Here is a 144,179-nt window from a genome sequence, read left to right as displayed (position 1 = left end):
TAGACGGAGCCGTACCGCATGACGAGTATGTTGACGAGATGCTTGCAGTGAGCTTGAGTCAGATCGAGGAGATAGCCCTGTCTAGGCTCGTTTCACCATTTGATCTCTTCGGGATGTCCGTCCTCAAGGTCGTCGAGGAGATCCAGACTGCCCCTGCTTCGAAGATTGCTGAGGATCCTATAGTTGTTGGTGATTTGCTTGATGGCCCTGTTGGCCTTGTTGAGGGAGTGTCCGACTTTGTGGACTCACCTCTTTCATTTGATGTTTTATTGGGATTTGTTTCCCGTCATGACTATGTTTCTGACTTTTCATCTATGGATTTGAGCATTTTCGAGTACTTACCTGTCTCTTATGATATTGATTTATCTGCCCCATCTTCACTCACAACACAGATATTTGACATTGATGATGGGATTGCACGGCATGGTTCAGACGATGACTCATCTTCTGTTTCCGATTCGGATCCCATTGATCAGAGGGTTTCACCTGCTGTAGGGGACACAGAGATTATTGATTTCGACACAGCAGATCAGCCTAGGGAGTTGAGGATCGGGTCAGATTTATCTGCTGATGAGAGGGACATCCTCATCCAGTTGCTCAGAGCATACTTAGACATTTTTGCATGGTCCTATGAGGACATGCCGGGCCTTGATCCATCTATCGTCCAGCATCGTTTACCACTTCTGCCTCATGCCAGACCGGTTAAGCAGAAGTTGAGACGATTGCACCCTCGTTGGAGCTTGCAGATGAAAGAGGAGATTCAAAAGCAGCTCAGTGTGGGATTTCTATCAGTGGTTGAGTACCCGGAGTGGTTGGCCAATGTCGTCCCTGTTCCCAAAAAGGACGGCAAAGTGAGAGTCTGTGTTGATTTCCGAGATCTCAACAAGGCCAGTCCTAAGGATGATTTTCCTCTCCCGCACATCGACATGCTAGTTGATAGTACAACAGGTTACTCGATGTTGTCCTTTATGGACGGATTTTCCGGGTACAGTCAGATCTTGATGGCTCCAGAGGACATGGGGAAGACGTCCTTCATTACCGAGTAGGGCACTTATTGCTATAGAGTCATGCCATTCGGATTGAAGAACGTAGGAGCCACTTATCAGAGAGCAGCGACCACACTCTTCCATGACATGATGCATCAGGATGTCGAGGTGTGGACCCGCATTTTTCACGTGCGCCCCCACTCGATCGGCGAGACTCGATTTTTATTTGTGAAAAATTAATTTTGGAAAAAGTTAGAGCCGCCACTTATTTTATTTTTATTTTAAAGGGAAAATAAAACAAGAAAGAAAAACCCTAAAATGTGACTCCATAATTTTTGGAAAAAAGCATGTCTTTGAAAAACCTGAGTCTAGGTCCGGGGATCAGGTTACTTATTGGGAAGGTACCTCTAGGAGCTAGCACCCTTCTAAGCCCTAAAGAGGTCTTTACTGACTAAATTGGGGAAATGGGTAAATTAATTGATTAATTGTAGATACCTAAGTAAGCTATGTGATTTTCAGAAAGTAGCATGCTAAATAAGGAGATCAATCACAATAAAGGAGAGTTAGGGTGTGTACCTGAACCACTTCTTAAGCGCTATCATAAAACATCAATGGTTAATTCAGAAATATGACGCACGACATGCATTTTATCAAGGATGATCAAACAAGCATTGAGGCAATCAAGTATGGCATCAAACAAGGGCAATGACATGCATATTCGTGAAATTTTGGGAACGTACCTGGATAGCATATATAACTCCTAATGCACTTCCTCAGGACATGGGGGTTAGATGATAAATAATAAATAATAAATCCTAGCATGCTTATCTAATTAATTAGCAAAAATGATCAGAATTCGGAATAATTAATTATCATACATATCTTGTATACAATTCCTAAAAAAAAAATGTAAATATGATTACGATAAATAGCAGGGTGGTAGCAAAAGTAAATTTTGAAAATTTTTTCTTATGTAGGGGTTTCACCAATTCCTCAAATTAATATACACGAATTTAGCCTAAAATTGTCCCATTTATTTGGGACCACAAGCTTTGATTCGCGTTTTGTTTAAAACCAAAATTTTTGTTGAAAATTGAGAAGGATGCAAACCGATTAAGATATGGTTGCATATTATTTTTTAAAAAGAAAATAGATTTTGATTCTAAAGGCTTTAAATGAATAATAAAAAAAATTTTAAAAACGATTTTTTTGAGAAAAAGAGTTTTGTTTTAAAATAAAAGAAATTAATTTTTAAAATAACAAAAATAGAAAACAAAATATCAATCAAAACAAAAGAAAACAAAGATCACGAAATAAATATTTTAGAAAATCTTGTCAATTAAAGTGGTGAGAGTAAAGGCCAACTTTCTTGGGTTTCTAGTGGCCCTAAAAAAAAAATTTGACCAACAATCACTAAGGCAACAAATTTATGACTTCCTAATCAAACAAACTAACAAAATTATCATCCAAAAACTAACATTTAAATTTCAAGAAACACATGAATAACTAGAATTAGACTAATTGGAATTAAGAATGTAAACTTTACATCACAAGATCGATTAAACTAAAGAATTAAGATCGATAACACATTCAAATTAAAAATAAACTAGAATTTAAACTAATCGGAATTAAAAATATAAACTTTACCTTACAAGACCAATTAAACTAATAGATTAAGATCAATGACTCATTCGAATTAAAAATAAACTAAAATTAAACTAATTAGAATTAAAAATATAAATTTTATCTCACAAGATCAATTAAACTAAAGAATTAAGATCGATAACACTATTCAAATTAAAAATAAACTAGAATTAAACTAATTGGAATTAAAAATATAAATTTTACCTTACAAGACCAATTAAACTAAAGAATTAAGATCAATAACATATTCAAATTAAAAATAAACTAGGATTAAACTAATTGAAATTAAAAATATAAATTTTACCTCACAAGATCAATTAAACTAATAGATTTAAGATCAATAACTCATTCAAATTAAAAAAAAACTAGAATTTAAACTAATCGGAATTAAAAATATAAACTTTACGTACCTTACAAGTCCAATTAAACTAATAGATTTAAGATCAATAACTCATTCAAATTAAAAATAAACTAGAATTTAAACTAATCGGAATTAAAAATATAAACTTTACCTTACAAGCCCAATTAAACTAATAGATTTAAGATCAATAACTCATTCAAATTAAAAATTAAACTAGAATTTAAACTAATAGGAATTAAAAATATAAACTTTACCTTACAAGTCCAATTAAACTAATAGATTTAAGATCAATAACTCATTCAAATTAAAAATTGAACTAAAATTTAAACTAATCAGAATTAAAAATATAAACTTTACCTTACAAGTCCAATTAAACTAATAGATTTAAGATCAATAACTCATTCAAATTAAAAATAAACTAGAGTTTAAACTAATCGGAATTAAAAATATAAACTTCACCTTACAAGTCCAATTAAACTAATAGATTTAAGATCAATAACTCATTCAAATTAAAAATAAACTAGAATTTTAACTAATCGGAATTAAAAATATAAACTTTACCTTACAAGTCCAATTAAACTAATAGATTTAAGATCAATAACTCATTCAAATTAAAAATAAACTAAAATTAAACTAATTGGAATTAAAAATATAAATTTTATCTCACAAGGTCAATTAAACTAAATAATTAAGATCAATAACTCATTTAAATTTAAAATAAACTAAAATTAAACTAATTGGCATAAAAAATATAAATTTTATCTCACAAGGTCAATTAAACTAAAGAATTAAGATCGATAACTCATTCAAATTTAAAAATAAACTAATTGGAATTAAAAATATAAACTTTATTTAAACTTTCATGTAAATTAAAAATAAACTAGCATAGAACTAATGAATTGCAATCATAAAAGAGAGACATTTAATCTAAAAAAAATAAAAGATTGTTCGAAATCGAGATTTAAAAGAATTTATCACAAACAATTAATTAAACCAAACAACTAAAACCCAAACTAAAAAAAGGAAATACGGTATCAAAAATCGAAAACTAACCTGTATTGTATCGGAAAAATACTCTCTTGATGTTTCAAAATGGCAGCCCAATTAGTCTTTTAGGTCTTCTACTGCCCCCCCCCCCCCCAAAAAAAAATTGCGTGTCTTCCTCTCCTCTAAAAAAGATTGCTTTTTGTATGTGAATTTCTGCTCCCAAAAGAAAAAAAATCTCCCTGCCAAAGAAAAAGTCCCCCTTGTCTTAGATCTCTCTCCTCAAGAAAAACAATCCCCCCCTTCCAAAAATAAAACTTCTCTGATCCAAAAAAAGGAAATCCACTTTCCTTTCTTATTTTCTACCCTTTTATAACCGATTCTCCCATGGAAATAATATATGTGCTATCCTTCTAAAAACAAAATCTCCTCTTTTTCAAAATTCTGTTGATTCTCCTTCCAAATAGATGTCGGCTCGTTTCCTCATGCCCAAAAAGCCAAGAAATAAGATTTAGAAAACTTGTAATAAGATAAAATAAAATAAAATAAAAATAATGAAGAAATCCATATAAGCCACATAAGTCATGTAGGCCATGCAATCATGCAAGCCATATAAAAAGTGGGTTTAAAAATGCTTAAATGGGCCTAAAGCGTTCAGGAAAGTGCCTAAGTCTAAATTAGGGCTGCCAAGGTCATGATAAGGGGTTAGGCAATCTTTCAACCAGAGTCTCCGAGGTGGTTCAAGAAAGGTAAGTAGTGTGAGTAGATATGGGCCACCAAGGAGCTAACTGTAAAGTATCGAACAAGTATCTAATAAGACATGTGCCAGGAGGACAAAATTGAGGGTCTACACAAGGTTTATGTAGATGACATGATAGTGAAATCCCGAGATAGATCAGATCACGTGGCAGCTCTAGAGAGATTCTTTGAGAGGATCAGACAGTTCAAATTGAGACTGAATCCCAAGAAGTGCACTTTTGGAGTGACTTCTGGGAAACTCTTGGGATATATGGTCAGTGAGCGAGGCATAGAGGTAGATCCGGACAAGATTAGAGCCATCCTTGACATGCCTACACCGAGGACAGAGAGAGAGAGGTCAGAGGCTTCCTGGGCAGACTTCAGTACATCAGTAGATTCATTGCCAGATTGACAGACATCTGTGAGCCCATTTTCCGATTCTTGAGGAAGAGTCAACCTACTGTTTGGGATGATCAGTGTCAGCGCGCATTCGAGAGGATCAGGGAGTACTTGTTGTCACCTCCAGTCTTAGCGCCTCCTACACCGGGCCGCCCTCTACTCCTATACTTATCAGTCTCAGACGTGGCTTTGGGATGCATGTTAGCTCAACTCGATAATTTGGGCAAAGACCGAGCCATTTACTATCTGAGTAAGAGGATGCTAGACTATGAGACGAGATATGTCATGATTGAGCGCTATTGCTTGGCATTGGTTTGGGCCACTCGCCGATTGAGACATTACATGACTGAGTATTCCGTGCACTTGATATCCCGTCTCGATCATCTGAGATATTTGTTTGATAGACCTGCTCTAGTTGGTCGCCTCATGAGATGGTTGGTACTTCTAACGGAGTTTGACATCCATTACGTCACTCAGAAGTCCATTAGAGGGAGCATTGTCGCAGATCACTTAGCCTCTTTACCAGTTTCTGATGCTAGAGCTATTGACGATGATTTTCCAGATGAGGATGTTGTAGTTGTGACTAGTCTGTCGGGTTGGCGCATGTACTTTGATGGTGCAGCCAACCATTCTGGATGCAGGATAGGCGTTTTGTTGATATCCCCTCACGGTGATCACATTCCCAGATCTGTTCGTTTGGCATTCTCGGATCGACATCCGGCCACGAACAACATTGTTGAGTATGAGGCTTGTATCTTGGGATTGGAGACGACCCTTGAGCTCGAGATTAGACAGATGGAGGTGTTTGGTGACTCCAATTTGGTATTGAGATAGATTCAGGGTGAGTGGAAGACTAGAGATGCGAAGCTCAGGCCTTATCACACATATTTGGAGCTACTGGTCGCTAGATTTGACGATTTGAGATACACGCACCTGCCTAGAGCGCAGAATCAATTTGCTGATGCCTTAGCTACTCTAGCTTCCATGATCGATATTCGTGCTGATGCCACTGTTCGTCTTTTATTGATCGAGTCGAGATCCACTCCCGCTTACTGTTGCTTGATTGATGATGCGGAACCAGATGATGGTTTGCCTTGGTACCATGACATATATCATTTTTTGAGACTCAGCGTATATCTTGAGACCGCTACAGCCAAGGATAAGAGAGCATTGAGACAGTTAGCGGCCCGATTCATGATTTGTGGCGAGATGTTATATAGACGATCACCTGACGGGATGTTGCTATTATGTTTGGACCGCGCCTCTGTCGATCGAGTGATGAGAGAGATTCATTCGGGAGTCTGCGGACCACATATGGGAGGACATATGTTGGCTCGTAAGATCATGAGGACTGACTATTTTTGGCTGACCATGGAGATGGATTGTTGCCAGTTCGTTCAGAGATGTCCCGAGTGTTAGATACATGGAGATCTCATTCACGTGTCGCCCTCAGAGTTGCATGCATTGACTTCACCATGGCCGTTTTCAGTGTGGGGTATCGATATCATCGGGAAGATTTCGCCGAAATCTTCCAGTGGTCATGAGTTTATCCTTGTCGTTATTGATTACTTCACCAAGTGGGTGGAGGTCGCCTCATATGCGAGATTGACGTCATCTGGAGTTGCTAGTTTCATTAGATCACACATCATCTGCCGATACGGAGTCCCTCATGAGTTGATCTCAGACAGAGGGGTGCATTTCAGAGTAGAGGTTGACACCTTAGTGCAGAGATATGGCATCCAACATCATAGGTCATCTGCGTATAGGTCCCAGACGAATGGGGCAGTAGAGGTCGCGAACAAGAATATTAAGAGGATTTTACGGAAGATGGTTGAGACTTCTCGGGATTGGTCAGAGAAGCTCCCTTACGCATTATGGGCTTACCGGACTTCTTTTCGCACCTCTATAGGGGCCATACCCTATTCATTGGTGTATGGTATGGAGGCAGTGCTACCAGTTGAGATTGAAATGGGTTCATTGAGAGTAGCATCAGAGCAGTAGATTCCCGAGGCAGATTGGGCTCAGGCTCGATTTGATCAGCTCAATCTCCTTGATGAGAGGAGATTGAGGGTAGCTGACCATGTTCGCGCATATCAGAGGAAGATGGCCCGTGCTTTCAAAAAGCGGGTCAAGCCCAGACCACTACATGTAGGTGACTTGGTTCTGAAGGTCATCAGGGGATTGATCAGAGATCCTAAGGGAAGTTCAGACCCAATTGGAGCGGACCTTACTTCATCAGAGAGTTGACTCCAGAGGGCGCTGCATGGTTGATGGATCTAGATGGAAACCAATTCTCGGAGCCTACCAACGTGGATCAGCTAAAGAGGTACTATGTTTGAGACCATGGTCGCAGGATGGGTGGCCATCATTTCGGTTTAGCCATATACCTTGTTATTCCCTTTTGACGTATAAACCATTGCTAGCCCATTGAGTCTCGCGTGTGCATTATAGCATTTCTATCTTATCACCTTACTCACATTTTTACATCGGGATTGGGGCCCTTTAGTGTATGCATGCATTGTTTGGAAGCCTCATGAGCCTTGGACCTACAGGTGCATCTTTCTCTCATTATTTTTTCCTACTGCATTCCTTCATATCTCATTAGTTGTGTTTTTCATCTCTCATTCTTTATTCTATCTACTTGTTTTGCTTCATATTCTCTCCACCTCGAGCGGTAATCCTCCTCAGTTCATTACATGGGGGGATAGTTACATCATTTCCACTATTTATCATACGGACACTGATTTAGAGATCCTTAGTTTGAGAAGGTCATCTTGTCAGAGAGAGTTTTTGTTACCTTAGCACTTGGGAGTGTGTCTATTCATTATTGATATCATCTTTGGGGTTCATTTGTTTATGTTCAGGGTATGTGCTTTTGTATATATGTAAAAAAAAAAAAAAAAAAAAAAAAAAAAAAAAAAAAAAAACGAAAAGGAAAGAAAAATAAGCACATGTGTGTATGTGCATAGTATTCTCCATTGCTGGGCGTGTATGTTAATATTCGAGGGTCACTGTATCGAGTATGTTTGTTGATGGGAGTTCGTATGTGAGCTTCCCGAGACCCTTCATTCTTTGTATTCATTTTGTCTTATGTTTTGAGAGCGAGATGAGTGGCCTTCTCCTAAGGACTCCGGGTCATTGTTCTATCCATCATTACGTTCATTGTTGATGTGACTTCACTCCATGTCTGATTTGAGTTGATCACTACTCCCCTTTATATTGCTCATTTCATCATCATTCTCGTCTTCGTTTTTGATTCATCATTCTCATATCACCCTTTGCCATTTTTTTCTTACCACACCCTTTTATTCCTAGTTTGACACTTCACATGCATCATTCTTACACATCCGGCTATCAGATCATTTTTCTTCATCACCTCGTTATTGATATCACATTCACGTTGGGCACATTCAGGTCCATGGCTCACGGGCTTCTCTATACATATTGCATTTTATACATAAGGGCATGAGTTTTGATCATTGGGTATTTGGGTCTAGTTTCCCTTCATTTCTATCACCCTATCACCCTAGCCTACGTTACGTCCCGTGTCTTAAGACCACCTTGAGGCCATGGGATCAGATGTCGTCTTCGACAGCCTCTGCTTGGACAGGTGTTTGAGATCTGGTTGCCTTTTAGATATTGTCATGCTTCTTCTTCTGGGAGACGCCTTTTTGATGGTTAGATTCGTTTCAGTTGTGTTTGGATTACCGGGATAGCGCATTTGACGAGGGATGATTTGATGACACCTGATCTTTTCTGATTTATCACACATTCGATGCCATATTAGGGCATATTTCCGTTCTGGATGAGATTTGCCGATCTTTACGGAGTTGCATGCTTATCCCCACCTGCGGGGTATGCGTTGAGACGATGATGTTTCCGCTATTTTATGATGATCCCTTTAGTGGATCCCTAGTGGAGCCATTCATCTAGGTCCGCATTTCTCGACATCGGGTTGTTTTTATACTTTTTATTCTGAGAGACGTTCCCTGGATGTTTGGATTTGATTTGGATCACGGAGATCACATGTCCGATGATAGATGACTCCATATCACTCGATTTTCGACTTATTGTACGTTTGATGCCACACTGGGGCATATTTCCATTTCGGATGAGGTTTGGAGATCTCCATGGAGTTACGTGATCGTTCCCACTCACAGAACACGCGTTAAGACAACGATTTGTTCACTATTGTCATGATGATTCCTCAGTGGAGCCTCTCGGGAGTCATCCAGTTAGACACGCACTTCTCGGCGCTCAGATGCCATCGTGCCCCTCTATTTGATAGATGCATCTTAGCTTGATGAGTGTGATGTTGTTATGGATTCGGATGACCGGGATTACATATCTGTCGATGCATGATTTGATGTCATTTGATTTTCCCGGCTTGTTACACCTTTGATGCCATACTGGGGCATATTTTCCATTTCGATTGAGATTCATAGATCCCCTCTGGTTTGCATGATCATCCCTAGTTACAAGATACATGCCGAGTTGAGGATTCGGTTTCATTTTGTCATGATTCTCCGGTGGGCTTTCCTTTGAGTCGTTTCATCAGGCTCATACTTTCTGGTGTCATTACGATTTTTGGATGGAGTCGCCTCAGGCTCGTGGACTCTCACATCATCATTTTGTCGGGACACTTGTCAGATCTACGATGCATCCCTATTGAGTTACTCATGATTCATCGGGACAGATTGGATACATCTGATGCCAGGCATATTTCCCTCATTTGGATATGAAGAAGGTCATTCTATCACAAATTTGTTACAGTTTTCACCACTCGGCCGAGAGATATCGTATTTGCTCCATAGGTCACTGTTTTGGCGATATTCATCGAGATGAGCTTTCAGTGGGGCAGGACATTCGGGTTGTGACTGCCTCGCTATATGTTATTCTTCAGTAGATTGTTGTATTGAGATCACAGTGGTTACCCCTATCAGATCGTCTTTCTTTTGAGATTCCCTAGTGGATCATTTGATTTGATCATCTCGACTCACTACTAGAGCATCTTATGAGACTCATGGAGTCTCTTTCAAACACTTTCGATGGATTGAGAGCTATGGTGACATGCTACACTGAGGCATATTTCCCCCCATCATTCCCTTGCAGTTCGGCGTTTAGAGCCACCATGTCATTCTCTATTTTGACATTCAGAGTCGTCCTTCTCAACTTGACGTTCATGGGTATTCAGTTTAGTTTGGCGTTCAGAGCCATACTTTCAGTGTGGCGTTCAGAGCCATTGTTCGTTTTTAGTTTGACACCTAGATCTATCCTCCATTTGGCGTTTCAGTTTGGCGTTCTGAGTCGTTCATTTTCTTTTGGCATTCAGAGCCGCGTTTTCATTTCGACGTCCATTTCTATCACTTTTTCATTTTAGCGTTCAGAGCCATTGTTTCCATTTGGCGTTCAGAGCCATTGTTTCATTTGGCATTCAGGGCCATTGTTCGTTTTCCATTTGGCGTTCAGAGCCATTGTTTCATTTGGCGTTTAGAGCCATTGTTTCCATTTGGCGTTCAGAGCCATAGTTTCATTTGGCATTCAGAGCCACCGTTCATTCTCCATTTGGTGTTCATAGCCATGGTTATAGTTCGACATTCAGGATCAGTATATCATTTTTAGTTTTGGCGTTCAGAGCCATTGTTTCATTTGGCGTTCAGAGCCATTGTTTCCATTTGGCATTCAGAGCCATTGTTCGTTTTCCATTTGGCATTCAGAGCCTCGGTTTTGGATCGACATTTGGGGTTATCACATCATTCTTTTTAGTTGGAGTTCAAAGCCATTGTTTCAGTTTGGCATTCAGAGCCGTACTTTCAGTTTGGCATTCAAAGCCATCGTCCGTTTTCCATTTGGCGTTCAGAGCCCTAGTTTCATTTTGGCGTTCAGAGCCATTGCTCGCTTTCCATTTGGCATTCAGAGCCCTTGTTTCGTTTTGGCGTTCAGAGCCGTGCTTACAGTTTGGTGTTTAGAGTCATCGTACATTTCCCATTTGGCATTTAGAGCCACAATTGCACTTTGGCATTCAGAGTCGTTATTCATTCTCAGTTTGATGTTCAGAGTTGTAGTCTCATATCCACATCCATAGCCATCACTTTCTTTTTTCTTTAGTTTTTGGTGTTCAGAGCCGTTTTTCATACTCATTCATGTATTTTGAGTCACTATTTTTCTTAGTTTCAGCGTTCAAAGCCATTTTTCATGCTCATTCAGGCATTCGACGCCATCATCTTTCTTTAGTTTGGCGTTCAGAGCCGTTGTACATTGTCCATTCGGGCACCTTGAGTCTCCATCTTTCCGTGTTATTGATGATCAGAGTCACTTCTCCTCCTTTGTATCATTCTGAGTCACAGTTCCCCGGTATTCACATTCACTGACATTGCCCACTCTGGCTTTCATGGTATCACACTTACTCTCATTTTTTCCTCACCTGGTTACCTTGTGCTTATCGCCTATTCGTCATTGTTCTTCCAGATTTCCCTCCTCATTGCTCATGACACGATCCTTTGAGTCTATGATACGTATTTCTGTCATGTTATTGAGCACCCTACACTTGTTGCTTTCATGTGGTTCGCGTAGGACAGTCTCCTTTAGACGCATTCTTTCATGTACTTCAGAGTGGTTCGACAGTTACTCATCTTGGATATGGTCTTTCGAGTCACTTTTGGAGACATCTTAGAGAGAGCCTGGGTCCTCAGTGTGACTTTAGAGACATTTTGAGACATCCTTCCTTATTGGGATTAGAGCCTCGTTGTCCATCTGTTAGTCTGAGCGAGTTCGTGTTTCACCAGTGTCCCTATGGGGGTCTCCTTGGTTCTTCAGTAGAGTCCACTTCATTCCACTCACTATTCACACTTTCTTTTCACTCTAGTGTTCATGTCTTTTACATTCGTGAACTCTACTAAAGAGGGGCATATTTGTAGACCCCCATCTAGCTGCAGCCGTTTCTTATCAGGTGGAGCATTTATGAGGTTTTATGCGTGTCAACTCGAGAAAGGCTGGGGCGGGGACCGTTTTCTGGAAACATCAGCTGCATGAAAAGTGTGGAGAGCAACTGACCACAACCATAGTGGTGGTTGGGGCTCCAGACATGCGGAGCAGGGGAACAGAGGAGTGGATATTGGCTTGCGGGAGGAGGAAACAAGAGGGGGAAGAAAAAAAAAAGATATTGGGAGGGCAGAGAGTTTCCAGGAGGAGAAGGACAATCGGGAGGCTGATCATGGGCAAGAAAGGAACTCACGGATTCTTTTCTACAGCGCATTCGTGACTGGAGGTCCAGGTACGCACTCATTCTTGTTTTGATCATTCTGTATGCATATTCTGATTCTCATATTGTGCACGATCGATTTGAGTGTTCATTGTTTTTCTTGTTGATGACCACGTCAACTTCATTCTATTAGTAGAGACCCGACTTTAGGGACTTAGAGGGGTGCTACGGTTCATACCGTACCTTCCCGATAAGTAACCTGACCCCCGAGCCCGATCCGGTTTTCATAGGCCACCTTTTCCAAAACAAGGAGTCGCACTTAGGGTTTTCTTTCTTATTTTGTTTACCCTTTAAAAATAAAACAAAAATAAGTGGCGACTCCAAGTCAGTTTTCTTAAACAATTAAAATCATTTTTCAAATAAAATTTGAGCTCGCTATCGAGTGGGAAACGCATGAGCCGAAATGCGGGGTCCATAATTATATATATATATATATATATTTTAATATTTAAGGATGTTCCTAAATATATCAAATTAATAATTTTTAAATTATTAGTTTCAAAATATCTTTATCAAAATTATTTACAATAGCTAAAATAAAATAAATTATTTTTAAGGATAAAGATTGTTCATTTAACTCATAGCAATAGTAATACATCACTAGGAAAAAAAGTTAAGACTTCAACAATAAAAACAAATTGATATTTAATAATATTAAGATCTATTTTGATTTAGTCAAATTGCATGAGAAAGTGACTTGATAGTATTTTTGATGATATATTACATAATAAAAATAATTAAAAGAAACATCTATTAGTTACTAGTTTAAAAATTACTTCAATGATTATTTTATATTTTTAAAAATAATTATTAATTTTATAAAAAATATCAAATTTTATGGGAAAAAAATGCTTTCAAATATTAAAAGGGTTCTAATTCTCACATATTCATCTAAACATGTTATGAGTTATATTGATTTTATCATAATTAAGAGTGTATTTGACAATGAATTTAGAAAATGTTTTTAACTTTTCTAACATTAACTACGTAAAGTTAGCAGGGAAGAAAATTTATAGGGTGGTAGTATGAGTAGATCCAATTAATTCACAATTCCTTAAGGCAAAGTCGATATAAAAAGTAGTTAGTTTATGGTTAATTAAAGGCAGTCGAGATAACAGAAAGTATTGTTGAAGGATTAAACCCTAGAGTGATAAAACATGTACTAAGCAGGAAGAAAACAATATGACTAGAAAGTTTCAATCACAACTTATTGCCTTTTGAAGAAAATCATTTATACCACAATGTGTGAAATGTGAGCTATATGTTGCTATTCTTCCTCTTTCCAGAATTGGTATTGATGTTTTAGTAGGAGACAGTCGCTCATTTTTAGAAAAGAAATAGAGGTGGGAAGTCCCTCTTTCACATTTAACTGCTTAATTCTCATTCAACATAAATAATGAATCATAACATCTACAATTTAACTTTTCAGCAATCAGTAGTGATAATCATATTAGTTACAGTTATGTAATTAAAAAATAAATTTAATATTATCATTATAATATTCAACATAAATAAGAAAAATCAAATAAAAAATAAATAAATAAAAAATAAATTGAATATTACCATTATAATAAATGAATAATGAAATTAGCTTTATGAATATTCAATATGATTGTAGATAAAATCTGAGAAATATCCTATAAAATATGTGAAATTATGTATAAATAAAAAATTTCTATAAAATAAACACATGCTATATGTATTTGCACATTATTATAGCAATTGTTTGGGATATACTTAGTCACTATTATCAAATTTTTTCATAATAGGCAATGCAAATAAGATAATAAAGATATGCAATCAAGCATAAGGATGTTTATGTGGAAAACCCCCACACTAACTATCGAGATAAAAAATCATGAGGTTTAGGACTGTTAATCTAAATCTACTATATGAGATCAAGTTATACATATTTACTTGATCACTTTACTCTAAAGACTTACTTTCAAGTACCTACAACTTGATCCACATCCGCAACGTAGCAACCTCTGATTGCTCCAATGAATACTCTTCAACCTTGCTGAAGGGATGAAAGTCTTCAACCTAAGATTCAATGCTTGAATCCTTCGAATGAGAGATCGAGAATAGTGTGGCTCATTATGCTTTCTCTCAAGGAGACTTCTTCGAAATCTCTCCAATCTTTAACCCTAGAAGGGTTATAATGAGGTATTTATAGGCAAATATCTCAAAGAGATTTGGTATCATAAGGTTTCCAAATGAGATTTGCATGAAATTCTCAAAAATATCTTCCAAATCTCAGCAGAAAAATCGTGAGCGCCTTGGGCACACTTAACCATCACTTGAGCACCTTGGGCACTTGAACAATGCTAAGCGATTGAGCGATCCTAGCGCTTGAGTGTTGCTTTCCACTCAAGCATCCCCTATTTCTTTCAATATTCATAAAAAATCAATTTTCTTTAATTAAGAAGGTATTGTTTCTCTTTATACCTCTTGGGAGCCTAATTTGCTATAAGCCAAACATTTTTAGACATACCTATGACTTCCCAATTGGACGAACAACAACTCTTGATCTTCAATGAAGAGTAAGTCATTATTTAAAAAGACTTCTAAGGTTAAACATTAAAATGAACAAAATTGTCAACATATATCATTTCCATATTTGTATATTTATTAAATAGTATGAATATATAATATTTATGATTTACTATTTCAATGATATATTCTAGAATGAAATAATAAAATTTTATCCATTACATTATCCTACTCTATTATCTTAAAAATTATTAAGTTTACATTATTGTATAAATCTTGATAAATAATATATTTAATTATAAAATGATAACATATAAATACACATTCAAAATAATTTGCCTCTACAATAAACATAAAAGTAGCAAGAGACATGATTATTATTTGCCTTTTGCACTTTGCTACAATATATTTAATTATTAAAAATGATAACATATGAATACACATTCAAAATAATTTAACACTACAACAAACACAAAAGTAGCGCATGCATAATTATCATTTGCCTTTTACATTCTAATATATTGGGTTCACTGGTCAAGAGACAACCCAACTTTGTTTTCAATTCATTACCTAGCACGACTAGATTGCTAAACCAAATTGACAGTACGGACCATAGAATTGGTCCAAAGAGTTGAATGATAGTTTAGTTAGTTTGTTTTCAGTTTGATACCGGTAGCGACTCAATTATTGAACCGAACCAACATTATGAGCATTCCATAGTGCAATTAGTTCAACCAATTGGATTTGGAGTATGAGTTTGTCTCAATTGTCAATTCTTGGTTAATTTAGGTTGTGGCCAAATCCCAATTCAAAATAATAATTAAAAGAACCTTCATAAAATTGAGATGAGTGTTGAAGCTTAAGGGGCATTAGTTCTCACAATGGTAGACTCTATAATGTGATACACGAACAAAAAGATACATAAATAAAATTCTAGCTGTAATAAGAATCACAGTGATCGAACTAATGTCTTTAACATTGTTTTCAAACAGTCATATGTCATTTAACATTGTTTAACTGCTATGTATTTCATTAGGTCCAAAACCTACTTTAAGAAATTGTTGGGTTTTATTTTATTTTATTTTTTTATTTTTAAAAGCTAGAAATCTATGTTCCCTCTATTTTTGTTTTGTTTTTTTTTTTTTTTTGTTTTGAATTTTGTAAAGTGGTTTTGAAGACCAACAAAATGATAGGTAGATTAAAAATTCTATAATAAGCCCCATTATGTTAGTTTCCAATAAAAGTTTGGGGAGAATCAGTAGAAAATTATCAACATTATTTAAACTATGCTTGGTTCTTGGAAAGGGTTTTTTTTTAATTTCTACAATGAATTATAAAAACAAAAGAAATTAAAAAGGGGTACTTGTGAAGCTATTAAGGAATTATTGTAGTTTTTTTTCATGTCAGAAACTATCTCTTGAAGAGACACCTTCCATAATTTTCATATCAGCCACATATTGAAATTTTTTTAATTTATAGTAAAGGTGTCTTTTGAAGAGACACCTACAATTTTACAAAATTGAATTTATTCTATAACTGTCTCTTTAAAAGACATTTTCCACAATTTCATAAATTTATATTAAAGGTGTCTCTTAAGAGACGTCTTTCCATAATTTTCATATCGGTCACACATTGAAAAAAAATTGAATTTATATTGAAGGTGTCACTTCAAAAGATACCTTTCATAATTCCACAAAACTGAATTTGAAATCAAACATGATCTTGGTGTATGAGATTATAAGATACAACGTGATTTCTAGGAAAATTGCCACAAATGGACAACATTATTTACCAAGAAACATGACCAATAATGAAAGAAACAAATAAATTTAAAGATTAATTTAAAAAAAAAAAATGAATAAGATACCATCAAATTAAGTAATCCAATTGTTCATACCAATAGATTTAGAGCTTCCAATGAGCTAACTTTTAGACTTACAAATAAATATTTTATAACAAGTACAAAAAATTTCAAGTTTTTTTTTTTTTTTTTTTTTTTTTTTTTTTTTTTGCAATAGGAAATGACCTAATTAAGATTGATATACAAAAATTAGAAAATATAATATTTTTTTTGCATCTTCACTTATACTTTTACATTCTAGCTCGCTTTTAAGTTTTCTATAGGCATTATGACCAAAAGCATCAATAAGTGGATTTAGTATTAAATTTTCATATGTGAAGACCCTTTTTACAGAGTTTTACTTTGTCACTTTGTGGTAGTTTTTTATCGGTTACTTGTTTACATATTAAACCCTAATGAAGTGAGATTCAATATTTCCTAAAAAATAACCGAAATTAGGGTTTTGGGTCCAAATGGGCACACGGATCCAAACCACAACATGTAACAAAATCTTAATCATGGAATTCATTGTAGTGCCTTAATGGAGCAAAACACAACCAGATTCCAAGTTCATTTTGGGCCATTGGATTGAAAGATCTAAATTAACACACCCATCATTGAAAGCTTGCATATACCCAAAGATGAAAATATCAATAATCACGAATATATCGGTACTTCGATTTTACGGATATATCGATAGATATTTTGGAAAAAAATATCGAAAGACCAAAAATTGATCAAAATTCATGGAAATGTAAGAAAAACCTTATAAAAATATAATTAGAAATATAATAAATATTTTAAAGTCGTTTTGTTGAAGAATTTGATATATGCATATTATGATTTATCATATTTGATAATAATATTCTATGTATTGATAAAAATATATGAATTTTATAAGTGTACATTTATTATTAAATTACATCAAATATTATTTCATAATAATATTGTGATATTGATTATAATATGTTTAATTTTAAAATATATTTATTATTAAAATTATGATTCATTTAATTCAATTGTATTAAATGATATAGAATATATATATATAATTTTATAATATTTAATTAATCTATTAATGATATTAAAAACATTATGAAGAAAATTATCATGATAACTTTTATATTTTTGGTAATCAATTAAATGAATTTTTTTATTTAATTATAAAATATTATAATTATTTTGTTCTCTAAAATATTCTTTTAATATTTGTTTTATTTGATGAATTTCAATATAAACATGTTTGGTGCAATATATTAAACAAGGGTAGGCCAAGCTTAGCTAAGCCTTTAATTTGTTTGGGGTTCAAGTACCTTCAATAGCAAGTTTAAGCCTTTTGTTTGGGGTTCAAGCCCCCTTAACAGCAAGTTTAAGCCTTCATTGTAACATGTGTTGACCTGTGTTGACCACCTGAAAAAATTGGGAAAAATCGGCGAAATATCACCAAATCACCGATATATAGGGAAATATTGGCGATTTTCAGCGATTTTTCTTGAAATTTTGCCTAGCCGATATTTCCATATCCCCTGATATGCAATATATCAATATTTAGCGAAATTTTCATCCATGCATATACCTCAATTTGGTGTTGTTCCATGGGGAACCCAAAATTTTCCTTTTTCTTCTTCTCCATGGGTGGGGATGGAAAAGTGAGTAGATGTGGATGGGTTTCTGATCTCATTCATGAATTGGAAATAAAAACTTTTACATAGTAGATAAGTATATGATATCTTTATGGATAATAAACTAATAAAACTATTTTTTATACCGAAAATAATTATGAACCGTTTTTAAAAACTTTTTTCAAAAGTTGTAAAAGAATTATTTTTAAAAACATTACCCAAAGGGCCTTAGATGCACTAAAAATCAACTTGTTTGATTTATATCCAAATTCGTTTAAAAGTGATTCTATTAGAATTAAAAGCACTTTTTAAAGTGTTATTTATTTAATTTTTTTAAAGTTAAGTATTTGAAAAAAATATTAAAAATTTAGAAAATCGTTTGAAGTGCGTTGATACATGATACTTGGTATATATGTTTTCTTTTTTCTTTTTTCTTTTTTTGAATTACGTTTTCCTCTTATATAATGTGTTACTACTACAAATACTTTTTTTTTTTTATATATATATATTTGTCCTAGAATTCCACTTGGGTATCAATTTAAACATCTTATGAGCACCAGGAAATCTTGAAAACAGAGACTTTGATGTTGAGTTAAAGATTAAATTGACCCAAAAGCTTAAACTCCAAACATTTATATCAAGACGACTTGCACCAAAGTCACATTGAGGAGGATGAAAGGAACCAAAAATGTTAAAAGAGGCTAGATTGGAAGTGATTTGCCTATGATGTAAACACTTATATACACAAAAAAAAAAAAAAAACCATATCTAACCTCACTTCAAGTAAAACCCTAGAGCAAACTTGTCACTTTTCGGCATATACCAAAGAAGAAAATGCCATATGAATCAAGAAGAGAACATCATTTATATGTATGTATATACACAAAATCAGTAGTAACTTCAAAATGTATGATTCTACAAATACATTGCTCAAAGAACAAAATGGGAAACAAAACTATACTGTTCAAGGCTGAAAAACCAATAGTTACAATTTTTTTCATTGGGTCTCATTCCATATAAAACTTCAGTAAACCAATCTTTATTATTGCTTTCTTTCTTCTTTGCACATACTTGGGAGTAAAAGCTCAAAGCTCAAAGCTCAAAACTCAAAAAAATCTGTTGAGGTCTTCCAAGATAAAATAAAATCCTCAAATCTCACTTGCAACCAAAGGCCCATGTATTGCACAGGGAGGCTTTGGCAAAGCTAGCTTCCTCCTGGAACTGCTCTGAAGATTCAAAATACCACCATCTGAAAATAAAAATGGTTCACATGGTAATCAGCAGAATTTGATGCTGTCATCAAGTTTGGAAAATCAAATGATTTGAACCTGTGTCCTAGAAGTATTAATAAGATTTAACTCAATTGACTTGGACTTGGGTGGAACAAAAGCATACTCTACAGTGCTATGACTTTGAATATGGTTTGCCTTCTCTTTTCTCCAAATATCTGCCTCAGAATCACAAATTTAAAAACAGAAAATTCAAGCTCACATTATCATTTGTAAGCACAAGAAAAGCCTGAATATGAAAATGGTTGCAGCCATGCTCAACTAATGTACTATTATGATTACCTTATCATTAACAAAGTAAAGCACAAAGGTCCATGGCAATCATGTAAATGAGTAGGAGATGAGCGGTGCCTACACTGAACATCTGCAGATCAATTAAAGCTGAAAGAGATGAAAACAATGTGTACACTAAGGCACATGCTAAAGTCTAGGTCACTCGGAGGCCGTATGAACATAGTGTGTTGGGCTTTGTGGAGCCTAGTTTTGTTTGATCCGGTTTGACGACCCGACCCGAATAATATTGCATGGTTTTTTAATGGGAGATTTATTGAGGCCTGTTGGGCCCGTTTAGCCCATTGTGGAACCACCTTTTGTAATTAGGGTTTTTTAGTATGGTAGGGTTGCTGTGCTATATATATATAGAGAATATTGTAGCCGCCAGGTTGTACTCTGTATTCTTCCCTGATAATAGTGATATCCCTGCAACTCCGTGGACGTAGGCAAATTGCCGAACCACGTAAATACTGTCTTGTGCGTGTGATTGTTTTTTCTTTGGCATGGGTTTTTCTCTAATTTTTTGTTTCTCACGGGTTGGGAATTTGGTTTTATTCCCTACATAGTGAATAAAATTCATCAAAGACATAACCTCAGGCAGTAAGATTTTTGTTTTAGCTTCAGTAGAATTTAGTATTCATTTTGAAAATCATGGAACTCCACAATGTGTCAGCTTATGAAAAGTACGAATCAAAATATACCTGTTGTTTCTAGAGAAGAACTAAGATATCAACACAGATGCAGCCTCAGAGAACCTGAAGAATTAATGCATATGAGATTATGAATATTGTAATTTGTAGCTGAGAAAGTTAAACCAAAGCAATTGAAATGTCTCACTAATTGGAATCATAGAGCATGCCACATACTTTACTCTCCAACAGAGTCCAGCTTTCTGTAGTTACTCGAGGGGAGTATCAACTCATGAGTCTTTGGATGGGAAAAAAAAATCTCTGCCACTGTCTACCAGAAAGAGAATCATGACTCTGAACTCACAGGAAAAAATGGTCCCATTGGAAGGATCATTTCTAGACAGCTTGAATTTGTTGAGAAAACTAGGATCAAAGGCCTGCCATGATAGGTTTATCTCGTTTTGAAAATCATGGAACTACACAATGTGTCAGCTTATGAAAAGTACGAATCAAAATATACCTGTTGTTTCTAGAGAAGAACTAAGATATCAACACAGATGCAGCCTCAGAGAACCTGAAGAATTAATGCATGTGAGATTATGAATATTGTAATTTGTAGCTGAGAAAGGTAAACCAAAGCAATTGAAATGTCTTACTAATTGGAATCATAGAGCATGCCACATACTTTACTCTCCAACAGAGTCCAGCTTTCTGTAGTTCCTCGAGGGGAGTATCAACTCATGAGTCTTTGGATGGGAAAAAAAAAATCTGTCATGACAGTTCAGCAAATTAGCCAGTGAAAACAAACTCAATGTCCACAAAATTACTCAATTTACGAAATCTAGACCTGAAGAGATGCTTGCCTTTTAAGCATCATTTTTTCATGGCACTAATTAAGCAAGTGAGTCTTAAAATATTCCTCGTGATGACATGTTGAATCAGTGCCAGAGTCGAGACATACAGATAATCTGAAAGAAAGCAAGAAATTGTTATAATAATTAGAAAATTTAAAGAATATTTTTCCTATTTATTATGGATCAAAATAAAATTGGTATTTAGGCCTGCCATGACATAAATTGGTGTAATATTTTTTCAGCACAGGAAAGTGACAAATAATAAAAGATATTAATATTATGACTAGAAAGCTTCAATCACAGCCTACTTTCTTTAGAAGGAAATCATTTATAGGACAGAATAAGTACCTTCATTACAGAACTTGGTCGTCCACCACAATGCGTGGAATGTGAGCTATACGCTGCCAATCTTCCCCTTTCCAGAATTGGCATCGATTTTTCAGCAGGGGACAGTTGCTAATTTTTAGAAAAGAAATGGAGGTGGGAAGCCCCTCTTTTGGCAGGGATTGAAGATTCTAGCAGTCATTGATGCGTAATTTTTGAAGAGAGGTAAGCAGTTGAAGCCCCTTGCCATCTAGAGACTTGAGATTTGGGAGACTTTCAATTACAAGAGAGTTGAGAGTTGAGGGCAGCAGGCCTTCCTTTGGAAACGACACCAAGTCTTGGCATCCACCTCTAATGCTGAATTGTAAGAGAGAAGCCAGTCCTTGCAAGCCCCACTCCCACCTGGGGTGTGAGTTTGTCGCAGTTGTCAATTCTAAGTGAATTTATGCTGGACACAGAACCTCCAACTGGAAACAACAATAGGGGACAGTCTCGTAAAATTAGTTTCTCAAAAGAGCCGAGGGAGCACATCAACGACTTGAGCTTCTTGCAATGTAAGAACTCATAGCGTGTCAACTCGAAAGTTGGAAACTCAATAGATACGAGATCGTTGCAGGTATGGATTAGCAGTATATCGAGAGCTGGGAGAGATCCCTCTGAAATCAAAATGGATAGGGATTCAAGCTCCTCAATACCATAGATTTCAAGACGAGTCAACTTAGGGAAGACGCCAAATGAGAAGTCAGAGATAGATCTACAGTAACCACCTTCAATGTGCAATCGTTCAAGGAAGGGATGGTCGCATTTTAGGAACTCAGGAAGGAGGAAATGTAGTCTTCTACACGTAGTTATGCGTAGTGATTTCAATGAAGTGGGTAAACAACATCTGCACAAGGATCTGGAAAAGCAACAACGTTTGAGAATCAAGTGTTGAAGACAAGTGTTGTTTTGCATTATTCCCTCTAGTAGTGACTCCGCAGAGACGCATTTTAGAATTGTGAGCCCCCGCAGTCCCTGAGGTAGTTCCTTCCACTGTGAGATGTCTGAAATTTCAATTCCTGAAGTTTGCAGATGAGTGAAGTACTCATAAGGCGGGCTTCCAAACAGAACCTGACCACAATTGAGTATCTTAAATTCTCGAATGGCTGAAACCCTTGGAACTGAAGCCACAAGCTGCTGACATCCACAAATCTCAAGTTTCGTCAAGGAAGGAAGTTCGCAGGGTAATTCTCCAGTGAGGTTGGGGCACAGTGCCTTATGCAGAGCACCTGCAGATGAGGGAATGCTCCACCTTCGCCTCCTCCGAAAGATACCCATTCCTTCCACTGTCTCATCTTCTCAAAAACGAGAGTTTCAAGGGATGTGAAGGGCTTTACTGAGGAAGAATTATTGACATAGAAATCAGTACCAACTCTCTCTATGCCATGCATCCCTGAGATATAAAGGTGCTTAGCTGGCCGAGTGACGGCAAAGAAGAGCAATGTTGACAATTCTTGAGATTTAGGAACACCATTTCTAAGAACAAACGATCTCCTAACCAATCAGGGAATCTTGTACCCCCGTAGGAGTCAACGGTAAGCCTCTTGACATTTTCATGCGGTTGCAAGTTGTTGACTATGTCAATTCCATTTTGTAGAACATCAGAGTTGCTCTTCCACTCCAGCACCAAATCATCAACATACTTCTTATCCTTCAAATTTGCCTCCAAGGCATCCATACCACAAACCACATTCTGGAGTTCTGAAATGTGCAGCCTCCCTCTAATTTCTGAAAGCCCCCTGAGCTCTCCAATCCTACGACCACTTGTTTGACCCACAATAAATCTACTCAATTCTTGTAAATTTCTCAATTGACCAATATGATCAGGCATCTCTTTTATTCCAGAATCACGAATACAAAGATAACATAGGTTAATCAATTTCTTCAATCCATGAGGCAACTCACGGAGACAACGGCAATTAGAGAGTAGAATTATTTGTAAATTATGCAAACTACACACTGATTCTGGTAACCTTTTGATAGGTGTGTGAGAAAGGTTCAAAAAACGTAAACATTTTAAATTGCCAATTGAATCAGGCAAATCAACAATCCAATAACCAGACAAGGACAAAACACGGAGGCATCTAATATTTGGTATCACATCATGTAAAACCCTATTACTTAAGCAAGTCTGCATGAATAGTGGTTGGAATTTAAAGAAGGTTCTGAGGCATTTAACTTCAACAAGAGTCTCAAACTTTTCAAAGGAATCATATTCACTTACAAGGTGTGAGAAGTGACGAGTCTTCTTATACACATCATTCATCTTATCTTCCAAACATCGAGTACAAAAATCTCCATATACATGTTGAGCCATGTCATTTATAAGGTCATGCATTTCAAAACATGAGTCTCTGCTACTCGATTTAAGAAAAAATGACCTTGTCAATAATTCATGAAAGTACCAGTCCCCTATCTCTTCCATTCTTTTCTTGCTTTTTGGTTGTTGCAGAAAACCTTCTGCCATCCACAATAAAATCAACCCCTCCTTTCGGAACTGATAGCCCTTAGGAAAAATTGCACAATACGCGAAGCATCGCTTCAACTTTGAGGGGAGATGACAATAGCTTAACCGCAGAGTTGGAAGAAGTTCATCACTCGGCAAATCCCACATTTCACTCCTCAATATGTTATCCCATTCTTTTTCATCCATCTTATAGTGCAAAAGACCCCCAAGTGTTTTGATGGATAAAGGCAAGCCCTGGCACTTTTGCACGGTTTCTTTTACAATGGCCTCCAGTTTTGGATGTACTAGAGGATCTTCATTTTCAAATGCATGTTTTGTGAACAGCCGCCAACTATCTTCAAAGCATAGTTGTTCGAGATGATGAGTGTGATGCGCACGCATGGTTAATGCAACATTTGCATTGCGTGTGGTTACAATAAACTTACTACCACTTGCTCCAACTTTAAGCGGAGTTTGTAGCATGTCCCAGTTATTGTAGCTCTCATTCCAGACGTCATCCAGAACTATTAGAACCTTCCTCCCATTAAGGGACTCTCTTAGCTCCACTTGAAGCAGATTCAGTCATTTACATCACGAGTACAACTAAAAGCGGCTCCATTAGTGGCCTCAAGAATTGTTTTCGATATCCTGAAGAGATCAAATTCTTCGGATACACAGACCCAAGCTTTCATATCAAAATATGATTTTACCCTTTCATCATTATACAAAAGTTGTGCTAGGGCGGTCTTCCCAATGCCGCCCATGCCAACTTTGGCTATCACAGTTTTGACATGGCCACTTGCATTGTCTGAGAGCAACATGTCAATTATCTCCTCTTTACTACCCTCCCTGCCATAAACACCAGATTCATCCACCACAGAAGTGGACGACCATCTTTTTGCTAGTTTCTTACCAACAACTTCTTTCAACCCAAGAGCGTCTTTTTGTTGAGCAAGAAATTCTAATCTATCAAATATCTCCTCAACCCTGGACTCCACCCCATCACCAAATGGATTAAGAGAGGTCGAGATGGCGTTCCATACCTGAGTTCCACTAGTTTGGGAGTCAGACTCCGTCGTGCACCGAAGAGCTTCTGTAGCAATCTCTTCTAACAAGTCCTCCGCGTCGTAGGCAGCATCTTTAATCTCGTGGAGCCACTCTTTGATTGCTGGATTCTCACTCTGCTTCACCTCCGCATCATTGAGGATTGCATGGACAGTGAGCAATGTGATCTTCAACTTATTCAAGAGTGCAGCATTGAGTTTCTGTCCCCCGAAGAAGCTCAGGACCTCGCGAGAAGCCATCTTTTCCAACAAAACTTGAATAGAAGCTGTGAGCAATGCCTCTCCAACTGGAGCCATGTCTTTGCTTCGCAAAGAGAAGAGAAGTGGGTGAATGAGAGAAATCAAGTAGAAGCCTCGCAAAGAGAAGAGAAGTGGGTGAGTAGAGAGAAATCAAGTAGAAGCTTCGCAAAGAGAAGAGAAGTGGGTGAATTGAGAGAAATCAAGTAGAAGCTTCACAAAGAGAAGAGAAGTGGGTGGTGAATAAGAGAAATCAAGTAGAAGGTAAAAGAGAGTAGTTTTTGTTTCATGTATATGAAATGCACTGCAATATAATCTTTATTGGAAATGTCTGGTCTTTATTTTAAAATCTTCAATATGAAATGGAAACAATTATTGTTTTGTATAATTGTTGAATGCATGTATGTACCAAAGAGATCAATCTCTGCTAGAAATCGAATCTTTGGATAGTGGGGAACACCATTATTGTTTTGCATATTTTTAATCAATCAAAGGTTTATGAATGGGGATGTAATCTTAGAACAGCAAGAAAGGGTAGAGTAAATTGATTTTTAATCTTTTAGTAATTAATAATCAAAGTGGTAAATGAGTGAAATTCTGACTCACCGATTGATGATTATGTTAATCTTGATTGATCACAATCTTAAGGATTAGATATGAGTTAGATATGTACAAGATTGTAGGGATTATAAAAATTTTCTAACTTTTTTTGTTATAAGAGTCTCATAATCATTTGGTTTTTATAAAAAAAATATGGACTTGTCATACCTTCATTCAACAATCACGTTAAATTCAATAAAGCATATGAGCATGAGGTGTAGAACCATGTGCTCATAACAATATTTGTTACTAGGATTGAGAACAGATAACCAGAGGGATATCATGGAATCTTGGGAGTGGAAAACACTATCATATATGGCTGTGGATACCACCTACTACTTGGACTAAAAGCCAAGGGCAATGTGGAACCAAAGTCTGGTTTCTCAATAACTCAAGGCGTGACCATTGGATCACCTTTGTGATTAATTGAAAAAACAAGAAACCACATTTTCCAAGAAATATCACCATTGGTGTATGAGATTATAAAATACACTACAATTTCTAGGAAGGTTGCCCCAAACGTCCGACATCATTTTCCAAGAAACATGACCAATAAAGAAAAAAAGAAATAAATTTAAAGATTAATTAAAAAAATAAATGAATGAACTATCACCAAATTAAGTAATCCAATTGTTCACACTAGTAGGTTTAGAGCTTCCAATGAGTTCACTTTTAGACTTACAAATAAATATATTATAACAACTACAAAAACTCTATTTATTTGTTTATTTATTTTGCAATAGGAAAAGACCTAATTAAGATAGATTTCACAACAATTAAATAATGTAATTGTAGACCCCTCTTGGACCAAGGGGTATTTTCATATCACCCCCGGAGAACATCTCATGCAGGAGGAGTGGGAGACGTTTTCCAAGCGAGCTGCATGTTGAGACGCATGACAAAGGACCACCAACTTCCCATGCTAGTGGTTGCGAGAGGGATGTCTCTGAACAGAGGTGATGGCTGGAACAGAGAGTGGCAGATGGATGATGGCTGGAACAGGGTTTTTCAGAGAGGAAGAGAAAAAAAAGGTGGGGGGTTGAGGAAAAAGAGGGACGGAGCTGAGAGAAGAAAAAAAAAAATTGAAGCCAGCTGCAAGGAGGACAAGGAGGCTGGGGGAGAAGTCCAACGATCAGGTTTTTTTTTTTTTTTTTGGAGGAGCTCTCAGGTAAGCATGGGGGGCAATTTTTTTTTTTTTTGGATGTTCTATTTTCTTGTTATTCTTCTTCGTTTCCTGTGGGTGTTCCGGGTGCATAGTGTTGTGTGTATCACCAGCCGAGATTATCCCCACCTTTCATCTTTCCAACGTCAACCTTCTCAACACCATGTGTCCGGTGGGTCTCCAAGTGAGATCTCACGACAACAGGCGGGTAGTGGCCTGCAAGAGCACATGCTTTGCCTTCAACTCTTACCCACCTACACACACCCAACTCATGGAATCATTACTTCAATTTTTGTTGTTCTGTAAGTTGGTTGGCTCAAGCTGCCAAAGAGAAAGGTGCAAAAGTTCACAGTGCATGGTTTAAATGGCCAACCCTCAAACCACTCCAATATATAAATCATTTTCATAACCCAAATGGCTGCTTCTCGGCTTTTGGATTTCACCTCCATTATTCAACTTCAATTTCACGCTGAAACAACCCATAAGTGACAATTGATTCTTTTTAACCTTTTGATGGGTGCGGAGGTAAGGTCTAAATATCACAGTGACAACACTCAGTAAATATTGAACTTTAAGTAATAAATCATTCCAAACTCTATTACTCAAGCAAAACTGTAGAAGATATTTACGCCCATCCGATGGATATATAACCTTTGAAATCTTATCATACTGAGGCCAAGTCCTAAACTTTGATAGTAAGAAGGTCCGAGGAACATTAACTTCATTAAGGGTCTCAAATCTCTGAGACAATATTTGGTATATGGGAATGAAGAATGAGAGAGAAAATTTTCTTTCCATTCCTACTTCTCCTTGAATGGGAATGAATAATTTGGTGATTCCAATTTTTATACTTGGATGTATATAGTAATGCAAGTTTGAAATGATTATTTGTTTCCATTTTAATGTTAAGTAATAATAAAACAAAAATGAAAAAAAGAAAGGAATTGACAATATTTATATATATAGTTTAAAATAATATTTTATTTTCGGTTAAGAAAAAAACAACTTTGAGGGTTTTTTTTTTTTGTTTTTTTGTTAAATAATAAAAAACTATTAGAGCTTATGATTTAAAAATAAAATTGTTTTCAAAAATTAATAACATTGTTTGGTTGTTGTTCTTGAGAAACAATTTTTTAAAAACAAAGTCATAAGTTTAATAATTTTTAAAAATTGTATTAGCAATTATTAATTTTATATTATTGTTACTTAGTTTCAACAAAATAAATCAATGCTTTTATAAAATGTTAATATCTATATTTTAATAAAATTTATAAAAAAATATAATTTATGATTTATTACAATATTACTATTCATATTTTATTAAAAAATATTTATTTTTTAATTTATTTTTAATTACAAAATTATTTTGATGTTTAATTAACTTGAATTAAATTTATTGTATATTATTTAAATTAAATTTACAATTTGTATTTTTACAAAATCAAAATAAAAAATTATTTTTAAAAACAACTTATCCATTTTTTTTTTAAAAAAAAGTGTTTTAAAAATAACTTATACTAAGGAATCAAAATAACTTCTCCTTGGGGTGATTTTTAGAAATAGTATAGAGCCTCCTTTGCATCAATATAAAATATAGAAAATATGAACTTTTTACCTTTATGAATTAAGAAGACTATTTTATTATAAAAATAATTGGATTTGTTTTTAAAACCGATTTTGAAAATCTTTTTTCTGAGAATTGTTTTTCAAAAGATTACCAAGTAGACGCTTAAAAGCACTATTTAAATTTTAAAACCGCCTTCTTTTAAAAGTTATTACTCTATAAAATCCTAAAAATCACTTTTAAAAGTCTAGTTAGTCAAAATAATTATTGGACTAAAATTGATAGATATTTCTTTCAAAAATTATTATTTTGATTAATAAAAATGGGAAAGTCTCAGGCTTTTCACACCTGAAGACTTTGTGTCTCAATCCGGTTGATTCATTAAATAATTATTCTTGCTGATTGGAGGATTCAACTCTTATTCCTAAGATACAAAATTATTCTGTTGGGTCTTTTCTTTTTTTCTTTTTTTCTTCTTCTTCTCTCTCTCTTTTATTTATTTTTTATTTTATTTTATTATTATTATTTTTTTTAAGATTTTGGATATTTGAAAGTTTCTTTGCAAATCCTTCAAAATTAAAGAACACGTTAATGAACTCCAATTCGTGGTCTAGAGTACCTACTTGAAGTCATACCCTCTACTTCTACCACTACCGGCACCATTTGAAGACTCTCCAACCCTTGTCCCACTTTGCTTCCCCACTCTATAGTTACTCAATTTTTGTAAAAGGTGATCCATTTGACTTGGCATCTCTTTCACTCCACTGTGACTAATACCAAGATGATGTAACCTAATCAATTTGCACATCATTGTAGGCAATTCAATAGGAGAATCTCAATAATATAGTATCAATGTTTGTAAGTTATACAAACTACAAACTGATTCAGATAACCTTTTGATGGTTGTAAGGTCTAAATATCACAATGATAGTTGAACTTTAAATATTGAACTTTTAGGTAATAAATTATTCCAAAGTCTATTACTTTAGCAAAATTGTAGAAGATATTTATGCCCATATGGTAGATATATAACCTTTGAAACCTTATCATATCGAGGCCAAGTCCTCAAATTCAATGGTAAGAAGGTCCGAAGACCATTAACTTCATTAAGGGTCCCAAATCTCTCGGAGCATGTTTGGTGAAAGGAAATGAGGAATGAGAAAGAAAATTTTCTTTTCATTCTTATTCATCCTTGAATAAGAATGAATTTGATAATTCCAATTCTTATGTTTTGGATGCATATAACAATGCAACATTAGAATGATTATTTGTTTTTATTTCAATGTTAAGCAATAACAGAATGAGAATGAAAAAAAGAAATGAATTTACAATATTCATACATATAGTTTAAAATAATTTTTTTTTTCATAAATGAATTTACAATATTCATACATATAGTTTAAAATAATTTTTTTTTTCATAAATGAATTTACAATATTCATACATATAGTTTAAAATAATATTTTTTTTTTCATTTTTTTTTAAATCTCAGTTTAAAATAATATTTTATTTTCATTTTTTTTAAACCTTAGTGTAGACCCTCAATTTCTTCCCTTTAGCACATGACTTTAAGTTCGTTTTCAGTGCTTCAAAATAGTTCCTTGGTGGCCCATTACTACTCGTACAACTTACCTTTTTCTGAGCCACCTCGGAGATTTTGGTTGAGGGATTATCTGACCCCTTATTGTGACTCTTGGCAGCCCTAATTTAGACTTAGGCTTTTCCGTTCATTTTTAGGATAGCTTTTAGGTACACTTGGCCCATGAGGCACCGCTCTAGGCTTTTAGACACACTAGGCCCATTTAAGCACTTTTAAACCCACTTTTTATATGACTTGCATGATTGCATGACCTACATGACTTGTGTGGCTTATATGGATTTCTTTATTATTTTTATTTTATTTTATTTTATCTTATTACAAGTTTTCTAAATCATATTTCTTGGCTTTTTGGGCATGAGGAAACGGGTCGTCATCTATTTGGAAGGAGAATCAACAGAATTTTTTTTAAAAAGAGATTTTGTTTTCAGAAGGATAGCACATATATTATTTCCATGGGAGAATCGGTTATAAAAGGGAAGAAAATAAGAACGGAAAGTAGATTACAAAAGGAAGGAATGAGGGGATTTTCCTCCAGCAGATTTGGGTTGTTCTTTTGGGAAGGTTGACATATATATGTGAGAGAAGAAAGGGAGGGGGGATTCTTTTGATTGTGAGAGGGAAAAGGTGCAGAAGAGCAGGAAAAGGGAGATTGCAGCCAGGAATCTGCCAGGTACGCTTCTTGTTCTTTTTTTTTTATTTTTTTTGGTATTCCCGTTTACATTCCACTCTAGATTCTCTGGCTGTTTTCGAGAAGTTATTCTTGTTGATTGGAGTGGACATTGAGGGCCACTTATTTACGTTGTTGAATCGAAATTTCCTTCAAGCTTGCTCTGTTATGATTGTGTTCTTGATTTCTTAGATTCTTTCTACAAATAGCTGAAACAGAGATTTATGGCTGAGTTTTAATGTTTGTGAAATCTTGGTATAATATGAACTAAGTTTGTCTTAATGCGTTCAATTCTTCAAGCCATTTTGAAAAGCATAAAGTGTGACTTATTCTGATTACCGACCTATCATCTTCCTTTTCCCTGTTTTCTCTTTTTTTCTTTCTTGGTCTTTTTTGTGTGCATCTGTATCTACGTTTCTTCCCTTTCTTCACCTTGGTATTCTCGGATATGGAGACCATGAACATCCCGAGAAAGGTGGGAACTTGATAAAGGCCGTGTAAAACGGGTTTTCTTGGAGTTAAACAGATGCAGAGTTCTTGAGGGTTCTTAGTTTATGGCATCGCCCATTCCACCCGGATACCTCAGCCGCCATTCCACCCGGCCGACCTCCCATTTCTCTGGATGTCTCACAACTACCATTCTACCTGGCCGATCTCACAGCCGCCATTCTACCCGGCCGATCTCACAACCGCCATTCTACCCGGCCGATCTCACAGCCGCCGTTATACCCGGCCGATCTCACAACCGCCATTCTATCCGTTCGACGTTCCGCCTTCTCCGGATATTTCACACCCGGCGCCTTCCGCCGGATGGGAGAGGAGAGTAACTGTGGCCAACAATTCACTCTCCACCCGGATAGCTTGGCTCGTTGAAACATTTGACAGTTGAATACTCTTGCAGTGAATTGGTCCCTTCTATCCAAAATTTCCCGGCTTCACTTCATGGCAACCCTGCTATACACACCTTCTCCTCTGTTTGCTTCTTTGATTGGAAACTTATTGTTTTAAATTGAATTTTTGAACCTTTGTTCAACTAAACATTCCTGGTTTTGAAAAATTCATCTTAAGTCCTTTTCTAGGTATAAAATCCATATTCTAACACTCTTACTGCCATTTTCCTTCCGGCATGCATTTTCACTATTTTATTTGATTTTCAACTGAATTTCTTGATTTTTCTCGATTTTCAACAAGCATGAACAAACTTCATGATTCCAAACAATGGAATTCATTGAATCAATTCGTGCAAAAGTAATATGGACTTTGGTGGGGGTCCTACATTCTTGATATCTTCACTAATATTGATTTTAAAGGTGAATGTTTGGTATTTAATTGATTTTGATTCCTCTTGGAGATATGCTTGAATTTGTTTTATATTTGTTATTGGGCTAACCTTGCTTCCCATAAAGGCGCTTTAGCTTGCTATCTAGGTACGCTCCTTCTCATATTTTGTTTTTAGAATTCTATGGACACGTATGCTATTGGTGACTACATCCATGCATGATGTGATTCTTGGGTGTTTAAATATATATTAGATTTGCCTGGATAAGACATATGTTGTGTGATAGATTCCTACACTAACTCTTATGTTGTATGATAGCGCTTGAAGAGCGGTTCAGGTACGCACCCTAACTCTCCTTTATTGCAATTTGATTGTGTTTGGCATGCCACTCTTTAAAATCACCTAGCCTACTTAGGTATCCATAATTAACTGATTAATGGCCACACTTCCCTTAACTTTGTTAGTAGAGACCTCTTTAGGGCTTAGAAGGGTGCTACCTCCTAGAGGTACCTTCCCAATAAGTAACCTGATCCCCGGACCTAGACTCGGGTTTTCAAAGACATGCTTTTCCAAAAATTATGGAGTCATTTTTTTTTAGAGTTTTCCTTTCTTGTTTTATTTTCCCTTTAAAATAAAAATAAAATAAGTGGCGACTCTGGCTTTTCCAAAAATTATTTTTCACAAATAAAAAAGCGAGTCTCGCCGATCGAGTGGGGGCGCAAGTGAAAAATGCGGGTCCACACTTAGTTTAAAATAATTTTTTATTTTCATTGAAGAAAAAAAAAAACTTTGGAAGTTTTTTTTTTTTTTGCTAAATAATAAAAAACTATTTGGGCTTATGATTTAAAAATAAAATTGTTTCTAAAAATTAATACTATTGTGTGGTTGTTATTCTTCAAAAATAATTTTTTTTATTTAAAAAAAACGAAGTCATAAGTTCAATGATTTTTAAAAATGGTATTAACAATTATTAATTTTATATTATTATTATTTATTTTTAACAAAATAAATCAATTATGCTTCTATAAGATGTTAATATCCTTATTTTTATAACATTTATAAAAAAAATATAATTTATGGTTTTATTATAATATTATTATTCATACTTTATTAAAAACTATTTATTTTTAATTTTATTTATAATTACAACCTCGTTCTTGCGTACCAAACATAGCCTTAAAGCAATCATATTAACTTCAAAAATATGACAAGTGGCAAAGCTTTTCAAGAATTTCATTCATCTTATCATTCTTCAACTAAACACAAAATTGTCTGGGAACAAATTGAGCAAGTCGTTGATAAGATCATGTATTACAAAATATGATTTGTGGCTACTAGACTTATGAGAAAATGATCTTGATAATAGGTCATAAAAGGATCCATCACCTACCTCTTCCATTGTTTTCTTACCTCCAAATTGTTGCAAAAAACCTTCTGCCATCCATAACAAAATCAAGTTTTCCTTTTCAAATTTGTAGTCCTTTGGAAAAATTGAGCAATATGCAAAACATTGCTTTAAGGTGAAGGAAGAATATAATAACTTAACCTTAAGGTGGGGAGAATTTCATTATTTGGTAAATCCTATGTTTCGCCGTTCCATGGGTTTTCCCCTTCTTTTACTTGTAACTCTGAGTATAAGGCACCCTTGAGAGTCTTTGCAACCAAAGACAATCCTTTACACTTTTTTACGATCTCTTTGCCAATTTCTTCTAGTTCCGGATGTAGACTAAAATCTCCATTTTCAAATGCATGTTTTGCAAAGAGCCACCAACAGTACTCAAAGGATAACTGTCCCAACTGAACACATGACTAATGCAACCTTATCACCACGTATAGTTACAATAATCTTGCTTCCATTTAAACAAACAGTGAATGGAGTTTGTAGCAAATACCTGTTAATATAGTCTTCATTCCAAACATCATCAAGGATAAGTAAGAATTTCTCCCTGCTATGGCTCTCCTTTAATTTAAGTTGAAGCAGATTCAAATCATTGTCATTAGAAGTCCCAGAATTGATTGCCTTAAGAATGGTTTTCATTATCTTGACAAGATCAAATTCATCTGAAACACAAACCCATGCTTTAAGGTCAAAACATTCCTCCACTCTCCTATCATTATACACCAGTTGAGTAACTGTGGTCTTTCCAATACCGCCCATACCCACTAGGGCAATCACACTTTTCTTATTCCTACTTGCATTATGGGAATTTGAGAACTTGAGAGTGGAGTAAATTAGATTTTGTCATTGACTTTAATCTTGTAGTAATTGATAATGAAAGTGGGATATGAGTGAAATTCCAACACTCACACTGATTATGCAAATCTTGATCGCAGAAAATTAATTTAGGGATTAGATATGGGTTACATGTGCACATGATCATAGAGATTATAGAAATTTTATCTTTTTTGATATAAGAGTCTTATATTATTTGCAGTGAATTAAGAATTCACTATATGGTGACATTTATAATGAGTCACTATAAACATAGGGTGTCACTACAACATAGCATCACCTTATCCACTGACACAATAGAGAGTACCAATTGGTGACGTATTTGGAACCGACACCAAAGCAGATAAATGGTGACACATTTAGAAGTGACACCATATATTTTTAGTGATACTTAATTTAATATAGAGTTGTGTGAGATATATAAGGTGTCATATTAAATGCATCACCTTTGAGTTATGGTGTCACATCATTGTAAATGATTATGGAAGATATGGTTGTTTTTGGTTAATTAGCTTGTATATTTTTGTAATGCTTATTAATAAATAAGATCAACTTGTGTATATTTTGTCCATAAATATAATAATCATATCACATTTAAATTATATTTTCGTAATGCTTATGGATTAACCTGTAATACATTACATCATCTAGTAATATTTGTATATCAAATGTTCACAAAATGATAGTACATCAAACCCACCGAAACTAAAAAAGAAAAGTGAATATACATTAAAATATGATTTAGAAATGTTAAGCATTCCAACATTCATGTATACCTGCATTTCATATGCATAAAATTAGCTAACCATAAAATGACACAAGAGTTGCATCCAAAAACCCAAAATTCTCAACACCAAATAAAGTAACGTTTATGTCCTATAATGTATAACATAAAAGTCACATCTAAAAACCCAAAATCTTGTTGCCTCTTTTTCTTTTCTTTTTATTCTTCATAATGTCCTCCCAAGAGTGTATACCTGCATTTTATAGTTTAATGAGTTTTAAAGTTCTTATTGAAAATAAAAATTAATTAATGTTATAAAAAATAAACAAATCTAAGTATTAATGTTTTCTTTTTTCTTTTTCCCATTTCGATATAAAAATAGTTCGTAAAGAATAAGAAATGTTATACTCTACAAATGGAAAATTCATATAACAACTAAGGGACTCATCATGCATGATCATGATATATGAACATGATTCATGATTAGTTATATCACAAAAGTAGTCAATTCTCCTCTAATTTCATCAAATTCTACTTGAGAATATGTTTTTTTTTTATCATCAAAATGAAATCAAATAAGAATAACATTAATATCACAATAATTGGAAGAATGAAACTATCATAATAATATCACAATAATATCACAATTCATTAAATGAGTAAAACCTTTAATACAATAACTGTAGAATCAACAATTATCTCTTCACTGAATCTCATAACAAAACAGTCACATTTGAACTCAAATAAAAACAATTCAAGAAAATAAAAAATAAATCAAAACTAGAAAATCAAAAAATAAATCTAAAATTTTAGAAAATAGTAATCTTCCACTTAAAACCTACACTTTTTAAATTTGTTTTTTTTATAATTCATTATGCTTTTAAAAATCATTTTTAACATTTAATTCGTTATATATATATATATATATATATATTTTTTTTTTTTTTTTTTCTTGGAAGGATTTTTTTAATTTCAATATTTCTTTTAATGTTCATTTTGTAAAATAACAATGTCCATTAAATTTTATCTCAATTATATAAAATAAAATGTTAGTAACAAAATATAAAAATGTTTTCAACTACTAATATGAGAGGACATGATATTATAACAAGCATGAAAATTGTGTATATAAGACAAAAAACCTAATTCATTATTAAAAAAATGTTAAGAGAAAAATTAGTATGAGAAAGAATTAAAGAACCTTTCATAAAAATTATTGATTTTTCAGTCATAACTCCAATTGATATTTATTTTTTCTAATTAAAATAATTAATAAAAAAAATTGGATATGAAAAATATGTTCAAATAAAAATAATAAAAAATTAAAAACATCAAAGGAAAAGATATTCAATATTTTAAATTTTTTACTTTTAATATTCTTTAGATCAATAAATTATCAAACATTTTTTTCAGAAAAAAGAAAAATGAAGAAAATGAGGAGTTTTATGGAAGGGATTGGAAATTTTTTTGTAATAAAAGGAATTTATAGAAATTTCCTAACCTTGAAAGGAAAATTTCATCATCAATCTCAAATTACTCCAAAGTTTGGTCAATGCATATAAAAACAATAAGAAAAGAAGACAAAAATAAAACATATTTTTAGAATCCTTTTGAAGGAGATGACAATATTGAGAATAATTTTCACAAAAATTATTTTCCAAATATGACCAACCAATATCTTCATCACAACATACTATAATATTCTTATAAAATAAGCAAACAATCCGATTAAAGGAAATTTCATAGAAAATCAAAAGAAAATTATAAAACATCTTCTTCTTCAAAAAAAAAAAAAGTTTTATGAAAGGAAAATTTATGTAATAAAAGGATTTTAATTATAGAAATTTTCTAACCTTGAAAGGGAAATTTCATCACCAAAGCTCAAATTACTCTAAATTTTGGTCAACGCATATAAAACAATAAGAAAGAAGGTAAAAAAAAAAAACAAAAAACATATTTTAAGAATAGAAAAAATATGAATAGAACAAGATGAGATATTAACCATAATACAATGGAAAAGAAAAAAAAAATCAAAATATAAGATTTTATCATTTTTATAATTATAAAAATTTTCATTCCTATTTAAATTTAAAAAAAAATTCATTTACATTAATAAATAAAAAATAAAATTAATTTCTCATTGTTAATTCCAATATTCCAAACCAACTCCAACATGATATGAAAACTATTTCATTTTTCCTTTTGTGGGAGATGACAATATTGAGAATAATTTTCTAAAAAATTATTTTTCCAATATCATCGATACATATCCCCATCACAATAAACTATAATATTCCTAGAAAACAAATAGAAAGTCCCATCAAAGGAAATTTCTTGTAAGATTAAAAGAACATTTCATACTGTAAAATGTTTATCCCTCATTTTGAGTATGAAAGATATTAAACAACCATTCATTTATCTTATTTTCATTCATTTTGGGGTTTATGGATTTAATAATGAAACAAAAGATATGGTGGAATGTTAAACCTAATTTTTAATTTCCCACAACTCAATAAAAGAAACACTATTTACATAATCCACATTACAGATATACTAAATCAATGAATGTAAATCAATTGTGCTAATAAAGATTTTGGCATTAATAAAAAAAATGAAAATGATAGATCTAAGAGATTTTGGGTTACCTGAGAGTCCACGAAGTAGAGAAGAGTAGTTGTGTGTTAACTGTGGGTACGAGAAGAGGTAGAAGAAAATTATGGTTAGGGTTATGGAATGAGATTTTTTTGGATTGTGGGTATGTGGGAACAATGAGTTTTTTTATATAGTATCATTATTCTCAAAGTGGGCCCATTAAGTTATAATATTTTAAAATTTTTATTTTATATGGTGTCACTTTTCGAAAACTGACACTATAAACTTAAAATTAATATCATCTATCCTAATTGAAATTTTTTATACGATGTGTCACCTTTATAAATTTTAAGTCATATGGTGTCATTATTTTAAAAGTGACACCATAAATTATTTTTGTAGTAGTCGAAGATGGACTTATCACACCTTTAGTCAACAATCGCTTCAAATTTTCAAAGTTGCAGATCAATTATATGAAAACTAGGCCCAAGTTGTCGCTCCCACATTAAATAATAAATTTCTATAAAAGAAGTGAATTTTTACAATTTGAAAAGGCTATCTATGATATAGTACATTAAAGCCTTAACTCACATTTTTAAAACTTTGATACTTAATACTATAAACCTCATTTGACCTTAGGCATAAGTTTGTCTTTATTATCAATTTTATGAGTTTTGGAAACCAATTCCAACTAGTAACAATAATTATTTTAAGTTGTTTTGCAAAAAACAAAAGAGCAATATGTTTCTTCTCCAACCATAGCTATGACTTTTGCTTTGCAAAGAGAAGATCTTTTATTAATTAATAAAATTGATATACCTTTAGTTTAGATTGAAAAAGAAAAAAAAAATCAATGATTTTGTGAAACCAATGCCTTGTTAATCTCGATTTTAAAGATCGTAAAAGAAGGTTTGGAACTAATGGTTTATTCTAAGTGTGTTTAAACAAGAAGATTTTCAAAGTGACAATCATAAAAATAAATCAAGTGAAATAAAAATCAAGAAGAAGAAAACTTCCAAAAAAAAAAATCATTGAAGATCATTTGTCAAAGATCTTGTTATAAGGTTGTTTGTGCACTAGGACCATGCATTTTGTTTTTTACTTAAGCACCTAAAATCATCCAAGTGCTAAATTGTTTTTAGTTCTTTTACAAATTAGATAATAAAAATTGAATCAAGGAAAAATTTAAGTTTTAATTTGGTTAAAATCTTTTTAAAGGTTTCCTAAAGGTTAAGGAGCTATAAACCAAGGTTTTCTAGCCTTAAATAGATCTCAAAAATATGTTTTGATTAGGCTTAGATAGGTTGAGGGGAGTAAAAATGCTCAAAACCAGAAAGATGTTTAACAAGTCTAGGCTAAGCCTCAACCAGTCAAGGCTAAAACCTTAATCAGTTGAGAAACGATTGATTAATCTAGTATACCATATTAACCCCAATGGCTAGTAGCTGAAAGATTTTCTAATTTCTAGACCCCATTTTTTTTCTAGAAATGATCATGGGTATTAGAAAACAAATTATTTGATTTTTAAAGTCTATTGATTTTGATTTATGGTAAGTCATTCAAGATAGACATCATATTCCAATTAAAATTAAAAATGGGTGCGCCCATTCCAAAGTCAATCCATGAGTGGGATGGACCAGAAAAGAGAAATTCACATCTAAATGCTAAGTTATATGTTATTTGCATCATGCATTAGACATAAATGAATATAATAGGATACTTCAATGTGAAACTGCAAAAAATATACGGAGACTCTTAAAAAATTACTCATAAAGGAACCAACCAAGTTAAAAAGTTTAAATTAACATCCTTGTGCATGATTATGAATTGTTTTCAATGAAAGAATTTGAATCTATTAGTGAGATGTTTACTAGGTTCATGGACATCACCAACGGACTTCAAGCTTTGGGAAAGACCTATACCTAAATAAAAAAGGTTATAAAAATTTTGAGGTCCTTGCCAAAGAAATGGAAAGCTAAGGTGGTTGTAGTCCAAGAAGTTAAAGATCTTTCAAAGCTCCTACTTGAAGAACTCATTAGGTCACTCATGATTTATGAGATCAACATGAACAAGTATCAAGAGGTCAAAAGGAAAAAAATGACATATCATTCAAGACTTCAACAATTGATGATGAAGAGGAGGAAAGCGAAAATGAAGAGTTTGATCTCATCTCAAAGAAGTTAATGAAATATATCAAATTTGAGAAGGTCAAAGAAAGAAGGCTTCATTCAAAGAAAGAGTCCGCAAGTGCTAAAAAGAAGAAGGTAGTGATGGTAACATGAAGTGAAAATGATGAAGCCTCCATAGAAAAAGAGTGCACAAATGAGGATGCCAAACATTACTTTGTGCTTTGGAGGACCATGAAGATGAGGTAAATTCTTCAACTACAAATGTTGAATTACAAAATGCCTTTGAAGAATTATATCTTAATTTTTAAAAGTTCTCTTTGAAAAATGCCTCTTACAATAAGAAAATTTCTTTTATTGAAATAAAAAATAAAAAATATTGAGAAGACAAAAATATATTTTCAAAAAGAAAATTATTTGAAAAAAAAAAAAAGTGGTTGACATCCTTTCTAGAGAAATTTTCAATTAGTCAAAAGGCTTTTGACATGCTTTTGGTAATTAAAAAGTATATTTTTGATCAAAAGGGGCTAAGGTACTGGTCTTTCATGAATCAAAAGTTCTTTAAAAATTATTTTGTAAGAATTTTTTTTATAATTTTTTTATTGTTAAAAACTAGAAATCAATAGTCCCTCTTATTATTATTATTTTTTATTGGATTAGAGAGAGATCAATTTTGTAAGGTTGTTTTGAAGACCAACAAGATGAAAGGCAAATTAAAAATTCCTCTTTTTGTGATCACTCAACTATGGGAAGACTTCTAAAATGAGCCCCATTGTGTTTGTCTCCAATAAATAAAAACTTGGGGAGAATATGTAGAAAATTATGATCATCATTTAGGCTATGTTTAATTCCCAAAAAGTGCTAAGGAAAAAACTTGTTAAGAAAAAATAATTTTCTCATATTTGATTTCATCATGAAAAATATAAAAGAACATCAAATAAAATTAAAATTAGTTACAAAGTTATATATTTTAAAATTATTTAATTTTAATATTAAAGGAAAAAAAATAAATGAAATGAATTTGAAATAACATATACAAATAATTTATTGATTTTAAATATATATTTTTTCCTTTTATTTGTACTCTCTATTTTATTTTCCTTACATTTCTCTCAATATTTTTGAGAACCAAACATAGTCTTTGTGTATAAGATTATAAAATACACTACAATTTCTAGGAAGGTTGCCTCAAACGTACAACATCATTTTCCAAGAAACATCACCAATAAAGAAAGAAAGAAAGAAATTTAAAGATCAATTAAAAAAATGAATGAATGAGCTATCACCGAATTAAGTAATCCAATTGTTCACACTAGTAGGTTTAGAGCTTCCAATGAGTTCAATTTAAGACTTACAGACAAATATATTATAGCAACTACAAAACTCTATTTATTTATTTATTTTGCGATAGGAAAAGACCTAATTAAGATAGATTTCACAACAATTAGATAATGTAATATTTCTCATATCTTCATTCATAATTTTACATAATAGCTTGCTCTAATTTTTCTATAGAAATTATGATTAAAACCAACAATGAGTGGATTTAGTATTAAATTTTTATATGCGAAGACCGAGTTCCACTTTGTGACTTTGTGGTAGTTTTTGATCTGCTACTTGTTTACATATGAAACCCTAATGAAGTGAGATTCATCATCTTCTAGGAAAATAACACAAATTAGGGTTTTGGGTCCAAAAGGGTATTTGGATCCAAACCAAAACATGTAACAAAATCTTAATCATGGAATTCATTTTAGTGCCTTATAATGGAGAAAAAGTACATCTAGATTCCAAGTTCATTTTGGGCCGTTGGATTGGCACATACCCATTTTTTGAAAGCTTGCATATACCTCAATTTTGGAGTTGTTCCATTAAAAGGGGGAAACCAAAGTGTGGGGGATGAAGAAGTGGGTAGATGTGCATTTCCAATCTCATTCATGGAATTGGAATCTTGGAAGAGTGGAAAAGTATGGGGCCATGGTAGTCTTTTTTAAATGGTTGTATGAGAAAGGGATTTTTGATAAAAGTATGGCGAATTTAAAATTAATTTTTCAAAATATATTACATTGGAAAACATTTTCAAATTTATCACACTTTTCGTCACATTGGAAGGTATCTCTTAAAGAAATACTTCAACAATTTTCATATCAATAACACACGATTAAAAAAAAAAAAATTATATTAAAGGTGTTTCTTGAAGAGACATCTTTATTATAAATGCAATTTGTTTAACATGTATGAATAATAAAAAAAATTGTAGAAAAATGTCTCTTGAAGAAACACTTGTAGCATAAATTCAGTTTTATGAAATTATGGAAGGTCTCTCAAAAAGATACCTTTAGTGTAAATTCAATTTTTTTTAATATGTATCATTGATATGAAAAATATGAAAGATGTTTTTTTAAAAGACACATTTCAATGTTGTAATTATCATTTAAAAATTTTTTTTTTTTAAAAAAAAAAAACTAACTGGAGAAGTTAAAAAAGCCCTGTGAGAAAGGTGGGCATTGGGTTTTGGGAATAGACGGAAAAAGGAGGAAAGAGAGATGTCATGTGAGTGGGTTTTTGGGGGGCAGCCCACACCCATTCTGTTGCAGTGACTCCACCCAAACCAACAGCTGAACCCACCATGTGAGCCCCCTTGGACTTTTCGTCTTCCAATTCAATGTTGGTTTGATAAAAATAGAAAATCCGTTTTGATCATCTACTCAAATAAATTATTCAAAAAATTCAATCATATTAAACAATAATAACAATAATAATAATAATAATAATAATTTAGAGAAATTTTCTCTCTAAATATTTAGCCATTGATAATAGTAGTGCAATTTTAGTTCAGGGTAGAAAAGAAAAAGTTCCACAGAGAGGACGGAGACATGCTGATTAATTAACAGCAGTTTGGCCGGAGAGATGGTCGGAATGTGATATTCCGGTGGGAATGTGGACAGAATATGAATATCAGTCAAGTGGCAGAATGAGGAGACAGTCCCTCCATCCACCAAAATCATAGTTTATAGCAGAAAAATAAATAAATAAAAATTTGGCTAGGACAAAATTGATGTGATTTTGAAACAGATAAGCTTTTGATAAAAGAAAAAAAAAAAAGAATTTTGAAAATTGGTTTGTAGTTATTTTTAAGAATAAATTTAAGATATTTTTAATTATTTTTTATAGAGTGTTTTCAACATCATTTTAAACTATAGAAAAAAAAAAAGGAAACAAAAATTTTAAAAGATGCTGGATTGGAAGTGATTTGCCTATGATATAAACTCTTGTATACACCAAAATGCAGAAGAAGGGCATATTGAACCTCACTTCAAGTAAAACCCAAGAGCAAATTTGTAACTTTTCGGCATATACTAGAGAAGCAAATTCCACATGAATGAAAAAGAAAACATCATTTATATTTATGTATATACACAAAATCATTAGTAAGCTCAAAATGTATGATTCAACAAACACATTCCTCAGAGATCCAATGGGAAACAAAACTATAACCTTCAAGGTTGACAAACCAATAGCTACAATATTTTCCATGGGAGTCTCACTCCATGTAAAACTTCTATAAGTGGACCTTTGTTGTTGTTTTCTTTCTTCTTTGCACATGCTTGGAAGTAAAAGCTCAAAGCTCAAAACTAAAAAAATAAAAATGAGTTGAAGTCTTCCAAGAGAGAATAGAATCTTCAAATCTCACTTGCAGCCAAAGGCCCATGTATTGCATAGGGAGGCTTTGGCAAAGCTTCCTCCTACAACTGTTCCAAAGATTCAAAGTGCCACCATCTAAAAATTGGAGAAAGGCACACAATATTTCACCAATGAGAATGCCTATTTATAGGCTTACAACCAAATTGAAAATGCTAAAAACTCTCAGCGGCTATGACTACTTCTACTAACAGAAAAATTGAAAATTATGGAGCAAAACAGAGACTGAGTCTAACTAAGACATTTTCAAAGGCAAACTCTCATGAATTCTAACACTCCTCCTTGAGATTTGCCTTGGACATACCAAGCTTCAACCTTAGGAACTCCAGCCTTGATTTAGGAAGTCCTTTAGTCATTATGTCAGCAAGTTGCTCATCTGTTGAGTAGTAATGCAGCTTAACAAGTGAATTATTTTCAGCTTCCCTTATAGAGTGGAATTTTACATTTATGTGCTTGGTTCTACCATGTTGGACAGGAATTTGAGTAATGGAAATGGCTGACTTATTGTCACAGTAAAGCTCAGTTGGTGAGCTTTGTTCCTGGACTAAATCAGCAAGCAGTTTTCTCAACCATATTGCTTGATTTGCAGCAGCTGCTAAGGAGATATACTCAGCTTCTGTAGTTGATTGTGCCACTACTGCTTGCTTTCTTAAATTCCAGCATATGACACCTGAACCGATTGTAAATACATAACCTGAAGTGCTCTTCATATCATCAACACTTCCTGCCCAATCACTATCAACATAACCATCTAGCTTAACTCCTCTTGTCTTTAAATACCAAATGCCAAGATTTGTTGTCCTTTAACATACTTTAGCACCCTCTTTGCAACTCCCATGTGAACATTTCTAGGTGAACTCAAGAACCTTGAAAGCAAACTAGCTGGAAACATCAAGTCAGGTCTGGTTATTGTCAAGTATAGTAGGCTGCCCACCAAGCTTCTATATGCAGAGGGTTCCTCAAGTTTCTCACCATCATTCTTTGAAATTTTCTCATTTTGTGCCAACGGAGTTGCTACTTCTTTGCATGATTCTAGCTTGAATTTCTTGAGAATATCCATAGCATATTTTCTTTGTGAAATGAAGATACCCCAGCTGCATTGGTATATTTCCATTCCAAGGAAGTAGTTCATGATGCCAAGGTCAGACATCTCAAATACATCCTGCATTTCCATTTTGAAATCAGCTAGCAATTTTACATTGCTTCCAGTCACTAGCATGTCATCAACATAAAGTGATACTACCAGTTGCAAACCATCATCATTTTGTTTCAAATACAAAGTAGCTTCATTTTCACTCCTCCTAAATCCAAGTTGGATCAGATGAGAATCAATTCTGCTATACCTGGCCCTTGGTGCTTGCTTCAAACCATAGAGAGCCTTATGTAGCTTGTACACTTTATGTTCATGGCCAATAACCTCAAAGCCTTCTGGTTGTTGAACATAAATTTCTTCAAGAAGTATACCAATTAGAAAAGTTGACTTGACATCTAAATGGTACACTTTCCATCCCATTTGACCAGCAAGTGCAAGTAGTAGCCTTATAGTGTCATGTCTGGCTACTGGTGCAAATGTATCACCATAGTTCACTCCAGCAACTTGAGCAAAACCCTTCACAACCAATCTAGCCTTATGCCTGAAGATTGAACCATTTGAATTAAATTTGGTTCTGAAAACCCATTTTACACCAATTGCATTCTTAGCTTCAGGTAGTTCTGTCAACTTCCAGGTTCCATTTCTTTCAATAGCATCAATTTCAGCTTTCATAGCCTCAATCCATTCTAGAAATCTTGCAGCTTCCGTGTAACATGTAGGCTCAGCATGTACAAGATTGCACCTCTCATACACATCAGATAATGGCCTCATCTTAAGCACAGGTGTGTCTGAAGTTGTTTCAACATCAAGTGGACCTTCAATGATTGTACTTTCTATTGCTGGTTCAAGAATAGATGGAGTGGTTTGATCATATTTATGAACTTTCTTCAAGTCCCAATTCCAGTAGGAGTTTTCATCAAAGTGCACATCTCTACTTATCACGATTTTCATTCTACTCAAGCTATAAATTCTGTAACCTTTTGATTCAGCTGCATACCCAACAAAGACACCTTTCTCAGCTCTTTCATCAAGCTTCCCTCTCTTGACAGATGGCACATGAAGATAACAAAATGAGCCAAAAACTTTCAGGTGCTTAACAGAAGGTTTTACACCAGACCATGCCTCTATTGGTGTTTTGCTCTGAACAGACTTAGTTGGTAGTTTGTTAAGCAAATATACTGAGGTGTTGACTGCTTCAGCCCATAGAAGTTTTGGTAGCTTCTTCTCGAATAGCATGCACCTTGCCATCTCCATCACGGTTCTGTTCTTCCTCTCAGAGATTCCATTCTGCTGTGGTGAGTATGGAGCTGTTAGCTGGTGTACAATTCCTGCTTCTTGACAAAAGACATTGAACTCTTTTGAGATATACTCACCTCCATTATCAGTTCTGAGCACCTTAACATTCTGGCCACTTTGAGTTTCAACCATTTTCTTGAAGCTTTTGAACACAAAGAGCACTTGTGACTTGGTTTTTAGAAAATAAACCCAAGTCATTCTACTGAGATCATCAATAAATAATGCAAAATACACATTGTTGCTCAATGAGGTTGTGCTCATTGGTCCACAAATATCTGAATGAATTAATTCCAACTTGTGAGTAGCTCTCTTAGACATATTTTGAGGGAATGGTTGTCGTTGTTGCTTCCCTAGCTCACAACTTTCACAAGTTTGAGCATTAACTAAGATTTCAGGCATGTCTTCAACCATACCAGCTTCTTGCATGAACCTCAATGACTTCAAGTTGAAATGACCATATCTTTTGTGCCAAACAACACTCTCATCAATCTTGGCACTAAAGACATGACCTTAAACTAAATCAAGCTTCAAATAAAAGCTATTTCCATTCATTTTAATTTTTGCTATCTCTTTTCCCTGTACATTTGTGATAAAACAAAAATTTTCTTTAAAAGAGACTGCATGTCCATTTCTTAGCATTTGTGCAACACTAAGAAGATTCTTATCTAAATCTGGAATGTAAAGAACATTAGTGACAATTTTTGTACCTCTCTTGGTGCTGATAGCAATTGTCCATTTTCCTTTGGCCTGCACAACTTCACCATTTCCCAACTTGACCTTTGGTTGAACTGATCTATCAATGGAGGTAAATATTGACAGATATTTGGTCATGTGACTCGTGCAGCCAATGTCAATGAGCCAAGTATTCAGTTCATGAGAACTAAGTGCTTGTGATGCCATAAATAAATGCTCATCATCATTTTTGTCTTCTTCAGTCACACTTGCATTTTGTTCTGGTTACTGTTGAGATTATTTTTTCTTGGCTCTGCAATACTTCTCACTGTGGCCAAGTTTATTGCAGAAATTACAATTAAAGAGAGGTTTACCTTTGTGCCAACAATCTTTCTCAGCATGGTTGGTTCTTCTACAATGAGAGCAAGACGAAAATTTTCCTTTTCTTGAAGACCCTTCAGTTTTCCCTTTGTTGTTCTTGAAGAACTTCTTTCCTTGCAAGTTTCCAGAATTCTTTCCCTTGTGATTTGCTTGAAAAGCACCTTCAGTAGCTTCATCACTTCTCATTAAGACCCTTTGCTCCTGTGCATGAAGCTTGCTGGTTAACTCTACAATTGTGAGAGTTTGCAAGTCACAAGACTCTTCAATTGCAGAAATCTTGGCTTCAAACTTTTGAGGCACTGAAACCATGATCTTTTCTACCACCTTTTGATCTGTAAATGCCTCACCAAGAAGCCGTATTTGGTTTACAACATCCATTAACCTGCCAGAATAATCTTTGACAGATTCGTCGTCTTTCATCTTCATCAACTCAAACTCTCTCTTCCATGTGAGGAGTCTAACAGTTTTGACTCTTTCACTACCCTCAAATTCACCTTGGAGCTTGTCCCAAACCAGTTTAGGTGTTTCCAAGTTCATGATTTTGGTGAAGATGTGGTCTGCAAGTCCTAAATGTAGGCAGGTGATGGCTTTGTCTTAAATAGATCACTCAACCTCACTAGTGTTTGCACTCAACCTCACTGTGTTTAATACTAAAAACACTCAAAAACTTTGCCTCACAGCCCGTAGGAATAATGCTCTGATACCACTGTTAAAATCTAGGGAAAAATAAGGAACTAAAACTTGCAGAAAATATTAGAGTATTGAGTTGGAGAAAGGCACACAATATTTCACCAATGAGAATGCCTATTTATAGGCTTGCAACCAAACTGAAAATGCTAAAAACTCTCAGCTGCTATGACTACTTCTACTAACAGAAAAACTGAAAATTATGGAGCAAAACAGAGACTGAGTCTAACTAAGACATTTTCAAAGGCAAACTCTCATGAATTCTAACAAGGGGGTGATAGATACTTTTTAGACTGAATTTTTATAGCACTCTACCTGAGTAAGGAAGAAAAGCTCAAATTGTGCTCCGATAAATAGGATTTAGTTGAGTAGCCATCCTCCAAGTACTGAGTTGTTAAAATTCATCTTGAAGGGAGGTGGTATGAGCAGATCCAATACGTTCATAATTTCTTAACACTAAGTCGATACAAAAAAATAGTTCATGGTTAGAGGCAGTCATCAAGTTTGGAAAATCAGCCAATTTGATCATCCGTCCTTGAAGTATTAATAAGATTCCACTCAACTGACCTGAACTTGGTGGAACAAAACCATCCTCTGCAGTGCTATGATTTTGAATATGGTTTGGTTTCTCTCTTCTCCAAGTATCTGCCTCAGAATCACAAATTTAAAAGAAGAAAATCCAGAGCTCACATTATCATTTGTAAGTACAAGAAAAGCTTGAATATGGAAATTAAATGGTAGCATCCATGCTCAACACATGTAGTACAATTATGATTCTTTTACTATTAACGGTGTAAAAAAAATCAAAGGTTGATGACAATAATTAAATGGGAAGGAGATGAGCAAAGACTAGGAAGTGGTGGTCTGTCAAAAGCTGAAGGTTTTGGGTTTGAGGTGTCTAAACTGAACATCCGCAGATTAATTGAAGCTAAAACAATGATTACACTAAGGAAAATGTTAACATTTACAGCGCTAAGATGCCATATGGACATGGTGAATAGAATTATTAACACAGAGAACCTGAAGAATAATGCACATGGAATTATAAATCCTTGTAATTTGTAGCTTAGAAAGTCAAACAAAAGCAATTAAAATATCTTACTAATGGGAATCATAGAGCATGCTGCATGCTCCACTCTCAGCTGTGACATCTTACAGTGGAAGGAACTACCACCACTACTGCAGGATCTCTCAATTCAAAATTCCGACTCTTTGGAGTCCCTACTGGAGGAGGGAATGTTGCAGAGTTTGTTTACCCATTACAATGAAATCATTATATATAAAGGAGTGTAAGAAACTAGAGTTTCTCCTACTCGAGTTCTTAAAATGTCCCCACCCTTCCCTTGCCTATTTGGCGATCATCAGAAGTACTTGCAATTCTTTCTCATCCTTCCCACTTGGCAACTTCCCAAGTTTAACTTATCTCAATATCTACGATCTCAAGGGGCTTGAATCCCTCTCCTTACCAACTTCAGAGGGCAATGTTACATCTTTTGATTGGTTGAAAATCAGAGGGTGCCCTAATCTTGTGTCTATTGAATTGCTAGCTCTTGACTTCTCACAATATTCCATCTGCAATTGCAAGAATCTCAAGCGGCTGCTGCACAACGCTGCATGCTTTCAGTCATTAATAATAGAAGGTTGTCCTGAATTGATATTCCCAATACAAGGTCTGCAAGGACTGTCCTCTCTTACCTCTCTCAAAATCTCAGATCTTCCAAATCTCATGTCCCTTGACAGTTTGGAGCTTCAACTGCTCACCTCTCTTGAAAAATTAGAGATCTGTGACTGCCCAAGCTCCAATTCTTGACAGAAGAGCAGCTGCCCACCAACCTTTCTGTTCTAACAATCCAGAACTGCCCGTTGCTGAAAGATCGGTGCAAGTTTTGGACAGGGGAAGATTGGCATCATATAGCTCACATTCCACACATTGTGATCGATGACCAAGTTTTGTAATGAAGGTGGCATTACACCAATTTATAGTCAGGTACTTGTTCTGTCCTAAAAATGATTGTCTCAGGAAAACTAAGTCCTAAAAATGATTGTCTCAGGAAAACTAACATACTTAAATACCAATTTTGATTTGATCCATTATAAATAGGAAAAATATGCTTTCAATTTTCTAATTATTGTAACAATTTCTTGCTTTCTTTCAGGTCATCTGTGATGCTTCACCCTGGCTCTGATCAACATATCTTCATAAGGAATCTTTTAAGACTCCCTTGCTTAATTAGCACCTTGTCAAATGCTTCAGATTTCATTTAGAGTGAATTGATGCTTAAAAGCCAAGCAGCTCTGCAGGTCTGATTTTGTAAATTGTGTTTCTTGTATAATTTTATGGACCTTGAATTTGTTTTCATTGGCTAATTTGCTGAAATCTGATGGCAGGCCTTTGATCCTTGTTCTCTCAACAAACTCTAGCTGTCTAGCAATGATTTCCAATGGGACCATTTTTTTGTTGTGAGTTCAGGTTCATGACTCTCTTTTTGGACAACAGTAGCCGAGATTTTTTGCACCCAAAGAATCATGAGTTGATACTCTGCTGGAGGAACTACAGAAGCTCAAGTCTGTTGGAGAGTGGAGCCACAAGCTGCTCACATTCTTTAATCCATAGTCTCGTCAAGAAAGGCAGATGGGTTGGTAAGGGACAATCCTCTATATAAAGCTCCTTGAGACGAGGGAATTCTCCACCTTGGCCTCCCATGCACAACCATTCCTTCCATTTTGGCATACCCTGAAATGATGGAGCTTTTAGGGATACAAAGGAGGGCTCCGTCCCATAACACTCAGCGCCCACCCTTTCTATCTCCACCAACCCCAATATATATAAATGTTTAAGGGAGGGTAGCTGCCCAAGCGGTGGGAAGGTTGACACATTCTTACAATTCCAGAGACGTAGCGACACCATATTCAGAATTGAAGGACCTCCTAACCAATCTGGAAATCTTGAACCACCGTAACCATAAATAGTGAGTCTCTTTATGTTTGAATGAGGTTGTAAGTTGTTGAGCACTATGTCTGCTCCATTTTGTTCAACATCACTACCACGATTCCATTCCAACTCTAACTCATCCAAATATTGCTTGTCTACCATATTGGCCTCTGAGGCATCCTTAGCATCAACCACATTCTGCTGATCTTGAATGACAAGACTCCCACCAATGTGGGAAAGCTCCCTCAATTCTCCAACCCTTGTCCCACTTTGCTTGCCCACTATGTAGTTACTCAATTTTTGTGAACTTTTTAATTGACCCATATGACTTGGAATCTCTTTCACTTTGCTATGTCTGATATCAAGATGACGTAAGCTAATCATTTTGCACATCATTTTAGGCAATTCAACAAGACATTTACAATAGTGTAATATCAATGTTTGTAAATTATATAAACTACAAATTGATTCAGGTAACCTTTTGATGTGTCTAGGAAAGGTCCAAATAGCGCAAATGTTTCAAATTACCAATTGAATCAGACAAATCCGTTATCTCATAGTAACACAATGACAACACTCGTAAATATTGAACTTTCATCAATAAATCATTCCAAACTCTAGTACTCAAGCACTCAAGCGAAACTCTAAAACATACCTACTACTACGTGGATATCTTCCCTTTGAAACCTTATCTTCCCGAGGCCAGATCTCCCAATTCAATGGTAAGAAGGTCCGAAGACTGTTAACTTCGTTAAGAATCTCAAATCTCTCAAAGCGATCATATTCACTTCTAAAATACGATAAGTGATGAAGCTTTTCAGGAATTTCATTCATCTTACCATCCTTCAACTGAATACAAACTTTTCCAGAAATAAGTTGAGCCAAGTCGTTGATGAGATCATGCATTACAAAATATGATTTGTCGCTACCAGACTTTTGAAAAACTGATCTTGATAATAGGTCAAAAAAATACCCATCACCTATCTCTTCCATTATTCTCTTGCCTTTTTTTTATTGTTGCAAAAACCCTTCTGCCATCCACAATAAAATCAAGTTTTCCTTCTCAAATTGGTAGTCTTTAGGAAAAATAGAACAATATGCCAAACATGGTTTTAGATGTGAAGGAAGATGATAGTAGCTCAAGATCAAGGCAGGAAGAATTGCATTATTTGGTAAATCCCACGTTTCACTGTTCAACACATTTTCCCATTCTTTTACTCGACCTTCTGAGTATAAGGCACCCCCAAGGGTTTTTGCAGCTAAAGGCAATTCATCACACTTTTTTACAATTTCTTTGCCAATTTCTTCTAGCTTTGGATGTGGACTAGAATTTCCATTTTCAAATGCATGTTTTGCAAATAGGGACCAGCAATCTTCAGAGGATAACTTTGCCAAATGATGAGTATGAACTGAATGCATGACTGCTGCAACCTTATTGATACGTGTAGTTACAATAATCTTACTTCCATATAGACCAACATTGAATAAATGGAGTTTGCAGCGAATCCCAATCATTATAGTCTTCATTCCAAACATCATCAAGGACAAGTAAGAATTTCTTCCTCGTAGGTCTCTCCTCCAATTTATGTTGAAGCAGATTGAAATCATTGTCATCAGAAGTCCCAGAATCAATTGCCTTAAGAATGGTTTTCGTTATCCTGACAAGATCAAATTCATTTGAAACACAAACCCATGCTTTAAGGTCAAAAAATTCCACCACTCTCCTATCATTATACACCAGCTTAGCAAGTGTGGTCTTCCCAATACCGCCCATACCCACCAGGGCGATCACACTTATCTTATTCCCACTTGCATTATGGGACAACAAAAATTTAACTATCTCCTCTTTATCACCATCCCTACCGCACACCCCAGACTCATCTACCAAGGAAGTTGTCGGCCATCTTTGTGACAATTTTTCTCCAACGCCTCTTTTCAACCCGAGAACATCTTTTTTTTTCTGCAAGATATTCTAATGTGTCAGTGATCTCCTCTACCCTGGACTCAATCCCCTCACCAAAGATGATGTTCCGTACCTGAGTTTGAGAATCAGACTCCATCTTGCGTCGTAAAGCTTCAGTGGTGATATCATTCACCAGGTCCTCCGCATCATACACAGAATCTTTCAGCTCATCGACCCAATCTTTGACAGCTAAATTCGTGATTTGCTTGGCCTCGGCGTCATTCAGCACTGCCTGAACTTCCAGCAATTTCATCTGCAGCTTCCTTAGGAGCGTAGCACTGAGTTTCTGTCCCTGGAGGAAGGTGAGGACGTCGCGAGAAGCCATCCGATCAAATAGAACTTGGAGAGAAGCCAAGAGAAGTGCTCCCCCTCCTGCTACAGCCCCGGCCATGTCTGTTGGTTTGTAAGGGAAGAGCCTGGGCCTTGGATAGAAGAAAGAGGTAGATGAAGAAGGTGGCCTATCAACTAATGCCAAATGTACAGATGAATTCATTTTCTACCTACCCATATCTTATGGGTTGCAATTGATCCCTGCCTTACAAATAAATAAGAAAATATACATCAACCTTATACACATTTAATTTGAAACAGTTTTTAATTTTTAAAGTTTTGGTGTTATTAGAATTTTTTTTAGGTTTATAACTCATTTTTAAAGTTTCTAAACTTATTATATATTAAATCTTGAGAGTTTCATAATTTTTGGAACTTAATTAATAAGAAAACTTGAGAAAGTGAGTAGTATTACAACATTTTGTTTAGGCAAATTTGGAACCAGTTTAGGTTAAGGCTTAATTGATGGTTTTTTAATGACCATTTCACTTAGAAATTAATTTTTAAGGTTTCAAGACTTATCAACAAACTCTTTAACTCAAGTTTCAACTAAATTTAACTTTGTTTGCTTAGTCTTTCATTTTAAAAAAAATTACATATTTCAGTAAGAGTATTGTCTAGTTAAGAAAAAGTTAAAAGAACCTTAGGATCATAGTTCATTGTTTATGAAATTTCCAATTCTCTAAATCCACTTAATAATGATAAAAAAAATGATTTTCTCATATTCGATTTTACTAAGAAAAATATAAAAATAAATAAATAAAAATAAAATTAGATAGAAACTTATATTTTTATTCAATCTTTATATATAAAGGTTAAAATAAATTAAATGGGTTTAAAATAGAACATAACAAATAATTTATTGACTCTATATATAAGTTTTATTTTCTTTCACTTTTTTTTTTTTTTTTTTCTACTTTTCCCTTCTACTTTTCATTCAAATTTTTTGAAAATCAAACAACCTTAAGGCTTTCTAAGTGACTGTCATATTTTATGTTTGCTCATAAAATTTTATAAAGATAAAAAAGAGGCTTAAAATCGCATGGGAAAAATGAATTACAACCAAATTACACAATGTTAGGAAGCATGTCATGAAATTTTAATATTAAATAAATATGATCTCAAATGATATTTTATCATATTTGTTGTTTATTAATTAAGGGCTTGTTTGCAAGTGATTAAAATAAAAGTGTATTCAATCTCTAGTCTTTTATTACTTCTTAGAAATGCTTTTACAAGAATTAACTAGCGCCCCACCTTTTTCCCCCCCCTAATTATTAATTATTTTAAAACAAGTTTGTGTTAATAAAAAAGTTGAATTTTTATTTTCTTATTTTTTCGTCAATGAAAAATGTTGTTTTTCTTTTAACTTTACAATAGTCACCTAAATAAAATCCAATCTACTTTTTTTTTAAAAATTTACTTAAAAATAAATCAAATTATAATTTCATATAATTTGATGAAAAAAAATAGGTTTTGACTCACTAATTTGAAAGAAAATAGAAAAAAAAACTCAATTTTTATAAATTGGTTTTATCTTCATCAATTTAAAAATATTTCCACTTTTTTGTAAGTCAAATAATTATTTCATGAAACATCATTTTACTTTATTATATTAATTAATGATGATTTTATATCCTATATTATATAAATCCCCTCATCTTCTTTTATATTTTTAATAAAATTGAATAAAAATTTTGTTAGTTGACATCAACAATAAAATAAAAAATTTTAAAATTAAAATTACAATTACAACTAAAATACATAAAAATTAAATATAATTAAAAAAAACTTAAAAACTAAAAAAAAAATATTTACTCAACACTTTCTCGATATCTATGTTTTCTACCATAGTGTTTTAACTAAGTAAAAATTAATATTTTATTTTTATATTTTTAGTTTTAAAGTTCTTTTTAGTTTTAATTTTTAAAATTTCTTATTTTATTAATCTCAAATCAGTTCTCACGGTAAAAAAAATTGTTAATTGGTGTTATTAACATCACAAGTAAAAGAGTTATTTCAATAAATAATTTTTTCAGTTAAGAAAAATTGTGTGTATTTTAAAATATTTTTAGATGAGTGAAGATAAAATTAATTTATAAAAGTTGGAATGCTTTTGTTTATATTTTTTCAAATTAGTAAATTAAGACTCACTTTTCCCTAAACTTTTGGTTATTGCAATCTGTTTTGGTGCTTTATGATATTAAAAGCTATATTAAATTACTATCTTTTTATCAAATTATTAAGTTTCAAATATCTTATCTGAATGAGATAAAATCATATTATAATTTTTTTTAATATTTAAGGTTGTTCCTAAATATATCAAATTAATATTTTTTAAATTATTAGTTTTGAAATATCTTTATCAAAATTATTTAAAATAAGTAAAATAAAATAAATTATTTTTTAAGGATAAAGATTCTTCATTTAACTCATAGCAATAGTAACAAATCATGAGAAAAAAATTAACACTTCAATAATAAAAACAAATTGATATTTAATAATATTAAGATCTATTTCCATTTAGTCAAATTAAGGTCTAGATATAAACCCAATAGGTGACTTGATAGTATTTTTGGTGATATATTACATAATAAAAATAATTAAAAAAGGCATCTATTAGTTACTAGTTTCAAAATTACTTAAATGATTTTTTTAGATTTTTAAAAATAATGATTAATTTTTTTACAAAATAACTAATTTTTATGGGAAATAAATACTTTCAAATATTAAAAGGGTTCTTATTCTCACATATTCATCTAAACATACTATGAGTTATACTGATTTTATTAGACTTAATAGTGTATTTGATAATGATTTTAAAAAATGTTTTTAACCTTTTCAATACTTGAAAATTTTTATTCTTATTTAAAAAGTATAACTGTAAGACAAACTCTTAGTGCATACATGCGAGATTATTAAATAATAAAATCCAAAAGCCTCATTCCAATGTAAGCCAACTTGATATGTTGTCAACCTAATTTTCCACAAGCTTTAAGTTGTTATTGGTAAATAAAATAAAAATGAAAATTGAGCAGCTTGTAAATACAAAGGAGGAGCAAACTCTATTGCATGTCAACAAAAACAAAATTATCATAACCATATAATATCAACCTCAAATACAAAGAAAGTTTAATGAGGGAAATTCAATTCACTCATAGCAAACTTATGACTTGGCTTTAAATGATTAAGTTACTATTTAGATTTCAAAAAAAAAAAAACCCATAAAAGGACTTAAAGAACTTCAGCTAGCCCTCATAGGTTGGATGAAGGGCTTAGCCCGTCATCTTCATCACCACACTTATTTAAAACCCTAGTACTAATTCTCTTTCTCCTCATTTGCCTTTGCTATTTAATTTTATTGGTAAATTATAAAAAAATCAATAGGTACTGTAATTCATATCTCAATTTAATCCTTTTAACATTTTTAAGTAGTATCAATCAGGCTTAAATTATACCAAAATATGAAATAGTTCATTCTATTAATATTTTCCATAGAAATTAAACAAAGATTGATAGACATAAATAAATTGAATTCTATGCAATTTAACCATTCATAGGAGTCCCACTCTAGTATAAAACTTAATTAGGACATTAATGTACTTTCTTATTTTTAAAGAAAAGTTGCTACCTTAATTCTTTCTTCTCACTTTACATCAACCAACTTTTATAATGCAAAATCTTGGAAGAAGTGATCACAAAAATGATTTGAATGGACTACTCCAAAGATTCAAAATGTCAACCTGAAAATAAAAATGGGCACATGGTAATCAAAAAAATTTGAGAGTCAAACATCACTTACAAGACAAATTTATGTTTTCTTTTAAGACCAAAACATACTTAAAAAGAGAAAACATGTTACCAATACTTTGTAAACCCTAAAAATTTTGTAGCACTATACCAAAACTATTAACTACATAAATTTAGCAGGGAAGAAAATTTATAGGGCAGCAGTATGAGTAGATCCAATCAATTCACAATTCCTTAAGGCAAAGTCGATATAAAAAATAGTTAGTTTATGGTTAATTAGAGGCAGTCATGATAACAGAAAGTATTGCTGAAGAATTAAAACCCAGAGTGATAAAGCATGTACTAAGTTGGAACAAAACAATATGACTAGAAAGTTTCAATCACAACTTACTGCCTTTTGAAGAAAATCATTTATGCCACACTGTGAGGAATGTGAGCTATATGCTGCTATTCTTCCTCTTTCCAGAATTGGAATTGATGTTTCAGCAGGAGACAGTCACTCATTTTTAGAAAAGAAATAGAGGTGGGAAGTCCCTCTTTAACATTTAACTGTTGAATTCGCATTCAACATAAATAATGAATCATAACATCTACAATTTAACTTTTCAGCAATCAACATAAGTGATAATCATATTAGTTACAGTTATGTAATTAAAAAATGAATTTAATATTATCATTACAATATTCAACATAAATGAGAAAAATCAAATAATAAATAAATAACTAAAAAACAAATTGAATATTACCATTGTAATAAATGAATAATGAAATTAGCTTTATGAGTATTCAATATGATTGCACATAAGATGTGAGAAATATCCCATAAAATATGTGAAATTATATATAAATCAAAATTTTCTATAAAATAAACATATGCTATATGAATTTGCACATTATTATAGCAATTGTTTGGGATATACTTAGTCACCATCTATCAGTATCTTATAATATATATGAACAAGTATTGTGTATATAAAAACTAATTTATATATTTTCAATGTTAATAGTTTTAATATAGCTTTAATATTCAATATATGAATAAACATAATATGGATATTATTACACTAAAGATTCTTCAAACTTTTATAATGCTATAGATTAATAAACTTAATGTTTTTTTAGTATAGATTAAAAAGGAAAACTTTTTATTAATAGATAAATAGAATTACCACCATCCAATATAAATCCAACAACAAAAAAAAAAAAAGGAAGCTGAGACATCCTAATTAATTCCATCTCTATTTGCATATTTGGCATGAGTTGAGGCCTTGAGAGTTTTAACTCAATTGGACCAACATTATAAACCAACAATCACTTTTGATTTTTCTCCTTTAACATCTTTTAGAATGAGTGATTTATGGTTGCTTACATTTGGAGAATTGTTAAGTTGATTTTAGACCATTAATGGGTTAGTATATCTTGGCATTGTTGAGAGCAAAATGTCTAAATGCTTGTTAATATTAGGTTGTTACATTAAAAAGGAACACCCTTTATTTTTTTTCACTATCCATGAATGGGGATGAAATCTTAGAATAGCATGAAAGGGTGGATTAAATTAGATTATTGTCATTGAATGTAATCATTTACTAATTAACAATGAAAGTGGCAAATGAGTGGAATTCGAGCATGCCCATTGGTTATGTAAAGCTAGATTAAGCACAATGAATCCACGAATTAGATATGGGTTACATATGTACATGATTATAGGGATTTTAGAAATTTGAAGCATTCGATAAGGCATTATTGATTAAAAGAAGATTTTTTATGAAGATGTGAATCAATTTGTAAGAGTTGTTGTTCTTGAGAAACAATTTTTTAAAAATAAAGTCATAAATTTGATGATTTTTAAAAATAGTATGGAGTGTACTTTGCATCAATCTAAAATATAGAAAATAAGAACTTTTTATGTTTATGAATTAAGAAAACTATTTTATTATAGAAATGATTGGACTTGTTTTTAAAACCGATTCTGAAAAACCTTTTTATGAGAATTGTTTTCTAAAACATTACCAAGTGGACTCTTAAAAGCATTTTTTTTAAATTTTAAAATTGCTTTCTTTTTAAAAATTATTACTCTATAAAATCCTAAAAATCACTTTTAAAAGTCCAATTAGTCAAAACAATTATTGGACTAAAATTGATAGATATTTCTTTCAAAAACTATTATTTTGATTAATCAAATATCGTCCAAAAATAATATCCAAAAATTATATCTAAACCCATTGAAAATAGGTTTCAGTAAGATTCAAAACGCTTTTTGAAATTCTTTTTAAAGTTAATTTGAATTTTTTTAAAAAATTAATAAAATTACTTTAAAAAATTCAAAGAATCATTTGAAGTGAATTTCTATGTGCATTGTTTTCCCAAAAATAAAAATAAAATAAAATTCTGTTAAATAAATACTATAAAAATACTACTAAAAATATATACCTTCTTCTTTTTTTTCATTTGTCTGAGAGTTTCCCTTGGGTATAGGTTCAAACATTAAAAGGAAGTTGAATCCATCCATTCATCATGAGCCACCTAATGCTCCTTAAATCTTGAAAACAAGGACTCTAATAGAAGTTAAACTATTAAATTAACCCAAAAGCCCAACTTGCACCAAAATCACCTTTAGGAGGATAAAAGGAATCAGAAATGTTAGAAAAAGGTTGGATTGGAAGTGATTTGCCTATGATGTAAACTCTTCTATATACCAAAATGTAGAAAAAGGGTATATCTAACCTCACTTCAAGTAAAACCCTAGATCAAACTTACAACTTTTCACCATACACCAGAGAATCAAATTCCACATGAATGAAGAAGAAAACATCATTTACATGCATGTATATACACAAAATCAGTAGTAAGTTCAAAATATATGATTCAACGGACGCATTCCTCAAAGATCCAATGGGAAACAAAACTATAACATTCAAGGTTGACAAACCAATAGGTACAATATTTTTCATGGGAGTCTCACTCCATATAAAACTTCTATAAGTGGACGTTTGTTTTTGCGTTCTTTCTTCTTTGCACATGCTTGGAAGTAAAAGCTCAAAGCTCAAAACTCAAAAAAAATGAGTTGAAGTCTTACAAGAGAAAATAGAATCCTCAAATCTCACTTGCAACCAAAGGCCCATGTATTGCATAGGGAGGCTTTGGCAAAGCTTCCTCCTGCAACTGTTCCAAAGATTCAAAATGCCACCATCTGAAAATAAAAATGGTCACATGCTAATCAGCTGAATCTGACATTCAAATTCATAGGGGGTTATAGATACTTTTTAGACTGAAAATTTTATAGCACTCTACCTGAGTAAGGAAGAAAAGCTCAAATTCTGCTCCAATAAATAGAATTTAGTTGAGTAGCCATCCTCCAAGTACTGAGTTGTTAAAATTCATGATGGAGGGAGGTCGTATGAGTAGATCCAATGCATTCACAATTTCTTAACAGAAAGTCGATACAAAAAAATAGTTAGTGCATGGTTAGAGGCAGTCATCAAGTTCGGAAAATGTGTCCTTTAAGTATTAATAAGATTCCACTCAATTGACCTGGACTTGGTGGATCAAAACCATACTCTGCAGTGCTATGACTTTGAATATGGTTTGGCTTCTCTCTTCTCCAAGAATCTGCCTCAGAATCAAAAATTTAAAAGAAGAAAATTCAGAGCTCACATTAAAGTAAATGAAAACTTGAATATGGAAATTAAATGGTAGCATCTATGCTCAACAGATGTAGTACAATCATGATTGTTTTACTATTAACGATGTAAAAAAATCAAAGGTTAATGAAAATAACTAAATGGGAAGGAGATGAGCAGAGACTAGGAAGTGGTGGCCTGTCAGAAGTTGAAGATTTTGAGTTTGAGGTGTCTAAACTGAACGTACATCTGCAGATTAATTGAATCTAAAACAATGATTACACAAAGGAAAATGTTTAACATTTACGTCACTCAGATTGCATATGAACATGATGAATAGAATTATTAAGGACAGAACCTCAGGTAGTAAGATATTTTGTTTTAGCTTAAGTTTATTTTAGAATTGGGTTTATCTTGTCATGCATATGATGGAACTCCACAATGTGTCATCTTATGAAAAGTACTAACACAGAAGAAACATACCTGTTTTTCCTAGAGAAGAACTAAGATATTAACATAGAAAGCCTGAAAAATAATGCATATGGGATTATAAATCTTTATAATTTGTAGCTTAGAAAGTTGAACAAAAGCAATTAAAATATCTTGCTAATTGGAATCATAGAGCACGCCGCATGCTCCACTCTCCAACAGAGTTGAGCTTTCTCAGTTCCTCAAGCAGAGTATCAATCATGAGTCTTTGGATGCTAAAAAATACAATCTTTATGAAGATTCCTTATGGAGATATGAAGCATCAATTTACTAGAGTGAAGAGTTACTGATAAACTGAAAGAAGCAAGAAATTATTATAATAATTAGAAAATTTACACCATATTTTTCTGACTTATGATGGATCAAATTAACATTGGTATTTAAGTATGTTAGTTTTCCTGAGAAAATTACTTTTAGGACAGAACTGGTACTTCACTAAAAAGTTAAACCAAAGCAATTGAAATGTCCCACTAATTGGAATCATAGAGCCTGCTGGATGCTCCACTCTCCAACAGACTTGAGCTTCTGTAGTTCCTCCAGCAGAGGATCAACTCATGATTCTCTGGGTGCAAAAAATCTCGGCTACTGTTGTCCAAAAAGAGAGTCATGAACCTGAACTCACAACAAAAAAATGGTCCCATTGGAAATCATTGCTAGACAGCTAGAGTTTGTTGAGAGAACAAGGATCAAAGGCCTGCCATCAGATTTCAGCAAATTAGCCAATGAAAACAAACTCAAGGTCCATAAAATTATACAAGAAACACAATTTAATAAATCAGACCTGCAGAGCTGCTTGGCTTTTAAGCATCGATTCACTCTAAAGGAAATCTGAAGCTTTTGACAAGGCACTAATTAAGCAAGGGAGTCTTAAAAGATTCCTTATAAAGATATGTTGATCAGAGCCAGAGTGAAGCATCACAGATGACCTGAAAGAAAGCAAGAAATTGTTATAATAATTAGAAAATTTAAAGCATATTTTTCCTATTTATAATGGATCAAATCAAAATTGGTATTTAAGTATGTTAGTTTTCCTGAGACAATCATTTTTAGGACAGAACAAGTACCTGACTATAAATTGGTGTAATGCCACCTTCATTACAAAACTTGGTCATCGATCACAATGTGTGGAATGTGAGCTATATGATGCCAATCTTCCCCTGTCCAAAACTTGCACCGATCTTTCAGCAACGGGCAGTTCTGGATTGTTAGAACAGAAAGGTTGGTGGGAAGCTGCTCTTCTGTCAAGAATTGGAGCTTGGGGCAGTCACAGATCTCTAATTTTTCAAGAGAGGCGAGCAGTTGAAGCTCCAAACTGTCAAGGGACATGAGATTTGGAAGATCGGAGATTTTGAGAGAGGTAAGAGAGGACAGTCCTTGCAGACCTTGTATTGGGAATATCAATTCAGGACAACCTTCTATTGTTAATGACTGAAAGCATGCAGCGTTGTGCAGCAGCCACTTGAGATTCTTGCAATGGAAGATGTAATATTTTGAGAAGTTGAGAGCTGGCAATTCAATAGAAACAAGATTAGGGCACCCTCTTATGTGCAACAGATGAAAAGATGTAACATCGCCCTCTGAAATTGAAATGGAGAGGGATTCAAGCCCCTTGAGATACATGATTTGGAGATTAGTTAAACTTGGGAAGTTGCCGAGTGGGAAGGATGAGAGAGAATTGCAAGTACTTCTGATGATCACCAAAGAGACAAGGGAAGGGTGGTGACATTTTATGAACTCAGGTAGGAGAAACTCTAGTTTCTTACACTCCTCTACATCTAACGTCTTCAATGTAATGGGCAAACAAACTCTGCACAAGGGTCTCGAAAAAGAACAATTTCTGATTCTCAACTCTCGAAGACAAGTATTACTTTGCAACATTCCCTCCTCCAGTAGGGACTCCAAAGAGTCGGAATTTTTAATTGAGAGATACTGCAGTAGTGGTGGTAGTTCCTTCCACTGTGAGATGTCACGGCTGCGCGTTGTCAATTCAAAGATGGTTGGAACCCCTGGAAGTGGAGCCACAAGCTGCTCACATTCTTGAATCCGTAGTGTGGTCAAGAAAGGCAGATGGGTTGGTAAGTCCCCAATTAGCTTGGGACAATCCTCTATATAAAGCTTCTTGAGACGAGGGAATTCTCCACCTTGGCCTCCCATGCACAACCATTCCTTCCATTTTGGCATACCCTGAAATGATAGAGCTTTTAGGGACACGAAGGAGGGCTCAGTCCCATAAAACTCAGCGCCCACCCTTTCTATCTCCTCCAACCCCAATATATATAAATGTTTAAGAGAGGGTAGCTGCCCAAGCGGTGGGCAGGTTGACACATTCTTACAATTCCAGAGACGTAGCGACACCATATTCAGAATTGAAGGACCTCCTAACCAATCTGGAAATCTTGAACCACCGTAACCATAAATAGTGAGTCTCTTTAAGTTTGAATGAGTTTGTAAGTTGTTGAGCACTATCTCTGCTCCATTTTGTTCAACATCACTACCACGATTCCATTCGAACACTAGCTCATCCAGATATTGCTTGCCTAGCTACGAAATTGGCCTCTGAGGCATCCTTAGCATGAACCACATTCTGCAGCTCTTGAATGACAAGACTGCCACCAATGTGCGAAAGCTCCTTCAACTCTCCAACCCTTGTCCCACTTTGCTTGCCCACTATGTAGTTACTCAATTTTTGTAAACTTTTTAATTGACCCATGTGACTTGGCATCTCTTTCACTTTGCTATGCCTGATATCAAGATGACGTAAGCTAATCATTTTGCACATCATTTTAGGCAATTGAACAAGACATTCACAATGATATAATATCAATGTTTGTAAATTATACAAACTACAAACGGACTCCGGTAACCTTTTGATGAGTGTAAAAGTAAGGTCCAAATAGCGCAAATGTTTTAAATTACCAATTGAATCAGACAAATCCGTTATCTTATAGTAGCACAATGATAATACTCGTAAATATTGAAGTTTCAATAATAAACCGGTCCAAACTCTATTACTCAACCGAAAATCTACAACATACTTAGCAGCATTTAGATTTCTCTTTTTTGAAGCCTTGTCCGATCGAGGCCAAGTTCTCAAATTCAAAGGAAAGAAGGTACGAAGACCATTAACTTCATTCAGGGTCTCAAATCTCTCAAACCGGTCATATTCACTTCTAAAATATGATAAATGGCGGAGCTTGTCAAGACTTCCATTCATATTACCATCCTTCAATTGAACACAAAATTTTCCAGAAACAAGTTGAGCCAAGTCGTTAATGAGATCATGCATTACAAAATATGATTTCCGACTATTGGACTTCTGAAAAAATGACCTTGATAATAGGTCACAAAAGTACCCATCACCTACTTCTTCCATTGTTTTCTTGCTTTCAAATTGTTGCAAAAAGCCTTCTGCCATCCACAATAGAATCAAATTTTCCTTTTCAAATTCATAGTCCTTAGGAAAAATTGAGCAATATGCAAAACACCGCTTTAAATGTGAAGGAAGAAAAGAATAGCTTAACCTTAAGGCGGGGAGAATTTCATCATTCGGTAAATCCCACGTTTCGCTGTTCAATACAAATTCCCATTCTTTTACTCGTAACTCTGAGTATAAGGCACCCCCTAGGGTCTTTGCAGCCAAAGGCAATCCTTTACACTTCTTTACAATCCCTTTGCCAATTTCTTCTAGTTCTGGATGTAGACTAGAATCTCCATTTGCAAATGCATGTTTTGCAAATAGCGACCAGCAATCCTCAAAGGATAACTGTCCCAAATGATGAATACGAACTGAACGCATGATCAATGCAACCTTATCACTACGTGTAGTTACAATAATCTTACTTCCATTTAGACCAACGGTGAATGGAGTTTGTAGCATATGCCAATTAGTATAGTTTTCATTCCAAACATCATCAAGGACAAGAAAGAATTTCTTCTTACTAAGTCTCTCCTTCACTTTAAGTTGAAGCAGATTCAAATCACTATCATCAGAATATTTTTCAGAAGCCCCAGAATCGATTGCCTTAAGAATGGTTTTCGTTATCCGGACAAGATCAAATTCATCGGAAACACAAACCCAAGCTTTAAGATCAAAACATTCCACCACCCTCCTATCATTATACACCAGTTGAGTAAGTATGGTCTTTCCAATACCGCCCATACCCACCAGGGCGATCACACTTATCTTATTCCCACTTGCATTATGGGACAATAAATATTCAACTATCTCCTGTATATTACCTTCCCTTCCGTACACCTCCCCAGACTCATCTACCAAGGAAGTCGTGGGCCATCTTTGTGACAATTTTTCTCCAACGCCTTCTTTCAATCCCAGAACATCTTTTTCTTGTGCAAGATACTCTAGTTTGTCAGTGATCTCCTCTACCCTGGACTCGATCCCCTCACCAAACGGATTAAGCGAGGCAGAGGTGATGTCACTTACCTGAGTTGCGCTGGTTTGAGCATCAGACTCCATTTTGCAGCGAAGAGCTTCGGTGGTTATCTCATCCAACAGGTCCTCTGCATCATACACAGCATCTTTCAGGTCATCCAGCCAATCTTTTACAGCTGATTTTGTGAATTGCTTGGCCTCAGCGTCATCGAGCACTGCCTGAACTGCCAGCAATTTTATCTTCAACTTCCTTAGGAGCGTAGCACTGAGTTTCTGTCCCCGGAGGAAGGTGAGGACCTCGCGAGAAGCCATTCGGTCAAGTAGAACTTGGATAGAAGCGGAGAGAAATGCTCCTCCTACTATAGCCCCGGCCATGTCTGTTGGTTTGCAAGGGAAGTGAATACTGGATCAAAGAAAAATGAATGAAAGCAGATGCAAATCAAGCAGACTAGTTTTGGTCAACAACGAAGAACCTTGTCACCAAATAGGGCGGCCCCTAGATACAATAAAGAGGCGGATGAACATGGCCTGTCAGTTAGTCTATTAATAGTCCAAATGTCCACATAAACAAATAAGAATATTTTCCACCTACAGGTATGTCCACATTATTGAACATATGGTAAACAAATACTTAAGCAGATGCAAACCAAACTGTAGAATTTCGGTTTATGATATGAAACGCACTGCAACTTCCCTATTCTTAACCAAACACAAGGGCCAGTAAAGAAGAAAAAATATTAACTAGTGACAAAGAATTCTCAGTCATGTGACTAGCAATTTGGCTGCCAAAAACAAAATTGCAGAATCATTGATTTTTGTTTTTCTGAATGTGTAAATATGAGTGGTAGGGATTAAGCCTGCCCTTCAATAGTCTATAATATATAATATATTTTAACAAAATCACCTATCTGATATGTAAAACATTGAAAGGATAAGACCTTTGGGGTTGTCCCTTCATTCAAGTTGCGACAATTTGAGTATAATATGCAAGATTCCTGATAAGGCCGGCTGACCATTTAGCACACCTAGTGGATAGGCAGTGTTAATTGTGGAACCCATTCTTAAAAAAGAGAAGCTTCCGACCGAGACGAAAAAAAAGAAAGGAAAAACAAGCTTCGGGCCAGGCTACCTAGCATTGGCCCTTCCACTGGGACAAGACTCTTCCCACCAACCTAAGCCTGCCTATTCCGACCAGAATTAGTGCTGTCCAAGCCCATATGTTAAGGGCCCCGATTAGGCCCGCTTGATCAGGCAATCTCATCCATTAATGCCCCGATCTTTATTATACTTCTCCTTTGGGCTATTAGCATTTTTTTTTCCTTCCTTAATACTTTCCGGAAACCAAACATAACCTTACACAAAGTAACAGGGAAGAAAATTTATAGAGTTGCGGTATGAGTAGATCGGATTGATTCACAATTCCTTAAGGCAAAGCTGATATAAAAAGTTTTGATCACAAATTACTGCCTTTTGAAGAAAATCATTTATAGCACATTATAAGAACCTTGTTGATCGTCCACCACAATGCGTGGAATGTGAGCTATATGCTGCAAATCTTCCCCTTTCCAGAATTGGTATTGATGTTTCACCAGGAGATAGTAGCTCATTTTTAGAAAAGAAATAGAGGTGGGAAGCCCCTGTTTAACTTTTTACTGTTTAATTACAATTTAACTTTTCAGCAATCAACATAAGTGATAATCATATTAGTTATAGTTAAGTAATTAAAAAATAAATTTAATATTATCATTATAATATTCAACATAAATGAGAAAAGTCAAATAATAAAGATATAATTAACTAAAAAATAAATTGAATATTATTATTATAATAAATGAATAATGAAATTAACTTTATGAATATTCAAGATGTTTGTCATAAGATTTGAGAGATATCCTATAAAATATGTGAAATTATATATAAATCAAACTTTTCTATAAAATAAACACATGTTATATTTATTTTGCACATTATTATAGTATTTGTTCGGGATATACTTAGTCACTATCTATCAATATCTTATTTAAGAATATATAAGAATAAGTATTAATATTTACAATATTAATAGTTTTAATATAGCTTTAATATTTGAGATATGAATGAACATAATATGGATATTGTTACACTAAACATGTTCTTGTCCATGACCTCCTGGGTGTCCTCTTCTTGAAGGATGAGAAAAACCATTCTGTTGGTGAAGAGAAAAATTATTTCTGTTATTCTGGGATGTTCTTGATTGAGTAGTTCGACTGTGAGAAGCAATATGAGTGGATAGAGTTTCTTTTTCTATGATGGAGTTTTGAAATTGGAGGCGCTGCTCATGTGTGAGCAGAATTAATGCTGTGGACAGAGTGGAGAGATACTTCATCTTCTCAAGCTGTGAGAGACGCCACTATGGGGCTGTATTCAGCTCCAAGACCACCAAGAAGCTACAAAACTTGATCTCTCTCTGTGACCGGTTCTCCAATGGCAGCCAAATTATCGGTTAGTGTCTTGAGCTTGAGTATATATTCCATCATGGAAAGAGATCTTTTTCCGAGTGGTTTGAACTCCAGCCTTAGTTGCATTATCTGTGCTTTTGAGGAAGCAGAGAAAATTTTCTCTAATGCAGTCCATGCTGCATGAGATGTCTAGTGCCCTACTATTTGTCCCATAATTTCAGGAGTAAGGGATGAATATATCCAGCTGCGAATCATTCTATCAAATCTTCTCCAGTGAATAAAATCTTGATTGAGTTCTAGCTGCTTGCAGGTGTAACTATCTAACTGATCAATACATCAGTTTGTTGAGGAGTTGTTGAAGCTGTTAGTTTCTTGATCTTTATCAAGAATGATCCCCTGTTATATGATTTTACATCTATTTGAATGGGGGACTTAACCCATCATTTTTATCACCACACTCATCTAAAACCCTAGTCAATCCTAACTCTCTTTTTCCCCCCTTCTTTTTCATTCCCTCTCCTTTTCCTTCACTGTATTCATTTTTATGATAAATTCTGAAAAACCAACATACACGGAAATTCATATCTCAATTTAACCCCTTAACTTACCAATTTTATAAGTTTTGAAAGCAAAATTCCAACTAGAAACAAAATTATTTTAAGTTGTCTCAATATGTTTCTTCTCCAACCACAGCCATGTCTTTTGCTTTGCAAAGAGAACATCTTTTATTAATTAATAAAATTGATATACTTTCTATCTTGATTGAAAAAAGCAAAAAAAAAAAAAAAAAAAAAAAAATATCAATGAATCAAAAAGATCACCACCATTTTAGGTCTCTTGAAACTAGGAATTTAAACACAATTCAATTTAAAGCCAATCTAAAAAATATTAAAGTTTGGAAATTCTAATTCAATCTAAACTTGCATATTGGCCATGAGCTAAGGCCTTATGAATATCGTATCAGCTCAGAGCCTACACAATATTATATTATACTATATGACTATATTTTATAAATGTAAGCCAAATAATTTTTTATTTCTTAAAAGTTTGAAGGAAAAAAATCATAAAGAAAAAAGATAAGGAGCACAAACATAGTAAAAAAAAAAAAAAATATTCTTGTTTGATTCTACATGAAAAAGTGAAAAGAAAGAAAATTAAATTTTTGACAATTTTCTTTATGAAAAGTATGAATCAAAAGAAACATACCAATTGTTTCTAAAGAAGAACTAAGATATTAACATAGAGAACCTGAAAAATAATGCATATGAAATTGTAAATCATTGTAGTTTGTAGCTTAGAAACTTAAAATAAAGGAATTGAAATGTCTTACTAATTGGAATCACAGAACAAGCTGCATACTCCACTCCACTCTCCAACAAAGTCGAGCTTTCTCTAATTCCTCAAGTAACATATAAATTATATATTGGTCTTTAGATGATAAAAATTGTCTGCTAGATAGCTCGAATTTGTTGAGAAAACTAGGATCAAAGGCTTGCCACGAGGTTTCAGTGAGTTAGCTAATAAAAATGAATTTAAGGTACACAAAATTATACAAGAAACACAAGTTACGAATTCAAGGTCCATAAAGTTATACAAGAGACACAAGTTATGAAACTAGACATGCAAAATTGCTTGACTTTTTGGTAGAACTATCATTTTTCTTAAAAAAACTAAGTTTAGAGGATTTGGGTTCAAAATGTATATCATGCTCCTTAACACCCTTCCTCGTGTGGAGAAATACCATAGAATTGCAAATTGAGGGAGAGAGATACTAAAGAATTGTAAAGAGGGAGAAAAGAAACAAATGAGAGAAACAAATATGCAAATTGCGGAGAGTTGACTCAAACTCATAACCCCCTACAAAACCAAGTTCTGATACCATATTAAACTACCAATTTTCCTAAAAGTTTAAGGTTGGAGGATTTTGGTTCAATATGCATATTGTGCTCCTTGATAATATGAAGCATTTAATAAGACATTATTGATTAAAAGAAGATTTCTTATGAAGATATGAAACATCAATTTATAAGAGTGAAGAATCACTGATAACTTGAAAGAAAACAAGAAATTATTATAAAAATTAGAAAATTTAAAGCATATTTTTTCCTATTTATAATTGTTCAAATTAAAATTGGTATTTAAGCATATCAGTTTTCTTGAGAAAATTACTTTTAGGACAAAACCAGTACTTGACTAAAAAGTGGTGTAATGCTACCTTCATTATAAAACTTGGTCATCGATCACAATGTGTGGAATATGTGTTATCTGATGTTAATCTTTCCTTGTCCAAAACTTCTGCTCTGACCTTTTAGCAGTGGGCACTTCTGGATTGTTAAAACAAAAAGGTTGGGGGGCAGTTGCTCTTATGTTAAGGATTGGAGCTTGGGCTAGTCATAGATCTCTAATTTTTTTAAAGACCTAAGATTCTACTACTGGTAGGAGAGGGCAGTCCTTGCAAACCGTTCAAAAATATCGTGCCAACTTGTGTTTTGCTCTTTGAAAATAAAATTTATGGAAAAATATGTTATGTGAACTTGTATTTTTACGATTCGAAAATAAAATCTAAGGAAAAATAGATCATGTCAATTTATTTTTTTTACTGTTTGAAAATAAAATGTAAAAAAAATAGGTCGTGTCATATTGTGTCACCTAATTTATCATGAGTGATGTCATATCACTCAATTTGGAATTGGCCATGATAAATAGGATAGGTTACTATGGTATCAACTTGTTTTTTACTATTCAAAAATAAATTTCAAGCAAAATAGGTCGTGTTATTATGATTTTTAACATTCAAAAAATAAAATTTAAGAAAAAATAGGTGGCATCAATTTTCTTTTTTTTACTATTCAAAAATACAATTTATGGAAAAAAATAGGTCATGTCAACTTGTTTTTTTACTGTTTGAAAATAAAATATAAAGAAAAGTAAGTCATGTCAATTTGGCTTTTTACTGTATGAAAATAAAATCAAAGGAAAAATAGGTCATGTTATATCACCTAATTTATCATACCTAATTTATCATGAGTTATGTCATATTACTCACTTTGGAATTGAGCATGATAAATAGGATAAGTTACTATGATATCAACTTGGTTTTTACTATTTGAAAATAAATTTAAGGAAAAATAGTCCATCTCAAATTATTTTTTGCTATTCAAAAATAAAATTTAAGAAAAAACAGGTTGTGTCAACTTGTTTTTTATTTTTGAAAATAAAATTTAATGAAAAATAGGTCGTGTCAACTTTCTTTTAGTTTTCGAAAATAAAATTTAAGGTAAAATAGATCGTATCAACTTGCTTTTTTACTGTTTGAAAATAAAATCTAAGGAAAAATAGGTAGTGGCATGTTGTATTACTTAATTTATTACAAGTGATGTTGTATTACTCAATTTGGACTTGACCATAATAAATAGGAAACAAATTTTGGGAAAAAAAAAAACTTTAGATTCAATTAGATCTAGAAAACACAATATCTGTAAAGGATTAAGTCTTAAAAACCTGTCACTGAGTGCAATCCAGAAATATAAATAAAAATAATCGAAATAATGATCATTTATACCCAAAACAAAAATTTCCAAGGATTAGCTTTTATTGTCCATTCAAAGGGTTGCACCCCCTCTTACAGGCGCTTTTATGTCTATAAGAAGACCCATAAATCAATGGGAAAGCAAGATATTTTGATATTCTTGGTGACAGATCCAAGTAAACATCAGGCTATGGGGAGGAAGAAGGTCAAGCTCCAATGGATAATGAATGACACAGCCAGGAGGACGTATAAGAAAAAGAGTGAAGGGTCTGTTGATCAAGGTGAAGGAAATGAGTATCCTTTGCGGGGTTGAGGCGTGCCCTGTGGTCTACAGTTGATCCAAGGAAGATTGGGAATGAATGCAGACTTTTATCTTTATATACATTTGCCCCTTTGTTTTGCTTGTAGCTGGAGTCCTTTTTCTATTGAATGATTTTGCCTTTGGGAAAGTCTCAAGCGTTTCACACCTGAAGACTTTTTGTCTCAATACGGTTGATTCATTTAATAATTATTCTTGCTGATTGGTGGATTCAACTCTTATTCCTATGATACAAAATTATTCTACTGGGTCCTTTTTATTTTTTTTATTTTTTTATTTTTTTAATTTAAGATTTTGGATATTTGAAAGTTTCTTTGCAAATCCTTCAAAATTAAAGAACGCGTGCATGAACTCCAACTCGTGGTCTAGAGGACCCACTTGAAGGCATACCCTCTACCTCTACCACCACCCGCACCACTTGAAAACTTCCACCAATGTGGGAAAGCTCCCTCAACTCTGCAACCCTGTTCCCACTTTGCTTGCCCGCTCTATAGTTACTCAATTTTTGTAAAAAGTGATCCATTTGACTTGGCATCTCGTGCATTCCACTATGACTAATATCAAGATGATGCAACCTAATCAATTTGCACATCACTGCAGGCAATTCAACAAGAGAACCACAATAATATAGTATCAATGTTGGTAAGTTATACAAACTGCAAACTGATTCAAATAACTTTTGGTGGATGTGGAGGTAAGGTCTAAATATCACAGTGACAACACTCGGTAAATATTGGACTTTATTAATAAATCACTCCAAAACTCTATTACTCAAGCATATCTGTAGAAGATATTTACGCCCATCCGATGGATATATAACCTTTGAAATCTTATCATACTGAGGCCAAGTCCTAAAATTTAATAGTAAAAAGGTCCGAAGAACATTAACTTCATTAAGGGTCTCAAATCTTTGAGATAATATTTGGTACATGAGAATAAGTACTGAGAATGAAAATTTTCTTTCCATTCTTACTTGTCATTGAATAGGGATGAATAATTTGGTTATTTCAATTCTTGTACTTGGATGTATATTTGTTAATTTCCATTTTAATGTTAAGTAATAATGGAACGGGAATGAAAAAAAAAGGCAATATTTATGTATAGTTTAAAATAATATTTTATTTTCCTTCTTTTAAATCTGAATTTAAAATAATTTTTTATTTTCAATTAAGAAAAAAACAACTTTGAGGGTTTTTTGTTTTGCTAAATAATAAAAAACTATTTGGGCTTATGATTTAAAAATAAAATTGTTTTTAAAAATTAATACCATTGTTTGGTTGTTGTTCTTGAGTACAATTTTTTAAAAGCAAAGTCATAAGTTTAATGATTTTTAAAAATAGTATTAGCAATTATTAATTTTATATTATTGTTATTTAGTTTCAACAAAATAAATAATGCTTTTATAAGATGTTAATATCTATATTTTAATAATATTTATATAAAAAAAATGTAATTTATGATTTATTATAATATTATTATTCATATTTTATTAAAAACTATTTATTTATTTTAGTTTATTTGTAATTAAAAAATTATTTTTTTGTTTAATAATACTTGAATTAAATTTATTTTATATTATTTAAATTGAATTAACAATTTGTTTTTTACAAAATCAAAATAAAAAATTATTTTTAAAAATAACTTATCCTTTTTTTTAAAAAAAAAAAAGAAAAAGCGTTTTAAAAATAACCTAATCAAAATAACTTCTGGGGATAGATTTTTAAAATAGTATAGAGCGTCCTTTGCATCCATATAAAATATAGAAAATAGGAACTTTTGACCTTTATGAATTAAGAAGACTTGTTAATGTATATTATGGGTATATTATATGGGTATATTATGTTATGGGCTTTAGGCCCAGTTAGGTTACTTGTACCGTACACATATGCCTCCTATATAAAGGCACTGATGTATATTCTTTCTCCTATGAAATACAATACAATTGTTCAGTATTTCTAACATGGTATCAGAGCCACTGCTCTGACCCTTTCTTAGCAGTCTGTCTTCATTAGTGTGACTTCCTTTCTTTTTAACGCTTCTGCCAATCACAACTGTCGTCACAGCCTTTTGCCGTTGAACCTCTGACGTCATCCAGGCGTCGTCCTTGGGTTCCGGACCTGCAGTCCTTAAGGAGTTTCACACCGCACAAGATCACTGTTTTTCGCATCACCGCTGCGAATATTGCTCCGATTTCAATTTTGACGGTACCACTGAGATCGTCCAACGCCGATCTACACATTCGTGGAAACCTCGTCGCCCTCGGAGCCCGTACGTCATTCTCTCTGCCACGTCAGCCCTAGCTACGTCACAACTACTAACGCGTCAGTGCCACGTTAGCCCTAGCTGACATCATCTCCACGTCATCCGTTGACCAGCGTTGACCGTTGACCCGCTTTGACCATTGACTTTGCCATCGTTGACCGTTGACTTTGACCGTGACCCCCACGTGGACCAATGTTGACCGTTGACTTTTACCAGTGTTGACCGTTGACTTTTCCAGGGCTGACCAGGTTCTCCTTACCCAGTTTTTCGCGTAGATTTCACTTTTGCAGTCTGTTTTTGCATATTGTGTCTCTAAATGGATAAAAAGGATATTTTTCTTTCTAGCCCCATCAATACTGTATTGGAGGGAAATAAAAATTACTTATCTTGGTCTCAAGCTATGCGCAGTTTTCTTAAGGGTCGCATGCTCTGGCATTATTGTACTGGTGTAATGACTATTCCTGTCAAGGGAGCAAGTGAAGGAGATGCTGTTTTTCTTAATCGCATGATTGAATGAGATAGTCATAACCACATGATCCTCACATGGATTCGGAACACTTCCATTCCCTCTATTTCCAATCTGATGGGCAGCTTTGATGATGCAAAATCTGCATGGGATATGTTGGCCAAAAGGTACTCCACTACTCATGGATCCCTAAAATATCAATTAGTGGTTGAATTACATCAACTCAGGCAAGAACCAAGGCAATCCATCAATGACTATTATGATCAGCTTCGCTTTATTTGGGACCAAATTGACCTTTCTGATCCAACTTGGACATGCTCAAAAGATGCTCAGCAATATGCTTCCATTAGAGATGAATTTCGCCTCTATGAATTCTTGATGTCACTTCACAAGGACTTTGAGCCCATTCGTGGTCAGCTACTCAATCGCAGTCCTACTCCCTCTCTTGATACTGCTGTAAATGAGTTGGTTAGAGAAGAAGCTTGTCTTGCAACCCTTCAAGCCCAGAATAAGTTCAATGTTTTGGCTATTACTCCATCTACTCCACTCATAGAGCAACCCCAGCAATCAGGTGATTCTTATGGTTCTAGCAATCGTCGCAAGCAGACCAACAAAAAGTTCTGCAACTATTGCAAGCGTCCTGGCCACACCATTGAGACTTGTTACCGTCGTAACAAATCTACTGCTGCTGTTGCTAATATTGAGCCTACTCCGCCAATGGCTTCCACCTCAGTTGAGTCCAAGTCTTCTGGATCTACTATCAACCTCTCCTCCACTGAACTACAGGAGATCATAGCTCAGGCTGTTCGTATGGCTAGTAATGCATCTCTTTCCACTACCTTATCTGTTCTACCTGGTAAGTCTCAAACTTGGCTTTTTGATTCTGCCTGCTGCAATCACATGACACCTCACTCATCCCTATTCTCCAAACTTGACCCTGCACCACATCCTCTAAATATTCATATAGCTGATGGTTCCACCATGCATGGGAATAGTCTAGGTTTTGTTTCAACCTCTAATCTTTCTGTTCCTGGAGTCTTCCATGTTCCTGACCTATCCTATAATTTGTGCTCTGTGGGACAATTAGCTGAACTAGGTCATCGCCTTATTTTTGACTATTCTGGGTGTATTGTGCAGGATCCAAGGACGGGGCAGGAGCTTGGGACCGGTCCTAGAGTTGGGTGTATGTTTCCCGTGAGCAATCTTCATCTTCCACCTGTTGCTTCTGTTTCTATTGCTACTGCAGCTGCTGCAGTTTCTTCCTTACCTTCTCTTGCACTTTGGCATTTTTGTCTTGGTCATGCATCATCTTCTCGGGTACAACAGTTAGTGTCTAGGGGTCTGTTGGGTTCTGTGTCTAAAGACATTTTTTATTGTACTTCTTGTCAGTTAGGAAAACAGCCAGCTTTGCCTTTTAATAACAGTGAATCCATTTCTAATAGTATTTTTGAGTTAATTCATTCTGATGTTTGGGGACCTTCTCCTGTTGCTAGTATTGGTGGATCTCGATACTTTGTTGTTTTTATTGATGATTATTCTCGTTATAGTTGGATTTTCCCTATGAAATCTCGTTCCGAAATTTTATCAATATATAGCAATTTTGCAAAAATGATTGAAACACAATTCTCCAAACGTATCAAAACTTTTCGATCTGATAATGCTCTTGAATATACTCAACATGCGTTTCAAGCTCTGTTACATTCCTATGGCATTGTACATCATCTAACTTGTCCAGGTACCTCTCAGCAAAATGGTCGAGCCGAAAGAAAACTTCGTCATATTCTTGACACTATTCGTGCTCTGCTTCTTTCTGCCAAAATTCCTGCCCCATTTTGGGGTGAAGCGGCTCTTCATGCTGTTCATGCAATTAACCGTATTCCAAGTGCTGTCATCCATAATCAGACTCCGTATGAGCGTCTCTTTGGGTCACCCCCTGTCTATCATCACCTTCGCTCATTTGGATCTGCTTGTTTTGTTCTTCTTCAGTCTCATGAGCACAACAAACTTGAGCCTCGCTCTAGACTCTGTTGTTTCCTTGGTTATGGTGAAACTCAAAAGGGGTATAGGTGTTATGATCCTGTCTCTCATCGTCTTCGTGTTTCTCATAATGTTGTTTTTTGGGAACATCGATTGTTTGTTGAACTCTCTCACTTTCATTCTTCCTTGACTAACTCCTCTGTTTTAGAAATCTTTCCAGATGAGTCTCTTGTTCCTTCTACAAATACTTTTGATCCTCCTTTGGACTTCTCTCCAGATATTTTTGATGCTTCTCCTAGACAGGTTGCAGATGAACAGATTGATGACGAGCTACCCCACTTTGAGACTGGGTCCCCTGCTCCTACTCTGCCTGAAGATCCTCCACAAGACATTCCACCTCGCCACTCAACCCGGGTAAGATCCATTCCTCCACACCTACTTGACTATCATTGTTACACTGCCCTTGCTACACTTCACGAGCCTCAAACCTATCGTGAGGCCTCTACTGACCCTTTATGGCAGATTGCTATGAAAGAGGAACTTGATGCATTAACCAAAAACCATACTTGGGACCTGGTTCCTCTCCCTCCTGGACAGTCTGTGGTTGGTTGTAAGTGGATCTATAAGATCAAGACTCGCTCTGATGGATCCGTTGAGCGCTACAAGGCTCGTCTTGTTGCCAAAGGCTTTACACAGGAATATGGGATTGATTATGAAGAGACTTTTGCTCCAGTTGCTCGTATCTCATCTGTTCGTGCTCTCTTAGCTGTTGCTGCTGCTCGTCAATGGGACCTTTTTCAGATGGATGTTAAAAATGCCTTCCTTAATGGGGATCTGAGTGAAGCAGTCTATATGCAACCTCCTCCTAGTCTCTTTGTTGAATCAAACAAGGTTTGTCATCTTCGACGTGCACTTTATGGTCTTAAACAAGCCCCACGAGCTTGGTTTGCCAAGTTCAGCTCCACTATTTTTCGCTTGGGTTACACTGCCAGTCCGTATGATTCTGCCTTATTTCTTCATCGTACTGATAAAGGCACTATTTTGCTTCTTCTACATGTGGATGATATGATCATAACTGGTAATGACCTTAGTGGCATTCAAGAACTCAAGGATTTTCTCAGTCAGCAGTTTGAGATGAAAGATCTTGGACATCTCAGCTATTTCCTGGGTCTTGAAATTACTCATTCCACATATGGTCTTTATATTACTCAAGCCAAGTATGCTTCTGATCTGCTGTCTCAAGTCGGACTCACTGACAGTAAGAATGTTGACACTCCAATCGAACTTAATGCGCATCTGACACCCTCCGGGGGGAAACCATTGTCCAATCCTTCTCTTTACAGACGATTGGTTGGCAGCTTAGTTTATCTCACAGTTACTCGTCCAGACATCTCCTATGCTGTTCATCAGGTGAGCCAGTATTTGTCTGCTCCACGATCAACTCACTATGCTGCTGTTCTGCGCATTCTTCGATACCTGAAGGGTACCATTTTTCATGGCCTTTTCTACTCAGCTCAATCTCCTCTTGTACTCCGTGCATTCTCTGATGCTGATTGGGCAGGAGATCCTACTGATCGCAGGTCCACTACAGGTTACTGCTTCCTTCTTGGTTCTTCTTTGATTTCTTGGAGAAGTAAGAAACAAACTTTTGTGGCCCGCTCCAGTACTGAAGCAGAATATCGTGCCCTTGCTGATACCACATCTGAGCTCCTTTGGCTAAGATGGCTTCTTAAGGATTTGGGTGTGTCCACCTCCTCTGCTACTCCCCTTTATTGTGACAACCAGAGTGCCATTCATATTGCTCACAATGATGTCTTTCATGAACGGACTAAACACATCGAGATTGATTGTCATTTTATCCGTTATCATCTTGTCCATGGTGCTCTTAAGCTTTTCTTCGTCTCCTTCAAAGATCAGCTTGCAGATATCTTCACCAAGTCACTTCCTACAAGACGTACTCGTGATTTAATTGACAACCTCAAGTTGGTCTCACATCCACCTTGAGTTTGAGGGGGGCTGTTAATGTATATTATGGGTATATTATATGGGTATATTATGTTATGGGCTTTAGGCCCAGTTAGGTTACTTGTACCGCACACATATGCCTCCTATATAAAGGCACTGATGTATATTCTTTCTCCTATGAAATACAATACAATTGTTCAGTATTTCTAACAAGACTATTTTATTATAAAAATAATTGGACTTATTTTTAAAATTGATCTGAGAATTGTTTTTTAAAAGATTACCAAGTAGACTCTTAAAGGCACTTTTTAAATTTTAAAACTGCCTTCTTTTTAAAACTTATTACTCTATAAAATCCTAAAAATCACTTTTAATAGTTAGTCAAAATAATTATTGGACTAAAATTGATAGATATTTCTTTCAAAAATTATTATTTTGATTAATTATCCAAAAATAATGTCAAAACTTGTTTGAGAGTTTCACTTGGGTATATGTTCAAACATCTTGAGGAAGCTGAATCCATCCAATTGCATTCATCATGAGCCACCTAATGCTCCTTAAAATCTTGAAAACAAGGACTCAGAAATGTGAAACTATTAAATTAACCCAAAAGCCCAATTTGCACCTAAGTCACCTTGAGGAGGATAAAAGGAATCAAAAATGTTAAAAAGAAGTTGGATTGGAAGTGATTTGCCTATGATGTAAACTCTTTTATACACCAAAATGCAAAAAAAGGGCATATCTAACCTCACTTCAAGTAAAACCCTGGAACAAACTTATAACTTTTCAACATGCACTAGAGAATCAAATTCCACATGAATGAAGAAGAAAACATCATTTACATGTGTGTATATACACAAAGTCAGTAGTAAGTTCAAAATATATGATTCAACAGACGCACTCCTTAAAGATCCAATGGGAAACAGAACTATAACCTTCAAGGTTGACAAACCAATAGCTACAATATTTTTCATGGGAGTCTCACTCCATATAAAACTTCTATAAGCGGACCTTTGTTGTTGCTCTCTTTCTTCTTTGCACATGCTTGGAAGTAAAAGCTCAAAGTTCAAAACTCAAAAAAAATGAGTTGAAGTCTTCCAAGAGAAAATAGAATCCTCGAATCTCACTTGCAACCAAAGGCCCATGTATTGCATAGGGAGGCTTTGGCAAAGCTTCCTCCTGCAATTGTTCCAATGATTCAAAATGCTACCATCTGAAAATAATAATGGTCACATGCTAATCAACTGAATCTGACATTAAAATTCATATGGGGTTATAAATACTCTTTAGACTGAAAATTTTATAGCACTATACCTGGGTAAGGAAGAAAAGCTCAAATCGTGCTCCAATAAATAGAATTCAGTTGAGTAGCCATCCTTCAAGTATTGAGTAGTTAAAATTCATCATGGAGGGAGGTTGTATGAGCAGATCCAACACGTTCACAATTTCTTAACACAAAGCTGGTAAAAAAAATACTTAGTTCAGGTTAGAGGCAGTCATCAAGTTTGGAAAATGTGTCCTTGAAGTATTAATAAGATTCCACCCAACTGACCTGAACTTGGTGGAACAAAACCATATTCTGCAGTGCTGTGACTTTGAATATGGTTTGGCTCCTCTCTACTCCAAGTATCTTCCTCATAATCACAAATTTGAAAGAAGAAAATCTAGAGCTCACATTATCATTTGTAAGTATAAGAAAAACTTGAATATGGAAATTAAATTGTAGCATCCACGCTCAACTAATGTAGTACAATTATGATTCTTTTACTATTAACGACATAAAAAAATCAGAGGTTGATGACAATAATTAAATGGGAAGGAAATGAGCAAAGACTAGGAAGTGGTGGCCTGTCACAAGCAGAAGATTTTGAGTTTGAGGTGTCTAAACTGGACATCTGCAAATTAATTGAAGCTAAAACAATGATTACACTAAGGAAAATGTTAACATTTACGGCGCTAAGATGCCATATGGACATGGTGAATAGAATTATTAAGGAGAGAACTTCAGTTAGTAAGATATTTTGTTTTAGCCTGAGTTGATTTTAGAATTGGGTTTATCTTGTCATGCATATGATGGAACTCCACAATGTGTCATCTTATGAAAAGTATTAACACAGAAGAAACATACCTGTTTTTTTCTAGAGAAGAACTAGAATATTAACACAGAGAACCTAAAAAATAAGGCACATGGAATTATAAATCCTTGTAATTTGTAGCTTAGAAAGTCAAACAAAAGCAATTAAAATATCTTACTAAGGGAATCATAGAGCATGCTGCATGCCCCACTCTCTAACAGAGTTGAGCTCTCTCAGTTCCTCAAGCCTAGTATCAATCATGAGTCTTTGGATGCTAAAAAATATCTGCTACAATCTTCCAGAAAGAGTCTTTGAACTCAATAAAAAAAGGTCCCATTGGAAGGATTGTTGCTAGACAGCTCAAATTTATTAATAAAACTAGGATCAGAGGCCTTCCATGAGTTTCAGTGAATTAGCCAATGAAAACGAATTCAAGGTCCATAAAATTATACAAGAAACGCAAGTTACGAAATCAGACCTGCACAGCTGCTTGGCTTTTAAGCATCAATTGCTAGATGAAATCTGAACTGAAGCATTTGACAAGGCATTATTTATTAAAAGAAGATTCCTTGTGAAGATATGAAGCATCAATTTACAAGAGAGAAGAATTACTGATAACCTGAAAGAAGCAAGAAATTATTATAATAATTAGAAAATTTAAAGCAAATTTTTCCCATTTATGATGGATCAAATTAAAATTGGTATTTAAGCATATCAGTTTTCCTGAGAAAATTACTGTAAGGACAGAACCAGTACTTGACTAAAAATTAGTGTAATGCTACCTTCATTACATTACTTGGTCATCAATCACAATGTTTGGAATGTGTGCTATATGATGCGAGTCTTCCCTTGTCCAAAACTTGCACTGACCTTTCAGCAGTGGGCAGTTATGGATTGTTAGAAAAGAAAGGGAGGTGGGCAGCAGCTTTTCTGTCAAGGATTGGAGCTCGGGGCAGTCACAGATCTCTAATTTTTGGAGAGAGGTGAGCAGTTGAAGCCCCAAACTGTCCAGGGACCTGAGATTTGGAATGCCTGAGATTTTGAGAGAGCTAAGAGAGGCCAGCCCTTGCAGGCCAGTCCATGTGGGATGTAAGTTTGTTGCAGTTTGTCATTGTAAGTGAATTTAGGTTGGAGGGAAGACCCTGCATTGGGAATATCAATTCAGGACAACCATGTAATGTTAAAGACTGAAAGCATGCATTGTTCTCCATCCATGCTCAACTATTGTAGTACTATTATGACTATCTTACCATTAACAAAGTAAAGCTCAAAGGTGGATGACAATCATGTAAATGAGAAGGAGATGGCATGACAGAAGCTGAAGATTTTGAGTTTGAGGTGCCTGAACTGAACATCTGCAGATTAATCAAAGATGAAAGAGATGAAAACAGTATGTAGACTAAGGAAAATGTTAATGTCTAGGTTGCTTAGATGCCATATGAACATAGTGAATAAAATGCATGAAAGACAGAACCTCAGGCAGTAAGATTTTTGTTTTAGCTTCAGTAGAATTTAGTATTAGGTTTATCTGGTGTTGAAAATGATGGAACTCCACAATGTGTCAGCTTATGAAAAGTATGAATCAAAAGAAACAGACCTGTTGTTTTTAGAGAAGAACTAAGATATCAACACAGATGCAACCTCAAAGAACCTGAAAAATAATGCATATGAGATTATAAGTATTGTAATTTGTAGCTTAGAAAGTTAAACCAAAGCAATTGAAATGTCTCACTAATTGGAATCATAGAGCCTGCTGCATGCTCCACTCTCCAACAGACCTGAGCTTCTGTAGTTCCTCCAGCAGAGTATCAACTCATGATTCTTTGGGTGCAAAAAATCTCGGCTACTGTTGTCCAAAAAGAGAGTCATGAACCAGAACACTCAACAAAAAAATGGTCCCTTTGGAAATCATTGCTAGACAGCTAGAGTTTGTTGAGGGAACAAGGATCAAAGGCCTGCCATCAGATTTCAGCAAATTAGCCACTGAAAACAAATCCAAGGTCCATAAAATTATACAAGAAACACAATTTACAAAATCAGACCTGCAGAGCTGCTTGGCTTTTAAGCATCAATTCACTCTAAATGAAATCTGAAGCATTTGACAAGGCACTAATTAAGGAAGGGAGTCTTAAAAGATTCCTTATGAAGATACGTTGATCAGAGCCAGAGTGAAGCATCACAGATGACCTGAAAGAAAGCAAAAAATTGTTTTAATAATTAGAAAATTTAAAGCATATTTTTCCTATTTATAATGGATCAAATCAAAATTGGTATTTAAGTATGTTAGTTTTCCTGAGACAATCATTTCTAGGACAGAACAAGTACCTGACTATAAATTGGTGTAATGCCACTTTCATTACAAAACTTGGTCATCGATCACAATGTGTGGAATGTGAGCTATATGATGCCAATCTTCCCCTGTCCAAAACTTGCACCGATCTTTCAGCAATGGGCAGTTCTGGATTGTTAGAACAGAAAGGTTGGTGGCCAGCTGCTCTTCTGTCAAGAATTGGAGCTTGGGGCAGTCACAGATCTCTAATTTTTCAAGAGAGGTGAGCAGTTGAAGCTCCAAACTGTCAAGGGACATGAGATTTGGAAGATCTGAGATTTTGAGAGAGGTAAGAGAGGACAGCCCTTGCAGACCTTGTATTGGGAATATCAATTCAGGACAACCTTCTATTGTTAATGACTGAAAGCATGTAGCGTTGTGCAGCAGCCACTTGAGATTCTTGCAATTGAGGATGGAATATCGTGAGAACTCGAGAGCTGGCAATTCAATAGACACAAGGTTAGGGCACCTTCTGATGTTCAACGCATGAAAAGATGTAACATCGCCCTCTGAAATTGAAATGGAGAGGGATTCAAGCCCCTTGAGATCGCAGATACTGAGGTAAGTTAAACTTGGGAAGTTGCCGAGCGGGAAGGATGAGAGAGAATTGCAAGTACTACTGAAGATCCCAAAATAGGCAAGGGAAGGGTGGTGACATTTTAAGAACTTAGGTAGGAGAAACTCTAGTTTCTTACACTCCTCTATAGATAATGATTTCAATGTAAAAGGCAAACAAACTCTGCACAACGGTCTCGAAAAAGAACATTTTCTGATTCTCAACTTTCGAAGACAAGTATTACTTTGCAACATTCCCTCCTCTAGTAGGGACTCCAAAGAGTCGGAATTTTGAATTGAGAGATACTGCAGTAGTGGTGGTAGTTCCTTCCACTGTGAGATGTCACAGCTGCGCGTCGTCAATTGACGGATGGCTGGAACCCTTGGAAGTGGAGCCACAAGCTGCTCACATTCTTCAATCCGTACTGTCATCAAGAAAGGCAGATGGGTTGGGAAGTCCCCAATTAGCCGGGGACAATCCTCTATATAAAGCTTCTTGAGACGGGGGAATTCTCCACCTTGGCCTCCCATGCACAACCATTTCTTCCATTTTGGCATACCCTGAAATGATAGAGCTTTTAGGGATACAAAGGAGGGCTCAGTGCCATAAAACTCAACTCCCACCCTTTCTATCTCCCTCAACCCCAATATATATAAATGTTTAAGAGAGGGTAGCTGCCCAAGCGGTGGAAAGGTTGACACATTCTTACAATTCCAGAGACGTAGCGACAACATATTCAGAATTGAAGGACCTAACCAATCTGGAAATCTTGAACCACCATAACCATGAATAGTGAGTCTCTTTAAGTTTGAATGAGGTTGTAAGTTGTTGAGCACTATGTCTTCTCCATTTTGTTCAACATTACTGCCACAATGCCATTCCAACTCTAACTCATCCAGATTTTGCTTGCCTACCAAATTGGCTTCTGAGGCATCCTTAGCATCAACCACATTCTGCAGCTCTTGAATGACAAGACTCCCACCAATGTGGGAAAGCTTCCGCAACTCTCCAACCCTTGTCCCACTTTGCTTGCCCACTATATAGTTACTCAATTTTTGTAAACTTTTTAATTGACCCATGTGACTTGGCATCTCTTTCACTTTGCTATGCCTGATATCAAGATGACGTAAGCTAATCATTTTGCACATCATTTTAGGCAATTCAACCAGAAATTTACAACGGTATAATATCAATGTTTGTAAGTTATACAAACTACAAACCGACTCCGGTAACCTTTTGATAAGTGTGTAGGTAAGGTCCAAATAGCGCAAATGTTTCAAATTACCAATTGAATCAGACAAATCCGTTATCTTATAGTAGCACAATGATAATACTCGTAAATATTGAACTTTCAATAATAAACCAGTCCAAACTCTATTACTCAACTGAAAATCTACAATATACTTAGTAGCATTTAGATTTCTATTCTTTGAAACCTTGTCAAACCGAGGCCAAGTCCTCAAATTCAATGGCAAGAAGGTCCGCAGACAATTAACTTCATTAAGGGTCTCAAATCTCTCAAAGTGGTCATATTCACTTCTAAAATATGATAAGTGTCGAAGCTTTTCAAGAATTTCATTCATCTTACCATCCTTCAATTGAACACAAAATTTTCCGGAAACAAGCTGAGCCAAGTCATTGATGAGATCATGCATTACAAAATATGATTTCTGGGTACTAGACTTCTGAAAAAATGACCTTGATAATAGGTCATAAAAGTACCCATCACCTACCTCTTCCATTGTTTTCTTGCCTTCAGATTGTTGCAAAAAACCTTCTGCTATCCATAATAGAATCAAATTTTCCTTTTCAAATTCGTAGTCCTTAGGAAAAATTGAGCAATATCCAAAACACCGCTTTAAATGTGAAGGAAGAAAAGAATAGCTTAACCTTAAGGAGGGGAGAATTTCATCATTCGGTAAATCCCACATTTCGCTATTCAACACATTTTCCCATTCTTTTACTCGTAACTCTGAGTATAAGGAACCCCCTAGGGTCTTTGCAGCCAAAGGCAATCCTTTACACTTCTTTACAATCCCTTTGCCAATTTCTTCTAGTTCTGAATGTAGACTAGAATCTCCATTTTCAAATGCATGTTTTGCAAATAGCGACCAGCAGTCCTCAAAGGATAACTGTCCCAAATGATGAATACGAACTGAACGCATGATCGATGCAACCTTATCACTACGTGTAGTCACAATAATCTTACTTCCATTTAGACCAACCGTCAATGGAGTTTGTAGCATATGCCAATTAGTATAGTTTTCATTCCAAACATCATCAAGGACAAGTAAGAATTTCTTCTTACTAAGTCTCTCCTTCACTTTAAGTTGAAGCAGATTCAAATCACTATCATCAGAATATTTTTCAGAAGCCCCAGAATCGATTGCCTTAAGAATGGTTTTCGTTATCCTGACAAGATCAAATTCATCGGAAACACAAACCCAAGCTTTAAGGTCAAAACATTCCACCACCCTCCTATCATTATAGACCAGTTGAGTAAGTGTGGTCTTTCCAATACCGCCCATACCCACCAGGGCGATCACACTTATCTTATTCCCACTTGCATTATGGGACAATAAATATTCAACTATCTCCTGTATATTACCTTCCCTTCCGTACACCTCCCCAGACTCATCTACCAAGGAAGTCGCGGGCCATCTTTGTGACAATTTTTCTCCAACGCCTTCTTTCAATCCCAGAACATCTTTTTCTTGTGCAAGAAATTCTAGTTTGTCAGTGATCTCCTCTACCCTGGACTCGATTCCCTCACCAAACGGATTAAGCGAGGCAGAGGTGATGTCACGTACCTGAGTTGCGCTGGTTTGAGCATCAGACTCCATTTTGCAGCGTAGAGCTTCAGTGGTTATCTCATCCAACAGGTCCTCTGCATCATACACAGCATCTTTCAGGTCATCCATCCAATCTTTTACAGCTGATTTTGTGAATTGCTTGGCCTCAGCGTCATCGAGCACTGCCTGAACTGCCACCAATTTTATCTTCAACTTCCTTAGGAGCGTAGCACTGAGTTTCTGTCCCCGGAGGAAGGTGAGGACATTGCGAGAAGCCAACCTGTCAAGTAGAACTTGGATAGAAGCGGAGAGAAATGCTCCTCCTACTATAGCCCCGACCATGTCTGTTGGTTTGCAAGGGAAGTGAATACAGGATCAAAGAAAAATGAATGAAAGCAGATGCAAATCAAGCAGAGTAGTTTTGGTCAACAACGAAGAACCTTGTCACCAAATAGGGAGGCCCTTGGATACAATAAAGAGGCAGATGAACATGGCCTGTCAGTTACTCTACTAATGGTCCAAATGTCCACATAAACAAAGAAGAATATTTTCCACCTACCCTACCCTACCCTACAGGTATGTCCACATTATTGAACATATGGCAAACAAATACTTAAGCAGATGCAAACCAAACTGTGGAATTTCGGTTTATGATATGAAACGCACTGCAACTTGATAAGCCCAGAAGATCCTGTCGGACCCCGAGGCCCAACTCACGCTATATGGACTGATGTCCATGTTCAGAAGCCAAGCCCATTTTTCCTACTTCAGCATCATTTCCTTTTATTGTATTTGCTGGTTTACTTTTGTTTTAGGGCAGTTAATAGCACGACTGCAAGTCATGGGTAGTGGGTGAATGAGTCTCCTACAGACTCGGACACCATTAGCTTCATTTCAGTTGTTTCTTTGATGTATAACTTTGGAAAGAAGAGAATGGAAAAGGGAGAGGAGAAGTTAATGAATTTGTGGTTCATTCTCACCCAAAGAGAATACTTTCTTTGTGTTTGTTGTGCTTGTACTGATTGGGACCTATCATTGGTATCAGAGCAGGTTCATGACGACAAACAAGGAACGGATCGAGCTTCTAGAGGAGAAGCTTGGAGGAGTTCAAGAAGGAATGCAGCGAATGGAGGTGGGAATCACCGACAAGATCCAACGACTAGAAGAAACTATTGCAAAACAACTATCTGAAGCATTCCTCTCAAGCAGAGGATCACCTAGCCATAATAATTATCAGCAAGAAGGACCCCACCGAACCAACCGAGATACCGGCGAAAACATCCGGCCATTTTCTTCCAAGATTGCAAAGTTGGAATTTCCAAGATTTTCTGGAGATGACCCAACGGAATGGCTCAATCGTGTGGACCAGTTCTTCGAGTTTCAAGAGATAGCCGCTGATCAAAAGGTGCGTCTAGCTTCGTTCCACCTCAAAGGCGAGGCGAATCAATGGTGGCAGTGGTTCCGAAAGGCATTCGCTGAAGGACAGGGGAGTATCCCGTGGGAAGCCTTCGAAGATGAAGTAAGGGCTCGTTTTGGACCCCCTGATTCTGAAGACTTCGACGAAGCGCTATCCTGAGTGAGACAGACGGGAACATTGCGAGACTATCAACGGGAATTTGAACGGCTTGGGAATCGAGTTCGTGGATGGACCCAAAAGGCTCTTGTGGGTACGTTCATGGGAGGCTTGAAACCAGAGGTAGCTGATGGAATAAGAATGTTCAAGCCTCAATCTGTGAAAGAGACAATTAGCTTGGCGAAAATGAGGGACGATCAGCTTGCGAGACAGAGGCGATTCGCACGGCCGAGTGCCTTACAAGCTTCTGTTCCTGTAAGTAACCCCAATCCTCCCAAGGGTTCCACACAAGTGGCAATCAAAAGGCTGTCATGGGATGAGATGCAGAAACGTAGAGCTCAAGGATTATGTTTCAACTGCAATGAAAGGTTCACCCCTGGACACAAGTGTCAAGCACCACAGTTGATGCTCCTAGAGGGCTGTATACAGGAAGATGAAACACCAGAGGAAATGGGAGGGGTAAACACGACAAGGGAAATATCCGAGATTCAGGAAGATGACAACGGAAAGGAGCCCGAGATCACTCTACATGCACTAACTGGATGGATTGTACCGAGAACAATGCGAATTAAGGCAATTATTGGAGCGCATGAGGTGGTTGCCTTAATCGATAGTGGATCCACTCATAATTTCATCAGTGACCGAGTAGCCGAAACGCTTCGTTTGCCCGTGAAGCCCACAACACCGTTTACTGTCCGAGTTGCCAATGGGGAAAGATTATCTTGTAAAGGGAAATATGAGAAGCTCACGGTTAATTTACAAGGTAATGAGTTCCACCTCGACTTCTTTTCTGTGCCCTTAAATGGTTTGGATATGGTGCTAGGCATTCAGTGGTTAGAGACGTTGGGTTCAGTGGTTTGTGATTGGAAAAAGCGAACCATGGACTTCATCTGGGAGCAACAGCCTAAGAAACTCCAGGGAATTGAAATTCCACCGATCCAAGACACCACATTGCAGGGCTTCACTAAGGACTTTCGACAACGACAAGCTGTGTTTGCTTTATATGTTCAGCTCGAAGGACAACAGAACAATGAGGAACTCTCATCAGATATGCAGGCATTGCTGGAGGAATATTCAGATGTCTTTGCTGCGCCTACCAAGTTACCACCAACACGCGAAATTGATCACAAAATACCACTCAAAGACGGAACCGAAGCTATTAATGTGAGGCCATATAGGTACGCATATTTCCAAAAAACTGAGATTGAAAATCAGGTTCGAGACATGCTCAATGCAGGGTTGATTCGACCAAGCACTAGCCCCTTTTCTTCTCCAGTACTGCTAGTGAAGAAAAAAGATGGCACATGGCGATTCTGCACAGACTACCGAGCATTAAACGCTGCCACCGTAAAGGATCGTTTCCCAATTCCAACAGTAGATGATATGCTTGATGAGTTACACGGAGCTGCATTTTTTACTAAGCTGGATCTCAAGGCAGGATACCACCAAATACGAGTTAGCACCCCTGATATTCCTAAAACTGCTTTCCGCACTCACAATGGCCACTATGAGTACTTGGTTATGCCATTTGGGCTATGCAACGCACCATCTACATTCCAAGCAATAATGAACTCGATTTTTCGACCGTATTTGCGGAAGTTCATCTTGGTGTTTTTTGATGACATTTTAATTTACAGTCCGACATGGGAGCAGCACTTGGAGCATGTCCAACTTACATTAGCCGTCCTTCGGCAACACCAATTCTACGTCAAGATGAGCAAATGTGCATTCGGCAAACAAGAGCTAGAGTATTTGGGCCACATAATTACACATCGTGGAGTCAAAGTTGATGAAAAGAAAATTGAAGCAATGGTTGCTTGGCCAAGACCCTCCAACATTACCGAGCTCCATGGATTCTTAGGCCTCACCGGCTACTACCGCAAGTTTGTTCAAGGGTATGGATTAATAGCTCGACCATTAACTAACCTCCTCAAAAAAGGGAATTTTCAATGGAATGACGAAACGGAAGCGACTTTCTTAGCTTTGAAACAAGCCATGACATCCATCCCCACACTAGCCATGCCAAACTTTTCCGAACCTTTCACATTGAAACGGATGCATCGGGAAACGAAATTGGCGCTGTTCTAACTCAACAAAATAGACCAATTGCCTATATGAGCCGAGCCTTGGGAATCACTAAGCAAACTTGGTCAATCTATGCAAAGGAAATGCTAGCCATCGTGGAAGCAATACGGATGTGGAGACCATATTTACTTGGCCGCAAATTCTACATCAAAACCGATCAACGAAGCCTCAAATTTTTCTTAGATCAGCGTGTTGCAACTCCGGAGCAGCAAAAATGGGTGGCCAAATTACTGGGGTACGATTATGAAATCATCTTTCGACCGGGTCGTGAAAACTCTGCTACAGATGCTTTATCTAGGCGGCAAGAAAGCCCATTATTGGCTGCTCTTCATTTTTCGGAGGTGGATATTTGGAAGCAGATCCGCGAGGCCTCTAAATCAGATTCCTATGTGCAGCTTTTGGGAAAAAAGGCGGGTGATCCTCCTCATGGCAACTTGACTTGGCGTGATGGTTTGCTGCTTTACAAAGGGAAGGTTGTGGTGCCTGCTGATCACTCTTTAAGGGCTAAATTGTTGTATGAAGTTCACGATTCTAAAGTTGGAGGGCACTCGGGGATCCTTCGAACTTATAGAAGATTGCAGCAACAATTTTATTGGCCAAAGATGCATAAAGTTGTTCAAGAGTATGTCCAGAAATGTGAGGTATGTCAACGCATTAAACCAGAGACCAAGGCACCGGCGGGATTATTACAGCCCTTACCAATTCCTGCACAGGTTTGGGAGGACATCACTCTCGACTTCATTGAAAGGTTGCCCACTTCTCATGGCAAAGACACAATTCTGGTGGTCATTGATAGGCTCAGTAAGTTTGCCCACTTTATTCCCTTAACTCACCCATTTACGGCCAAAGTTGTTGCAGAAAACTTTATTGAGGGAAATGTCAAACTCCATGGAATGCCACGCTCCATCATCAGTGATCGCGACCCAATCTTCATCAGCAAATTCTGGCAAGAATTCTTCAAACTCTTCGGCTCCAAAATCATGCTCAGTTCAGCTTACCATCCACAAACAGACGGCCAAACTGAAGTTGTTAACCGCTGTGTTGAACAATATTTGCGCTGCTTCGTTCACCAATGGCCGCGAAAATGGAGTACTTATCTCGCTTGGGCAGAGTATTGGTACAATACCACCTACCACGCCTCAACAAAAATGACACCTTACCAAGCTCTTTATGGCCGCCTTCCACCACTTATCCCAGCCTATCCGGAGGGCCTTTCCCCAGTTCATGAAGTGGATCAAACGCTCCTGCATCGTGACGAGCTGCTCCACCAACTCAAGACAAATTTAGAGATTTCCATGAACCGAATGAAGCAATAAGCCGACTCCAAGAGAAGAGATATCCAGTTCGCAGTTGGTGATCAAGTCCTATTAAAGCTCCGTCCATATCGTCAGCAAACAGTCTTCAAACGAGCTCATCAAAAATTATCCAGCCGCTACTATGGACCCTATCCTATTTTGGAGAAAATCGGAGCAGTAGCATACCGCCTGCAATTGCCACCTATAGCTCGAATTCACCCCATGTTCCATGTCTCTTTGCTTAAACCATACAATGGCACTCCAGCTGTCACTCCACTTGACTTACCTCCACTTGCAGATAATGGTGTCATAACCCTTGAACCTCAACAGATACTTGATACACGATGGATTAAGCGGGGTGACACCTTCATGGAAGAAAGCTTGGTGCATTGGAAGCATCTACCCCACGAAGAAGTCACCTGGGAGTCCACGGATACTCTTTGCCACCAGTTTCCTCATCTGATGCTTGAGGACAAGCATCCTCTTCATGGGGTGGGCAATGATAAGCCTAGAAGATCCTGTCGGACCCTGAGGCCCAACTCACGCTATATGGACTGATGTCCATGTTCAGAAGCCAAGCCCATTTTTCCTACTTCAGCATCATTTCCTTTTATTGTATTTGCTGGTTTACTTTTGTTTTAGGGCAGTTATTAGCACGACTGCAAGTCATGGGTAGTGGGTGAATGAGTCTCCTACAGACTCGGACACCATTAGCTTCATTTCAGTTGTTTCTTTGATGTATAACTTTGGAAAGAAGAGAATGGAAAAGGGAGAGGAGAAGTTAATGAATTTGTGGTTCATTCTCACCCAAAGAGAATACTTTCTTTGTGTTTGTTGTGCTTGTACTGATTGGGACCTATCACAACTTCGCCATTCTTAACCAAACACAAGGGCCAGTAAAGAAAAAAATATTAACTAGTGAGCAAGAACTCTCAGTCATGTGACTTGCAATTTGGCTGCCAAAAACAAAATATGAGTGGTAGGGATTAAACCTGCCCTTCAATAGTCTATAATATATATATTAACAAAATCACCTATCTGATATGTAAAATATTGAAAGGATAAGACCTTTGGGGTTGTCACGTTATTCAAGTTGCGACAATTAGAGTATAAGATGCACACCTAGTGGATAGGCAGTGTTAATTGTGGAACCCATTCTTAATAATAATATATATATATATATATATATATATTAACAAAATCACCTATCTGATATGTAAAATATTGAAAGGATAAGAACTTTGGGGTTGTCACTTTATTCAAGTTGCGACAATTAGAGTATAATATCCAAGATTCCTGAAGGCCGGCTGACCATTTAGCACAACTACTGGAAAAGCCGATATAAAAAATAGCTAGTTTATGGTTAATTAGAGGCAGTCATGATAATAGAAAGTAATGCTAAGCTGGAAGAAAACAATATGTAAAATATTGAAAGGATAAGACCTTTGGGGTTGTCACTTTATTCAAGTTGCGACAATTAGAGTATAATATGCAAGATTCCTGATAAGGCCGGCTGACCATTCAGCACACCTAGCGGATAGGCAGTGTCAATTGTGGAACCCATTCTTAAAAAAGAGAAGCTTCCGACCGAGACAAAAAAACAAGAAAGGAAAAACAAGCTTCGGGCCAGGCTTGCTAGCATTGGCCCTTCCACTGAGACAAGACCCTTCCCACCAACCTAGGCCTGCCTATTCCGACCAGAATTAGTGTTGTCCAAGCCCAAAGGGTATATGCCGTATTAACTGCAACACAAAGCATGTTGTCCAAGTTTTGTTCTTTCCTCAGCATAGGACCGGACAGTCCTCTTGATAGCCTCCATTCTTCTCTTGCTGCTCTAGCTTGCTTGTTTCCCTGGATTTTTCAATTCTTACTTCTCATTTATGAGGTTGAGTTCTTTTTTCTTCCTTTATGAGTCTATCTTTGAGTACTAGGAGAGGCTACCAAACAAGCTGTGACTAAAGTGGAGATGCCTATTAGAGCCTGAAATTTACCTAAACTTAAGTTGTTGAGTTAGAAGAAACTCATTCATGTATCATTAGTTTGCCCTCATTAATTGATTGGAGTAAGCCTCTGATTGTTTGTGATAGTAAGCCTCCGATTTTTAGCATTTTTTTTTTTCCTTTTCTTAGTACTTTCCGAGAAATCAAACATAACCTTACGCAAAGTAGCAGGGAAGAAAATTTATAGAGCTGTGATACGAGTAGATTGGATACAGCCGATATAAAAAATAGTTAAGTTTATGGTTAATTAGAGGCAATCATGATAATAGAAAGTATTGCCAAAGGATTAAACCCCAGAGTGAAAAAGCATGTACTAAGCTGGAAGAAAACAATATGACTAGAAAGTTTCGATCACAACTTACTGCCTTTTGAAGAAAAATCATTTATAGCACATTATAAGAACCTTGTTGATCGTCCACCACAATGCGTGGAATGTGAGCTATATGCTGCCAATCTTCCCCTTTCCAGAATTGGTATTGATGTTTCAGCAGGAGATAGCTCATTTTTAGAAAAGAAATATCCTATAAAATATGTGAAATTATATATAAATCATACTTTTCTATAAAATAAACACATGTTATATTTATTTTACACATTATTATAGTATTTGTTCGGGATATACTTAGTCACTATCTATCAATATCTTATTTAAGAATATATAAGAATAAGTATTCATATTTACAATGTTAATAGTTTTAATATAGCTTTAATATTTGAGATATGAATGAACATAATATGGATATTGTTACCCTAAAGATTTTTCAAACTTTTATAATGCTATAGATTAATAAATATAATGTACTTTTAGTTTAGATTTAAAAAGTAAACTTTTTATTAATAGATAAATAGAATCACTATCAACCAATATAAATCCAACCTAAGAAAAGGAAAAGAAAAAGTTGAGACATCCTAATTAATTCCATCAAAATTTGCATATTTGGCATGAGTTGAGACCTTGAGAATTTTTACTCCGTTGGACCTAACATTACAAACCTACAATCACTTTTGATTTATCTCTTTTAACATTTTTTATAATGAGTGATTTATGGTTGCTTATATTTGTCATTTGTGAAGTTGATTTTAGACCATTAATGGATTGGTATATCTTGGTGTTTTTGAGAGCACAATGTCTAAATGCTTGTCATTCTTGGTTTGTTAAGTTAAAAGGAACACCTTTTTATTCTTTCTCCATGAATGAGGATGAAATCTTAGAATAGCATAAAAGAGTGGACTAAATTAGATTATTGTCATTGACTTTAACATGTTAGTACGTAATTAATAATAAAAGTGTCCAAATGAGTGAAATTCTAGCATGCCAATTGGTTACGTCAATCTAGATTGACGACTGTGAATCTGGGGATTAGATATGGATTTTAGAAATTTAATCTTTTTTATTATAAGAGTTTTATATTATCTATTTTTTAATTAAAAAAACAAACGTATCACACCTTTATTCAACAATTGCCTTAAATTTTCAAAGTTGCAAATCAAAGTTTACGCATCCACATTAAATAATAAAATTTCTAGAAAGATTTGAATTTTTATCATCAGAAAAGACTATCTAGGATATAGTACATTAGAAAATCTGATTCAAACTAAACTTGCATATTGGTCATGAGCTAAGGCCTTAAGAATATCATATCAACTCATAGCCCACACAACATTATACTATACTATATGACTACATTTTATAAATGTAAGTCAGATAATTTTTTATTTCTTAAAAATTTGAAGGAAAAAAATCATAAAGAAAAAAGAGAAGGAAAAAAAACATAGTAAAAATTATCTATATAAAAAATTCTTGTTTGATTCTACATGAAAAAGTTAAAGAAAAGAAAATTAAATTTTTGACAATTTTCTTTATGAAAAGTATGAATCATAAGGTACATACCTGTTGATTCTAGAGAAGATCTAAGATATTAACACAAAGAATCTTAAAAATAATGCATATGGGATTGAAAATCTTTTTAGTTTGTAGCTTAGAAAGTTAAAATAAAGGAATTGAAATGTCTTACTAATTGGAATCATAGAACATGTTGCATACTGCAGTCTCCAATATAGTTGAGCTTTCTCTAGTTCCTCAAGAAGTGTATCAATCATGGGTCTTTGGATGCTAAAAAAAATATGCTAGACCACTCGAATTTGTTGAGAAAACTAGGATCCAAGGACTGCCATGAGGTTTCAGTGAGTTAGCCAATGAAAACGAATTCAAGAAACACAAGTTACAAATTCAAGGTCCATAAAGTTATACAAGAAACACGAGTTATGAAACCAGACATGTAGAATTGCTTGACTTTTTGGTAGAACTATCAATTTTTCTAAAAGCTTAAGTTTGGAGGATTTGGGTTCAATATGCATATCATGCTCCTTAACCCTCTCCCTCATGTGGAGAGATACCATAGAATTGTAAATTGGGGGAGAGAGATACTAAAGGATTGTAAATTGGGGGATAGATATATTGAAGAATTGCAAAGGGGGAGATGAGAAACAAATAGGGGAAACAAACATGCATATTGCAAGTGGCTTGAACTCATGACTCTTAGCAAATCAAGTTCTAATACCTTATTGAACTACCAATTTCCCTAAAAGCTTGAACTTGAAGGATTTTGGTTCAATATGCATATTGTGCTCCTTAATAATTTGAAGCATTCAATAAGACATTATTGATTAAAAGAAGATTTCTTACGAAGATATGAAGCATCAATTTATAAGAGTGAAGAATTATTGATAACTTGAAAGAAAGCAAGAAAATATTGTAATAATTAGAAAATTTAAAGCATATTTTTCCTATTTATAATTGTTCAAATTAAAATTGGTATTTAAGCATATAAGTTTTCGTGAGAAAATTACTTTCAGGACAAAACCAATACTTGACTAAAAATTGGTGCAATGCTACCTTGATTACAAAACTTGGTCATCGATCACAATGTGTGGAATGTGTGCTATCTTATGCCAATCTTCCCTTGTCCAAAACTTTGCACTGACCTCTCAACAATGGGCACTTCTGGATTGTTAGAACAGAAAGGTTGGGGGGCAATTGCTCTTCTGTCAAGGATATAGATTGGAGCTTGGGGCAGTCATAGATCTCTAACTTCTTTTGAAGGCTTGAGATTCTAAGACAGGTAGGAGAGGGTAGTCCTTGCAAACTGTTCAAAAATAAAATTTAAGGAAAAATAGATCATGTCAACTTGGATTTACTCTTTGAAAATAAAATATAAGGAAATATAAATCATGTCAACTTGTAGGTGGTGTCTGCTTGTTTTTACTATTTGAAAATAAAATTTAAGGAAAAAATAGGTTGTGTCAACTTGCTTTTTATTGTTCATTTTTTTTTAAAGGAAAACTAGGTGGTGTCAACTTTCTTTTACTATTCAAAAATAAAATCTATGGAAAAATAGGTCATGTCAACTTATATTTTTCCTATTCAAAAATAAAATCTAAGGAAAAATAGGTCTTGTCAACTTTTTATTTTATTTTATTGTTTGAGAATAAAATCTAAGGAAAAATAGGTGGTCTCACCCAATTTATCATGGGTATATCATATCACTCAATTTGGAATTGACCATAATAAATAGGATAGGTAATTATGATATCAACTTGTTTTTTACTATTCAAAAATAAATTTTAGGAAAAATAAGTCATGTTAACTTGTTTTTAAGTGTTCAAAAAATAAAATTTATGGAAAAATAGGTTGTATCAACTTGTTTTTTTACTATTTGAAAATAAAATCTAAGAAAAAATAGGTCATATCGTGTTGTATCACCTAATTTATCATGAGTGATGTCATATTACTCATTTTGGAATTGACCATAATAAATAGGATAGGTTATTATGTATAGTATCAACTTGTTTTTTACTATTTGAAAATAAATTTAAGGAAAAATAGTTCATGTCAAATTATTTTTTACTATTCAAAAATAAAATTTAAGGAAAAATAGTTCATGTCAATTTTCTTTTAGTATTCGAAAATAAAATTTAAGGCAAAATAGGTCTTGTCAACTTATTTTTTTATTATTTGAAAATAAAATCAAAGGAAAAATAGGTATGAGTCATGTTGTATTACTTAATTTATCAAAAGTGATGTATTTATTACTCAATTTGGACTTAACGATAATATATAGAAAACAAATTTTGGAAAAAACAATTAACTTTATATTCAATTAGATCTAGAAAACACAATCTACCTAAATGATTAAGTCTTGAAAAACTGTCATTGAGTGTAATCTAGAAACATAAATAAAAATAATCTAACTTAATGATGATATATACCCAAAACCAAATTTTCCAAGGATTAGCCTTTACGGTCCATTCAAAGGGTTGCACCCCCTCGTAGAGGTGCTTTTGTTATATATATATATATATATATATATTATTTTTTTGAAATAACATAGGTAATTTACTTATTTATTTTTAATCAATTTTAACAACAAATGGGGCGTAATAGAGTGGTGTTGTCGACTTTACTTTAACTTGGGGTTTGGGGTTTAAGCTCTTCTCATGTAGTTATAAATGTAATTTTTCTTTAAAATATTCATTCCAGTTATTCCACGTCGAAAAGCAATTTGGGCCACATTTTGCCAAAAAGAAAAGGGTAGCAAATAGAGTGAGTTTTGAACTATTCGGTTATTACAAAATAGCCTAGTTCATCTGGTTCGCCAACTCATTAGCTTGTTCAGGCAACTTAAGAATGGTTCGATGGGTGTTCGGCTCAAAAGAAAGGATTGGACCGGAAAGGCTGCTGGTCGACAGTTGGTTTTAAAACTATGGTAATAATTGTTCATTAAGAAAATCTTCTCATATTGTTCAACTCTAGATCATTTTAGATTCTAAAGGAATGAGAGACTAAGTGTTTAGGACCTAAGGAGATATGGGTACCAATGATTATCTATTTGGTTTTGTAGGAATCCATGCTTGAAAAAGAAGAATATGTTTACCTTGGATAAAATTGAAATTGGTAATTTTAAGTAATGTTGTCCCTCTCATACTTTAAAATAGATATGTTGATAATGTGAAATATAATTTTTTTTTTTTACGCATAAATCATCTTTAAAGAATTTTTTTTGAATATTATCTTTGGACTTGTCATTTGGATGCAAATGCTCGATTTTTCAAATCAAAAGAAAGTTTTTGGCAAAAACTTGATTTATATCAATGATGGAGCATTTCTTAATTTTTTATTCTTCTAACTCTCTTGGTTGAGAATATGTCAACGATGATTTTGAGCTAGTCAATTGGAAGAGAGAATTGATGATGCTTAGCTCAACAACAAGGGCAGGTGAAGGAGAATGAAAGGTCAAGTGAAGTTGAAGAAAACTCCACAACAAATAGAGTAAAAAAACAAATAATCTTCCAAAGGAAATGAAGGCAATGTCAATCATCATCAAACGTATCAAATTGGTACAAGAAGGATATAAGCATTTGGTTTTCTTTTAGAAATGCTTCAAATTGTTTTTTTTTTTTCTATCTAATCCTATTGATTTGAAGTTTTTTATATAAAAAAATTAATAATGTTTTGAATAATGGTCATGTAAAGAAAAATCATTTTAATGAAATTTGCATAATTTCTAACCTAATGTTTGAATTAAGAAGAATCCCATTTAGGAAAGCACTCTTGACATCCATTTGACAAAGCTTCATCCTCAAGGAGCATGCTATGACCAAAAGTATCCCAATTGATTTTAATCTAGCTACGGGTGCAAATGTCTCTTTATAGTCAATCCCCTCTGCCTATGAATATCTTTGGGCTACTAATCTTACTTTGTTCCTCACAATGACCCTATTTTCATTTTGTATATTTTTTAAAATTTATTTTGTACTTCTGACATGCTTATCTTTAGACCCAAGACTCATATCCTAAAACTTCCTCTATAATTCTTTGGCTCCAATTGGGAGGTGTAGCATACAACATCTCATTTAATCTTGATTTTGTTCTAGTAACCACACGTTCATTCATGTTACTTATAACATTTGAGATATGGTGGTTTTTTTCTACTCTGGATTTATGTTTATTCCTTGTTTCTTCAATAGTGTCTTCTTGAGATAAATTTTCATCCTTGTTAGGGTTTGATTTTACTTTTAGGGATATTATTAGGGTTATCTTCTATGATCTCCACATTTTTAGGGTTATCCCCAATTAATTCTTGGGTTAAAATTTGATTCTCAATTAATACATCATGATCATACCCAATATCATTTATAACCACATTAGAGGATTCTTGGACAATGTGTGAATTTTGATTATAAACCTTATAGGCTTTACTCTTAGTAGAATAGCCTAGGAAGATACCTACATCAAATTTTGCATTAAATTTCCCTAGGTTCTCCCCATCCTTGAGTATGTAGCACTCACTACCAAAAGTTCTAAAATACGTAAGGTTAGGTTTTCTCCTAGTCCATAATTCATAAGATGTTTTCATTGTTGCAGGCCTAAGAAAAATCTTATTGGTAGTATAACATGTCGTATTTATAGCTTCAACCCAAAATTGCATAGGGGTATTATGCGTAGGAATCATCACTCTAGCCATTTCTTGTAACACTCTATTTTTTCTTTCAGCCACTCCATTTAAGTGAGGAGTTCTAGAGGCTGAAAATTCATGTTTGATACCTTTTTACTCACAAAAGAGGTCAACATCCACATTGTCAAACTCTCTTCTCCCTACTATCACTCCTAATCCTCACAATTGGATGGCCTATCTCCACTTGTATTCTTGTGAACAATGACTTCAAATGCTCTATGGTCTCTGATTTCTCTCTAAGAAAACTCACAAATGAGTATCTTGAAAAATCATTCACAACAACTAGGACATATCTCTTACCATCTCTACTTTTAGTACACATGGGACTAATAAGATCCATATGAAGTAGGTCTAAAGGTCTAGTGATTCTAATTTCTTTAACCTTTTTGTGTGAACTTTTAGTTTGTTTACCTTTCATACACTCACTACCAAATGGGTTTAGGTTCACCACTTAGTTTAAGGACACATCTAACTTTTTCACTATTCACTACATGTACAAGATCCCTATAGTTTGTGACCTAGCCTTCTATACTAGAGTTCAGTAAGATCTACCTTTGCCCTAGTGCACTTTTAGAGTTAGAATTTATTACATAAGAGTTGTTAACTTTCATGTGTCCTATGATAATGACTTTTCACTACAAGGAAAAAAATATATGGTGACATTTATAATAAGTCGCTATAAACATAGGGTGTCACTACAATATAGCGTCACCTTATCCACTGACACCATAGAGGGTATCAATTGGTGACGTATTTGGAAGCGACACCAAAGTAGATAAATGGTGACACATTCAGAAAAGACACCATATATTTTTAGTGATGCTTAATTTGATATAGAGTTGTATGAGATATATAAGGTGTCATATTAAATGCATCATCTTTGAGTTATGGTGTCACGTTAAATGTATCACCTTTAATTTATGGTGTCACATCATTGTAAATGATTATGGAAGATATGGTTGTTTTTTATTGATTAGTTTGTAGATTTTTGTAATGCTTATTAATAAATAAGACTAACCTGTGTAAATTGTCCATAAATATAATAATCATATTACATTTAACTTATATTTTCATAATGCTTATGAATTAATTTGTAACATATTACATCATCCAATAATATTTGTATATCAAATGTTCACAAAATGATAGTACATCAAACACATCAAACCCACCAAAACTAAAAAAGAAAAGTGAATACACATTAAAACATGATTTAGAAATGTTAAGCTTCCCAACATTCATATATACTTGCATTTCATATGCATAAAACTGACTAACCATAAAAAGACACAAGAGTTGCATCCAAAAACCCAAAATTCTCAATTCCAAATAAAGTAACATTTATGTCCTATAATGTATGACATAAGAGACATATCTAAAAACCTAAATCTTGTTGCCTCTTTCGCCTTTCTTTTTATTCTTCATATTGTCCTCCCAAGAGTGTATACCTGCATTTCATAGTTTAATGAGTTTTAGAGTTCTTATTGAAAATAAAAATGTGATGTTATAAACAATAAACAAATCTAAGTACTAATGTTTTCTTTTTCTTTTTCCTTTTTCTCATTTTGGTATAAAAATAGTTCGTAAAGAATAAGTAATGTTATACAATATCAATGGAAAATTCAATCATATAACAACTAAGGGACTTACCATGAATGATCACGATACATCAATATGATTCATGATTAGTTATAACACAAAAGTAATCTATTTTTCTCTAATTTCATCAAATTCTACTTGAGAATATGTTTTATTTGTCATCAAACTGAAATCAAATGAGAATAACATTAATATCACAATAATTGAAAGTATGAAATTATGTACAATTCATTAAACGAGTAAAACATTTTATGCAATAACTGTAAAATCAACAATTATTTCTTTAATGAATCTCATAACAAAGTAGTCATATTTGAACTCAGTATTATTTTTTTACTATTAAATTATTTTTAAACAAAATAACAATTATTAATATATTGGTTCATTTTTAAATACTTTCATAAGAATATATTTTAACTACAAGTTATTTTAATTTATCAAAAGATTTTTAGGAAATGAGCTATTATCCATTTATTATTTTCTTATTTTTCAAAAAATATTTTCAGTCATTTCATACACGTTTTCAACTACTAAAATTATTGTTTTTATAGAATAAACAAAGAAACATACACTTCTCCTCCACTCACTAAGTCAACTATTACAATCACCATAATATTTTATTCACCTACCAATATCTCATTCCATTTAGATAACTCTCTCAACAAAATCATTTATACAATACTTTTTACTCTCCTATGATATTGAATATTTTATTCCATTTAGGTGACTCTCAACACAAAGAAAAGTAGGAATGTCTTCTTAGGTTAACTAAACAAATACTTTTTTTTTTTACTTTACAATATGTATAAAAAAAACAATTATTTATTACAAGGAATGTGGTAGAAAGGTCATTTCATTTTTAAAGAATTTTTTAGAATTTCTTAAACATTTACAAAAAATAGAATCTAACAATTTTATTTCTAAAAAAATTGATCAATTCAAAAAAGAAAGAAGAATGTTATTTTTTAAGAAAAGTTAATAAACCACTTTATTCTTGAATTATCTAAACAAAACTTACTAAAAAATATTTTATCCCAAATTTATTTTCAAAACTTTCTTATTGAAAACTATCTCATATATAAATTATTTTATTATATAGAGAAATTCTTATTTCATTCTTTTTTTAGAGAAAAATTCACTTGTTTATTAAATATCAAAGAAGTCTATTTTTATGTCTATTATATATATATATATATATATAAATTCTCTTATTTTCATACAAGAAATTTCCATTTATGCCTAAAATACTTTTAGAAAAATCATTGTCAACAAAATTTTATTTTTAAAATTATTTTCAACATTCTTATTTAAAAAAATTATCATTGGATTATTTTCAAAAAGGACAGTCCTAAAAAAATTAACCATTTATAACCCAATTTAAACTCAAAAATTATCCCCAATATTATTTTATATTCCTAAATTATTTTCAAACAAAATAACAATTATTTATATTTTGATTCATTTTTAAATACTTTCACAAAAATATATTTTAACCACATATTATTTTAATTTATCAAAATATTTTTAGGAAATGAGTTATTTTCCATTTATTACTATCCTATTTTTCAAAACATATTTTCAGGCATTTCATTCACATTTTAAAATTTCAAATACTAAAATTATTGTTTTTATAAAACAACAAAGCATGTAAATTTCAACTACTAAAATTATTGTTTTTATAGAATAAACAAAGCAACATACACTTATCTTCCATTTACTAATTCAACTATTACAATCACCCCAATATTTTGTTCACCTACCAATAATTCATTCCACGTAGGTGACTCTAAAAAAAAAGTCATATTTATAATACCCTTTACGACTCTGATACCCAATATTCTATTCTATTTAGGTGACTCAATACAAAGAAAGTGGGAATGTTTTCTTAGGTTAACTGAAGAAAACCCTAAATAACTTAAGTGCTTTTGGATTAATTGAGTATCATCTTGTAGTAGATGTCAATCTCTATTGTTAGATTTCACCAAAAAGCTCCTAGCACGGTGGAAAAAAGTATCAAATATAGTCAAGTCTTCAATAAAATACTATTTCATGCGAAAAATTACTACAAACTAGTGTATCTCTCATTCTCAATTAGACAAAAATTTTAAAAATAATTCATTTTTCTTGTTTTCATTTGTTTTGGGGCTTATTAGCAATGAAACAAAAAATATGTTAGAATGTTAAACCTAGTTTTTACTTCATTGGAACTCGATAAAAAACACCATTTACAAAACCCACATCATAGATATACTAAATCAAGAGATATAAAACAATTATACTAACAAAGTTTTTTGCATTAATAAAAAAAATGAAGATGATAGATAAGAGATTTTGACTTACCCGAGATTTTACGAAGCAAAGAATATCAATTATGGGTGTGCTGACCATGGGTGTGAGAAGAAGGAGAAGAAAACGATGGTTAGGGTTAAGCAATAAGATCTTTTATATTAGTTAATGTATATATGGAAACAATGGACTTTTCATAAATTGTTCCTACTCACTATTTTTAAAAAGGGCCCATTAAGTTATAAAATTTAAAACTTTTTATTTCATATGGTGTCACTTCCAAAAAATGACACCGTAAATCTGAAATTAGCATCATCTAACTATCCTAATTGAAGATTTTTTATATGATGTGTCACCTTTATAAATTTTAAGTTCAATGGTGTCATTATTTTAAATGCGACACCATAAATAGTGACATCATATATTATTTTTGTAGTAGTGTTTCCTTCTTTATTCACTACCTTGCATAAGTCATGACAAAAATTCACCCTATGTTCATTTTCACATATCTAACTAATACTTAGGAGGTTTGATCTTACTCCATCTACATGGAGAACTCTATCTAATTTAGGACATTAGGATAGATATACTTTTCTTTCTTTTCACATGAGCTAAGCTTCCACCCCCAAAGGTAACTGTGCCACCATTATAATCCTCAAGAGAAGTGAAAAATGACTTATCTCCTATCATGTGTCTAGAGCAGCCACTATAGAAGTACCACTCACTAGAAGACGTAACTTTAAGAGTAGTGAAGACAACCTAACATTTATCCCAATCTTTTCTCATCCAAACTTGTTTAATCCTAGGTGATGACTTAGAGAAGATTTGTTGATTTCTAGGCTTTTGATTAGGTTTATTCCCTTTCCCATTATTGAAACATGTTATTTTCAAGGGAATTAAAGTCATTCATTAGCCTACTCATTTGAGATTCAAATCTCTCTAGGAACTTACTGTAGCACCTATATTGAGTGTATCCTATTTCTTAGTGTGTGCATAGTAATGTAAGGATAAGAGATCCAACTTGGTTAAGGGTTTCTTTGTTTTCTTTTACGAAAATTGTTTCTCCACTAAAAAGAGTTTCATCTTTATTAATGTATCCCAAACCTCTTTTATTACCATAGGTTTTACATTTATCAAGTATTTCATTAAACACTTTAGTTCCAGGTTGAAAGATCTCATTTGTAGATGAAGAGGACTTATTACTTTTCATCTCTTGAATGAGAGAGCATTATTCTTGTTAAGAAAATAATGATGTTCAAACTCAAGAAATCTATTTTTTGTTTTTTCAAGAAGATTAATACTCTGTTCGTTTAGCACATCAACCTTAGTTTTGTGAGCTTCAGGAATATCATGGTCTCTTAAATAATTCTTAATTAGTTTTTCATGTTTAACAACAAAGTTATTTAAAAAAAAACAGCTTTTGATCATCTGTGAATTCATCATCACTATCACTATCACATTCACTATCATGCATAGATTCCATAGATGCCACAAAGGCTAAAAAGTCATTAGGATCATACCTTGCATCTTCAGAAGTTGTGAAACCACTTTCTTCAAAATCAATGTCACTCCATGTGGCCTACATAGACTTTTTTATATTTTTAGGGCTAGGACAATCAATGGTAAAATGTCTTAGACCACCACAGTTAAAGCATTCTACTTTCTTACCTTTGGAGGAACCTTTATCATTTTCTTTAGAAGATTTATCATTAGGTCTTTTTTCTTTTCCAGATTCTTGATTTTTGAAAAACTTTTTATTGAATTTCATGACCTTTTTAATTCTTTTAGCCATATAAGCCAATTTATCCCTAGCTATATTATATGTCATTTCAGTATCTTTTTCCTTATTCTCAAAAACCTTAAAGGCAGAGAGTCTTTAGGCCTTTGAGAATTAGGTAGGTCATCTCATATGTCTGTATGGAGCCAACAAGTTTGTCAACTCTCATCGAATCAATGTCCTTACTCTCCTCTATGGCTATAACTTTAGGTTTAAATCTCTCTAAGAGGGATCTTGATATTTTTCTTACTACCTTTGAACCTAGAACAGGTTCTCCAAGGTTAAATGAAGAATTAATTATATCACTTAGTTCATAAAAAAAAAAAGTTATGGTTTTCATGCATCCTAATATTCTCAAACTTAGTAGTAAGCATTTACAATTTAGAAATTTTAACAACGGACGTACCTTCATAGGTGACTTGAAGAATATCCCATGCTTCCTTACCACGAGTAAAATTTGCTATCTTGTGAAACTCATATGGACAAACTCCATTAAAGATACTAAATAAAGTCCTAGCATTGACTTCACTCCCTTCATTATTGGCTTTGCCCCAATCTAGCTTGTTTAGGTTTTAATTCTTCAATTGATCTTCCATGGACATCAATAATCAATGGGGGTCCTTATTCATATTTGATTGAATTCCATATCCATTAACCTTGCATTTTAAGAAAAAACTTGATCTAGGCTTTTCAATGAGAATAGTTACTGCCATCGAAGTAAGGTGGACTATTTAGAGAAGCCGTAGATTTTGATTGTTCCTTATTGGACTTACAAGATCAATAAAAATTTATTCTATGTAATTAATAAAATTTTGATCTTTATCCAGAAATATCAATAAAATTTTGATTTTTAATCAATATGATTAGTAAAAGATCAATTTTTATCTCACTCTGATACCAATTGAAAAACTGAAGTTCAATAGGGTAACACCTAGGGGAGGGAAGGAGGGTGAATGGGTGTAATTAAAAAATTTTAAATAAATATTTTTATATTATAACTAACTTTTCCCTACGAGTAGTTAAAAATTATCAAATCTTTCCATAATAGGCAATGCAAACAAGAAAATAAAGATATGCAATCAAGCATAAGGATGTTTATGTGGAAAACCCCCCACACTAACCGTGGATATAAAAAATCATGAGGTTTAGGACTGTTAATCTAAATCCACTATTGAGATCAAGTTATACAAATTTACTTGACCACTTTACTCTAAAGACTTAGTTTCAAGTAACTACAACTTGATCCACATTCGCGATGTAGCAACTTTTGATTGCTTCAATAAATACTCTTCAACCTTGTTGAAGAGATGAAGGTCTTCAACCTAAGATTCAATGCTTGAATCCTTCGAATGAGAGATTGAGAATGGTGTGGCTCATTATGCTTTCTCTCAAGGAGACTTCTTCGAAATCTCTCCAATATTTAACCCTAGAAGGGTTATAATGAGATATTTATAGGCAAATATCCCGAAGAGATTCGGTATCATAAGGTTTCCAAATGAGATTTGCATGAAATTCTCAAAAATATCTTCCAAATCTCAATAGAAAAATCTTGAGCGCCTTGGGCATAGTTAACCATCGTTTGAGCACCTTGGGCACTTAAACAATGCTTAGCAATTGAGCGATCCTAGTGCTTGAGTGTTGCTTTCCACTTGAGCATCCCCTATTTCTTTCAATATTCATAAAAAATCATTTTTCTTTAATTAAGAAGGCATTGTTTCTCTTTATACCTCTTGAGAGCCTAACTTGCCATAAGCCAAACATTTTTAAACATAACTATGACTTCCTAATTGGACGAACAACAACTCTTGATCTTCAATGAAGAGTAAGTCACTATCTAAAAAGACTTATAAGGTCAAACATTAAAAGAAACAAAATTGCCAGCATATATCATTTCCATATTTGTATATTTATTAAATAGTATGAATATGTAATATTTATGATTTACTATTTCAATGATATATTCTAGAATGAAATAATAAAATTTTATCCATTACATTATCCTATTCTATTATCTTAAAAATTATTAAGTTTACATTATTGTATTAATCTTGATAAATAGTATATTAAATTATAAAATGATAACATATAAATACACATTCAAAATAATTTACCTCCACAATAAACATAAAAGTAGCAAGAGACATGATTATTATTTGCCTTTTGCATTTTGGTACAATATATTTAATTATTAAAAATGATAACATATGAATACACATTCAAAATAATTTAACACTACAACAAACACAAAAGTAGCGCATGCATAATTATCATTTGCCTTTTACATTCTAATATATTGGGTTCACTGGTCAAGAGACAACCCAACTTTGTTTTCAATTCATTACCCAGCACGACTAGATTGCTAAACCAAATCGACAGCACAGACCATAGAATTGGTCCAAAGGGTTCAATGATAGTTTAGTTAGTTTGTTTTCAGTTTGATACCTATAGCGACTCAATTATTGAACCGAACCAACATTATGAGCATTCCATAGTGCAATTAGTTCAACCAATTGGATTTTGAGTATGAGTTTGTCTCAATTGTCAATTCTTGGTTAATTTAGGTTGTGGCCAAATCCCAATTCAAAATAATAGTTAAAAGAACCTTCATAAAATTGAGATGAGTATTGAAGCTTAAGGGGTTGTAGTTCTCACAATGGTAGACTCTATAATGTGACACACGAACAAAAAATACATAAATAAAATTCTAGCTGTAATAAGAATCACAGTGATCAAACTAATGTCTTTAACATTGTTTTCAAATAGTCATATGTCATTTGACATTGTTTAACTGCTATGTATTTCATTAGGTCCAAAACCTACTTTAAGAAATTGTTGGGTTTTATTTTATTTTATTTTATTTTTTTATTGTTAAAAGCTAGAAATCAATGTTCCCTCTACTTTTGTTTTGTTTTTATTTTTATTTTTATTTTTAATTTTGTAAAGTGGTTTCGAAGACCAACAAAATGATAGGTAGATTAAAAATTCTATAATAAGCCCCATTTTGTTAGTTTCCAATAAAAGTTTGGGGAGAATCAGTAGAAAATTATCAACATTATTTAAACTATGCTTGGTTCTTGGAAAGGGGGTTTTTTTTTTTAAAAAAAAAAAAAACTTCTACAATGAATTATAAAAAACAAAAGAAATTTAAAAAAGGTACTTGTGAAACTATTAAGGAATTATGGTAGTTTTTTTTCATGTCAGAAGCTATCTTTTGAAGAGACACCTTCCATAATTTTCATATCAGCCACATATTGAAATTTTTTAATTTATAGTAAAGGTGTCTTTTGAAGAGACACCTACAATTTTACAAAATTGAATTTATTCTAAAACTGTATCTTTAAAAGAAAATTTCCACAATTTCATAAAATTAAATTTATATTAAAAGTGTCTCTTAAGAGACGTCTTTCCATAATTTTCATATCGGTCACACATTGAAAAAAATTGAATTTATACTAAAGGTGTCTGTAGACCCCCATTTGGGGCTCGTTTTTCAGCAGCTCATTTTAGCCAGGTGTCACTATCCTAGCGGGCCACGTGTCACATCCTTAGTGGTCATAAGGAATCAACCTCGCTTTTTGAGGCTGCAGTATGACTTTGATACGTGGAGAAACGTTTTGGAAGGGGGTCCCGTAGGCCGTTAAGGGGCGCAGATGGCAGAGAAAAAAGGTGGCTGCAAAAGGAGTGTTGCAGGGAGAAAAGGTGGTTGCGGCAGAGATCGTTTGAGGGGACAAGATTGTAGACGTGCAGCAGGAGGGTGGTTGGGAGAACCATGCGTGCTGACCAGTGAATAGGAAGAAAAACGAGAGGAGAGTTTTAGCTGGAGAGAACTGGTGGGAAAGGAGGATTTTTGGGGAAAGAGAAGAGGAGATTTTTCTCTGGTTTTTCTTCCATTGCCAAGAGGGAGCAAAGGAGAGAGGGAGACTTTTCCTAGCTGATTTACTTGGGAGTCTTTTAGAGAGGGAAACTCATTGAGAGAGCTGAGACCGGTTTTCTTTTTGCTTGAGGAACCAGGTATGTACACAGTTTTTCTCCTCGTCCCTCATTATTCATTGATTTTCCATAACATAATGTTGTTTTGGGTGGATGTTGAAGGCCACCGATCTGTTTGTTGATATATATGCCTGCGTTTGCGTAGATTTGTCCATCTTTTAAATTTGATATGCTTCTGTTGTGGTTATGAAATGCTTGAGAATCATGAGGGTGGTTGCATTTGATATGATTTACCCACCCGCTCAGAAGATTCATGGATGATTCATGAAATGGATTTTCTGAGATTTTTCTTTATTTATTCGTCTTCTTTCACACTCTGTTTCTCTACTTCCCCTGTTTCTTGATATCCGTCCATGGTACGCATCCATTTTCTCATCCCTGCTCGAAAGAGATCCTAGAAAATCTGGAGTAGTTGTCATGGCAGCAAAGCTCCCCTCATCAGCATCTCTATACCCATTTTCGTTTCTTATTCATCGTTTTATCCAATATGCCCACACCCATCTTCTTCTCATTCATTCTCCATCTCGCTCCCTCGCTTACTTAGTCTTTCAGGGGTGCATTCCATCCTTCATTCCCACACATACCCACTAAAACTACTCACCCAAGCCCCCATATCCATACCACCCATACCTATCCTTCATGCTACTCATAACCACGTTCTACCATTCCATCCGGACACCCTCACGTTCCGGAACCTTCCCCCGCTGTCATTACACTTGGACGGCATTTTGTACCCGGAATTCCTTCCGCCTCCATTTTCCTCCGAACGCTCATCGCGTCCAGAATCCTCCGCCGCCATTTTCCTCCGGACGCCTATCGCGTCCGAAATTCCTTTCGCCGCCATTTTCCTCCGGACGCCCATTATACCCGAAATCCTCCGCCGCCATTTTCCTCCAGACGCCCATCGCGTCCGGAATCACCCGCCGCCATTTTCCTCCGGACGCCTATCAAGTCCGAAATTCCTTCCGCCGCCATTTTCCTCCGAACGCCCATTGTACTCGGAATTTCTTCCGCCGCCATTTTCCTCCGGACGCCCATCGCGTCCGGAAAAACACCCATTGTACCCGGAATTCCTCCGCCGCCATCTTTCCTGGGTACCTCGCTCCTCGAATCCCATTTTGTAACTTCTTCTAAATCCTGGTATTCAAATGGTCCCAATCGCCTCATACTTCATCCTTAAAGTTTTTTTAGGTTCCAACATCACATTTTTAATAAAGCTTCGCTGCCACTTTTATTTCTGGCAAGCAATTTTCATACTTCCTCTGTTTTTTTTGTTTTTTTTTTTAATGTTTTGAAATAAGCAAGGAATCAAATTCCATAATTCCGAACAATGGAGTTATCGGAATTGATTCAAGCAAGATAAAATGGGCTTTGGTGGGGGCCCCACATATGTGAATTCATGACTAACTAATTGATTGATTGTTTTGCTATGTTCCATGATATGTATATAATCAACCTGTGTTTGTTCACTAACCCTATTTTGTGATAGCGCGTTGCCGTTTGCTAACCAGGTACATATTTATTCCCATTATGGTATTTCTACATGCATGCTTTGATTCTCACATGTGCATGATAGTTCCGGGTATTCCTTGGTTTCCGAATTAATTGCCACGTTTGATCCATTTTATTAGTAGAGACCCATTTTAGGAGCTTAGAGGGGTGCTACGGTCCTTACCGTACCTTCCCGACAAGAAACCTGACCCCCGAACCTGATCCGGTTTTTCGCAGATCGTCTTTTCCAAATTAAGGAGTCACACTTAGGGTTTTTCTTTCTTATTTTGTTTACCTTTTAAAAATAAAACAAAAATAAGTGGCGACTCCAAGTCATTTTAATCGACAAATCCATTCTTCAAAATAATAAAAATCGCGCTCGCCCTTCGAGTGGGAAACACATTGAGCAGCCGAAATGCGGGGTCCACAGTGTCACTTCAAGAGACACCTTCCATAACTCCACAAACTGAATTTATACTAAACATGTCTCTTGAAGAGATACCTTTCACATTTCCATAAAATTGAATTTGTACTGAATATGTGTTTTGAAGAGACATCTTCCACAATTTTCATATTAGCCACATGAAAAAAAAAATTGAATTTACATTAAAGGTGTCTTTTCAAGACATACCTTCCATAATTTCACAAATTTGGATTTTATACTAAAGGTGTTTCTTCAAGAGATATCCTTAGTATAAATATATTTTTATTTTCAATGGTGTGATTAATATGAAAATTGTAAAATGTGCCTCTTCAAAAGACAACTTCCAACATGACATAAAGTACCATAGAGTTATATTTTCCAATATGTTGTATTTTAAAAAATTAAATTTAAATTGATTGTACTTTTATATATAAAAATTCCTCTCATAAATTATTAAGAAAAAAAAATGTTAAAGAAAAATTATTTTCTCATATTTAGTTTCATCATGAAAAATATAAAAGAAAATCAAATATAATTCAAATTAAATAAAAATTTATATATTTTAAAATTATTTAAGTGAAATAAATTTGAAGCAGAATATAAAAAATAATTTATTAATTTTAAATTTATTTTTTTTATTTTCTTTCACTTCTTATTTCTTTCTATTTTTTCTCTATTTTCTTTCCTCTATATTTTCTCTATTTTGGAAATCAAACATGATCTTGGTGTATGAGATTATAAGATACAATGCAATTTCTAGGAAAATTGCCACAAATGGACGACATTATTTACCAAGAAACATGACCAATAATGAAAGAACAAATAAATTTAAAGATTAATTTAAAAAATAAATGAATAAGATACCATCAAATTAAGTAATCCAATTGTTCGTACCAGTAGGTTTAGAGCTTCCACTGAGCTAACTTTTAGACTTACAAATAAATATTTTATAGCAAGTACAAAAAATTTCAAGTTTATTTATTTGTTTGTTTGTTTGTTTGTTTTTTGCAATAGGAAATTACCTAATTAAGATTGTGTAGACCCCCTTTGGTGGTGAGGGCCCGAGAGTTGTTTTTTCTTGACTTTTCATTGTATTTCTAAAAGGGGTAGGGGACCCCCAGTTGGAGGCTTGATCCCTTCTCTAGGCATGGACATGCAGCTGCAGGTAGGTAGTTGAGAAGCCATGCCTGCTGACGGATGGAAGAACAGTGGAGCCAGTAATGGCTTGGGAAAGAAGACACAAACAGGAAAAAGAAAGATATGAGATATCTATAGGAAAGGGGGGGATCTTGAGCGGGAGCGGACTGGAGAGGGAGAGCACGGAGGAAGAAAGCTGCTACAGGCGAGCTTGAGGTGGGTCTTTTGCCCCGTTTGATTCATTTTCTTCTCATCTCTTTCTCATTTTGGGTTTTCTTTGCATTGCTTATCAGTTTGGGTTGGATTACACGTTGTATTTCATTGATTTTCTGGATCATTTTCTTGTTGTTGATTGTTGATATTGCTGATTATCATAGCACTCTCGCCATGACACCTTCGTCGTTCATCACCACCTCCCTAGCCATGGCCACTTTTACTACTCATCAAACCAGCCCACTACCCATTCCATTAATCCTATGCACACATCCTCTACCCAACAAACCCCATGAATCAGCCACCACCTTTTCTTTCTCTACGTCCTTTATCAAACCCACATATCCTTATACCTACCCTCATATCCATCTTTCATGCCTCCATGCTTATCACTTTTTTTAGCACCACCATACCCCCCACATTTTCACCATGCATAGCCACCTTTCGAATACCTATTTATCTCACTAACCCGCTCCTTTCATACCTTCCATCCTCACACTTTCACCTTCCATGCTCATACCTCACTATACCCACAGTCGTATTCACCATCTTGCCCACATTTCCTTCTTCGAAACCTGCTGCTGGCAACCCAACCTTCCAACCTCATGCATACGTGCCCACACCCACGCCGCATCTCTCTCTCTCTCTCTCTCTCTCTCTCTCTCTCTATATCTCTCTACTTTCTTCTCCTTTCGGCGTCCAAACCTCGACCCTATCGTCACAGATTGAAGCGGATTCGCCATGGAAGTGGTGTCGTCAAGAAGCCCATCCATGTCTCTGTCGCGCCAGTTGCCAAGTCGTCAAAGTTCCATCGTCGTTTTCGGCGAATTCGAATGAAGAGATCGCGGGGAGGCAGCCGGTTGAGATCCGTGGCGGTGCAGGCAATGGTGGTGCACTGTTCGACGCGACGAAGGGGACAGTGTGCACGCACGACGCTGTGGCGAGGCAGCGCGGAGCGTTGGCAGCTTGGACCAGCTTCGAGGGCCCCCGGCGATGCCTCTCATCTCCAGTTCCTCCGTCGTCGTCACCTGAAGTGGAGAAGAACATGTGATTGAATGGCCCAAAGAGATATGAGAGTTGATTTGGGCTTTAGAGGGTTGGACCCAGATGAAAGGCCCAAGTTTGTGAAGGCATTGGGTGTCTTGGGCTTGCCCATTGAAATCTTTGGACTTGGGCTTGAGTTGGGGCACTAGGCCCAAGTTTGTGATGGATATTTGTATTGGGCTTACTCATGAAGACTTTGGGCTTGGATTTGAGTTGCAGCCCAGGCCCAGTTCGTGTGGATGAAGGGCCCTATACCAATCTTTCACAAATCCCTTGTTTTAATTTACTTCTTCAAATATTTGCTTAAATCTTATTTTTATAAATGGAATATTATGATCCCATACTTGCCTAGTCATTTAAAGTCTAAATCCCTCAAAAATCCTATGCCTCAATTTAATTTTTCAATAGTTCGTTTGAATCTTATTTTCATCAAATAGAATCATTATCTCATACATATATAGTTATTTAAAGTCTAACCCTTTTAAAAATCCCATGTCTTAATTTAATCCCTCCATAAGTCATTTAAATCTCATTTACGTCAATTAGAATTATTATCATATATTTATCTAGTTATTTAAAGTTTAATCCTTCAAACATTCCATGTTTTAATTTAATCTTTCAAATCATAAAAACTCTACAATTCAACTCAATCTTATTTTCATCACTTAGAGTTACAATCCCGTATTTATTTAGTTATTTAAAGTCTAATCCTTCGAACATTCCATATTTTAATTTAATTTTTCAATCCTAAAAATTCTACAATTCGTTTAAATTTCATTTTTATCAATTAGAATCATCATCCCATATTTATTTAAAGTCCAATCTTTCAAAAATCTCAATTTAACTTTCAACCTTAGAAATTCTATTATTCGCCTAAATGTTATTTTCGTTAACTAGAATTCTTATCCCTTGTGTTTTTTATTCATTTAAGGTCCAACTCTTCAAAAATTCAATGTCCCAACTTAATTTTCAAACCCCTAAAAATTCCACTATTCTTTTTATTCCGTTTAAATGTTATTTTCGTTAATTAGTATTATCATCCTATACGAGTTTACTAATTTAAAATCCAATCCTTCAGAGATCCGATGTCCTAACTTAATTTTCAAACCCCTAAAGATTCCACTATTCTTTTTATTCCGTTTAAATGTTATTTTCGTTAATTAGTATTATCATTCTATACGAGTTTACTAATTTAAAATCCAATCCTTCAGAGATCCGATGTCCTAACTTAATTTTCAAACCCCTAAAAATTCCACTATTCTTTTTATTCCGTTTAAATGTTATTTTCGTTAATTAGTATTATCATCCTATACGGGTTTACTAATTTAAAATCCAATCCTTCAGAAACCTAATGTCCTAACTTAATTTTCAATCCCCTAAAAATTCCACTATTCATTTTATTCGGTTTAAATGATTATTTTCGTTAATTAGTATCATCATCCTATATTAGTTTATTTATCCAAAATCCAATCCTTTAAAAAGATCCAATGTCATAATTTAATTTTCAATCCTAAAATTCTACTATTTGTCTAAATGTTATTTTCTTTAATTAGAATTAGTATCCCATATTCATTTACTTATTTAAAGTCTAATCCTTCGAAAATCCCCCGCCTTAACTTAATTTTTCAATAATTCGTTTAAGTCTTATTTTCATCAATTAGAATTACAATCCCGTTTTTATCTAGTTATTTAAAGTCTAACCCTTCAAAAATCCGATGTCCTAACTTAATTTTCAACCCTAAAAATTCCACTATTCTTCTTTATTCATTTAAATGTTATTTTCCTTAAGCAGAATTGTCATCCTATATTTATTTATTTATTTATTTATTCAAAGTCCAATTCTTCAAAAACCTGACTCCCTAATTTAATTTTTAATCTCACGAATCTCACTATCCCCTTTCACCCGTCCGAATATCGTTTTTGATTAACTAGTAATGTTATTCTATATTTATTTATTTGTATCTTTTAAAAATCTCAATCTTTCAAAATTTAATTTTTAATCTCACAAATCTCACTATTCACTGTCATCCGTTCCAATATCGCTTTGATTAATTAGTAGCATTATCCCATATTTACCTATTTATTTCTCTTAAAAATCTCAATCATTAAAGTCTAATTCTTCAAAATTCCGATTTCTAAGTTTAGTTATCTGAAATTCCAATTGTCCTATCTCCAAACTTAATTTCCATTTTCCCATGCTCCAATCCCCGTATTTATCCCGCTACTTATTATTATCATTATCACTATTACTTTATTCATTATTTCTATAAATTCTGCCTTTGAATGATTTTCAAGATTGCCACTTTTTTTTTTTTTTTATATATATAAATCGACTTTCATAATCTCTACTTCTCAAATAACTTACAATTTTGATTTCTTTCAAAATTTAATTCCCAAAGCCCCAATTTTCGTAACTTAGTTTTCCTTAAAAATCCCGAACTTTCTAATAATTCCTCAAAATCCCAATTTCTTTCAAATTCAATTTCTAAAATTCTCATCAAATAATTTTTAAAACTCCAATTTCCAAATAACCTCTAAGACTCCAATTTTCAAATGAATTTCGAAAATCCAATTTTCCTTCAAACAATTTTAATTTCCGTTTGGTGATGCATGTGACGTGTTTCGTGCTCTATATTGTGCACTAACCCCATTTTTATGATAGCGCATTGCTCGTTCGTGGCCCAGGTATGCATCTACTCCTATTCTGGTCATTCTCTATTGCATGTTTTGATTTCCATATGCGCTTAATCGGTTTGAGTACCCATTGATTTTCCTATTGATTGCCACGTCAACTTCATTTTATTAGTAGAGACCCAACTTTAGGACTTAGAAGGGTGCTACGGTCTTTACCGAACCTTCCTGATAAGTAACCTGACCCCCGAGCCCGATCTGATTTTTCACAGACCACCTTTTCCAAACTAAGGAGTCACACTTAGGGTTCTTCTTTCTTATTTTGTTTACCCTTTAAAAATAAAACAAAAATAAGTGGCGACTCCAAGTCATTTTCTTAATCAATAAAAATCATTTTTCAAATTAAAATCGAGCTAGCCATCGAGTGGAAAACGCATGAGCCGAAATGCGGGGTCCATAGATTGATTTAACAAAAATTAGAAAATATTATATTTTTTTGCATCTTCACTTATACTTTTACATTCTAGCTCGCTTTTAAGTTTTCTATAGGCATTATGACCAAAAGCATCAATAAGTGGATTTAGTATTAAATTTTCATATGTGAAGACCCTTTTTACAGAGTTTTACTTTGTCACTTTGTGGTAATTTTTTATCAGTTACTTGTTTACATATTAAACCCTAATGAAGTGAGATTCAATATTTCATAAAAAATAACTGAAATTAGGGTTTTGGGTCCAAATGGGTATATGGATCCAAACCACAACATGTAACAAAATCTTAATCATGGAATTCATTGTAGTGCCTTAATGGAGCAAAACACAACCAGATTCCAAGTTTATTTTGGGCCATTGGATTGAAAGATCTAAATTAACACACCCATCATTGAAAGCTTGCATATATCCAAGGATGAAAATATCAATAATCACGAATATATCGGTACTTCGATTTTATAGATATATTGGAAAAAAATATCGGTAGACCTAAAATTGATCAAAATTCATAGAAATGTAAGAAAAACCTTATACAAATATAATTAGAAATATAATAGATATTTTAAAGTTGTTTTGTTGAAGAATTTGATGCATGCATAATATGATTTATCATATTTGATAATAATATTCTATGTATTGATAAAAATATATGAATTTTATAAGTGTATATTTATTATTAAATTACATCAAATATTATATCATAATAATATTGTGATATTGATTATAATATGTTTAATTTTAAAATATATTTATCATTAAAATTATGATTCATTTTATTAAATGATATAGAATATATATATAATTTTTTAATATTTAATTAATCTATTAATGATATTAAAAACGTTATGAAGAAAATTATCATGATAACTTTTATATTTTGGGTAATCAATTAAATGAAATTTTTTATTTAATTATAAAATAATTATAATTATTTTGTTCTCTAAAATATTCTTTTAATATTTTTTTTTATTTGATGAATTTCAATATAAACATGTTTGGTGCAATATATTAAACAAGGGTAGGCCAAGCTTCAGGTAAGCCTTTTGTTTGGGGTTCAAGTCCCTTCAATAGCAAATTTAAGCCTTTTGTTTGGGGTTCAAGTCCCCTCAACAACAAGTTTAAGCTTTTACTGTAACGCGTGTTGACCAGCATTGACCACTTGAAAAAATTGGGAAAATCGGCGAAATATCACCAAATCACCAATATATAGGGAAATATTGGCGATTTTCAGCGATTTTTCCTGAAATTTTGCCTAGTCGATATTTCCATATCCCCCGATATGCAATATATCAATATTTAGCGAAATTTTCATCCATGCATATACCTCAATTTGGTGTTGTTCCATGGGGAACCCAAAATTTTCCTTTTTCTTCTTCTCCATGGGTGGGGAATGGAAAAGTGGGTAAATGTGGATGGGTTTATGATCTTATTCATGAATTGGTAATAAAAACTTTTACATAGTAGATAAGTATATGATATCTTTATGAATAATAAACTAATAAAACTGTTTTTTATACTAAAAATAATTATGAACCGTTTTTAAAAACTATTTTCAAAAGCTGTAAAAGAATTATTTTTAAAAACATTACTGAAAGGGCCTTAGATGCACTAAATATCAACTTGTTTGATTTATATCCAAATTCGTTTAAAAGTGATTCTATTAGAATTAAAAGCACTTTTTAAAGTGTTATTTATTTAATTTTTTTTAAAGTTAAGTATTTGAAAAAAAAAATTAAAAATTTAGAAAATCATTTGAAGTGCGCTGATACTTGATACTTGGTATATATGTTTTCTTTTTCTTTTTTGATTTACATATATATATATATATATATATATATATATATATATATATTTGTCCTAGAATTCCACTTGGGTATCAATTTAAACATCTTATGAGCACCAGGAAATCTTGAAAACAAAGACTTTGATGCTGAGTTAAAGATTAAATTGACCCAAAAGCTTAAACTCCAAACATTTATATCAAGACAACTTGCACCAAAGTCACATTGAGGAGGATGAAAGGAACCAAAAATGTTAAAAGAGGCTGGATTGGAAGTGATTTGCCTATGATGTAAACTCTTATATGCACCAAAAAAAAAAAAAAAAAAACCATATCTAACCTCACTTCAAGTAAAACCCTAGAGCAAACTTGTAACTTTTCGGCATATACCAAAGAAGCAAATGCCATATGAATGAAGAAGAGAACATCATTTATATGTATGTATATACACAAAATCAGTAGTAACTTCAAAATGTATGATTCTACAAATACATTGCTCAAAGAACAAAATGGGAAACAAAACTATACTGTTCAAGGCTGAAAAACCAATAATTACAATTTTTTTCATTGGGGTCTCATTCCATATAAAACTTCGGCAAACCAATCTTTGTTGTTGCTTTCTTTCTTCTTTGCACATACTTGGAAGTAAAAGATCAAAGCTCAAAACTCAAAACAATCGGTTGAGGTCTTCCAAGATAAAATAAAATCCTCAAATCTCACTTGCAACCAAGGCCCATATATTGCACAGGGAAGCTTTGGCAAAGCTTCCTCCTGGAACTGCTCTGAAGATTCAAAATACCACCATCTGAAAATAAAAATGGTCACATGGTAATCAGCAGAATTTGATGCTGTCATCAGGTTTGGAAAATCAACTGATTTGAACCTGTGTCCTAGAAGTATTAATAAGATTCAACTCAATTGACTTGGACTTGGTGGAACAAAAGCATACTCTGCAGTGCTATGACTTTGAATATGGTTTGCCTTCTCTTTTCTCCAAATATCTGCCTCAGAATCACAAATTTAAAAACAGAAAATTCAAGCTCACATTATCATTTGTAAGCACAAGAAAAGCCTGAATATGAAAATGGTTGCAGCCATGCTCAACTAATGTAGTACTATTATGATTACCTTACCATTAACAAAGTAAAGCACAAAGGTCCATGGCAATCATGTAAATGAGTAGGAGATGAGCGGTGCCTACACTGAACATCTGCAGATCAATTAAAGCTGAAAGAGATGAAAACAATGTGTGCACTAAGGCACATGCTAAAGTCTAGGTCACCGGGAGGCTGTATGAACATAGTGAATAAAATTCATCAAAGACATAACCTCAGGCAGTAAGATTTTTGTTTTAGCTTCAGTATAATTTAGTATTAGGTTTATCTCGTTTTGAAAATCATGGAACTCCACAATGTGTCAGCTTATGAAAAGTACGAATCAAAATATACCTGTTGTTTCTAGAGAAGAACTAAGATATCAACACAGATGCAGCCTCAGAACCTGAAGAATTAATGCATATGAGATTATGAATATTGTAATTTGTAGCTGAGAAAGGTAAACCAAAGCAATTGAAATGTCTTACTAATTGGAATCATAGAGCATGCCACATACTTTACTCTCCAACAGAGTCAAGCTTTCTGTAGTTCCTCGAGGGGAGTATCAACTCATGAGTCTTGGGATGGGAAAAAAATCTCTGCCACTTTCTTCCAGAAAGAGAATCATGACTCTGAACTCACAGCAAAAAATGGTCCCATTGGAAGGATCATTTCTAGGCAGCTTGAATTTGTTGAGAAAACTAGGATCGAAGGCCTGCCATGACAGTTCAACAAATTAGCCAGTGAAAACAAACTCAATGTCCACAAAATTACTCATTTTACGAAATCAGACCTGAAGAGCTGCTTGCCTTTTAAGCATCATTTTTTCAAGGCGCTAATTAAGCAAGGGAGTCATAAAATATTCCTCACGACCACATGTTGAATCAGTGCCAGAGTCAAGACATACAGATAATCTGAAAGAAAGCGAGAAATTGTTATAATAATTAGAAAATTTAAAGAATATTTTTCCTATTTATTATGGATCAAAATAAAATTGGTATTTAAGCATGTCAGTTTTCCAGAGAAAAATGCTTTTAGGCCTGCCATGACATAAATTGGTGTAATATTTTTTCAGCACAGGAAAGTGACAAATAATACAAGATATTATTATTATGACTAGAAAGCTTCAATCACAACCTACTTTCTTTTGAAGGAAATCATTTATAGGACAGAATAAGTACCTTCATTACAGAACTTGGTCGTCCACCACAATGCGTGGAATGTGAGCTATACGCTGCCAATCTTCCCCTTTCCAGAATTGGCATCGATTTTTCAGCAGGGGACAGTTGCTAATTTTTAGAAAAGAAATGGAGATGGGAAGCCCCTCTTTTGGCAGGGATTGAAGATTCTGACAATCATCGATGTGTAATTTTTGAAGAGAGGTAAGCAGTTGAAGCCCCTTGCCATCCAGAGACTTGAGATTTGGAAGACTTTCAATTACAAGAGAGGTGAGAGTTGAGGGCAGCAGGCCTTCCTTTGGAAACGACACCAAGTCTTGGCATCCACATCTAATGCTGAATTGTGCAAGAGAAGCCAGCCCTTGCAAGCCCCACTCCACCTGGGGTGTGAGTTTGTCGCACTCGTCAATTCTAAGTGAATTTATGCTGGACACAGAACCTCGAACTGGAAACAACAATAGGGGACAGTCTCGTAAAATTAGTTTCTCAAAAGAGCCGAGGGAGCACATCAACGACTTGAGCTTCCTGCAATGAATGCTCTCATAGTGTGTCAACTCGAAAGTTGGAAACTCAATAGATACGAGATCGTGGCAGTTATGGATTTTTAGAATATCAAGAGCTGGGAGAGATCCCTCTGAAGTCGAAATGGAGAGGGATTCAAGCCCCTCAATACCATTGATTTCAAGACGAGTCAACTTAGGGAAGATGCCAAATGAGAAGGCTGAGATAGATCTACAGTAACCACCTTCAATACACAATCGTTCAAGGAAGGGATGGTGGCATTTTAGGAACTCAGGCAGGAGGAAATGTAGTCTCCTACACCTACTTATGCTTATTGATTTCAATGCAGTGGGTAAACAACATCTGCACAAGGATCTGGAAAGGCAACAACATTTGAGAGTCAAGTGTTGAAGACAACTGTTGTTTTGCATTATTCCCTCTAGTAGAGACTCCACAGAGAAGCATTTTAGAATTGTGAGCCCCCGCAATCCCTGAGGTAGTTCCTTCCACTGTGAGATGTCTGAAATTTCAATTTCTAAAGTTTGAAGATGAGTGAAGTCATAAGGCGGGCTTCCAAACAGAACCTGACCACAATTGAGTATCTTCAATTCTCGAATGGCTGAAACCCTTGCAACTGAAGCCACAAGCTGCTGACATCCACAAATCTCAAGTTTCGTCAAGGAAGGAAGTTGGCAGGGTACTTCTCCAGTGAGGTTGGGGCAGTGCCTTATGCAGAGCACCTGCAGATGAGGGAATGCTCCACCTTCGCCTCCTCCGAAAGATACCCATTCCTTCCACTGTCTCATCTTCTCAATAACGAGAGTTTCCAGGGATGTGAAGGGCTTTACTGAGGAAGAATTATTGACATAGAAATCAGTACCAACTCTCTCTATGCCATGCACCCCTGAGATATAAAGGTCCTTAAGCGAGGACAGCTGGCCGAGTGACGGCAAAGAAGAGCAATGTTGACAATTCTTGAGATTTAGGAACACCATATTTAAGAACAAATGATCTCCTAACCAATCGGGGAATCTTGTACCCCCGTAGGAGTCAACGGTAAGCCTCTGGACATTTTCATGCGGTTGCAAGTTGTTGACTATGTCAATTCCATTTTGTAGAACATCAGAGTTGCTCTTCCACTCCAGCACCAAATCATCAACATACTTCTTATCCTTCAAATTTGCCTCTAAGGCATCCATACCACAAACCACATTCTGGAGTTCTGAAATGTGTAGCCTCCCTCTAATTTCTGAAAGCCCCCTGAGCTCTCCAATCCTACGACCACTTGTTTGACCCACAATAAATCTGCTCAATTCTTGTAAATTTCTCAATTGACCAATATGATCAGGCATCTCTTTTATTCCAGAATCACGAATACGAAGATAACGTAGGTTAATCAATTTCGTCAATCCACGAGGCAACTCACAGAGACAACGACAATTAGAGAGTAGAATTATTTGTAAATTATACAAACTACACACTGATTCTGGTAACCTTTTGATAGGTGTGTGAGAAAGGTTCAAAAGACGTAAACATTTTAAATTGCCCATTGAATCAGGCAAATCAACAATCCAATAACCACACAAGGACAAAACACGGAGGCATCTAATATTTGGTATCACATCATGTAAAACCCTATTACTTAAGCAAGACTGCATGAATAGTGGTTGCAATTTGAAGAAGGTTCTGAGACATTTAACTTCAACAAGAGTCTCAAATTTTTCAAAGGAATCATATTCACTTACAAGGTATGAGAAGTGGCGAGTCTTCTTATACACATCATTCATCTTATCTTCCGAACATCGAGTACAAAAATCTCCAGATACATGTTGAGCCATGTCATTTATAAGGTCATGCATTTCAAAACACGAGTCTCTGCTACTCGATTTATGAAAAAATGACCTTGTCAATAATTCATGAAAGTACCAGTCCCCTATCTCTTCCATTCTTTTCTTGCTTTTTGGTTGTTGCAGAAAACCTTCTGCCATCCACGATAAAATCAACCCCCTCTTTCGGAACTGATAGCCCTTAGGAAAAATTGCACAATACGCGAAGCATCGCTTCAAATTTGAGGGGAGATGATAATAGCTTAACCGCAGAGTTGGAAGAAGTTCATCACTCGGCAAATCCCACATTTCACTCCTCAATATGTTATCCCATTCTTTTTCATCCATCTTATAGTGCAAAAGACCCCCAAGTGTTTTGATGGACAAAGGCAAGCCCTGGCACTTTTGCACGATTTCTTTTGCAATGGCCTCCAGTTTTGGATGTGCACCAGGATCTTCATTTTCAAATGCATGTTTTGTGAATAGCCGCCAACTATCTTCAAAGCATAGTTGCTCGAGATGATGAGTGTGATGCGCACGCATGGTTAATGCAACATTTGCATTGCGTGTGGTTACAATAAACTTACTATCACTTGCTCCAACTTTAAGCGGAGTTTGTAGCATGTCCCAGTTATTGTAGCTCTCATTCCAGACGTCATCCAGAACTATTAGAATTTTCCTCCCAATAAGGGACTCTCTTAGCTCCACTTGAAGCAGATTCAAGTCATTTACATCACGAGTACAACTAAAAGCGGCTCCATTAATGGCCTCAAGAATTGTTTTCGTTATCTTGAAAAGATCAAATTCTTCAGATACACAGACCCAAGCTTTCATATCAAAATATGATTTTACCCTTTCATCATTATACAAAAGTTGTGCTAGGGCGGTCTTCCCAATGCCGCCCATGCCAACTATAGCTATCACAGTTTTGACATGGCCACTTGCATTGTCTGAGAGCAACATGTCAATTATCTCCTCTTTACTACCCTCCCTGCCATAAATACCAGATTCATCCACCACAGAAGTGGACGGCCATCTTTTTGCTAGTTTCTTACCAACAACTTCTTTCAACCCAAGAGCATCTTTTTTTTGAGCAAGAAATTCTAATCTATCAAATATCTCCTCAACCCTGGACTCCACCCCGTCACCAAATGGATTAAGAGAGGTCGAGATGGCGTTCCATACCAGAGTTCCACTAGTTTGGGAGTCAGACTCCTTCGTGCACCGAAGAGCTTCTGTAGCAATCTCTTCTAACAAGTCCTCCGCGTCGTAGGCAGCATCTTTAAGTTCGTGGAGCCACTCTTTGATTGCTGGATTCTCACTCTGCTTCACCTCCGCATCATTGAGGACTGCATGGACAGTGAGCAATGTGATCTTCAACTTATTCAAGAGTGCAGCATTGAGTTTCTGTCCCCCGAAGAAGCTCAGGACCTCGGGAGAAGCCATCTTTTCCAACAAAACTTGAATAGAAGCTGTGAGCAATGCCTCTCCAACTAGAGCCATGTCTTTGCTTCGCAAAGAGAAGAGAAGTGGGTGAATGAGAGAAATCAAGTAGAAGCTTCGCAAAGAGAAGAGAAGTGGGTGAATTGAGATAAATCAAGTAGAAGTATCACAAAGAGAAGAGAAGTGGGTGAATGAGAGAAATCAAGTAGAAGCTTCACAAAGAGAAGAGAAGTGGGTGAATGAGAAATCAAGTAGAAGCTTAGCAAAGAGAAGAGAAGTGGGTGAATTGAGAGAAATCGAGTAGAAGCTTGGCAAAAGAGAAGAGAAGTGGGTGAATTGAGAGAAATCAAGTAGAAACTTCACAAAGAGAAGAGAAGTGGGTGGTGAATGAGAGAAATCAAGTAGAAGGTAAAAGAGAGTAGTTTTTGTTTCATGTATATGAAATGCACTGCAATATAGTCTTTATTGGAAATGCCTGGTCTTTATTTTAGAATCTTCAATATATATAACATGCATGAATTAAATATGAAATGGAAACAATTATTGTTTTGTATAATTGTTGAATACATGTTTGTTCCAAAGAGATATCTTTGGATAGTGGGGAACACCATTATTGTTTTGTATATTTTTAATCAATCAAAGGTTTATGGATGGAGAGAGAGAGAGAGAGAGAGAGAGAGAGAGAGAGAGAGAGAGAGAGAGAGAGAGAGAGAGAGAGAAGGAGAGGACCTTAGCAGTGACTCCACCTCCTAGTTGGACCTAACAGGCAAGAAAAAAAATCTGACATTTAATATGAAACAAATCATATCAGAGTATGATCAATAAATAAATAGAATCAAGACAATTGAATTTAAATTGGACTTAAAAAGTCCTAATTCCATCTAAATTTGCATAGTTGGCGTGAGTTCAAGCCTTGAGAGTTCAACTTAAATTGAACCTAACATTATCCACATGCAACAATTTATCATCTATATAGATTTTTACACTCTTTTATTATGAGTGATTTATGATTGTTTATATTTTAGGGAAGGATGTACAAATATATAAGTTAGATATGAAATAATAAGAAGCATTGATTAAATTGATTTTCAACCATTAGATTGGTACATCTAGGTCAAATGAGCACAATGTCCAATGCTTGTTAATCATGGGGTTTTTAAGTTAAAAGGAGCACCAACTTTGTTTTTTTTCTTCCTTCATGAATGCGGATGTAATCTTAGAATAGCGAGAAAGGGTAGAGTAAATTGATTTATAATCTTTTAATAATTAATAATCAAAGTGGTAAATGAGTAAAATTCAGCTGACTCACCCATTGATGATTATGTTAATCTTGATTGATCATAATCTTAAGGATTAGATATGTACAAAATTATAGGGATTATAAAAATTTTCTAACTTTTTTTGTTATAAGAGTCTTCGTAATCATTTGTTTTTTATAAAAAAAAATATGGACTTGTCGCACCTTTATTCGACAATCACGTTAAATTCAATAAAGTATATGAGCATGAGGTGTAGAACCATATGCTCATAACAATATTTGTTACTAGGATTAAGAATAGATAACCAGAGGGATATCATGGAATCTTGGGAGTGGAAAACACTATCATATATGGCTGTGGCTACCACCTACTACTTGGACTAAAAGCCAAGGGCAATGTGGAACCAAAGTTTGGTTTCTAAACAACTAAAGGCGTGACCATTGGATCACCTTTGTGATTAATTGAAAAAAAAGAAAAAAAGAAGAAGAAAAGAAGCCACATTTTCCAAGAAATATCACTATTGGTGTATGAGATTATAAAATACACTACAATTTCTAGGAAGGTTGCCCCAGATGTCCAACATCATTTTCCAAGAGATAAGACCAATAAAGAAAGAAATGAATAAATTTAAAAATCAATTAAAAAAATAAATGAATGAGCTATCACCAAATTAAGTAATCCAATTGTTCACACTAGTAGGTTTAGAGCTCCCAATGAGTTCACTTTTAGACTTACAAATAAATATATTATAGCAATTAAAAAAACTCTATTTATTTGTTTATTTATTTTGCAATAGGAAAAGACCTGATTAAGATAAATTTTATAACAATTAAATAATATAATATTTCTCATATCTTCATTCATAATTTTTCATAATAGCTTGCTCTAATTTTTCTGTAGGAATTATGACTAAAAGCAACAATGAGTGGATTTAGTATTAAATTTTTATATGTGAAGATCGAGTTCCACTTTTTGACTGTGGTAGTTTTTGATCAGCTACTTGTTTACATATGAAACCCTAATGAAGTGAGATTCATCATCTAGGAAAATAACACATATTAGGGTTTTGGGTCCAAATGGGTAATTGGATCCAAACCAAAACATGTAACAAAATCTTAATCATGGAATTCATTTTAGTGCCTTATAATGGAGAAAAAGTACAGCTAGATTACAAGTTCATTTTGGGCCATTGGATTGGCATATCTAAATTAACATATACCCATTTTTTGAAAGCTTGCATATACCTCAATTAATTGGAGTTGTTCCATTAAAAGGGGAAACCAAAGTGTGGGGGACGAAGAAGTGGGTAGATGTGCATTTCCGATCTCATTCATGGAATTGGAAAAGTATGGGGCCATGGTAGCCTTTTTTAAATGGTTGTATGAGAAAGGGATTTTTCATAGATGTATGGTGAATTTAAAATTAAAATTTCAAAATATAGTACATCTTCAAATTGATAAATGGTAGTTTTTTTCATTCATACTTTCATTCGTTCATGTACAGAGTATATATAGAGGGTAATCACTATTCTAAGAATGGGAAAGAATGATACAAGGAAATAATGATATAAGAAAATAACAACTAATATCCTAATATCTCAACTTTCCTAATATCTCAATATTCCTAATATCTCAATATTCCTAGTATCTCAATATTCCTAATATCTCAACTTTCCTAATATCTCAATATTCCTAATATCTCAATATTTCTAGTATCTCAATATTCCTAATATCTCAATATTCATAATATCTCAACTTTCCTAATATCTAAACATTCCTAATATCTCAACACTAAATGATATAAGGAAAGAATGATATAAGGAAAGCATTCCTAATATCTCAACACTCTCCCTCAAGTTGGTGCATAGATGTCACACATGCCCAACTTGTCTAAAAATTTTGAGAACACTTGACTTGAGACAGCTTTGGTAAGGATATCGGCCAATTGATCTTCTGATCGAATCTTAGGCAATTCCACAATCTTATCATCCAACTTTTCCTTAATGAAGAATCTATCCACCTCGACATGCTTTGTACGATCATGTTGTACTGGATTATGAGCAATGTCACATGCGGCTTTATTGTCACAAAACAATCGGATTGGTTGCCTAGATAGGTAACCTAAATCCTGTAAGAGGAGTCTTAGCCATAATGCCTCACAAAGTCCTAGATTCATACCTCTAAATTTCGCTTCTGCACTTAAACGAGCGACGACATTCTGCTTCTTACTTTTCCATGTCACAAGATTACCACCTACAAAGGTAAAGTAACCAGATGTAGATCGCCTATCATCCACTACACCGGCCCAATCAGCATCAGTATATACTTCTATACTCTGATGATCAACATTTTTAGAGAACAAAATTCCCTTCCCAGTAGCATTCTTCAAATACCTCAAAATACGCATGACTGCATTCATATGTTGCTCTCTAGGATTATGTATGAATTGACTCACTACACTCAATGCATAAGCAAGATCTGGTCTTGTATGAGCTAAGTACATTAATCTCCCCACAAGTCTCTAGTATCTTCCCTTATCGGTTGATACTTGATTAGGCTCAACACACAATTTCAGACCTTCTTCTATTGGTGTATTAATAGGTTGACATCCCGACATTCCAGTCTCCTGTAAAAGATCTAAGGCATACTTTCTTTGAGACAGAAAAATTCCTTCACTTGATCGAGAAACTTCAATCCCAAGAAAGTATTTCAGATGACCTAGATATTTCATTTCGAATTCTCTAGATAGATAATTTTGCAGAGCTTTTCTTTCTTCAGGATCATTTCCTGTAACTACCATGTCATCCACATATACAATGAGTGTCGTAATCTTACCATGTTGTTTTTTTAGGAACAAAGTGTGATCTGAATTACTTTGACGATAGCCAAAAGCTCTCATTGACTTTGTGAACCTTCCAAACCATGCTCTCGGGGATTGCTTCAACCCATACAATGACTTCTTCAATTTGCACACCTTCTGACATTGCTTTTCTGATACCATGCATCCTGGTGGAAGATCCATATATACTTCTTCAGATAACTCGCCATGCAGAAATGCATTTTTCACATCGAATTGTTGTAATGACCAATCTAGGTTTGCAGCTAAAGACAATAATACTCGAATTGTGTTGATCTTAGCTATAGGTGCAAATGTCTCTGTGTAGTCAATTCCATAAGTTTGAGTGTACCCTTTTGCTACCAGTCTTGCTTTAAATCGTTCAATACTACCATCTGCCTTGTACTTCACAGTATAGATCCAACGACACCCAACTGGCTTCTTTCCTAGTGGACATTCTACGAGTTCCCATGTTTCATTCTTTTGCAATGATTTCATCTCTTCATTCATGGCTGCTTTCCACCTTGGAATAGCTATAGTAGATAATTGATTTACAAATGACTTATTTGATTCAGACAAACGATGGGTAGACACATAGTTGCTCATGGGATATTTGACTTTAGTAGACAATTCAGGTTCCTATGTGGGTTTAGGAATACCTCTATTATGACGATGTCGTAACCGTTTCATGAATGGATCAGGTTCCAAATTAAGAACACCCTCAACAGACAACGATTGGTTTGGTATTTCAGTGAAGACATCTTCGGACCCAAATTGTTGACTACTCATATCCAACTCACCCACTTCCTGGTTCACTAGTTCAGATTGTCCAGATTCATCTTCCTCAGAGATATGATAATCATAATCGAGAGTCTAAATTTCCTTTTGGTACTCCCCCTGAAGTTCAGACTCAGATGAAAAATACATTGAATCTTCATGAAACACCACATCCATTGTAATATACATTTGTCGAGTTGGAGGATGGTAGCATCGATATCCCTTTTTGTGCAATGCATATCCAACAAACACACATTGCAATGCATGGGAAGTTAACTTGGTGCGTTGGTGCTTGTGTAGATGCACAAATGCCAGCAACCAAAAACACGAGGAGGTAGATTTCGGACGGTTGGGGCAACTACGGCATTAGTAAGAGCTTGGAGAGGTGTTTGAAAGTTAATTGAGCTAGAAGGTACCCGATTGATCAAGTATGCGGCAGATGTGATTGCTTCTCCCCAATAAGATATCGGTGTTTTTGCTGCTATCAAGGAAGCACGAACAACCTCTAACAAGTGTCGATTTTTTCGTTCAGCGACTCCATTTTGCTAGGGTGTATTGGAACAAGTAGTCTGATGAATGATGACATGTCCTTCCAAATACTTTTGAAGATCATAACTTTGATATTCTCCACCATTATCACTACGTAGAACCCAAACCTTTGCATTGTACTGAGTTTCAATCATTTTATGAAATTTTTGAAACAACAAGTTCACTTCATCTTTGGTCTTCATCAAGCATGACCATGTCATTCTGGTACAATCATCAATAAAAGTAACAAACCAACGTGAGCCACTCAAAGTTGGGACTTTGGATGGGCCCCAAACATCAGAATGTATAACCATAAAAGGAAACGGACTTTTATTCAAAATTAACGGAAACGAAGCACGATGGCTTTTAGCCAATTCACAAATATCACAACGGAAACCAGAAATATCACTCTTTGCAAACAAACTAGGAAACAATTTTTTTAAATAACCAAAGGAAGCATGTCCCAGACGTCGATGCCACAACCAAATTTCAGACTTTTTCTTCTCCCCCTCAAATCCATCTGCCATCAAGGCTTGTTGCAACTTATTTGAATCCTTTGATTGCAAGTCCAAGTAATAGAGTTTTCCTCGTTTAATACCACAACCAATCGTCTGTCTTGTTTGGATGTCCTTAATCAAACAAAATTCAGACCAAAAAATGACAATACAAGATAAGGCTGTAGTGATTTGAGAAACTGACAAAAGATTGTAATCTAAAGATGGAACAACTAAAACAGAATCCAAATTCAAAGTATCAGTAAGAGTTAAGGATCCTTCCCCAATGATTGGGGTTGTGATACCATTGGCTGTGGAAACAATTTTTTGTGAGGAAGGTCTAAGGGGTGAAACCTGTCTAGAATCAAAAGTCATATGATCTGTAGCACCAAAAATCAATTATCCATGCACTATTAATAACAGATGTAAAAGTATTTAAAAACTTACCACCATGATTAGTAGCGACTACCAATGCAAAGGCTTTATCAGCAACATTAGCCTCTATTTTTATTTCGACAATAGTTGTAGTCGAGGTTTTTTTGGGATCCTTCTTCCGTTGATCACGATTATTATAATTAATAACAAAGTGTTGATAGCCTAAACATGATCTAAAGGTCCATGGTTCAAACCCTCGGTTCCTTATTGTTTTCCTAGTCATACCAAGAGTCGTTGCTTTGAAATTGTGGGATATCCAGACTGGTGGGACCAGTCTTATTGAAGTGAGTGCATTTGAAGGTTGACTTATCAATATTAGGGTTTGTCTTAGGATGGTTGATCGCTGTCGGACTACCATAGCAACAAAATATCCAGGATTTCAGTTCCATGGCTCTGATACCATCTTCAAATTGATAAATGGTAGTTTTTTCATTCATACTTTCATTCGTTCATGTACAGAGTATATATAGAGGGTAATCACCATTCTAAGAATGGGAAAGAATGATACAAGGAAAGAATGATATAAGGAAATAACAACTAATATCCTAATATCTCAATATTCCTAGTATCTCAATATTCATAATATCTCAACTTTCCTAATATCTAAACATTCCTAATATCTCAACACTAAATGATATAAGGAAAGAATGATATAAGGAAAACATTCATAATATCTCAACAGTACATTGGAAAATATTTTTAAATTTATCACACTTTTCATCACATTAAAAAATATCTCTTAAAGAAATACTTCAACAATTTTCATATCAATAACACACGATAAAAATAAATAAATTTACATTAAAGGTGTCTCTTAAAGAGACATCTTTAATATAAATTCAATTTGCTTAACATGTATGAATAATAAAAAAAATTATAAAAAAAATGTCTCTTGAAGAAATGCTTGTAACATAAATTCAGTTTTATGAAATTATGGAAGGTCTCTTGAAGAGATACTTTTAGTCTAAATTCAATTTTTTTTAACACATATCATTGATATGAAAAATATAAAAAATGTTTTTTATTAAACATATATTTCAACGTGGTAAAAAGTATCATAAGTTTATTAATAATTTTAAAATTATAATTTTTAAGATTTTTCTTTTTAAAAAAAAAACTAACCGAAGAAGTTAAAAAAAGCCCTCTGAGAAAGGCGGGCATTGGGTTTTGGGAATAGAGGGAAAAAGGAGGAAAGAGAGATGTCATGTGAGGGGGGTTTTGGGGAGGAGCTCACACCCATTCTGTTGCAGTGACCACACCCAAACCAACAGCTGAAAGAGAGATGTCATGTGAGGGGGGTTTTGGGGAGGAGCTCACACCCATTCTGTTGCAGTGACCACACCCAAACCAACAGCTGAACCCACCTTGTGGAAAATCCGTTTTGAGCCTCTACTCAAATAAATTATTCAAAAAATCCAAAATCCAATCATATTAAACAACAACAACAACAACAACAACAACAACAACAACAACAACAACAACAACAACAACAATAATAATAATAATAATAATAATAATAATAATAATAATAATAATAATAATAATAATTTAGAGGTAGTGCAATTTTAGTTTAGGGTAGAAAAGAAAAAGTTCCACAGTAGAAAAGAAAAAGTTCCACAAAGAGGACGGAGACATGCTGATTAATTAACAGCAGTTTGGCCGGAGAGATCAAGTGGCAGAACTAGGAGACAGTCCCTGCAGCCACCAAAATGATAGTTTACAACAGGAAAATAAATAAATAAAAATTTGGCTAGGACAAAATTAATGCGATTTTGAAACAGGTAAGCTTTTGATAAAGGAAAAAAAAAAGAATTTTGAAAATTGGTTTGTAGTTATTTTTAAGAATAAATTTAAGATATGTTTAATTATTTTTTATAAAGGGTTTTCAACATCAATTTAAACTATATAAAATAAAAGGAACCAAAAATTTTAAAAGAGGCTAGATTGGAAGTTATTTGCGTAAGATGTAAACTCTTGTATACACCAAAATGCAAAAGAAGGAAAAGTGATTTGAGGGTTTACGCAGAAATAAAACAACGAAGAACAAAGATTTTGCTATAAAGTTGTTTTTTATTTTTGGTCTTTTGTTTTTTTAAAACTTGTGGAGGTTGACTTGACAGAAAGAGAAGGTATGTTGAGTATTAAAAAATAGCTCAATTCAAAGTGCATGAAATATAAAATATTTTTGAGATTAGCATTTTAAACTTGAAATTAGCAACATAGGTTTTGAATATGTTATTATTTTGATATTGATAGTCTAAAACCTAACTTTCCCTTATAATAATAAATCAATGTGTCTACTCTTACCACTTAGGGCCCCACGTGGCAATAAAACTAAAATGAGCATGGAAGTTGATGACATAGGAAGATGCGAAGAAATATTTTTTTTTTTTTTTTCTTGCATTTTTGTCATCTTCTTCCTTATTAATTTAGGAGAATATGCTTTATAAAATGTGTTGTAATTGAGATAAAATATTAGAAAAAAAAACTATAAATCAATAAATGAGAAAAAAAGATAAAAATGTTATTATTTTATTTTATTTTTTTAATTATTATTTATCCTTTCATTTTTTTTATTTGTAAAAATAATAAAGTGAATAATAATAATGAAAGAAAAATAATTATGGAAAATAAGAAGAATATAAAGAAAAGAAAATTTTGAAAATTTTTATAGTCTTAGTAGTAAAATATTTTTATATTAAGTAAATTTATAAATTGTAGGAGAAAATGTATACCAAATTATTTGATATTTTAAAAGGGTTATTTAATTAAAAAAATATTCTAAAAAGATGAATTCTACCTTTTAAAAACATAAAAATATAACGTCTTTACGGATGTTATCTCATCATCTTTAAAAAAAATATTAAAATATAGAAAAATTATTATTTGTAACCTAAATTATAATTCTCCATATTAATATTGTTTGGGGAGGTAAAGGAGATGGCAGTGGGCAGTGGGCAGTGGGCAGTGTTCAGTGTTTTTCCATCAAACTGCAACTATGGTGAGTGGGTCTTCTCCATCATAATTCTTTTTATATATTTCTGAATTCTGATATGTTTATGTTGTATGGGGACTATGGGGGATATGGGGATAGGAGGATACTCAGCTGAAGCTGTATTCATATTGGCGGAGTTCCTGCTCCTGTCGTGTTCGAATAGCCCTCAACTTGAAACGTTCCATTCTTTTTCCTTCTTTCCTTCTTTACTCCAAACCCTAATTTTCTTTTTCTTTTCATTAAATCAATTTTTGGTTATTCTATCTGGGTCTTTTGTGCTTCAACTTTGAACAGGGCTGAAAAACGAGTACAAGGCAGTGAACTTGGTACAAGGCAGTTAGACTCTTCTTGATACGCATCATCAGAACTTCTGATTTCTTTTTATTGTTTTTTTTCCCTGTATTTCTAGGAGATAAACATGGATTTAATATAATTCTTAGTTTTGTTGGGATCATCCCGTTCCACTGATTTTTTCTGTGAAAGGAATATATTTGGGGGTTCTTATTCATTGCTTAATTCCGTTATATTCTCAGCTTTCCAATTTGTCTTTAAACATATGCAAAATTTATGAGTACTGGACTTACCTTGATCATTCTGTTGTTTTTCAAGTAGCTTCTTAATATTTTTACAATTTTCGAATTTTAGAGTTTTCAAAGCTGAATCCTCTCAATTTTGTGCCGGCACTAGTGGATGGGGACATAGTAGTTGCTAATTCTTTTGCCATTTTGATGGTGAGTCATTTGCAATTGCCATTTTCTTGGTCACCATTAGAGGCCTCATGATTAATGCTAATGTCAGTTTCCTACTTTTTCTAAAATGTTTCTTGTTCTGACTTGTCATGTGCAGTATTTGGAAGAAGAAAACATCATTTATATTTATGTATATACACAAAATCAATAGTAAGTTCAAAATGTATGATTCAACAAACACATTCGTCAGAGATCCAATGGGAAACAAAACTATATCCTTCAAGGTTGACAAACCAATAGCTACAATATTTTTCATGGGAGTCTCACTCCGTATAAAACTTCTATAACTGGACCTTTGTTGTTGCTTTCTTTCTTCTTTGCATATGCTTGGAAGTAAAAGCGCAAAGCTCAAAACTCAAAAAAAATGAGTTGAAGTCTTCCAAGAGAAAATAGAATCCTCAAATCTCACTTGCAACCAAAGGCCCATGTATTGCATAGGGAGGCTTTGGCAAAGCTTCCTCCTGCAATTGTTCCAAAGATTCAAAATGCTACCATCTGAAAAAAAATACGGTCACATGCCAATCAGCTGAATCTGACATTAAAATTCGTAGGGGGTTATAAATACTCTTCAGACTGAAAATTTTATAGCACTATACCTGAGTAAGGAAGAAAAGCTCAAATCGTGCTCCAATAAATAGAATTCAGTTGAGTAGCCATCCTCCAAGTATTGAGTAGTTAAAATTCATCATGGAGGGAGGTGGTATGAGTAGATCCAACACGATCACAATTTCTTAACACAAAGCTGGTAAAAAAAATAGTTCGTTCATGGTTAGAGGCACTCATCAAGTTTGGAAAATCAGCCAATTTGATCATGCGTCCTTGAAGTATTAATAAGATTCCACTCAACTGACCTGAACTTGGTGGAACAAAACCATACTCTGCACTGCAATGACTTTGAATATGGTTTGACTTCTCTCTTCTCCAAGCATCTGCCTCAGAATCACAAATTTAAAAGAAGAAAATCCAGAGCTCACATTATCATTTGTAAGTACAAGAAAAGCTTGAATATGGAAATTAAATGGTAGCATCCATGCTCAACAAATGTAGTACAATTATGATTCTTTTACCATCAACGATGTAAAAAAATCGAAGGTTGATGACAATAGTTAAATGGGAAGGAGATGAGCAGAGACTAGGAAGTGGTGGCCTGTCAGAAGCTGAAGCTTTTGTGTTTGAGATGTCTAAACTGAACATCTGCAGATTAATTGAAGCTAAAACAATGATTACACTAAGGAAAATGTTAACATTTACGGCGCTAAGATGCCATATGGAACTCCACAATGTGTTTTCGGCTGAGTTGATTTTAGAATTGGGTTTATCTTGTCATGCATATGATGGAACTCCACAATGTGTCATCTTATGAAAAGTATTAACACAGAAGAAACATACCTGTTTTTTCTAGAGAAGAACTAGAATATTAACACAGAGAACCTGAAAAATAATGCACATGGAATTATAAATCCTTGTAATTTGTAGCTTAGAAAGTTAAACAAAAGCAATTAAAATATCTGACTAATGGGAATCACAGAGCATGTTGCATGCTCCACTCTCTAACAGAGTTGAGCTTTCTCAGTTCCTCAAGCAGATTATCAATCATGAGTCTATGGATGCTAGAAAATATCTGCTACAATCTTCCAGAAAGAGTCTTTGAACTCGATAAAAAAAGGTCCCATTGGAAGGATTGTTGCTAGACAGCTCGAATTTATTGAAAAAAATAGGATCAGAGGCATTCCATGAGTTTCAGTGAATTAGCCAATGAAAACGAATTCAAGGTCCATAAAATTATACAAGAAAAACAAGTTACAAAATCAGACCTGCAGAGCTGCTTGGCTTTTAAGCATCAATTTACAAGAGAGAAGAATTACTGATAACCTGAAAGAAGCAAGAAGTTATTATAATAATTAGAAAATTTAAAGCATATTTTTTCCCATTTATGATGGATCAAATTAAAATTGGTATTTAAGCATATCAGTTTTCCTGAGAAAATTACTATAAGGACAGAACAAGTACTTGACTAAAAATTAGTGTAATGCTACCTTCATTACAAAACTTGGTCATCGATCACAATGTTTGGAATGTGTGCTATATGATGCCAATCTTCCCTTGTCCAAAACTTGCACTGACCTTTCAGCAATGGGCAGTTCTGGATTGTTGGAACAGAAAGGAGGTGGGCAGCAGCATTTCTGTCAAGGATTAGAGCTTGGGGCAGTCACGGATCTCTAATTTTTGGAGAGAGGTGAGCAGTTGAAGCCCCAAACTGTCCAGGGACCTGAGATTTGGAAGACCTGAGATTTTGAGAGAGGTAAGAGAGGCCAGCCCTTGCAGGCCACAGTCCATGTGGGATGTAAGTTTGTTGCAGTTTGTTATTGTAAGTGAATTTAGGTTGGAGGGAAGACCCTGCATTGGGAATATCAATTCAGGACAACCATGTGATGTTGAAGACTGAAAGCATTCATTGTTGTCAATCCATGCTCAACTATTGTAGTACTATTATGACTATCTTACCATTAACAAAGTAAAGCTCAAAGGTGGATGACAATCATGAAATGAGAAGGAGATGGCATGACAGAAGCTGAAGATTTTGAGTTTGAGGTGCCTAAACCGAATGTCTGCAGATTAATCAAAGCTGAAAGAGATGAAAACAATATGTAGACCAAGGAAAATGTTAACGTCTAGGTTGCTTAGATGCCATATGAACATAGTGAATAAAATTCATGAAAGACAGAACCTCAGGCAGTAAGATTTTTGTTTTAGCTTCAGTAGAATTTAGTATTAGGTTTATCTCGTGTTGAAAATGATGGAACTCCACAATGTGTCAGCTTATGAAAAGTATGAATTAAAAGAAACATACCTGTTGTTTTTAGAGAAGAACTAAGATATCAACGCTGATGCAACCTCAAAGAACCTGAAAAATAATGCATATGAGATTATGAGTATTGTAGTTTGTAGCTTAGAAAGTTAAACCAAAGCAATCGAAATGTCTCACTAACTGGAATCATAGAGCCTGCTGCATCCTCCACTCTCCAACAGAGTTGAGCTTCTGTAGTTCCTCCAGCAGAGTATCAACTCATGATTCTTTGGGTGCAAAAAATCTCGGCTACTGTTGTCCAAAAAGAGAGTCATGAACCTGAACTCACAACAAAAAGATGGTCCCGTTGGAAATCATTGCTAGACAGCTAGAGTTTGTTGAGAGAACAAGGATCAAAGGCCTGCCATCAGATTTCAGCAAATTAGCCAATGAAAACAAATTCAAGGTCCATAAAATTGTACAAGAAACACAATTTACAAAATCAGACCTGCAGAGCTGCTTGGCTTTTAAGCATCAATTCACTCTAAATGAAACCTGAAGCATTTGACAAGGCACTAATTAAGCAAGGGAGTCTTAAAAGATTCCTTATGAAGATATGTTGATCAGAGCCAGAGTGAAGCATCACAGATGACCTGAAAGAAAGCAAGAAATTGTTATAATAATTAGAAAATTTAAAGCATATTTTTCCTATTTATAATGGATCAAATCAAACTTGGTATTAAGTATGTTAGTTTTCCAGAGACAATCATTTTTAGGACAGAACAAGTACCTGACTATAAATTGGTGTAATGCCATCTTCATTACAAAACTTGGTCATCGATCGCAATGTGTGGAATGTGAGCTATATGATGCCAATCTTCCCCTGTCCAAAACTTGCACCGATCTTTCAGAAATGGGCAGTTCTGAATTGTTAGAACAGAAAGGTTGGTGGGCAGCTGCCCTTCTGTCAAGAATTGGAGCTTGGGGCAGCCACAGATCTCTAATTTTTCAAGTGAGGTGAGCAGTTGAAGCTCCAAACTGTCAAGGGACATGAGATTTGGAAGATCTGAGATTTTGAGAGAGGTAAGAGAGGACAGTCCTTGCAGACCTTGTATTGGGAATATCAATTCAGGACAACCTTCTATTGTTAATGACTGAAAGCATGCAGCGTTGTGCAGCAGCCGCTTGAGATTCTTGCACTTGAAGATGGAATATCGTGAGAAGTCGAGAGCTGACAATTCAATAGACACAAGATCAGGGCAACTTCTGATGTTCAACCAATGAAAAGATGTAACATCGCCCTCTGAAATTGAAATGGAGAGGGATTCAATCCCCCTGAGTTTGCAGATAGCGAGCTCAGTTAAACTTGGGAAGTTGCCGAGTGGGAAGGATGAGAGAGAATTGCAATTACTTCTGACGATAGACAAATAGTCAAGGGAAGGGTGGTGACATTTTAAAAACTCAGGTAGGAGAAACTCTAGTTTCTTAGAATCGTTTATATATAACGAATTCAATGTAATGGGCAAACAAACTCTGCACAAGGGTCTCGAAAAAGAGCAATTTCTGATTCTCAACTGTCGAAGACAAGTATTACTTTGCAACATTCCCTCCTCCCATAGGGACTCCAAAGAGTCGGAATTTTGAATTGAGAGATCCTGCAGTAGTGGTGGTAGTTCCTTCCACTGTGAGATGTCACAGCTGCGTGTCGTCAATACACGGATGGCTGGAATCCTTGGAAGTTCAGCCACAAGCTGCTCACATTGTACAATCTCTAGTTTCGTCAACAAAGGCAGATGATTTGGTAAGGCTCCGATTAGCTTGGGACACCTCTCTATATAAAGCTCCTTGAGACGAGAGAATTCTCCACCTTGGCCTCCCAAACACAACCATTCCTTCCATTTTCGCATACCCCGAAATGATAGAGCTTCTAGGGAGACAAAGGAGGGCTCAGTCCCATAAAACTCTGCGCCCACCCTTTCTATCTCCTCCAACCCCGATATATATAAATGTTTAAGAGAGGGTAGCTGCCCCAGCGGTGGGAAGGTTGACATATTCGTACAATACCAGAGACGTAGCGACACCATATTCAGAACTGAAGGACCTAACCAATCTGGAAATCTTGAACCACCATAACCGTAAATAGTGAGTCTCTTTAAGTTTGAATGAGGTTGTAAGTTGTTCAGCACTATCTCTGCTCCATTTTGTTCAACATCACTACCACGATTCCATTCCAACTGTAACTCATCCAGATATTGCTTGCCTACCAAATTGGCCTCTGAGGCATCCTTAGCATCAACCACATTCTGCAGCTCTTGAATGACAAGACTTCCACCAATGCGCGAAAGCTTCTTCAACTCTCCAACCCTTGTCCCACTTTGCTCACCCATTATATAGTTACTCAATTTTTGTAGACTTTTTAATTGACCCATGTGACTTGGCATCTCTTTCACTTTGCTATGCCTGATATCAAGATGACGTAAGCTAATCATTTTCCACATCATTTTAGGCAATTCAACAAGACATCTACACTCGTATAATATCAATGTTTGTAAATTATACAAACTACAAATCGACTCTGGTAACCTTTTGATGAGTGTGTAGGTAAGGTCCAAATAGCGCAAATGTTTCAAATTACCAATTGAATCAGACAAATCCGTTATCTTATAGTAGCATAATGATAATACTCGTAAATATTGAACTTTCAATAATAAATCGGTCCAAACTCTATTACTCAACCGAAAATCTACAACATACCTAACAGCATTTGGATTTCTATTATTTGAAACCTTGTCAAATCGAGGCCAAGTTATCAAATTCAAAGGAAAGAAGGTACGAAGACCATTAACTTCATTTAGGGTCTCAAATCTCTCAAACGGGTCATATTCACTTCTAAAATATGATAAATGGCGGAGCTTTTCAAGAATTTCATTCATCTTACCATCCTTCAATTGAACACAAAATTTTCCAGAAACAAGTTGAGCCAAGTCGTGAATGAGATCATGCATTACAAAATATGATTTGTGACTATTGGACTTCTGAAAAAATGACCTTGATAATAGGTCATAAAAGTACCCATCACCCACTTCTTCCATTGTTTTCTTGTTTTCAAATTGTTGCAAAAAGCCTTCAGCCATCCACAATAGAATCAAAATTTCCTTTTCAAATTCGTAGTCCTTAGGAAAAATTGAGCAATATGCAAAACATCGCTTTAAATGTGAAGGAAGAAAAGAATAGCTTAACCTTAAGGCAGGGAGAATTTCATCATTCGGTAAATCCCACGTTTCGCTGTTCAACACAAATTCCCATTCTTTTACTCGTAACTCTGAGTATAAGGCACCCCCTAGGGTCTTTGCAGCCAAAGGCAATCCTTTACACTTCTTTACAATCCCTTTGCCAATTTCTTCAAGTTCTGGATGTAGACTAGAATCTCCATTTTCAAATGCATGTTTTGCAAATAGCGACCAGCAGTCCTCAAAGGATAACTGTCCCAAATGATGAATATGAACTGAACGCATGACCGATGCAACCTTATCACTACGTGTAGTTACTATAATCTTACTTCCATTTAGACCAACGGTGAATGGAGTTTGTAGCATATCCCAATTATTATAGTTTTCATTCCAAACATCATCAAGGACAAGTAAGAATTTCTTCTTACTAAGTCTCTCCTTCACTTTAAGTTGAAGCAGATTCAAATCACTATCATCAGAATATTTTTCAGAAGCCCCAGAATCGATTGCCTTAAGAATGGTTTTCGTTATCCTGACAGGATCAAATTCATCGGAAACACAAACCCAAGCTTTAAGGTCAAAACATTCCACCACTCTCCTATCATTATACACCAGCTTAGCAAGTGTGGTCTTTCCAATACCGCCCATACCCACCAGGGCGATCACACTTATCTTATTCCCACTTGCATTATGGGACAACAAATATTCAACTATCTCCTGTATATTACCTTCCCTTCCGTACACCTCCCCAGACTCATCTACCAAGGAAGTCGCGGGCCATCTTTGTGACAATTTTTCTCCAACGCCTTCTTTCAATCCCAGAACATCTTTTTCTTGTGCAAGATATTCTAGTTTGTCAGTGATCTCCTCTACCCTGGACTCGATCCCCTCACCAAACGGATTAAGCGAGGCAGAGGTGATGTCACGTACCTGAGTTGCGCTGGTTTGAGCATCAGACTCCATTTTGCAGCGTAGAGCTTCAGTGGTGATATCATCCAACAGGTCCTCTGCATCATACACAGCATCTTTCAGGTCATCCAGCCAATCTTTTACAGCTGATTTTGTGAATTGCTTGGCCTCAGCGTCGTCGAGCACTACCTGAACTGCCAGCAATTTTATCCTCAACTTCCTTAGGAGCGTAGCACTGAGTCTCTGTCGCGGGAGGAAGGTGCGGACCTCGCGAGAAGCCATCCGGTGAAGTAGAACTTCGATAGAAGCCGAGAGAAGTGCTCCTCCTATGGACCCGCATTTTTCACGTGCGTCCCCACTCGATCGGCGAGACTCGCTTTTTATTTATTTGTGAAAAAATTGATTTTTGAAAAAAAGTTGGAGTCGCCACTTATTTTATTTTTATTTTTGAAGGGAAAATAAAACAAGAAATAAAACCCTAAAAAAAATGACTCCATAATTTTTGGAAAAGCGTGTCTTTGAAAACCCAAGTCTTGGTCCGGGGATCAGGTTACCTATTGGGAAGGTACCTTTGAAAGGTAGCACCCCTCTAAGCCCTATAAAGGTCTCTACTAACTAAGTTAAGGGGAATATGACAATTAATCGGTTAATTATGGATACCTAAGTAGGCTAGGTGATTTCAAAAAATTGCATGTTAAACAAGATCAAATCACAATAAAGGAGAGTTAGGATGCGTACCTGAACCGCTCTTCAAGCGCTATCATAAAACATAAAAGTTAGTGTAGGAATGTAGCACACAACATTTGTTTTATTCAAGCAAGTCAGGCATATATCAAGTCATCCAAGAATCACGTCAAATATGGATATGGTTATCAATGGCATACAAGTCTATAGAGTTCTAAAAAAAATAGATGAGAAGAGAGCGTACCTGAATAGCAAGCTAGTACTCCTCTATGGGGATCAAGAGCACCTCAACAATAAATATGAAAAACATTCATGTATATCATCAAGAAGAATCAAAAATCAACATATCAAGCAAACAATATTGAAGAAAGTATCATGAATGTCGGGCCCCCACCAAAGCCCTAATTAATCTCGCATGAGTTGATTCCATAAATTCCATGACTTGGAATTATGGAGTTTGTTCATGCTTAAGAAAATCAAGAAAACTCAAGAAAATCGGTTGAAAATCAAATAAAATAGTGAAAATGCATGCCGGAAGGAAAATGGCAGCAAGAGTGTGTTCGAATATGGATTTTATACCTAGAAATGACCTAAGATGAATTTTTCAAAGCCGGGAATGTTTAGTTAAACAATGGTTCAAAAATTCAATTTAAAACAGTAAATTCCCAAGCAAAGAAGCAAGAAAAGGGGAAAGTGTGTAGCAAGGTAGCCATAATGGACTGGAGCCTAGGAATGAGATTTGAGACTATCTTGCTGGTGTTGAATCCCCAAATACATTCTGCCCTCTCTCGCTCTCTTGGCACTTTCTAGGGCTTCTTGGCGCAACCAACTTTCCCTATCCATGTTTTCCTTGGATCCATGAGCTCAAATTGAAGCAGTTATTGAATGGAGATTCTGGTGGGCATTTGATGTCAAAGATATTGCTGGAAGAGAGCTTGAGGGCTTCATTTAATCATGGGCAACTGTGGGAACTGACAGGAAGTGACAATTCCAGCTCTTGCTTAATTTGGGGCGGCTGCAAGTATTAGTACTCAAGTGCCTGCTACAATTTTCTCCTTGATCATCAAAAGCAATGCTGAGCTTAGTACGACTTTCAGGATCTAAGCTTGCAATTCCTTAAAGAACCTCGGTCCCATTTCTCTTCTCCAAATAACATAGAGAGCACCATGTACTGTTTTGTGGGATTTCTGTAGAGCTTTCTTGTCTTCATCATCATTTGAAACTGCTGTCCGAATCATGATCTTACACCTAATTGCTGAATATGTAAAAAAAGTAGCAATACTCTTTGAAACTGCAACCAACATGAAAACTGAGGGGGCAGAAAGGGTTTATGGGGATGAGTCTTTAAGTGAGACCTCTGAATTTGAGACTTGCATCTGCTCCTTCATTCTTTTCTCTGTTTCAGAATTTTATTTATCATTCTCCTTAGTGAGGTGTTCTTTTTGTGTCATAATTCCATCAACATCAGGTTCATTTTGAGTGATGTTCTTGTCAATCTGGTCAAATGTTGCAGGTCCTAATGCCTAGGCAGTTCCTTTCTCAAACTCAGAAAAATATCCGTATCCATCTGCATTCTCATCGTCCACATTATCCAGAGACTCTGTGTTATCCTCCTGCAGATCAGAAGACAACTCCGGCTCCTTCTCTCCACTCTTCAATTGCATCCTCAACATTATGGTAAAGGTTGGCTTGGGTTTTCTGGATAGATGAAGAATCTTGCTGAGGCAATTGAGTTTTGGATTGATCATTGATGAGTTTCCCGTCCATAGATGAGTCAACCACCAATATCTCCATCTCAGAACTATCATTGGGAGGTAAGCTATTTACAGGTGCAAGGTTATTGTGAATATTACTGCTATTAGAGTTCTGGTGCCGTTGTTTCTTAAATCTGCAGCCTGCATGTCATCCTTTAGTTGTGTCACAAATTCTGTATTGAGCACATGATCACTAGTGAAGTCAAAATTTCCAGATCTCAAGACATCTTCCCTTGGTGCCTCTAAATCCATGTCAGCTTTCTCTTCATTACTTTTCCCAGGTCACCCCTCTAAGAATTTCCATCCACTTGTCCAGATTCTGCCTC

General features: G+C 34.7%; 8 protein-coding genes, 1 non-coding gene and 1 pseudogene across 34 annotated transcripts; 1 reads left to right on the top strand and 9 right to left on the bottom strand.

The window, feature by feature from the left end:
* Nucleotides 1-24,760: 24,760 nt before the first annotated feature.
* On the bottom strand, nucleotides 24,761-25,543 carry LOC109123496 (putative disease resistance RPP13-like protein 1). Its single transcript, XM_019223411.1, has one exon. The coding sequence runs from the start codon at nucleotides 25,541-25,543 to the stop codon at nucleotides 24,761-24,763; it is 783 nt and encodes a 260-aa protein (XP_019078956.1).
* A 1,808-nt stretch (nucleotides 25,544-27,351) lies between these two features.
* LOC109123495 (putative disease resistance protein RGA3) lies at nucleotides 27,352-34,513 on the bottom strand. The gene is made up of 2 exons (XM_019223410.1): nucleotides 34,248-34,513; nucleotides 27,352-27,499 (listed from the first exon to the last, which is right to left on the bottom strand). The coding sequence occupies exons 1-2, from the start codon at nucleotides 34,511-34,513 to the stop codon at nucleotides 27,352-27,354; spliced, it is 414 nt and encodes a 137-aa protein (XP_019078955.1).
* Nucleotides 34,514-43,409: 8,896 nt separating this feature from the next.
* LOC100244662 (putative disease resistance RPP13-like protein 1) lies at nucleotides 43,410-141,763 on the bottom strand. 22 transcript variants are annotated; one of them, XM_010659426.3, is made up of 12 exons: nucleotides 138,067-141,763; nucleotides 137,785-137,929; nucleotides 137,479-137,697; nucleotides 137,340-137,393; nucleotides 136,994-137,097; nucleotides 136,525-136,885; nucleotides 136,303-136,360; nucleotides 136,002-136,175; nucleotides 135,556-135,919; nucleotides 135,340-135,417; nucleotides 135,085-135,230; nucleotides 134,588-134,983 (listed from the first exon to the last, which is right to left on the bottom strand). In XM_010659426.3, exon 1 carries the CDS (start codon nucleotides 141,695-141,697, stop codon nucleotides 138,098-138,100), a length of 3,600 nt encoding a protein of 1,199 aa, XP_010657728.2. In that variant the 5' UTR covers nucleotides 141,698-141,763; the 3' UTR covers nucleotides 134,588-134,983; nucleotides 135,085-135,230; nucleotides 135,340-135,417; nucleotides 135,556-135,919; nucleotides 136,002-136,175; nucleotides 136,303-136,360; nucleotides 136,525-136,885; nucleotides 136,994-137,097; nucleotides 137,340-137,393; nucleotides 137,479-137,697; nucleotides 137,785-137,929; nucleotides 138,067-138,097. The 22 variants fall into 22 exon arrangements, with proteins under 22 accessions (XP_059596895.1, XP_010657728.2, XP_010657731.2 ...); XM_010659429.3 differs by having other exon boundaries at nucleotides 135,340-135,682; nucleotides 135,878-135,919; XM_059740914.1 differs by having other exon boundaries at nucleotides 135,340-135,421; nucleotides 135,878-135,919.
* Nucleotides 44,178-51,786, bottom strand: LOC132254735 (uncharacterized; annotated as a pseudogene).
* LOC132254734 (putative disease resistance protein RGA3) lies at nucleotides 51,805-52,567 on the bottom strand. The gene is given in 2 exon segments (XM_059740944.1): nucleotides 51,805-52,281; nucleotides 52,283-52,567. Coding segments are annotated over 2 exon segments (762 nt in total).
* Nucleotides 61,424-64,141, bottom strand: LOC132254791 (putative disease resistance protein At3g14460). Of its 2 annotated transcripts, none has more exons than XM_059741310.1 (3): nucleotides 62,010-64,141; nucleotides 61,727-61,871; nucleotides 61,424-61,639 (listed from the first exon to the last, which is right to left on the bottom strand). In XM_059741310.1, exon 1 carries the CDS (start codon nucleotides 63,301-63,303, stop codon nucleotides 62,041-62,043), a length of 1,263 nt encoding a protein of 420 aa, XP_059597293.1. In that variant the 5' UTR covers nucleotides 63,304-64,141; the 3' UTR covers nucleotides 61,424-61,639; nucleotides 61,727-61,871; nucleotides 62,010-62,040. The 2 variants fall into 2 exon arrangements, with proteins under 2 accessions (XP_059597293.1, XP_059597294.1); XM_059741311.1 differs by having other exon boundaries at nucleotides 62,036-64,141.
* Nucleotides 63,464-65,852, bottom strand: LOC100241211 (putative disease resistance RPP13-like protein 1). Its single transcript, XM_059740943.1, has 2 exons — nucleotides 63,981-65,852; nucleotides 63,464-63,686 (listed from the first exon to the last, which is right to left on the bottom strand). Exons 1-2 carry the CDS (start codon nucleotides 65,708-65,710, stop codon nucleotides 63,464-63,466), a joined length of 1,953 nt encoding a protein of 650 aa, XP_059596926.1. The 5' UTR covers nucleotides 65,711-65,852.
* On the bottom strand, nucleotides 80,092-86,436 carry LOC100253206 (putative disease resistance RPP13-like protein 1). Of its 4 annotated transcripts, none has more exons than XM_010659406.3 (7): nucleotides 82,692-86,436; nucleotides 82,409-82,553; nucleotides 82,099-82,321; nucleotides 81,964-82,017; nucleotides 81,617-81,721; nucleotides 81,149-81,508; nucleotides 80,724-80,985 (listed from the first exon to the last, which is right to left on the bottom strand). In XM_010659406.3, the coding sequence occupies exon 1, from the start codon at nucleotides 86,383-86,385 to the stop codon at nucleotides 82,723-82,725; it is 3,663 nt and encodes a 1,220-aa protein (XP_010657708.1). In that variant the 5' UTR covers nucleotides 86,386-86,436; the 3' UTR covers nucleotides 80,724-80,985; nucleotides 81,149-81,508; nucleotides 81,617-81,721; nucleotides 81,964-82,017; nucleotides 82,099-82,321; nucleotides 82,409-82,553; nucleotides 82,692-82,722. The 4 variants fall into 4 exon arrangements, with proteins under 4 accessions (XP_019079037.1, XP_010657708.1, XP_059596879.1 ...); XM_059740896.1 differs by having other exon boundaries at nucleotides 81,237-81,508; XM_059740897.1 differs by having other exon boundaries at nucleotides 82,718-86,436.
* On the bottom strand, nucleotides 120,655-123,879 carry LOC100254943 (putative disease resistance protein At3g14460). Its single transcript, XM_019223406.2, has one exon. The coding sequence runs from the start codon at nucleotides 123,877-123,879 to the stop codon at nucleotides 120,655-120,657; it is 3,225 nt and encodes a 1,074-aa protein (XP_019078951.2).
* On the top strand, nucleotides 133,625-134,280 carry LOC104881006 (uncharacterized). The gene is made up of 2 exons (XR_002031233.2): nucleotides 133,625-133,745; nucleotides 133,839-134,280. It is a non-coding gene; the product is annotated as an uncharacterized LOC104881006 (transcript).
* Nucleotides 141,764-144,179: the final 2,416 nt, after the last annotated feature.

This window comes from Vitis vinifera, chromosome 12 (assembly GCF_030704535.1).
Source record: "Vitis vinifera cultivar Pinot Noir 40024 chromosome 12, ASM3070453v1".
In the NCBI taxonomy this organism is placed as follows: Eukaryota; Viridiplantae; Streptophyta; class Magnoliopsida; order Vitales; family Vitaceae; genus Vitis; species Vitis vinifera.
Note: the sequence above shows the minus strand (reverse complement) of the source record. Positions and strands in the feature narration are given on the sequence as shown.

Bases quoted from the DNA above. Each gene is read 5' to 3' on its own strand.
- LOC100244662 (XM_059740912.1), bottom strand. From the start codon at position 141,697: ATGGCTTCTCGCGAGGTCCGCACCTTCCTCCCGCGACAGAGACTCAGT.
- LOC100253206 (XM_019223492.2), bottom strand. From the start codon at position 86,385: ATGGTCGGGGCTATAGTAGGAGGAGCATTTCTCTCCGCTTCTATCCAA.
- LOC100241211 (XM_059740943.1), bottom strand. From the start codon at position 65,710: ATGGCCGGGGCTATAGTAGGAGGAGCATTTCTCTCCGCTTCTATCCAA. The intron at 63,687-63,980 runs GTATGTTGTAGA...TCTTGATATCAG, and splicing joins AGAAATCTAAATGCTGCTAA to GCATAGCAAAGTGAAAGAGA.
- LOC100254943 (XM_019223406.2), bottom strand. From the start codon at position 123,879: ATGGGCGGCATTGGGAAGACCGCCCTAGCACAACTTTTGTATAATGAT.
- LOC132254791 (XM_059741310.1), bottom strand. From the start codon at position 63,303: ATGGTGTCGCTACGTCTCTGGAATTGTAAGAATGTGTCAACCTGCCCA.
- LOC109123496 (XM_019223411.1), bottom strand. From the start codon at position 25,543: ATGGCTCCAGTTGGAGAGGCATTGCTCACAGCTTCTATTCAAGTTTTG.
- LOC109123495 (XM_019223410.1), bottom strand. From the start codon at position 34,513: ATGGGCGGTATTGGAAAGACCACAGTTACTCAACTGGTGTATAATGAT. The intron at 27,500-34,247 runs GTATTTGCTACA...GGGTGTGTGTAG, and splicing joins AATGAAGACTATATTAACAG to GTGGGTAAGAGTTGAAGGCA.